General features: G+C 39.3%; 1 protein-coding gene across 1 annotated transcript; it reads right to left on the bottom strand.

The window, feature by feature from the left end:
- Positions 1-93866: 93866 nt before the first annotated feature.
- On the bottom strand, positions 93867-94595 carry LOC145802396 (uncharacterized). Its single transcript, XM_082895109.1, has 2 exons — positions 94166-94595; positions 93867-94081 (listed from the first exon to the last, which is right to left on the bottom strand). The coding sequence occupies exons 1-2, from the start codon at positions 94593-94595 to the stop codon at positions 93867-93869; spliced, it is 645 nt and encodes a 214-aa protein (XP_082751235.1).
- Positions 94596-144179: the final 49584 nt, after the last annotated feature.

Genomic DNA, 144179 nt, shown 5'->3' with positions numbered 1-144179 from the left:
ATTCGGATCAAAATAATTATATTCTGAACGAATAATTAAGTGCTCAATTATTTGATATTAAAATAATGTGATCTAGTAAGGCTATAAAAGGGCCATTAGACATTCAATTCTTCTCCTTTATTCAAATTGGCTGATTCTAACTCTAAGGGAAAGAGAGAGGGTCGGCTATAAAGAGGGAAAAAAGGAGAATTGTGTGTTTGGCTCAAGTTTGAGGAATTGAAAGGTTGGACTCAAGATTCAACTAGAATTTGAGGAGATTAAAGCCTCTAGGTAAGTAATTCATGGATTTTAAATTGTAATTTTGTGAACTCAAGGTTGAGTAATAATCAAGAACATGAATTGAATTGATTATGATGAGATTGAGTTGGTTTTGTGGAATTGGAAGCCAATAGATGCATGCATGTAAGTAATTACTTTGAAATTTGCATGTTGAGCACAAAATGTATAAATCCATGTGTGATTTTAGCTAAAGCTCACACTTTTGATCACCTCATCATCATCTAAGTTGAGAATGAAGGTTGTATATCACATGCATGTGCAATTCATGAGAGTAGGAGCTTTGAATGCATGAAATTGTTATGTTGGAAAGGAGTTAGGTGTAAATTGGGTCATGCATGTGATTAATTTGTGAAATTGAGCCCCATAATGTAATAAATTTGGTGTTGGATCATATTGATGTATGTATATGTGAAGTTTGAGCCAAGATCATGTGTTTAGAGCCTTCGTATATCAAATTCGAACTCAAGAACAAATTCTGGAAAACCCAGAATTCATGGTGTCCGCTTGAGCGGGGAAACCGCCGCTCGTGCTTGAAATACGTGCTCCCAACATATTTTGCAGGCATGGAGTCTGCTCGAGCGGGGAGCTATGTAGGATGGTCTTTCGCTCGAGCGTCCGAGTTCATGCTCGAGCGTAAATTTGACATAACCAGTACCTTTGCAAGCCTCATGGGTCCGCTCGAGCGTGAAAGTCCACGCTCGAGCAGGGACCCCTGTTTCTGAAATTTTGAAAACGCGTTCTGTGTTTCGTTTGCCGTTCTCTTTCACCTCTGAGTACTCTTAGGCATGCATTAAGCATTGTACATGAGTTAAAAGGGATAAGAATAAAGCTTAAAGAGGAATATGTGAATTAAGAACAGATTGAACCATTTGTGACCCATTTGTGTTATGTGATGTGTAGGGTCAAGCCCCAGGGCAAATTAACCAACTGATCACTGTGAGTAATATCTTAACAAAGATATCTAAAATATGTTGTTGTCCAATTGCTTACTTTTATGAAAGTTGTATAAGTTCGTCAATTCAATTGGTGGACAATGTTTGCTATGCCAAATGAATGGACCAAAGGCCAGTTTGACATGAATGAATGAATGGGCCAAAGGCTAGTTTGACATGAATGAATGAATGTGCCAAAGGCCAGTTGATCTGAATGATAGAATGAATGAGCCAGAGGCCAGTATGATCTGAATGAATGAATGAATGGGCCAAAGGCCAGTTTGACATGATAGAATGAATGGGTCAGAGGCCAGTATGATCTAAATGATATAATGAATGGGCCAAAGGCCAGTATGATCGGAATGATAGAATGAATGGGCCAGAGGCCAGTATGATCTGAATGATTGAATGAATGAGCCATAGGCCAGTATGATCTGAATGTAAGAATGGTTGGGCCAAAGACCAGTTTGACATAAATGAAAGAATGAATGGGCCAAAATCCAGTTTGACATAAATGAAACACAAATGGGCCAAGGGCCAGTTTGACACGAATAGATTGGGCCCAAGGCCGTTCGATGTGTTTGGAATTGCAGTCAATTGATATATGTATGTATTAGATAGAAATATGAATTAGGCCCAAGGCCGTCTGATGTATATTGTTCCAATGTATCTTCTTTATTTGATATTATTCACTGGGCTTTCGCTCACGCTCATTCATGTGTTTGTAGGTGAGCCAAGAGAGGTCCAGACCCAGCCTCAGTGAAGTCTGTATGGAACAACTAAGGTTTTGAAGAGTCAGCCCTTGCGTCTCATGCATGAGACACGTCTTCGCCCTTTTGTTATTTTATGTTGTTTTGTCATATTGGCGAGGACTTTGGTTTATGTCTGTATATAGTTTTGATTGGCTGGCCTAGACTGGATAGATCCTATATGTACAGAGCTTTGTATTAGTACATATTTTGATATGAGTTATTAACATGTTTTTGCATGGTTTGATATGACGTGCCATGTAAGCATAGCTCTATGGACAAAGTTTTAAATTCTGCTTCCGTTTGGCCCCTTTACTCTGATGAGTTATGTCCGATTTGGTTTGAGGCCGTAGGTAATCCCTCGATTACTGGCCGGTTATGTCCTTAACCCATAGGGGCGGGTTCGGGTCATGACAATAAGGATGCCAATTGAAAATGACCTAAAACTAACCATCGAAAGCGGGTAAGTAAAAGGGAGAAAAACGTGGGGTTGGAAGACATGCACACACGCACGCACACTTATTACAAAATTCGCCCTCTCGACGGAGGGTCCGATTGAATACGCTAAGCTAGCTACGCTAAGCTAAGCAACTAATCTAATACTCTAATTAGACTAAATATTACATAGCCAAATTGAATAACTAGCAAATACTAAGCTAATTATTACAAAACTTTAACTAATTAACAAATTAATTAATTAATTGCAAATTCAATGCTAACCAACAAGTAAGCATAAAAACTAAGCTGCTCCAGCTCTGTTTGAAGGAGAAGAGGGTGCATGCTCGGTTGCCGTCCCGAAAAGTTCTCCAGTTGCTCTCTTGAGGCTCTGTCTACAGGGTGTCCTTGAGAACTTGCTGCTGGATCTTACCAAAACCATGCTGAGGAATGCACCAGTGGCCTGCTGGCCATGAGGAGCTTCTGCCGACCTCCCTGCCGGCCAAGAGTAGGCACTACCGGCCAAGAATGAAGGTCTGCCGGCCAACAATAAGAGGTTGCCGGCCACTGGTGTGCTGTGACACCAAGCTGCAGCAGAGCACAAAACAGAGGAAAGAAAGGGTCCCCCAAGGATATGTACACACTATGCCACCCCATATCACCTCGAAACATCAAAGGAGAGGCATAATTGGATTCAAGACTATCAATCACGCATCTCGATGCATGATGGCCAAAGATCCAACCTGTGCAATTCAATGTAAAATGAATGCACAAAAACACATAAATGCCTAGAACTCTATCATGCATCGTCAAGAGCGTCGGCGACCGAGAATTGAGGCACGTTTCATCACTTCAAGTATGAAATGTCCCTCGTTTCTCATGTTTGGCTTAACACCCAAGCCAAACACAATGCAATGCATGCAACATGGAGATGCCATGCAATGCAACATAAGCATGCCAAATGCGATGTAACAAGCATGCAAAATGCAAAGCAACCTAAACATGCAAAGTACCAAGCATGCAACAACATGCAAAAATCATGCAATGCGACAAGCATGCAACAACATGCAATGCGACAAAATGGAACAAGCATGCAGCAACATGCAAGACAAGCATGCAACAACATGTAAAGATGGACTTAAACCAAAATGGATAGACCTCAATCATGCCCAAATTAGCGGTCAATAGTGCTGAAATGATGGTATGAAAAGCATGAAAAGGCAAGACAAACATGCATGCCAATTGGCTCAAGGATTAAGGCACAAAGATGCAACCCTTAAGCACACTTAAAGAGTGACAAGCATGGATATATGACAGCACCATAAGCTTTGAAAACATGCATGGAATGGTGCCAAACTACCCCAACAAGACGAGCATAGCATGCAAGAAAGCTCAAAGCTCGAAACTAGCAAAGGGACTTAAGCCATGGCTATACAAAGCAAGCCCCAAAGGGCCAAGGGCAACCAAAACAGTCCCAAGGCAAGTCAAGATGAGACTAAAAACATGCCTAAACCTAGCCAATATAAGCTAGAACAAAAGGCCGAAAGCATGAAGCATGCAAGGCTACAAAGGGGTATTGCACTACACCTATTAAAACCAAATATGTCATGACTTGGAAAACATAAAACAGAGTTACATCATGATACAACAAGACCAAAAATGCACTAATATGATGACCCAAAGGCCTAGGCTTGATGGCATGCACAATAATTCATTCTTGAGGCATAAAGAGCCAAACCTCCAAGGCAATAAAAGAGTGACAAGCACAAGTGTATGACCATGAAATATGCATTGATATAACATTTCAAATGAGGCCAAAGTATGCAAACATCACAAGTATAGCATGGTAGGGGCCTCAAAACGCAAGACTAGCCAAAGCATTTGCACTATAGCTATACAAAACAAGAGTCATATGACCATAGAAGCCCAAAATAGTTCTAGAATAGCCCAAAATATGAATAAAATCATGCTGGAGCATAGCCAAAGTATGCTAGAATAAAGAGCCAAAACATCATGCAAACAAGGCTAGTAAGCAAGATTTGTACTACAAGTACATTGAGCAGGCAAGAGGCTACCAAACCAAATTAAATCAGAGTTATGACATGTCAAATGATGGCCAAAAACCTACTTAAATAGAGCCAATACATGCTAGAAAGACATGCTACTTTGATGAGCCACAAATGGGATTACACTACACATACAAGAAGCATGCACAAGGTGACCAAACCAACCATGGACAGAGTTAAAGGCAGGTCCTAAAAGTCACAAAAAAGTGCCTGAACTAAGCCTCCAAACTATAGAGATACATGCTCATTTGATAGGCCAATAACTCAAGCAAACAAAACAAAAAGAGAGAGGGTCACCCCCCTCTGATTTGAGGCCTAAAAACCACATGCCTACCACTGAAAATCCACTGGATTTCAGTGGCTAAAATTCCAAACAAAGACTAACTCAAAGGCCTTAAAGCATGGCACAAAACAAGGCCAAACAAGGCATACAAGAGGGTAGCACACCCTTAACACCAAAGAGACTTTAAACAATCATCAAAAGCACTTAAATACAGAACTTTTTTCAGTTGAAAGCAAGGCCTAAAACAATATGCAAGGATGGCCAAAATGATATACAAACAAATGCTTAAAAGGGGAATATACTCACCCTTGAAGCTCAACTTCGAAACCAGCAACCTCTGAGGCCAAAAACCAACTTTTAGAGCTCAAGTAACACTCCCAAGAACCTCAGCTCAAAGATGGTGGTGTATCACTATGTGTTGTAGTGCAAAAGTGAGAGGAATATGGACTTTAAGGCACAAACCAACAACAATATAGAGATAGAGTGAGAAATATATAGAGAGAGAGATATATCTTCTCAAAATATGTTGAACCTCTGTAAGGGAGGAGGGACCTCTCCTTATATACAAGAATGCAAAGCAAAGCTTGTTAAACAAGCTTGAAAAGAGCCTCATCCCTCCATACACGTGTATGGAGGAGAGATGAGTGAAAACCAGCTGGCTCAAAAGATCTGGAGTGAAATTTGCTGAGACAAAGTGTTCTGTCGGCCATCAGTTGTGGCCAGCAGTGGCTCACTGATGGCCGACAGACATCATCAGTAGCAAGCAGGGATAAATGCATGGCCAGGAGTGCCAAAAGGTGGCCGACAGTGCACTATGAGAATCATGCTGAAAGGACCAACACATAGTCCAAAAATAGGGCAAAAAGGATACAGGGTTTGGAAAGCTCAAACCTGCGACGTTCCACCGCGAAAGTCGAGTACTCGACGGGCAATCGAATTTGTGGTTGGATGTACCTGCAAGCACAACCAAGTCGTGAGGACAGTCAAAAATGGGGTGTCTACAGACGCCTTGGTATTGTACTAACCAAGGGAGAGTCAGAATTGCCCGTGGCCAGTGTTAGTGGTTGGGTAGGAATGACATTCTGCGAGGAGTTGCCTAGAACTAACTTAATTGATTGTTATTCTTGAGAACCAAAATTTAATTATAAGCTCTGCCTAATTATTGCTTTCACTGTATGTTATGATCGTGCCGTTACATTATTTGTGTATTTGGAATGGGAAAAGAGATGGGGTGTGTGTGTTTACTGGGCATTCCAAGCCCATGGCATTTTATGCCAGGTGAAAGCGAGTTTTACACCGAGAATGGAATCCCTAAAAGCTTTGAGGAACCATGGCTGCCCTAGAGATTAGATTTTAAATTTCCTATATTTTGGATAATCTTTTTGTATCAAGAAACTGATAAGTATTTAATGATTTGAAGAATTTTATCTGTAACTATTATTAATATTTTCTTTTAGTGTAATTATTTATATTTTGTGCTTAATTATTCGAATAATGTTGTGTAGCCACTAGTTAAACCCCGTTGCATTGTTGTATTATATTACCGATGTTCCCAAAATTTTTGGCGTTACAACTTGGTATCAGAGCTTATGTTCAATCCTTACCCACACATTTCGACTTGCGATTAGAAAGAACCTTGGCACCAACTATATTATATTATGATAATAGTACTTATTTTGGAAGCTAAAAGGCGTCAAAACTAAACATTTTCTTGACCAACCTTAGGACTTTTCTTCGAATTTCCGGCATGGCAATGTCGATTGGTGAAAGTATATAGTTATGAGCTGATGATTCCAGTATTGGTATTGGGCGCTGAAGAAAGCCTTTTAGATAAGGGCGGTGGAACTAGAATTTCATAATGAAGAAATGTTAAGTTCAATCAGCGAACTGAAACATGTAGTTGCCCCAAAGCAACCGAGAGTGGTGATGGAGTCCATGGTTGAGTAAGACTACTTTATGTGCTTATTAGGTGTTACTTGGATTGTGTTTGATTAGAGCATTTCACCTTAGTAATTTCCTTGACTAACCGCATTAGCAAAACCCTAAGTTGACTAACCACATTAGCAAAACCCTAACCTGCGCTTAACTGCGCATTTGGAAGATGGTGAACCATACAAGAGCAAAAAAATACGTAGGCAACAACAATGCCGCCAACCACAACGATGACGCCAATATAAATAGGAATGGGGCACCTGGGGTCAACAATCACAATCACGCTCTTGCACCCACTGTCGACTAACCCGGGAATGTCAAAAATCAAATTTTGGAAGAATTAGGAAGGTTGAGGAGAACACGTCAAAATGAGAGGACACATCTATTCTCTGAGTTTCACAAACAAAGACCGTTGATCTTCACTGGTGAACCCGTTCCTAAATTGATGAAAACTAGATTTGACAAATTGAAAAGATGTTCAATACGATGGGAATAACTGAACACATTGATAAGATTGCTCTAGCAGTTTACCAACTAGAAGGGGAAGCAAATCATTGGTGGGCCCTGATTCGGTAATCCAGGGACATCACTACAATGACATGGGCGCAGTTTAAGGAGTTATTTATGAGGGAGTACTTCCTGAACACAGTCAAACAAGAAAGAATCTGTGAATTTCAGAACCTAGAACAAGACATGATGACGGTGACCCAATACGTGGCAAAGTTCGAGGAGTTGGCGCGTTATGCGACTCGATATGTAGCAAATGATGAAAACAAAGCACGAAAATTTAAATGGGATCTAGACCCTACAATTCGAGGAAGAGTTTTGCCCATGTAACTTCCCACTTTTGCAGATGTGGTTGACACAACACTCGATTCAAAATGGGAGGTGGTAGATTTCAAGAGGATTTGGAGTTTGAGGAAAGAAAACAATCAATCCATTGTGGGACCAGAAAAGAATAGTAGAAGGCATGCAGCACTAAAGTCGTATTCTATGGAACCCCAACAACCCCTCCAATCGCAATAGCAAAATCTGTTATCATTGTCAACAGATGGAATACAGGAGGTTTGAATGCCCCCAACTGGTCGGAAATCAAGGAAAGCGCTCGGGACCAAATATGCATGTTATTGGCGAGTAGCAACCATGGGTAACTAAGTCGGGAACTACTAGGCAATAAAATTACAAGGCAGAGAGCAATTAGAAATCTGGAACGGTTAACAATCAGAGGCCACTAAGTAGAATATTTGCACTACAAGGAGAAGAAACTGAACATCTCACTAAGTAGTATCTTGAGCAAGAGCAGTACACCACATATGAACCTAAGGAACCGCAGTATGAGCCATGACTAACTTAGGAAAAATGTAACTAGGATATTAGTTATAACTCTTTTGGATGACAATAGATAAACAAAATGAAGCTCTTGCCCCAATCTTCCCAAGCTACTACCTTAGAGGAGACATCTCACCAACACTTGAAAATGGGTTTCCCACATAGGGTGAGCCAAAGCCCAGTAGAAATAATCCAACATAATATATAAATCTTAACAAAGATACAAGGGTGAAATGCATATGCAATGCTCATGACCAAAACGTGTCATTTCTCTTTCCAAAACCATGTAATGCCTGGTTTATATCACAGTTCATCATTAATTGCATTTACATTAGAAAATAGGGCCATGAATCATAACTTTGGGAATCTCAAACTACAACCTTTCATGAATATTTCATCCACGGGAAACTATAACCGGCACCCATGTAAACATAGGTTATACAAGCGCTACTATTGCCATTTTACGGATATTTCGTTCGTGGGAATCGACACCAATGTATACGTGCGGTTTTCGAAACTTTCACCCTGGACACACAAGCCAACCTAATTTAATGGAATACATCCCCTTTCCAGATTCACCCATTTTTCTCAAAAATGTGATACATGTACAATATATCAAGATGTGATAATGTTCAATTCAAATGGAAGAGAAATTAGTTTTAATTCACCTAATCCTCATGCAATTTCTACAACAATCATGGCTATCCTTCACTGATAGCCCAAAACAGATATTTCTAAACAAATAAATTCTCCAATATATAGATAAACTTTTCAAATGTCAAGATGTATGTGATAATACATACCAACTCCACCATCCATACCAATATCCATCCAATTTCACATTTCCAACGCCAATTCCATTTATTTATACAAGATAAACATTTGAGACATTTAGGGCAAAATCCCTTTTGCATCCAAAATCCATTTCAAGTATCAAAATCAATAATTTTATCGTAAACCAACCTCATTTCCACTCAATCATCAATACAATTCACAAATTCAAATTCCCAAACTCAATTTCATCTCATGGCACAACTTAGAATATCAACAACAGAAGTTCCATCGCAATTTCTTACGTGAATTTTTCCAAACATTTTCAAAATTCAATTAAACATGGATATGTGCAATTTAACGCCTTAACTTGATGATGCCACTTTCAATTTAGGCAAAACCATCAACCATCTTTATGAGCCAAACTAGGGTTTTGGAAGAAATTGAAGCTTTTCACAAAAACACTTTTTATTCGAACTCCTCTATTCATCATTCACCCAAAATCATAACCCAACCCAAAAGGTAAACCCCAGAACATGAATCCCAAACCCCCAATCTCATGATTTATGACAAAATGCATAAAAGATAAATTTTGTATAACGAAAAATACCACAAATCTATCCATGAATGAAAGTATTGAAAGAGAACTAGAAATCCCTACCTCAAAAGAAGAAAAGATGAGAAAACCTCTAAATAGACGGCTCAAGACTCAGCGCAAGACCTACATATCACATATAGCATGTACATGAAGATTTAGAACATAAACGATGTAACAAATGGCTTAAACCTATCTTCAACTTTGTGCCTAGCCCACAACATTGCTAACATGCTCTTAGAGTGCTAAAATGCAAGTTCTGGATGTCCCGAAGGGTCCCATATGCAAGAAAACTTGAAAAACATGGTTAATTGAAAACTTAATCCATGAATCAAGCCTAATTTAAAGATTTATACTTCGTAAATTTGAACATAAAACTCATCTTCAAAGTAATCTTCTCAAACTCAAATTAACAACCTCAATAGAGTCTCAAAGCTCAAAAAATAAGTAAAATAAGTTCAATTGAGAGAAGTATCCAAGATTCAAAACAATCTCCAAGTTTTCTTATTCGTAAATTTTACATAAAAACTCATCTGTAAAAATCATCAACAATCTTCAAATTCCTTTCATAAAATGAGTCATAAGGTTCTAAAAACATGTTAGATAACATCAACTAAAAGATTTATTCAAGCTTCAAAACAAAAACAAATTTTCAAAATTTCTTATTCGCTATTTTAAATATGATGAAACTTTCTTGAATCTTCAAATACACATGCAATTGATCTTACAAAACAAGATTGGTACATGATTTCTGTCATAAAACCATGAAAAATGCAACCATATAAGGATGAAACACAAGATAGATGCATGAACTCATCAATGTCAAACCCTAGATTGCAAAATTCCATTACTTCTCTACAAAACCCAAAATACAAGTTCTAGTATGTGAATCGATGCAAAACAAGATCAAGACATGAAAATATGGAGAAATCTTACCTAAAGTGATTTCAATTGATGAGTTCCTTGATGATTTTCCTCAATTTTTCCCTTCCTTTCCACACTTTCCTTCTTTGATTCTTCCTTGAGGTCAATTATCTTATTATCTTCACAATTTTTGAACTCACTCACTCACTCACTCACTCACTCACACACTATCTCTCTCTCTCTCTCTCTCTCTCTATCTCTCTCTCTCTCTCTCTCTCTCTCTCTCTCTCTCTCTCTCTCTCTCTCGGTTCTTTCAGCTTCTAGCAAATCAATTGAAGCAAACCCTCTAAACATTACACATATACATCACCCACATGTACACACTAACACAAATTTCTCAGCACACACAAAATAGTTCTCTGCACACCCACACCCACACCCACATACATCCTCAAATTCTAGAGCATTCTACAATTTAATTTATGATCAAGATTAATTTAATTAAGCATCACTTAGTCTTAATAAATCTTGATTAACACATAATTAAGTTAATCATAACTAATCACAAATCCCACTTAATTTAATTAGTCTAATTTGACTTCCTTTAAAGCCTAATTAATTATATTTAATTTTCTCATTCTAAATCAGATTTTTAATCAAAGTCCCAAAAGGTTCCAAATATCAAATTAAACTTGTTTTCATCATCAATTTTGGTTTCCCAAATCTTTAAGGCGTTCAATTTCAGATAAAACTTCAATTTCAGATAAAACTCAAAATTTCCATTAATAAATTACATACTCAAATTGAACACCTCATAAATAAATTTAATCCATAATAATCTTAATTCCCAATCCTCATAACTTAATTAATTTCAATTTGGACCCAATTGATCAAATCTTAATTTCACTAAACTGAATCAAATATTAATTAGACTTCCATATGGTCTAATACTTGAAATTGAACTGAATCAGCTCATCAATTTCCCCTTCTTAAGCCATTTAGGCTTTTAATTTCTAATTCCAAAATAAATCCTTAATCAAATCATATACAAATCAGACTGAATAATTCTTATAACTACCAAATGAAATCAGAATAATGACTAATTAAAATCCGAATCTCCGTAATTAGTTAAATGCCAAATATTACACATGGGGGGATCATCACAAAACCATTCATTTGCTATCTTTTGAGACGGTAACATTCAACGGACTGAAATAGACATAAAATAGAGAGAACCATTATCATTTTATCAGAGTCATTATTTAAGATGGTGTAATTGATTTCTTCATTTCTTATTAATTTATTTGTTTTTATACCAGGATGTATGTTAGCTCATTAAATTATTTACTTTATTCCATCTGCCATATATCAAGTTTGAAATGTTTAAGTTGGTGTAGACAACCCAAAACTCTGCTCCGCGCGCGAGGGCGCGAATTGGGTTCTTAGCTACTACAGTTCGGACTCCTGTCACGGTTCTGAATCTAATCTCACAAAGTGCAATGTGAGACTGATAAATCACCAAAGAGTCCAAATTCGGCAAATCGTTTTGGAAAATCGATTTTAATCAAAAAGCGCCAAACATGGACTGCTTTGCCAGATTTCAGAGTCGCCACCTAAATATTTTATTTTGGGAAATTTAGGAAACCTTAACTCGTGCCTAAGGCCACGTGTCCGTCATCACCAAAGTTGCCTCGGCTTGAGAACTTGGGTACGAGGGGGAAAGGTCATGAAATGAGCACCCCCGCTCGCCCGATCAAAGGATCGGCCTCTACTAACAAGATATGTTGTTTTTGAAAACACGTGTTCTTAGTCCGGTTATTAATCTAGAATTTACCATGTGATGCGCACAACGCACAAGTATAGACTCAATCGCAAGAATTGGAATGAAACATCTCATGTTTGCTTTTCGAAAATGATTTGAAAGATGCTACCCTCAAGTAGGCTAAGACGCAGATTTGTCACCCTCAAGTGGGCTTAGAAAACAACATGATTTTGCCACTCTCAAGTGGGCTACAAATGCACATTTTGATGAATTGTTCCAATTCAAGTAATGAAGCCTTCATCCATAGGCATTCATGCAGTTATATCACATAAGCAAATAGCCTCATGGCAAGCATGCTATCATGGCAATCACTTACACACATGCAAGGATGCTAAAGCATAAACACTCACCGAGTACTTCGAGCCAAAACAGAAGCTAGTTAGAAATCCATGCATAATCCTAGCTATGTCAACAATGCCTAATGCAACACATGCAAAAATGCAACTAAGATAGGCTCGACTATTCTAAGATGTCATGTGAATGCAACTAGATAATATGTATTGAAATTGTTATTGAAATACAATGCAGTTTGTATGATGCGCCGAGCCCGGTGCAAGCAAGATAGATGAATGATGCACTCATGCGAAGCATAAGGTATGCTAATCGAAATATGCCCTAAACTAACCATCGAAAGCTGGTAAATAAAAGGGAGAAAGACGTGGGGTTGGAAGACATGCATCACACACACGCACACTTATTACAAAATTGTGCCCTCTCAATGGAGGTCCGAATAATAAGCTAACTAGCTAATCTAAGCTAATTAAACTAATTATTACAAAATGAAACTAATTAACTAATCTTAGCTAATTAATTAAGTTACAAAACCCACTAAGTATGAAAAGCATCTAAATTAGGCTGCCACAGCTCCGTCTTGAACAATGAAGGATGCATGCTCGGTCATGTCCTCCCAGAAATCTACTACTGTGCCTCATGATGCCTCTGTTTGTACACTTCGGTACTTTTGAAAATTCTGACCCACCTTAGGAACATGCTGAAGGATGGTTGGCCAAGAGGGATGGCCATCAGCCAAAGTTGATAGCCGGTCAGCAGCTTTGATGGTCGGCCAGCCACTGCTTCCTGTAATTTCTCCTTTTGCTGCAACAGAGCACAAACAGAGGCATAACTGTGTATTTACAAGGAAATGTGTGCACAACCACCCTCTCTATCATTTCTTAAGCTCAAGGGAGGGCGGTACTCGGCTCTGGAGCCACCAATCATGCATCTCGATGCATGATGGCCAAAGAGGTCGAGTTGCACAAATCGATGTCGATGAATGCACACAAATAACACATAAGACTCGATGAACCTCCACCTTATCATACATGATCAAAGGTGTCGGTGACCTAAGGAACGAGGCACGTTTCATCACTTTGAGTATGAAACGTGCGACATTCCTCGTGTTTGGATCGACGTCCAACCCAAACACAATGCAACACACGCAACATGCTAATATAATGCAATGTAATATCATGCAAACACAATGCAATGCAACAACATGCGAACAACAATGCAATACAACAACATGCAAACAACATGACCATGGAAAGGGCTATGTAATGCAAAACTCAATGGACCGAACCAACCTCAAACAAGCCTCATGCATGCCAAGACAATGGCCAAAACATGCTGAAAATGAAGTCCAAAGGCAAATACAAGCATGCATACACATTGGTTCATAAACAAGACATGAAGACACAACTCTCAAACACATTGAAGGAGTGGAAAATGTGAAATTGTGGCAATGAAATATGCTCTGAAATCATGTAAGGAATGATGCCAAATCATGCACATAACACAAGCATAGCATGCTAAGAGGCTCAAAGCTTAAGACTAGCAAAGGGACTTGCACCATGGCCATATCAATCAAACCCCAAAGAGCCAAGATGATTCAAAACAGTCCCAAGATAGGTCAAAACAATGCTAGAAACATGCTTAAACATAGCCAACATGTGCTAGAATTAGAGGCATGAAGCATGGAGCATACAAGGTCAATGAGGAGGATTACACTACACCTACCAAAACCAAGCATGAGATGACTTCACCAATAAAAATTGGAGTTGTATTATGGCAAAATAACACCCATAACACACTGAAATGGTAGCCCAAAAGCTTAGGCAAGATAGCATGCATATTGGCTCATGTTTAAGGCATAAAGCACCAATCCTCCAAAGCATTGAAAGAGTGAAAGATGTGAAGACATGACCACACTACACACACTGAAATCACATACCAAATGATGCTAAATCATGCAAATAGCCCAAGCAATGGATGCTAGTGACTTGGAAACTCAAAGCTAGTGAACAAGATTGTACTATGGCTATACAAAGCAAGGCATGCATGACCAAAAACACTTAAAACAAAGCTTAAACATGGAAAAACATGAAAAAAAGCTTGCTGGAGTGGAGCCAAAAACATGCTAGAATGATGGTCCAAAGCATGATGCATGTTAAGGCTATAAGGAGAATTGCACTACAAGTGCAAGGATCATGCAAGAGGTAATCAAACCAAGCCAAAACAGAGCTATGTCATGTTAAAATAAGGCCTAAGACATGATGAGACGAAGCCAAAACATGCTAGAAAGACATGCTACTTTGATGAGCCATCAACACAAGCAAACAAGAGAAGAGGAGGGGGGACAACCCCCTCCTATTTGAGGCCTCAAAACACACTTTCCACCACTAAAATTCCTCTGGAATTCAGTGGTGAAGAGGCCAAACAAAGGTGACCCAAAGGCCTAAAAGAGATGGCTCAAAAAAGGCCAAATAAGGCACAAAAGGGGGTAGACCACCCCCAACACCAAAAGGGTCTCAAACAAACACTTTTAATACTTAAAAAAGAAGCTTTTTACAGTTAAAAGTTAAGCCAAAAGAAGCATGCAAATAGGGCCAAATAAGCTATGAAAGCAAAGCTTTAAAGAGGTAAGAGACTCACCCTTGAAGAACTTCTTTAGAACAGTAACTTCAGAGGCAAAAACCAAGCTTAAATCACCCAAATGCAACCTCCAAGAACCTTAGCTCAGTAGTGAAGGTGCTTCATTAGGTGCTTTAGTGCAAAAGTGTGAAGAAATGACACTTTTGAGCACAAACAAGTGCAAATATAGAGAGAGAAGGAGAAATATATATATATATATATAGAGATATATGTTTTGTATCTCAAATTTTCAAAACCACTGGAAAGGGAGAGGGGCCTCCCTTCTTATAGAAATCCAAGTCTCAAGCTTATTGAACAAGCTAGGGGCTTGGCTTAATCCCTATGAGTTATATGCTCACCAGCTGTCACAATTGGCAACAAAATATCTGCAAAAGAAAATAAAAAGGCCTTGGCCAAAAAGGATGGCCGACCGGCCAATAAAGGTGCCGACCGGCCACCACTTATGGCCGATGGAGACAGGGCACGGCCGATAGGCATGAGGCCTGGCCGATGGGTTGAAGGGCTGGCCAACAAGCCACCCTTTTCCCTCAGAAACAAAACCAAAAGTTCTTAGTCCACAACCAAGCACAAAACAGACAAGTTGAGAGGTTCCAAGGCAAGGTGCGCAGCCGAGACCTTCAGGAACTCAAAACGAACACGAGCATGGATGCTCATCGAATGTTCAAACGATGACGTCCAAGTCTTGAGGACAGTCAAAAATGGGGTGTCTACAGTTGGTCATTAAATTTAAGAGGATAAATTGGGTTTACTGGATCCATTTTTGAGTCGATCTCGATATGCTGTCCATTTTTCTAAGACAAATGTAATTCAAACATATAACTATTGATATCCAATCATCTTAATTTTTTATGTAAATATTCTTTTTAATGAGTCCTAAAAGTGAATGGTTCGAATTACCAAAATTGACCCCAAAACGGATGTAGTAAACCCAACTATTCTATCAAGTACGAACTTAAAAGAATCCAACCCATTGTAAAGAGTCATTTTTGAACAATTTTCATCATGATTCTTTCTTATCAAATTATTGTATTTTTGTTCAAAAGAGGATTTTGGAAAATATATTTAGCTTGGATTGAATAGGAACAAATACTCTTCCTTTTTAATAATTACCTTCTTGCTTGTCCTTTCAACTATATTCAATTTTTTAATCTTATACATTTAAGTTATTGAATCTTGTATAGATAAGTAATCAACCTCAACCCCAGTACTTTGAATTTAATCTAAAGTCTAACTTGAATTAAATCATGTATTTGCTTGAAATCAACACTTCTCTTTTGGTTCAAGGTACAACATTTAGAAAAATTCTATCATGTTTTCAAATTATGATATTTTGCAATATTTCATTATGATCCACTGTGATATTGCTTATGATTTAAATATAATCTATTATAATATTATTTATATCATAATTATAATCTATTGAGATTGTTATTTTGAATATGATTGAAGAAATATTTGAATATAATCCATTACGTTGTTGGCTATAATTTGGTTATTGTTGATGTTGTTTGATTATGGCTCATGTAAAATTTTGTTATATTTATTTGATTATGACTAAAAATAGTTTGATTATGATACAAAATAATATCAACAACCCAAAATATTATAACTTATGAGAGTTTGTAATGTGGAAAGACATCAAATTTTTATTTTTATTTTTTTTATTGCAAAGATAATTTATTGATATAAATAATATGCAACATATGGAATGGAATGAAGGAAACTGCTATTTAAACATAAAAATTAAATTATTTCAATCAATACTTTTTTTAGTGTAATCTAACCTTATAAATGATTGATTGCCTAAAATCCTCTGTTTATAGAGTTTTTTTTTTAATTTATTATTATTATTATTATTATTTTTTTTTTGGCCAAGATTGTATTCTAGGATGTTAAATTGTTAATAAAAAGTTAGATTACAACTAAAGAGGTCACCGCTATTCCATCAACTTGAACCATTGACCTTCCCTTTACGACCACACCTTAAAATGGGGCTATAAAACCACTATACTAAACCCAAGTGCACTAGATAGATACATATGCTTAGGACATTAAATTATGAGTAATATTACAAACTTGCCCTTATCAACTTAGAAATTACTCAGAAATTAATCTCTACCACACTTCACACAGATCTTTGATGAATTCCACAATACACAAATTAATTTTCAACACATAATCATCCACCCAAATATTCCGAGCAAGAAAGTCTGGTCTCCAAACTTTCCTTGAAATTATAGGTGACATAAAAGCATTACTCTGCAATTCCTGGGCTCCCATTTCTATTTTTAATAATTGTGTTTTTGGTTTGTCTCACTCAGAATGCTTTGTAAAATGTGAAGCTCTCCACACAAACATTAATTACCTACTTCCAATTGTAGTCTATGGCATAATAATTGCACCATTTATTAGGCTTAAATACACAACCACTTTAACTGCTACTAAAACATTGGATCATTATATATACAAGCCCAAAAAGAATATGAACAACACTTCGGCAACAAGAGCCAATAGCAACACTTCAACAACAAAAGGCAATAAGTATCCACTTCTAATTTTAGTATGCAGACATGATAATTACATCATTTATTAGCTTTGAATACACAATTTTGTTTTTCGATGTCCACGTTACTCAGAATGCATATACAAAATGTGAAGCTCTCAAACTAACAGGGCAATAATTATCTACTACCAATTGTAGTATGTAGGCATGATAATTATAGCGATTATGGTTTAAACCCGACCCATTTGATGTTTTGGATCCAGATTTTATTGTTGTATATGGGTGTTCTTGTCTTGTTTTCCTTTATTTCTCTTTGAGTTTGGCTTTTGAGTTGTGTTGGTTGTGTTTGGAATAGGTTGGTAGCTTGTTTTTCAAATAGTTGTTGCCTAGAATTTTGCTTCTTTGCTCGAGTGACACTTCTTGTGCTTGAGCGGTCTTTGTGAACTCTCACTACTTTTGCAAGTCTGTAAAACTACTAGAAGGTTCTATTATTCGCTCGAGCAAAGCTTCTTGTGCTCGAGCGATGGTTGGCTGTGTGTAAAACTTCTAGGAGTTTGTATTCGCGCTTGAGTGGTGAAACTTATTGTGTCTAGTCGCTCGAGCGACCCATATTGCGCTTGAGTGAGCTGTGAGTATATCAGTTCGTAAACAGCCATTTTTGAGCGAACCATATTGCGCTCGAGTGAGCTGTGAGTATATCAGTTCATAAACAGCCATTTTTGACTCAGTTTTTCATCTCTCTCTCTCTCTCTAAAACTCACCTATTTCCCTTAAATACACCTAGATCCATCGATCTTTTCACCCGTGTGCCTTTGTTGAAAAGACAGAGCTCGACGAGGGCCTCATTCTAATCAAAGCAAAGTTGATTCTTAGCATCTTTGAGTTTCCTGCACACTCTCTCTCTCGCCTCCTAAGCTTGAGGTAGCAATATCTCCACACCTTTTATGAGTTTTAACTTAGTTATTTGTTATTTCTAAATAATATTGAGATTTTGGAGGAATTGGAACAAATCTAGCGTTTTTGGTAAAAATCAAAAGAGGGGTGTTTCAAATGGATCCGTGAAAATGACTTTGATGTGAAAAATAATGTTGAACTAGGAATAAATGGTTGATTTTAATATTTGGGATTGATTTTGGAAAGAAAAGAGGTTTTGCCCTAATTGCCTCAAATGTTAATTTTATATAAATAATGAGATTGAGATTGAAGTTATGAAATTAGAATCATGTTGATGAGGATAGTGGAGTTAGATATGTATTATCACTCACCTCTTGAAAATTTTGAGAGTTTATCTTTATTGAAAATTGTTTTTCTGTTTAGAAATATTTATTTTGGGCTATCGGTGGAGGATAGTTATGACTATTGTAGAAATTGCATATAAATTAGGGAAATTTGTAACACCCCCCACTTTTAAATTTACGGATACCATTACCAAATCCTTTGTTATATTACAATTTCAAAGATAACGTTTGAAATTTCAATACATTAATAAGGACAATTAGGTAAAGGTTCTCTCATTCCAATATATAATGAATGCAACATTAGTTAGAATTGAATAAGTTGCCCGTAGGCTTAGATCATCACATATAAAAGGAAGGGTCCAACCCTTTTACAACAATGGCATTTCGCCAACAAATAAAAGGCCCCGTGGCCAACAGATAAAGAAGATCCTCGATCTTGAAACACTTCTTGACGTTCACTTGAAAAAGGATTAGCAACGTGGGATGAACATAAAGTCTAGTAGGAACCTCAACATGATCATAAACAATAACAACTTACAGATAGTTATGATCATGAATGCTTAGTCTCATACTATATAAATAATGTGACGATTTATAACCAAAGGATATTTACATAAGTACTTTTCCCAAAATTATTCAATTCCTTCAACAATATAGACAGTTCACATTTCCTTTTCATTTCTCATTTCAAAAATATCTCATAACAACTATTTTGTTTTGGAGTTTGAAACATGTTCATAAATCTTTGATTTCCTTCACATTATTTACAAATTCAATACATGGTCTACATCCTTTTCCAATACATTCAAATATACATATATACATCTAACATAAAAAACGAAAACAATAAGCACCCAACAACTATCTACTCAACATATGAGACAACTCGGCCTTCTAAACCATAACAATCATAACGCATGACATACATAGGTACACTTAGATAATAATGATAAATAAGCTCTGCTCTACTTGCCTTAAGCACGGTAAGCCAATGATACACCTTTTCATAATGAAATGCCAATTTACCAGACACCGACTGGAAGGTAATGGTGTACCTCTGCCATGTTCTCCAGGCGCTAGCTGGAAGGTATTGGTACCTCTCATTTTAAGCACAACCAATTCTCCAGGCGCTAGCTGAAAGGTACTAGTACCTCTCATTCTCAACGCAATACACGTTACCAATCATCACAACATGACAAAGTACAACTAACACAAGTGTAATGCATACACATAAACTATTCACACAACAATGTCATCCTCCACCGATGACCAAGGACAAAACCTTTAAATGTATGTACTCAACACACTTATTATAATAATCCAACTCTCATAAGATTTTAAATCCAACAACAACAATAGTAAAATAAAATATTCATAATCCAACCTCAAGTTCATTTCTGAAATTCACATAGTGTTATGATTTCCTTCTTTTTTTCAAAAATCAATTTTCTTATTTTCCAAGTTAATATACTCCAATCTTTATCCCCAATCCATTCTTTTTATTTTACAAACTAAATGCATGGATATCAAAGCAACAACCCAACTTAACTAATTATGATCAATCCAAAATAATTCCAATGCCATAGTTAATTCTCCCTTTTAGCTATTAACATATTTACACAATTCATAAAAACAATTCACAAACATTATTCAACTTTACCCCTTTTTAATTCACCAAGTCAAAATATTAAATTAGGGCCTTTTCTCCCTTTTAACATAAACATGTTAGGCTACTAACCAATTAACCCAAATAACAATTAATTTAACAATCTCATTCACAAATAACAAACCCTAGATCCCCTTTCATGACTTTCAAAGAAATCCATAATGGATATGATTTTTATGCAATAAAATCTACCACATATCTATCCATAGATGAGGTATTGAAAAGGAGCAAATAAATCCCTACCTCAAGCAATGAAGAGAAGAAGCCTGGAAATTCAACTTTAACGAAAACACGATCCGTTCAGATTAAATGGAAGCCCTCGTTGAGCTCTATATTTTGGTATATGGAACTAGAGGTCAAAGATGTGTAGAAATAGATGAAATCAAGGCTAAAAAGCTCGAAAACTCAAAAATGGTGGAAGGAGAGAAAAATTGGAGTGAAAAGTGAAGAGATTTGACCCAAAAAGTGACTTTTAAATATATGATTCTGAACAGTTCGCTCGAGTGATGAAAGTTACGCTCAAGCGAAGAATTGAGGCTTCTAGTATCTCAAACAATTTTGAAAAACAGAGCTGGAAGGGTCTATGGCTTGCTCGAGCGAACAAAGTTTCGTTCGAGCAAACTATGCACATAACACAGATTTGAAAACTTCAAACATGCATAACTCTCTTGTCCGGACTTTGTTTAAGGTCGTTCTTATGCCCAAATTGAAGCCCCAGAAGTAAGCTTTCCAATGGTTCTAGCCTTACATCAAGATTCCAAGTGTGGAGAGATAAAATGATGGAAGAGTGAAAATTACTCAATTACAATTATTCGAATTTGGAGTTTATGATTCAATCTCACCCAACCACTATGGTAACACCTCAACCAAGGATCAAATATCAACAAAGAAGGTTCTCAATCAAGATAATCAAAGAGTCAAATATAGTTCCATTATAACAGGAAGTACAAAGTGCTACAACCTCCCCTCCTTAGGAAATTTCGTCCCCGAAATTAAGAATACACCAAAACATAAGGCAAACTGACCACAGAGCACTCAACACCCAAGCACTTAGGAAAAGAAAGCCACCTGTAGCCTGACTTTTTCGCCTCTCTTTCGGAAGTTTGAAATAAGCCTTATAGTTCAGACTTCCATGGTTCTAAATCTAATCTCACAAGTGCAATGTGAAATTGATAAACACCAAAGGTCCAAATCGGCAAATCGTTTGGAAAATTGATTTTGAATCCAAAAAAAAAAAAAAATGCTAAAATTGGACTGCTTTGCCAGATACAGCGTCGCTACCTAAATATTTTATTTTCGGGAAATTTAGGAAACCCATGACTCGTGCCAAAGGCCACGTGTCCATCATCGCCAAGATTGTCTCAGCTCAGAAACTTAGGTACGAGAGGGAAAGGTCATGAATTGAGCACCCCCACTCGCCCGATCAAAGATCGGCCTCTACTAATCATGATATGAATCTTATGTACAATATATGCTCTTCTTTCGATTTATTAGGCTAGCATTTTACTATGTGATGCACACATACAAGTACAAACTAAATCGCAAGAATTGGAACCCTTGATTCATGCTTGTTTTGAAAATTGTTTCGAAATGTGTACCATTTGGAAAAAGTGATTGCATATAAACATTACTCAAATTATTCCAATTCAAGTAATAAGCCTTCATCCGCAGGCATACAAGTAGTTTATCATTTAAGCATTTAGCCTCATGGCAAGTATGCTAGACATGGCAACATCGACACTCATACAATTATGCTAAAGCGAGTAAAGGCTCACCTAGTATTCCAAGCCAAAAAAAGATAAAAGAGTTAGAAAAATACATGATTCCTAACTATGCATTATGACTAATGCAACGCATGTGAAGAATGCAATCTAAATAGGTTCGGCTACTTGACATGGCATATGAATTGATTTGATAACATGCGGTCTAAGAACGTATTTAAAGAAGTATTTAAACTAATAATGCAGTTAGAATGATAAACCGAGCCTTGGTGCATGCAATACGAATGGATGCAAACATGAAGTATGCTAATTGAAACATGATGTCCCAAAACTAACCATCATAAGCCACTAAATAAAAGGGAAAAAGACGTGGGGTTGGAAGACATACACATTATTACAACATTTGATCCCTCACGCAGGAGGGTGCGAATCAATGTCCGAAAGTCCAAATTAAACTAACTATTACAAAAATGGGAGAAGGAATAATAATTAACTTAACTAAGCTAATTAACTACTTTATTACAACATTTTAATTAGCTATACCAAGCTACTTAGCTACTTTATTACAACAACACTAATTACAATGAGATTAATTTACAACAACGATAATTATAACACTAATGAAACAATTAATTACATTCGACAAAATGCATAAGTGAAGATGGATGAAGGTTACATGCACAACACCTAAGAGCTACTCTGTCTGCCCACGCCAACTCTATTTCACCTTCAGCCACTGCCTCTGTTTTCTGCAAAACTGCACTGTTGGCCACACATTGAGGGCCGGTCGTGTACCACTAATGGTCGGCCGGGTCTACAGATGACCGGCCGTGCCTTAATTTGGTGCACAACTCTGTTTTTGTGTGCTGAGGTGAACCAATGCAGACAGAGTGTCCTCAACCCTTGTTTGTCCCTTTCTTCCTTCTCTGACATAAGAAAGTCTCGAGAGAAGGTTGAAATTAATTCCAAAGCCATCAACGAGCAAGTTGATTGCTTGATGGTCTCAAATACATTTTTCAAAAAAAATCAATGAAATGCAAAGAATAAGACCACCTTTCCCTCTTATCATGGTATGAACTCAAAGAGGGAGCTTGTAATGCTTCGAGAATCATCAAATGCCATGAATTAGCATGTGACGACTCTTGATACAAGGAACTTGGCATAACGTCCGACCAAGTTGGAGCAATTTTAAGCCATTTTCTTTATATGGGTTGTTCCAAGTTTTACCCCAATTTTATGAAGCCTTGCCATTCTTTCGTCCATTTGTCCCAAAATGATGTTAAAGTCCTCTAAACAAGAATTAATGTCAAACGAGAGGTTCTTCTAAAGCAAGAGAGAGAGACTATACCGTTGGCAATGAATTTTTGAAAATATTAAGCCATTAAGTAGGAGTCTTTCTTACATGTTTTGAGCAACCTCAATCGGTTGAAATCATTCTCAAGAATGAAAGAGATGGATGGTGGATTGATTATTAAAATTAGACTCTTAATCATGGAAATAAGTAAAGGAAAGCTTAGAACAACATGCAACAAGTTATGTAGGCTAACCTAAGAGACAATAGCTAAACTAAACAAAGCATGGATCAATTTAAAAGGCTTGGACAGCCCGAAAACAGCCCTTATACATGAAAAACAGAGGCTCAAAGTTAATGAAAATAACCTAAAAAAAAACTAAATAACAAAGAGAGGGAACAAAGCTAGTAAGCAAGAACAGGGGGGGGGGGGGGTGGCTAACCCCTCCACTTTCGAAACCTCAAAACATGATTTTTAGCCCCTTTTTCACTCTGAAAATCAGTGCAATAAGCAAAGAAAATGAGTGTAAAATAAAGGTTTGAGCTATAAGTAAAGATATAGAAAGCGTGTAAACTCTCTCTACTTTTTTGGTAGCTATTCAAACTCAATCTTAAGCACTTAGAATGGACTCAAAGCAACAAAAAACAATAAGAATTATGTAGCAAATGAAAGGAATGAAAGCAAGAGAGAAGATAACAAGCTTATACCTCTCAAGGGTAAGCTTTTTGTTTGTGATCCAAACTTGGCCTCAACCCACTCTCAAACTTGGATTATGCTTCTCCAAGATCAACCAAGGCCCTAAGATAGTGAGACAAGGTTGTGTATGGTGTATGGAGATGACACAAGGAAGCTAGGTTAGCTCAAAGGTTGCTTGTTATGGAAGACGGAGTAGGGAGGAGCTCTCAAGGTGTATATAGGCTTTCTAAATTTTGTTCAACCCTCAAAACAATCACACAACTTCATTTTTATAGAATTTGAGCTCAAAATGTGATAAATATCTTCAAAAATGGACAGCTGGCGGCCTCCTGCCCAAAATAGTGTTTTTTGCCACTGAGGCCCGGCTGACCATTCATAGCCACGGCCGGCCATCACTGATGCATGGTTGGGCTTTGATGCCCTCCCCTATTTTTTGGTTCAAACTCAGCTCAGGGTGGCAAAAGGTTAAAAAATGAAACTCACAAGTTCAAACAAGGTAAATGTTGAAGATTTGAGGTTATTTTGAGAGCCTGACTGAATCCGATTCGCTATGAATTCAAAGCACATAATTCAAATTTCATCATCAAGTGTATCGAACCAAGCGCCTAAGTCTTGCTTGCGGTAAAAAATGGGGCGCCTACAGCTACCCCTATTTGACAGAGCTCAAAGTCATGAAGTCACGTGAGTGAATGTCAAAGCCCGAAGACGACCCATTTGGTGAGTCCACAAGACTTGGGCAAGAAAGCAAGACATAAATTAAATTGGTTGCGCTCGCAAGCTGCCTATGTATCCCTTTGCAAGGAATCAAACCAACGTAGTTTAGGGGCAAGATGCAAATGATATGCATGATGCAACTTTGAAAGACGGACTGACATGCTTCGCGAAGCCGGCTATTTTGAAAACTTATGATCATGCAAGATGATGCAATGAACAATGATGAGTACAATACGCAAGATAACGAAATAACAACACATGAATGAGCAGCTTCAAGCTTAAAGTGAAAAGATCCAAAACACACTCTGCCCACGCCAAAACACAGGACGAGGAAAGAAAGTACCGCTCAGGGCTGCGTTTCATGCATTCTGAGAAACAAGAAAACGAAAAGTGCTCGGGGTCGTGTTTCACACGTCCCGAGATGAGAGCAAAACATCTTAGGGTCACACTTCACGCGTCCTAAGGTAGAAACAAAACCGCTTAGGATTGCGTTTCATGCGTCCCAAGATCAAACACACCTAAGGCCGCGTTTCACGCATCCTGAGATAGAAGAAAAAAATTGATCAGGGTCGTGTTTCACACCTCCAGAGGTAAAACCCGCCCAGGGCCGCGTTTCATGCATCCTGAGAAACAAAAACCGCTTGAAGCCGTTTTTCACACGTCCCGAGATAAAACCCGCCCAGGGCCGCGTTTCACGCCTCTTGAGAAACAAAAACCGCTCGAGGCCGTGTTTCACACATCCTGAGATAAAACCCGCCCAGGGTCGTGTTTCACAAGTCCTGAGAAACAAAAACCACTCGGCGTTGTGTTTCACACGTCCCAAGGTAAAACCCGCCTAGGGCCGCGTTTCATGCATCCTGAGAATCAAAAATCGCTTGGGGTTGTGTTTCACACGTCCCAAGATAAAACTCGCCCAGGGCCACATTTCACGCATCCTGAGAAAGAAAAACTGTTCAGGGCCGTGTTTCACATGTCCTGAGATAAAACCCACCCAGGGCCGCGTTTCACGCGTCTTGAGAAACAAAAAAGAAGTGTGCGATAGGTGTACGAAATGAATAAGTATGATAGATGCACAAAGTGAATGCGTGCAATAATGCACAAAATGAGCGTGTGATAGATGCACAAAATGAGCGTGTGAAAGTGTGCAATAGATGCACTCATGATCTTAGCTATAAAGCTATACATGTTCTCCTACCAAGACACGAATGACTTATCTGGAACTCCTCTGAATGAACTGTACATACAATATTGTTTGGTTACAACAAAATGGAACGAACTATGAATTAGACAAAATAATTAAAGCAAACAAATAAAAATAAAGAAATACGTTCTCTTTTGTTTGTTTTCACTTTTCCTCAACTTTTTTTTTTTTTTCACTCACTATTGTTTTTTTTTTTCACTCATTATTATTATTGTTATACACCCAAATTAAAACTCAAACAATACCAGAAATAAAATAATAATAAATTAACATAACATAATGTAAATAACAAACAACACACAACAACAAAACAACAAAACAAAAACAAACAAAAACTAAAAAAAAAAACAAAATTGAATTCACCAAGGGCCGGCCGGGCCTCGGTGAAGCACGAACGAGCTTCGATACAGCCGGCTGGCCTTCGACAGCGTCAAGGGTAGAATCGGGAAGGCCCCGACCCGTGGCTATTTAAAACACATTCCAAGCTTCAAATCACCCACACCCTAGGTCGAAATCCTTCCCCCTTCCCTTCTAAACTTCATCTCTCTCTAGATTTTCTCTTTTCTTGAGTTACCCACCCACTTTTGCAAAATGTTTCCTTGAAACCCTCTTGATCCTCCACATTTTGAACGATTGGATTTTGGTTTGGTGAAGTTTTGAGTTTTGTCTTGGTTTTTCTTAGATTCTCACACATTTTCCCAAACTTTCCCCTTCTTCCTTTGATTTTTTTTTATGCCCTCTTTATTTTCTCTCTCTTAGGGTTTTAGTTTTGTGATTTTCACTCCAAAAACACCTAACCACTCATTTTTCTTTTCACTTTTCAACTCCTCTCTATGGCTAGTGACAAAGTACCTATTCCCAACCCCATCATAGGTATTAGTGCTGCCCTTGGTGTGGACATGGAGGCGGAGGAGGCTGCTATATTGCTTCCCTTTGTCGAGAGGCCCTTTGATGTGGCTACATACCAACCGCGTACACATGTGCCACCCCCAGGCGGCATCTTGAGATTTGAGGGTTTCATTCCAGGGATGGATGAGGACACTCTACTGCAAGAGCCCATGGAGCATGTATCTGCCGACGCCTCCACGGTACGCAACTTTTCCCTTATTTTACTTTGCACACATGTTGAAATATTGAAACTGATGAACAAACCACTCATCTCTGCTGTACATATACTAATAAAACTTCCAATTGATAGGTGATAGCTAAGAGGATAGGCGGCTATGGCTCCATATCTGGCCCTCGGCGTTGGTACGAGCGGCTCCCTGCAGAGGTCCGCACTTTAGTTGATGCTGCTGGCTTTAGGCCCTTCTGCTCCGGGCTCATACAGATGAGGGCCGAGTCTTGGCTTTATGGGGCCCTGGTAAAGAGACGGTGGGACACCACTAACTCATTCCACTTCTCTTCGACTGGGGAGATGACTTGACCCCATACAACTTCTCGATGCTGACCGGTTTGCGGGTTAGGGTCGGCGGCCTAGTCCCCTTTGATTCAGATATGACCCAATGGAGAGCTGCACAGGTCCAGCTTCTTGGGGTGATCCCAGACAGTACCAGCCACCGGATGGTGCGCTACAGTTAGTTTTTGGAGCACTTTTCTGGCACTCAGCCAGCGACTACAGATGAGCTTGCCCAATACACCCGCGGCTTCCTCATATATCTTCTCGGTACTACCCTGTTTGCGAACAGGGAAAATGCCATGGGGTTATACATTCTAGGGGCACTGGTACACCTTTTCAGGTGGTGGAGTACGACTGGGGTGGTGCTGGCTTGGCCACCTTATATTGTTACATGAGCTCCGTTTCCCGCCGTAAGGCTGATTCTCTCGGCGGCTACTGGAGGGTTTGGGAGGTATACCTACTCACTTTTCTGATATGCTTTACATTCTATTCACTGTTGCATTTCTTGTTTATCTAGCTTTGGGTCTACACTTATTTCACTTCCTTGGCTCCAGTCCTAGTGAGGCCGATCGAGTTGTCCGTACCTCGCTCCCGGTATTACAACTTGTGGTTCGAGCGACGCCGCCTTGTAGACCAAGCCTTCCTGTACTTCTACCACTTCTTTGACACGATTATGGCAGACTAGGTAAGCATATTGCAATGTTTCCCAAACTACACGGTCACTCTCTCTTGCCGTTGCATTTGTACCATATTGTCATTCTCATACTACACCGACTTCTAACATTGCACTGACATTCTCATCTGACACTGCACTGCCATTCTCATCTAACACTGCACTACTTTTCTCATACTGCACTGATCTAGCACTGCACTGACATCTGACACTGCACTGATTTCACAGGTTGATTGGCACCCTTGGGCTGGCATTTCCCAGGTGTCGAGGAAGACCTACACCACTGCCTGGCATGCCTCTACAATGAGGATTCTATTCGAGGACCCCTTTGGTCGGGTGTACTACCTCATAGAGAGGTTCTTCGGCCAAACGTGGGGCGTTGCTGACCCCGACATTCCACATCCTCCTCCTCCCGGCATAAGGGTAGTGGATGATCTACAGGACGGTCTTGAGCTCGACCTCTTGATGATAGGCGAGGACGGCGATCGTCATCATAAGCCTGGCGATTTCACTACCTTCTTACACACCCAAGTGATGGTGCCTCTTACCCTAAGTGTGGCTCGAGCTGTGCCAGAGGTTGCTGCTGCTGCTGCTGGGGTTGGTGATGCGCCTGCTAGAGGTGCTCCTGCCGTTGCTCTCATTCCTGGATTTCTTATGATCTCCATCGAGATCATATACATGCATCCGGATGGAGTGATCGAGCAAAACCCACTTGAGCACATCGAGGAGAGGGATCGCAGACTCGTGTTTGGTCCCGGCGTCGAGTAGGTACACATCCCTTTATGCTAGTCCATATCGCACTTTAGATTATTTTCTGCTATTTCCATTCATTGTTCTATGTTGCTTCTGTTTACCTTTCTCTTATTTTGTTCTTTTGTAGATACCCCAGGCATTTGGTGATGAGCTCCTTCAGACGATTGATCAACTACTCCTCAGGGTACGGAGGAGACAGATTGCCTTAGTCACTCATGGGATCGAGGTACATTCTGTTTGCAGCCTACTGTTGTTGCCATACTGTACACTTTTGTTCACTCCTACTGATATCTATCCTCTTTTCAGCTTGAGCCAGCACCAGCAGTGCCTGTAGGATCTTTCGCAACCAGTAGACAGTGACGGGGCCCAATGAGAGGCTGAGGAGGAGTTGATCGGGGGAGAGGTCGAATGAGGTAGTGCTCGCCTTCCGAGGAGTCTTTTGATAGGTCCACGACCCCTGAGGATGAGGAAGAGGAGATTGACTTGCAGTCGAGCAACCCTAGCGATGACAGTGATGCACCTCCTCCACAGCCGAGGAGGAAGAGAGCTAGGATGGGCTACTGATGATGATTTGCTATTTTGTTTGTTTTTCTTTCTCTCTTCTTCTTCTTCTTTTTATTTTTTATTTGTTTTTCTATGTAGTTAAAGACTAGCTCCGGATAAAACTTTTTGTTTTTGAAGACTTTTGTTTTGTTTTGTTTTGTAAAACAATGATCGGGGCTGGACCCTCTAGTTAAAAAAAAGTCAAGTTTTGTTGAATGATCTCTTTGCACAATATGATGAACAACATTTGCATGTGATGAATGGCATAACCCTTCCACAATAACTTTACATAAGACTCAAAACAACAACTATCGATTCTTGCATTCATTCTTGAATCGGATAAAAACCCACAACCGGATAAAATGTAAAATATAACTCGATAAATAGAAAAACGAAATGAAAACAACTCAAAAATGCTAAAAAACACTTGGTATAAACAAAAAAAGATTCAAATGTATAGTCGTAGTCCACTCGAACAAAGGCCAGCTTTTGCTGCAACTGCACTGAATTAGACTAGCACCAAGACCCAGCCGGGCTTCACTGATGCACGGCCGGCCACCAGTGTGATATCGGTCAGTGCTATCCAGCTGTCATGCATAGCTCCATCTCAAACTCTATAAATGGTACCCCCATGCTGTTTTTCTGGCAGACTCACAAGTCTTTGATATTTTTCTCTCAAGATGGAGATGTTACTTGTGAATAAGCTTCGAGACTGGATAGCCACTTTGGATGGCTCAGAAAAGGTGAATTTCTACGGTTTCGGCCTAACTGCCCTTTTCCCTTTGAGCTGCACTTCTCTTTGCTTTCCATTCCTCTATGTTGTAGTTTGATGTTGGAACTCGATCACACATTGTAGACGTCCCCGAACGTCCCTGGAGGAAATCTCCCGTTTTGTCCATTTGGGCTCACTACAGTTCAGGACTCAATGTCACGGTCCTGTATCTAATCTCGCAGAGTGCAATGCAAGACCGATGAAATCATCAAAGAATCCAAATCCGGCAAATCATTTTTGAAAACAGATTTTTTTGAAAGAAGTGGCAAACATGGACTGCTTTGCCAGATACAGAGTCGCCACCTAAATATTTTATTTTGGGAAATTTAGGAAACCCTGACTCGTTGCCTAAGGCCACGTGTCCGTCATCACCAAAGTTGCCTCGGCTTGGGAACTTGGGTACGATTGGGGAAGGTCACTTCGTGAGCACCCCTGCTCGCCCAATCAAAGATCGGCCTCTACTAGCTATGATATCTAGTTTGGAAAACATTATGCGTTCTTATTCCGGTTATTAGCCTAGATTTACTATGTGATGCGCACAGCATACCAATATAGACTGGATCGCCTGAATTAGAACAAAACATTTCATTTTGGTTTTTGAAAGCGGTTTGCTACTCGCAAGTAGGCTTGAAATGCAGATTTTGCCACCCTCGGGTGGGCTTAGAAAAGATAGTTTTGCCACTATCTAGTGGGCTTAAAACTCACTGTCAATGCATTATTCCAATTCAAATAACCCAACCTTCACCCACAGGCATTCAGGCAGGTATATCACATAAGCACATAGCCTCATGGCAAGCATACTATCATGGCAGTCACTCACACGCATGCAAGGATGCTAAAGCATAAGTACTTACCGAGTACTCCAAGCCAAAACAAAAGCTATGTTAGAAATCCATGCAGGATCCTAACTATACAGAAATGCCTAATGCAACACATGCAAAATGCAACTACAATAGGCTCGGCTATTCTAAGGATGGCATGTGAAATGCTACAGCTAACAAGTATTCAACTCAGAATCGAAATACAAATGCAGTTAGTATGGTGCGCCGAGCCCGGTGCATGCAATACAGATGAATGATGCAAACATGCAAGCATAAGTATGCTAATTGAAACATGCCCTAATCTAACCATCATAAGCGGGTAAATAAAAGGGAGAAAGACGTGGGGTTGGAAGACATAGATCACACGCACGCACACTTATTACAGTTGTGCCCTTGCTTGGAGGGTCCGAATAAATAATATACAGTCCGAATAAATAGCGAATTATAACTAATTATTACACAACCACTAACTAATTAACAAATTAGCTAAGTAAGCTATAAACTGGCATGCAAATGGACTGCCCCGGCTCTGTTTTGGATGATAATGGATGCATGCATGCTCGATGCGCTTTGTCGGTAAATTCCATCGCGATGCCTTGTCTCGCCATTGTTTGCAGCTGATTTCAGAAACTTACACAAAGCTCCAGGAGGCTGAAACTCCACCTTGGGAAAGCCACCGACCAGGTATTGGCTTGGAAACCCCCTGCCGACCGCCCCTCATGGTGAAAACCAAAAAAGGTGGTCGGCCTACCAGAAAACCTGGTCAGCCGACCACTTTCTGCCCCTAGACTCTGGTTTTTCTGCAACAAAGGCAAGAAGGAGAGAAAGCAATGTATTTTCAACATATGTGTGAGCGACCACTCCTCCCCGTCCTTGCACAAGCTCTAGGGAGTGTGGCCCTCGGTTCTCGAGCCACCAATCACGCATCTCGATGCATGATGGCCGAGAGACCGAATTGCACGTTTTAATAAGACATGAATGCAAGTATGAACATATGAAGCCAACAATTCTGTCATAGATAATCAAGAACGTCGGGGACCGGGAATCGAGGCACGTTTCGTCACTTGGAGTATGAAACGCCCCTCGTTTCCCGTGCTTGGACTAAACCCTATTCCAAGCACTATGCAAATGGAATGGCATGCACAATGCGACTAACATGCAACCTAGCGTACGCAATGCTATGTACTAAAATGGCATACACAATACGCGTGATGTAACATGGCATACACAATGCTCTAAAATGCAACCTAGCATACGCAATGCTATGGACTGAAATGGCATGCACAATGCACGATGGACTTACACCAACATGAGCGGACCTCAGCCACACTCACGTCAGTGGCCATAAGATGGAAAATAGACAACCGAAATGCGTGCACACGCGCACGCATACCGAGGACCGAACCTAAGGCATAAAATGCCACTCTACCAAAGCATGGCAAGGGATGAAAGATGGCATACAAACATGTAATTTCCAGCACTGAAACATGATGCTAAATGGTCCCGAAACATGGAAATATGGCACTCGATGCATGAAATAAGCCCCGAAACTCAAAGCTAGGCACATGTATTGAATTATAACTATGCAAAGCAAGCATTATTTGGCCATCAAGTACAAAGGCAGAGCCAAGGCAGTCCCAAAACATGCACATTTCTAGTTTAAAGCATGGCCAAAAAGTGCTAACATGATGGACTAAAATAGCATGCAAATTTGGCTAGCAAGCATGGTTTACATGGCATGTATATGAAGTGTATGAGAACTCATCAAACCAGCCAAAAACAGTGAATAAAACATGTCAAAATATGCCCAAATAACAACTAAAATGCAACCAATGCATGCAAAAATGATGAGTTCCTTTAGAGGGCCATACAAGGGGTTATTAAGCACATACATGATGGACACTTATCATCGCAAAACTAACTCTAGAAATCAAATATGACAGCCCTAAAACTCACCAAATTGGCCCTGAAATGGGTCGGTGAAGCATACAATGAAAGGCCCCCTCAAAAGGCCTTGAATGGAATTGTTCTACACATGCATTATAGACATAAAATATGGTCAAAGAGGCCCCAGACAGAGCTAGGGAAGACCTTGAAACTCACCAAATTGGACCCAAAAAGTGACTTCACAACATGCAAGTGAGGGGCCCTTTGGAAGGCCAATAGGGCCAACCAACAAGACAAGGAGAGAGGGGGTCACCCCCTTCTGATTTTAGCTCTCAAAAATACATCCAAGCCACTGAAATTTCAGTGGCTAGGAGGCCAAACCAAGGCCAATGCGAATGCTCTAATACATAGCCCTAAATATGAAGGAATGAAGCATGAAAGGGGGTAGATGACCCCAAACAGATAAAGTGTCTTAAAAAAACATATTTATAAGCTCAAAATTAAACTTTTTCTAGTTTATGACAAATCTAAAAAATGCTCACAAATAAGACTAAGATATGATGCAAAATAGGCCTACAAAGAGGGATAAAACATACAAGGGTGTAGGAGGCCTCAAACAGAAAAATGTCCTTAATCAATATTCAAGAGGAGCTCAAAATATGACACATTCTAGTTTATGACAAAGTCCAGAAATACTTGAAAGTAAGGTTAATCAATGGAGCAAAAAAATGCAAGTTTAAGGGAAATATGCACTTACCCTTGAAGAGCAGCAAAGCTGGAGCTTTTGGACCAAGTTGGTGAACCTTCAACCCTTGCAAGTCAGTCCCAAAGTGCTGGAATGGATGATGGAGGTGTGGTGCTAAGGGTTGTAGTGCACAAAGGCCAAAAAAACTAGGGTTTTGGAGCTTGGAATAGTGAATATGGAGTGTGGAGGGTATAAGCCTTCACCAAATTTTGTTCAACTGTTGAACATGAAGCCAAACCTCTCCTTTATAGAGGAGAGGCTTCAAAATATCTCCAAGAGACCCCAAGTATCCTCCATACACGTGTATGGAGGATGCACCAAATGGCCTCCAGCTGGCACAACTGGATTACACTCAGAGAGAGCAAAAAGTAAGGAGCAAGCTGGCCAGTTCAAGTGGCCGGCCGGCCACTCCCCCTGGTCAGCCGACTAGGGGTCAGACAGGTCAAGAAAAATTTCTGGCCGGCCACCCCAAAAAGGTGGCCTCCGAGAAGAGTGCAACGCAGCTGTGTAGTGAAAAACCAGAAAATGTGACTCAGGAGATAGAAAAGCCAGCTTTTTAGCAAGGTTCAAAAGGGTCAAGATGAATTTCTAGCCGGCCTACCCATAGTGGTGGCCTCCCAGATGAGCACAACACAATGGTGGTATGAAAAGCCAGAAAATGTGGCTCAAAAGTGGGAAAAACCAGCTTTCTGTCAGAAAAACTGGCTTTTGGAGAGAGAAAATGAGAAAACTGGTTTTTCAGGGAAAAAGGTTGCCTCCTACCATCCTACCACCTTCCTAACAATGAAAATAGGGTCTTTACCAAAAATGGACCAAAACGGATGCAAAACGAATGTTCGAGGGCCAAAACGCGCAGTTCGGGGCCTCGAAAACAGGCTGTTAGGCACCGGAAGTGACGTATGACCACGAAGGTGGTCTCCCGGGCCACAGTGTCCCTCTAAAGGGAGGAAATAGGATGTGTGCCAAAAACTGGAGCAATCGGAGGTAGTTAAGCGGTCCCGAACCGAGGCACACGACCAACGGCTCCGAAAACCGAAAACTGGGCTCTAAACGGGAAAAATGGCCTACGACCACGAAACGCAGCCTACGGCCACTGAGAGACGGTCTATGAGACCTTTCCCTCCCTTCGAGAAGAGAAAACAGAGAAAATAGGACCTAGTTCGCAAACCGAGGCAAAGCACAAAAGAGCCCCGAAGTCCGAAGGCAAGGCTCGCAGCCGAGACTCTGAAACCTCAGAACGAGCACAATATGCAACATCACCGAGCGGTCAACTGGTGACGTCTGAGTCTTAAGGTCAGTCAAAAATGGGGTGTCCACACATATGTATCTAGCTTCGGGGGACAAGAAATATGCCCGACAATTCAAGAATTTCAAGCACTAATGGAATCCCGACGCGATAAGGAAATCATGCCTCAGCCCTATTTTAGCCATGCCCAGGCTTTGGATCGGATGTGTAGACTCACTCTGCATAAGGCTCGATCTCTCGCCCTCGACGGAGGACTACACATTCCCAGTTTGATTGATCGATTTCCTGATGTCGGTGACCAAGGCAACCTTCTCTGGCGAGGCTTTCTGTAATATGCCCTCTGCTTGTGTATGCTTTCTCATTTCCTTCTTGCCCCTAGTTTCAGCGGGTCGAGCATTCGATTGATCGAAGTGGCCTAAGGTTTGAAAGAAGGCAAGAGCTGCATTGGTTTGGTGTTGGCCGAGACTCTGATGGGCTTAGACGCCTTTCATCAACGGGAAACTAGCAAATTCGCGGGGAGTCCACTACTTTTGCAGGTAATGTTTCCTACTATTTCTCATATGTGTTTCTCACATCACTTGGCACTCGTGCTCTATTTTTCTCTCAAAGCCCTTTTCTCACTTTTCTCTCTACATACATCTCTCTATTCTTTAATCTCTCTTTTCTTTCATCCCTTCCTAGGTGTGGCTCTTGGATAAGCTGAAAGTAGTGGATTCTTGCCCTAAGTACTCAGCTCGAGTATATTTCTTTCGCCACCGAATAGGAGATTTCCCGAATAAGGGATGGTGGTGCCACTGGATGTGCAACAGATCTACTGCTGACATTGCTTGGCGTTGCCCCTGGCTTAATCTGACTAAAATGAGCTACAACGTGACTCGACAACCTAGGATTCAGCTAATTGGCCTTACACACTGTGTATTCTACTTCATTTTCTAGTTCAGACGTCAGTTTGGGCATGATCGGATCAGCCCAAAGGAAGGGGTAGGGTACCCGGTTTCATTCCTTATCCGAGGTTCACATTTATCTAGGTACCTCACTACTTTGAGGATGAGAGAGCTTCTGGCCCCTGCCCTTAGTTTCAGTTGGACCCTTTTTGGTGAGAGCCTAGCTTGGCTCGAGGATGAGGCACAAACCGGGCCCACTTTAGCATCAGAAGCTTCCGCAAGCACGGGTAGGGGACGTAGGAACACCTGACTCATCTATGCCTCGAGTTTATTTGCTTTGACCTTTTTTTTCAAGTTTTTATGATATAATAAAACCAACTTTGATTTGTATCAGAGAGTTGGAGAACTTTTATGTTGAAATCAATGAAATTGAAGTTATAAGCACTGAAGATTTTCCTTTTGGTCCAAAATTGGTCTAAGTTGTAAAAGATAAAATTCAAAAAAAATCAACTTTTATTAAAACTTTCCAAAACCATTTTTGAAAAGGATCACTACCTGACACACACGGAATCAATCTGTCACACTCCAAACTTGCCCTTAAAAGTTTGAGCATGACCGACCCGAAGATGGGTCTCAAAACCAAATAATCATATAGTATGAATATCTTATATAACCCCGGGGCCTGAACGGAAGAAATTAATAATCTAATATGACATCCATTTAGTAGTGTTTAAATGCCAGGATCATAAAACATTTTCATCACATAACCCAACATTAACGTAGTATATACGTAAGTTACAACTATACACATACATATATAATCCCAACCCCCTAAATTGGGGGGTGTAATCAAAACATTCAAGGGTGAAAAGTTATACATATTAATTAACATTCGACAACAGTACTAGTGACCCAACATTAGCTGCCATGAAAGGAACTCTACAAAAAGAAAAAGGCTTCACTTAAATTGACTTGGCACAATAGCGTCGACAAAAGAGCCGCTAGAGCTGGACTAGGACTGGCCTCCCGGTTGATTACCTACACAGATATACATAACACGGAGTGAGCAACGCTTAGTGAATAATAGCATGTAGGACAATTCGAATGAATGAACAAAAATCACACCGGATGTAAACATATAATTCACATGCTTGTCTTTGTTCTGCATTCATTCCCAAAACGGCCTCGAGCCCAATATCATACAGAACAACCTCAGGCCCAACATATCAATAGTTGCTTACAGCATTGGAGGGTAGGTAGAACTTCGACATGTACACCACCTCCCTCGACCTTACGCCATGAGTCGTAAATAATTCAAATCATATTAGGGTCGATGAGACATCGGCATGTCCCCACCTTCCTCGGTCCTAGGCTGCCAGCAATAAGTAGCTTATATTCGAACGGCCTCGGGCCCGTTGATAGCAAAATGAAACGACCTCGGGTCCATAATAATACCATTGCTCAACATTACAACACAAGCTTTTCGATTGTTCACCATATCGAGAGACAACCCATTCACGAGTAACAGTATATTAACAATAATCATAAGAAATCATCAAAAGTAAGTGGAACACAACACTACACTACTATTACTCACAGTGCTGTGGAGGAGCAATAGTCCCTTCCTGTATGTGACCTACACACAACCCACAAGTCAATTACTTTTCTTTAGACAATATCAGATTCGTTCAACTCTTATTTATTTTCAAGCATTTTAAAAGGTTTAAATACACATTTCAATAATTCCAAAGGGTCTAACATAAGAAAAGAAACACACTAAATTTTTCCTCTTAGGCCGCATGTGCGGAAGTCTTCTACCGCACGTACAGGAAGGTGGGCCGCACGTGTGGGAGTCCTCCTCCGCACGTGCATTTATTTCAGAACCACAAGTTTTACTCCCTTATTTTCCATACGTGTGGCTGTGTGCCCCACACGTTCGGTGGTGCTTCCCGCACGTGCGGCCATGAGCCCCGCACATGCGGTCGTAACCCTTGTTTTGAGCAGTCCGAACCAAGGCAAACATCCAACTAGGTATACACATCATAAGGTACAAAATAGGGGAAATCAACTCAATATTATGATACAACATCTCAATAACATGAATCACAAGTTTATAACACCACAATAAATATGAATCACAAGCTTAATTAGATCATCATCCCCTCCAAACTCACATACACAACTCAATTCTCTTAGATTTCTAGCTTTATGTGGCTAATCATATATATATAACCATGTAGTTGCATAGGTGAGTTCAAACATGCAAAACTAAAGAATAAGTTGTAATTCTCCTCCATATAGCTCAAAATAATTCCAAAACAACCTAAAACAAGAAGTATTCTTCCAATTAACCAATTACCATACGCTTGACTTTAATTATAAACCCTAGCTTACATGAATATAAAAGAAGTTCCAACTCAAGTCAATTAAAGAGGTTATTCTAGGTGGGTTATATCTACCTTGAACTCAAGTCTCTACAATTCTTCTCAATTCTTCAATCTCCCCTCTTGTTGAAGCCTTGTCTTCTCTGTCTCCCTCTCTAGCACTCTCTCCTTCTTAGGAGATGTTTTCTATGTGATGGAAAGTTACCAAATTAAGAGTCTAAAAGGACTATTTAAGGGTTGACTGCAAATTAATCAATTTAATCATTACAAATCAAATTTTTACAAAAATTCATATTATGATCTAAAAATCACGCTCATCACAATTATAAGGTCAATTTCGGGTTATCGTGCTTCTAAGGCTTCCAATTACTAATCCAAACATCACAATTGTAATAGATTTTTCACACAATTGGCAAATATAAATCCATAGTCATATAATTCACACAATCAAACTTAATTTTACATGGAATTTCACATTAAGCATATAGTTACACATATAATAAGAGACTGAAAGCATACCAGAAAGCATATAAGAGGGTTGGGTTATTACACAATCCTCAAAAGGTGTACAACCCTAAATCCAAAAAAAAAAAAAAAAAATTCACAAATTGCCCCTTGACTAAATAGCACTGCTCAGCATTGTACCCAGCTCTTCTCTTAGAGTAAAGATCACAACCGAACGCTCAGGTAAAGGACATACAAAGATGACTTGATCAGACACATGGACAGGACAGCTGAGTTGGTGGTGATTACAGCCGGACTTCAGGATGAAGTTGCCTACGTATCCCGAAGATGAGAATCAGGCCTTACATAGTTCGGTTCAAGTTCACTCAAGTATTAACTCTCTCCTTTTATGCTCTAACTTTTGCCAAGGCCGCCCTTTAGGTTTTCAACCTTGCGAGCTCAGTTTTTTTTATTTTTAATTTTTTTTTATGCTCTAACTTTTACCTAGGTCGCCCTTCCGGGTTTCCGGCCTAGCGAGCTTCTCAGGGATAGTATTTCTTCAACTTGTCCATGTTGATTGGTTGGGAAAATTCTAGGCCATCCAGGTCCATGAAAATAACAGCTCCACCCGACCAGATAGTTTTGATGATGTAAGGACCAGTCCAATTGGGTCTAAACTTGCCCCTAGAGTCATGGATGGGAGCTCGGTTGTTTTTCAGCACCATATCTCCTTCTTTGAGATTCCAAGACGTAACTTTCTTGTTAAAATCCCTAGCAATCCTGCGTTGATAATTCTGAATATGGTACAATGCTTTCAGTCTTCTCTCGTCAAACAACATCAACTCTTTAAACCTGCTCTATTGCCAGTTCGCCTCTGCTATCTGACACTCAGCCATAACTCGCAGCGACGGGACTTCTATTTCAATTGGCAAAATAGCTTCCATACCATAGACGAGAGAATAAAGAGTTGCCCATGTAGACGTCTGAATTGAAGTTCTGTAACCCCAGACTGCGAATGGCAATTTGTCTGGCTAGCCCTTGTAGGTCTCAACCATCTTCTGCAAAATATTCTTGATGTTCTTGTTGGCGGCCTCAATAGCTCCGTTGGTTTGTGGCCTGTAAGTAGATGACTTATGAAAATCCACATTGTATTTCTCCAACAAGCCTATTACCTCCTTTTTAAAGTGGGAGCCATTATCTGAAATGATCTCGTTTAGACTCCGTATCGGCAAATGATATTATTCTGGATGAACTTAGCCACATGTGCTGCTTTCAACACTGCATAGGACTGAGCTTCCACCCACTTTGTGAAGTAATCAATTGCTACCAGAATGTATTCATGCCCATTCGACCCTTTTGGTGTGACTGCGCCTATGACATCGGTTCCCCAGACTGAGAAAGGCCATGGTGAAGTCATGTTGTACAGTTTTGACAGCGGGATGTTCATGCGATTAGAATGAATTTGGTATTTGTGGCATCGCCAAACAAAACCAATACAATCCTACTCCATGGTAGACTAATAGTAACCTTGCTTGACAATCTTCTGGGCTAACATTACTCCGTTTATATGCGCTCCGCATTCTCCTCCATGGATGGCCTCCATCTGGCGCTTTGATTCCTCTTCTTCGACACATAACTTGTGCATTCCTAGATGGCCTCTTTTGTACAGTTTACCTCCGCAGATGATAAATTGGACTACCATTTTCCGTATTCCCCTTTTGTCCTTGGCATTTGCCCCTGGTGGACAAACCTCATTTTCCAAGAAGTTCCAGATATCGTAGTACCAAAGGTTTTTGTCTTGCGCTTCATCTATTGCGGCGATGGTCTCATAAGCTGGCGTGTATCTCTACTCAACGATAATCGGACGTATCCAGACTCCAAGTGGGATATCTATCATGGATGATAGAGTTGATAAGGCGTCAGCGAACTTGTTATTCTCTCTCAGTAGATGAGTGAAAGTCAACTTTTCAAACCTAGGAATCAGAACGTCCAAGGTCTGGTGATAAATCTTTATCTTTTCTTCCTTAACTTTCCAGTCTCCACTTGCATGCGAAACAACTAGGTTTGAGTCCCCGATGACATCCAAACTTTTTGCCCCTAGTTCTAGGGTAGCTTCCAAATCGGCGATACACACCTCATACTCTACTTTGTTATTGGACACCATGAACCGAAGTTTGAAGGCTAAGGGTATATGGGAGTCGTCGGGTGCTATTAGCAACACACATATCCCATAATCATATTGATTGGACGCTCTTTCAAAGTACATTGTCCAAATCTCTTCCTCAACTTGCAGAATAGATTCATTTGGGAACAGGTATTCCATCGCTTTATCCCCTTCCACTGGGTGATCTGCCAAGAACTCCGCTGCAGTTCTTCCCTTGACCGGCTTGTGGGTAACATACTTAAGATTGAATTCGAAGAGAATAAGCAACCAACGGGCTAACCTGCCTGGAAGCGCTGGTTTCTCAAAGAGATATTTGATGGGATCTAATATCAAAACCAGAATTACGAAGTGAGCTAACAAGTAGTGCCTCAACTTCCTAGTAACCCATACCAAGGCTAAGCAAGCTTTCTCCAATAGAGTGTAACGGGTGTCATAATCCAACATTTTCTTGCTCAAATAGTAGATGGCTTTCTCCACTATATCCTCAGATTCCTGAGCAAGCATACATCTCATTGTGGTGTTTGTTACTGATAGATACAGAATCAAAGGCTTCCCCAGCTCTGGCGGCGACAACACAGGTGGATTCTGAAGGTACTGCTTAATCTGCTCAAAAGCGAACTGACATCAATCATCCCATTGAAATTTCTTTCCTTTCTTCAAGAGACCAAATAGTGGTTCACAAGTTAAGGTTAATTTGGAGGTAAACTGTCTTATGAATTGCACTTTACACAGAAAGCCTCGCACCTCCTTTTTAGTCCTTGGTGGTGACATTTCTAGGATGGCCTTGATTTTGGAAGGATCTACCTCGAAGCCCCTTTGTGTGATAAAAAAACCTAACATTTTCTCTACTGTTACGCCAAAAGTACACTTATGCGGGCTCAACCTCAGTCTGTATTCTCTGATCCATTGAAAGAATTTCTTTAAGGTGGTGTAGTGGCCCTCTGTAGACACCCCATTTTTGACCGTCCTCAAGACTTGGACGTCATCGTTTGAACACTCGGTGATCATCCATGTTCGTGTTCGTCATGAGTTCTCGGAGGTCTCGGCCACGCGCCTTACCTCAAGACCTCTCGACTTGCCTGTTTTGTGTTTGGTTTTGCACCAAACACTTGTGTTTTGCTTTTGAGGAGCAGGGAATGGCTTGTTGGCCATCCCCACATCTCACCGGCCATGGCTTGAGGCCACTGACCATTGTTTTGTTGCCATCGGCCAAATGTTCGGTCGGTCGACACTTTGTTTGGTCGGTCGACCATTTATTTGGTCAATTTGGCATTTTTGGCTGGCCGACCACTGTGCATCTGCTTTTGGCAGATAGTTTGTGCCAGCTGTGCTAGCTGGCACCCACTTTGCACCCCCTCCATACACGTGTATGGAGGAATTTCACTCTTACTTAGCTTGTTTTGTAAGCTTTGCAAGAGTGATCCTCTATAAAAGGAGGCCTTCTCCTCCCTCCTCAAGGGTTACAAAAAAGAGTTCTAGAGGTCTGAATTAGGGTTAGGTCTTGTGTATCTATCTATCTCTATATCTCCCTCTCTTTTGCTCTTTATGTGTGTATTAAGGTGTTTTGTTCATAGTTTTGCACACAAACACCTAGAGTTACACTTTCCTTTAGCTACTGAGGTACTAACAAGTGATTTTTAGAGTTCTTGAGTTGATCTAAGCTTGGAGAGGAGGCTGGAGTGGTCCTTGTGAAGAAGGTCTTCAAGGGTAAGAACTTTACCCCTTTATTTCCCATTTTTGCATAGGCTTTTAGCCATCCTTGCATCTGTTTTTAAGCTTAACTTATAACATATAAAAGTTCTGATTTTAAGTGCTTAAAATAGTTGTTTAAGGTTGTTTTGGTGTTTGGGGTTGTTTGACCCCTCTTAGGCTTTGTTTGGCCCCCATTTTGTGCTATTTTGGTGAGCTCCAGGACCACCTTGTTTGGGCCTCCTCACCACTGAAATCCAGAGGAATTTTAGTGGTGGGGATGGTGCTTTGAGGTCCTAAGAAGGAGAGGGCCATCCCCTCTCCTTGTTGTCTTCAAAAGTTATCATTTTAGCCTCATGTGTGAGCACCATTGTTGAGTTCATGTTGGCCATGTCTTAGCTAGTATTTGTGCTTATTTTTCCATGATATAGCACTGTTTTAAGTTGGTTTAGACACACCGTGCTTGCTTTGCATACTTGTCTTGTAATGCCATGAATTGTCTTAACATGCTTTGTGCTTTGAGCCTTGTTTCTAGCATGTTTTTGGCCTAGCTTTGTGAAGCTTTTATACATGTCTTAGTATGCTTAAGGTCTGTTTGGAGTTGTTTTAGCCATCCATGACATGCTTTGCATAGCCACCTTACATTTTGGCTTGTTAGCCTTGGGTGTGTGAGTGTTGAACATGCATTACTTGGCTTGTTTCAGTGGTTTGGCACCACTTATAACATCATTTCAGTCCTTGTGATATGCTTGTATGCTTGCATTTGATGCTCCTTTAATGCTTCAAGAGGTTGGTATCTTATGCTCCATGTTTGAACCCTTTTGCATGCCTTTAGACTTAGGCCATTTAGATGCCATCTAGGTGTGCCTTTGACCTTGTTTTGATCTGCCTTGGGGTGGTTTTGGGTCCCCATGGCCCTTTGGGACTTGCTTCATATAGCTACGGTTTGAGCCCCCTGGCTTACCTTGAGTTTTGGACATAGTTGCATGTCTTGCTTGCATTGATAGGTTGATTTGGCATCATTCCTCATGTATTTTCAGAGCTTGCTATGCTTGCCATTAGTCCATGTTTATCCTCTTTTAAGTGTGCTTAAAATTTGCTTCTTTATGCTTAAGAGTTGGGCCATGTGTACATGCGTATTTGTATGTGTTTTGGCCTTCATTTCCTTAGCATTTGGCCACTGTTTTGGACCTAGTAGAGAGCTGTCCATCTTGGTGTAAGTCCCTCCTTTGCATGTTGTTGCATGCTCGCCTTATGTGTTTATTTGGTTTGCATTTCATTTGACATCAAAATGCATAACTTGGCCTCTTTGGCGATCACGCATTGAAATGCGCGATTGGAGGCCCGAGGGTCGAGTACCATCCTCCTTTGAGTCATGAACATGATAAGGAGGGTGTTTGTGCAAACATTTGCTTGAAATGCATTCCCATGCCATGTTTGCCCTCTGCTGCTGTCAAAACAGGATTTCTGCAGATAAATATGGCCGGGCGACTACATAAAGTGCCGATCGACCAATGATGGATGGCCGAGAGCTAAATATTTGGTCGATGACCCTTCTACCATGGTCGGTGATGTTTCCCCTTGGTCGGTGATGCTCCACAGTGTTTAAAGAGTGTTCCTTGGGACTTGTGCAGTTTTTGGAAGAGCAGAGCAGGGTAAACAGAGGCAGCTTGTGCATGGTGACGGAATTCCGAGCAAACCCGAGCACGCATGCATTGGACCCTCTCTCGAGGCTGTTTTATTGCTTTCTTAGCTTAGTTAATTTGTTTAACTAGTTAAGTGGCCTGTAATAATTAATTAGCTTGTAGGTTAATTAATTTGTATTATTCTTTTGGTCCCTCCGAGCGAGGGCGAATGTGTAATAAGTGTGGGTGTGTGTGTGCATGTCTTCCAACCCCCATTTCTTTCTTCCTTTTACTTACCTGTTTTTGATGGTTAGCACTAGGGCATATTTAATTTAGCATACCTTATGCTATGCATGCGTGCATTCATTTATCAGTGTTCCATGCACCGGGCTCGGCGCATCATGCAAACTGCATAGTATTTCAAATCTAACTTGAATACATGTTACTTGTTGCATTTCACATGCCATCCTAGGATTAGCCGAGCCTATTCTAGATTGCATTTTGCTTGTGATGCATTAGCCATTTAACATGGACTTGGATCATACGTTTGGTTGCTAACATGTTCTTTGTTTTGGCTCGGAGTACGCTGTAAGTATTTATGCTTTAGCATCTCGCATGAGTGTGAATGTTAACATGACAGCATGCTTACCATGTGGCTATGTGCTTATGTGATATTACTGCCTGAATGCCTGTAGGTGAAGGTTGGATTGCTTGAGTTGGAACAACTCGTTGAAATCTGTATTTTAGCCTACTTGCGAGTAGCAAATTTCAAACCATTTTCCGAACAAACGGATATGCAATGCTTTGTTCCAAATTAGGCGATCTAGTCTATACTTTTGTGTTGTGTGCATCACATAGTAAGATTAGCTAATTAATCGGAATAAGAACGCATAATGTTTTCAAAATTAGATATCATGGTTAGTAGAGGCTGATCATTGATCAGGCGAAAGGGGGTGCTCATAGCTGACCTTCCCCAATCGTACCAAAGTTCCCGAGCCGAGGCAACTTTGGTGATGACGGACACGTGGCCTTAGGCAAATGAGTCAGGGTTTTCTAAATTTCGTAAAAATAAAACATTTAGGTGGCGACTCTGTATCTGGCAAAGCAGTCCATGTTTGACACTTCTTTCTAAAAAAATCTGTTTTCAAAAACGATTTTTCGGATTTGGACTCTTTGGTGATTTATAAATGAACAGAACAGGGGGGATTCACCCTCCCGGGACGTTCGGGGACATCTACAGTTTCTGGCGACTCTGCTGGGGAGTTTAGAGTGCCTGACTCGAACTTGTGATATCTTGTTTTAACTACACTTATGTGTTTCTTTGCATCGCATGTGCATTGGTGCACCTAGGACACCGTGTTTGCCATCTACTACTCCTGAGCGGTTAGCCTGAGGCTGCGTGCCATAAGGTTGACTGGTTACGGGCTCTGCTAGTGTGGGAACACAAACCCCAATTTTACCGGGGCACCCTTTTGACCATTCGACCTCGTGCATATTCGGAATCCATAGTGACCATTCCAAGCTAAGACAGGTTGCTACCCGATTATAGGTTGTTTGAAACCGCTGTGTGCGTAGTGAAACCCTAGTTCCTGACAAAATAGGACAGGGAAACCCTATCCCAACATAGGGGTGTTTTGGTTCTCATTTACTTGCTATGTGTTTTTAGAGTGTATTTCTACAGGAACACACATATCAGTTTGCAAGTTTAGTACCAGGCCTGAGGGCATCGGTATCAGTGTTTTGGGGAATCGGTTATATCTGTGGGTATCAGATTCAGTTTTTTGGGGCAGTGATTTTGGGGAACAGTGATCAGTAGTAGAAAGTATAGTTATTCAGCTACGCCTGTGTCTGTTCCGTTTGGGCTGAAATGATGCTTGTTTTCCCTTTCAGTTCAGAGATTTGGAGTCAGAGATTTGGTGTTTTTTTTTGCTGAGGCAAGACAGACGTCTGATCCATCGATCACCGTTCAGTTCAGCAGACTTATGATGACACAAAGTTCAGAGGAAATTGTGGTTATGGCAGTCGCATTAGACCAAGGAATCATCTTGCAGGATGAGACCAATGTTGATGTACCGCATCTGCCCAGGTCGCCTGTCACACACCCGATCTGGACACCCCAGTTGTTTCAAGCTCCTGAGCCCACCACATTTGAGTTACTGGGAATGATCGGCGACCTCCAGAGATTTGTGGCCGATCTAGCCTATGGGATGTTGGCTCCACCACCAGCCACGTCATACGCTGGGAATTTTGTACCGCAGGAGCCCCCGCTACTGGGGCGAATTGTGATCGAGCTCAGCCAACCTAAGGTTATTTCAAGCTATAGCAATGACATGTCAACAACAACTGGGTTTTGCTCTGATATAGCAACCCAAACCCTCGATCAAGCTGAGGCTAGAGGTAAGAACAAAGTGGTAATAGATGTTGATCCCGTTGAACAACTGTTGTGGGCAGTCGAGGCTTTGAAAGTCGGGGGGATGAATAAGCAACAAGTACTCGCAGTCATGGTTAAGACTGTGGATGATACTTTCCCCACTCCAACCGAAGGCAGCTCAAGCCAGGCGGAAAATCGGGATAGGCCCCGTCATGCCAGAACAGTTCCTTCCGCTCCCAACCCTGCATCGGGAAAAGATCAAAAAGCCAAGGCAGTGCCTGCCGACCCTTTTGCTAGTGCGTCTAGCAAGAACCCTCAGACTTCGAAGTATCTGCCTCGAGGGCGCAGAGTCTTTCTTGCCCTCTACATGCCTTTGTCTAGGGCATTTCAAATTTTGGCTAAAAAGGGGCATCTTAAACCCCTCGAGCGTCGACCTCTCCCGAAGAATCTTCCTCTCACACATGATGATGCCTTGTACTGCGCGTACCACCAGCAAACCAGTCACAGCACCGACGGTTGTTTCCCCCTTCGCCACGAAGTGCAAGATTTGATCGACAATGAGGTCATCCTCCCACCCACCTCAGCAAAGTCTATCACCGCTGAATTGTTGGATTTTGAGGATACTACAAGTATGTGATCAGGGGATGGACCACCTGCGGGCGGCGCTCGGTGTATTTCAGATGTGGCGTTTGGCACGCACTGTTGGGAGCATTTGCGAATGCAGTTTTGTAACTTCTAGCTTGGGTGTCGAGTCAGTTCTTTGTTTTTGTTTTGAGTCTGTCTCTTTGTCCTGAGTCAGTCATTTTTCTTAAGGGTCTGTCTTGTTGTGTCGAGTCAGTCCCATTGTATAGAAAGTCAGGTGATTCCGAGGTTGTTGCCTCGAACACCGTTTTATTTTGTAATTACCCTTTTATTTTCTTTTGAGTCTGTCTCTGCTATGGAGCCAGTTGCAACCAGGAAATCTGAATGAAACAGCTGCGGCTATCATGTTTTTCGTGCCTATTGCTACTTCGAGCTAGTTGTGCCAGAAAATTTAAATGAAACGGTAGAGCATCTAACTTAATCTTCTGTACCTCGAATTCATTGCATTGACCTAATTTTTTCAAAACCTTTTTTAACATTGTGGTGATAAAAACAAAGAGGAAGGAATTCCTCAGAATTTGCAAAACTTTGATCAAATTGAGAGAAATAAAGGCATGCTAAGCCCTTAATGATTGAAATCATGTTTGTTAACGTCAGTACTGAGAAGGACCCTAGCTTGATCCAGATTGGTTCCGCACTATCTTCAGCGCGAGCGATTTGTCACTTTTTAAAAAAAATTTCAAAAATAAAATATTTTGCGCAGTCCTGCGAAGACCTGTGTGGAATCGCCCTTGAGATTGTGCAGCTTAGGATCACTCCCAGCCTCAAGACTTGAGCCCTTGCTTTTAAACCTTGAACCTTAGTTCAGAATGTTCAACGGTCAACTACAACATGAGGCCTGCGTGGCCAAATTTGAAGCAGCCCTCGAACAAGAGGCCAAGAAAGTCAGATCAAGAAGATCAGACCTCATCAGAAGAAGCTTGCGAAGCTAGAATAGAAGCACCCCTCGAACTAGGGGCAAAAATGTCCGACGTACTCGAAGAGCCGAAGATGGATCCTTCTGCAAGTCAATACAACAGCCACCCTCCCGGATACAGATGGCTTCGAGATCCTAAAACCATTTGGCATGGACTTGTTACACTTTTACCCTTTGAGAGGCTCGCTGGGCCGAAAACCCGGAAGGGCGACCCAGGCAAAAGTTAGAGCAAGAAAAAAGAAAAGAAAAGAATACAAAAAAAATGCAAAAAAAAGAGAATGAAAAGATTTGAAAAAGAAAAGACAAAAAAATGAACAAAAAAAAAGGAATTGAAAAGAAAAGAAGAATAAAGCTCGCAAGGTTGAAAACCCGCAAAGGGCGGCCTTGGCAAAAGTTAGAGCCTAAAAAGTGAGGGTTAATACACGAGTGTACCTTAACCGGAACTACGTAAGGCTTGATTCCCATGTTTGGGATACGTAGACAACTTCATCCTGAAGTCCAGCCACAAACACTTCCAAATCAAGTGTGTCCATGTAATGGTTTTGATCATCCTTGCCTTTTCTGAATCCGATAGTTCGGTTGTGACACAACCGAAACTACGTAAGGCTTGATTCCCATGTTTGGGATACGTAGGCAACTTCATCCTGAAGTCCAGCCCTACGCACTTTCAAAGTGACTGTGTCAATATATTGGTTTTGACCATCTTCGTCTTCTCTGTATCTGAGAGTTCGGTTGCGATCATCACTAATGAGGACTGACTACAGTATGCTACGGTGTTATCCAGACAAGGGGCAACTTTCCGTTGCCATGCAGCTCTCTTCAGGCAAGGGACAATTTCCCTTCGGATCCGAGGTTGTGCATCTCGAGAGTAAATTTCATGCTTGTTGAGCACTGGCTGTTTGCCAAAACGGTTTTTGAGAATTTTTACTGAGGTTGACTATTTTCTCGAAAATTATTCCATCTTTTCCAAAACTGGACCATTTTCTTGGACCCAAAAAAGAAAAAATTTCAGTGCTCATAACCTGACTTGCATGATTTTAAATCAGAAAATCAAACAAGTATGTTAATCTAACTCTCATTTTGGTTAAAATTGTTTTAGTAGAAAACCAAAACAAAAAATGGTCAAAATGATGAACTAGGGGCACGGTTAGGTCAAGCTTCCTGTCTTTTCCCCATCGCCAGCATACTTGCCAAAAAGGGCACAGCTGAAGCTGTCATTAAAGGGCTGAAAACTCTCTCACCCTCCGAGCAATGAGGTATCAAACCAAGTGCGAAGCACGAGCCGGAATGGATCAAGATACTCCACTCCCTTATCAGGAACATCGACTAAACATCACCGGAGGAAATAGCTGCGACCTAACAGTGTTGGGCATGAGCCCACAACCTCTTGTTTATTCACCGACCATATCTGGGGAAGGATGAAAAAAATGAGAGAGTAAAGAATAGAGAGATGTGCGTTGAGAAAAAAAGTGAGCAAAAGGGTTTTGGGAGAAAAACCGAGCCTGAGGGCCGAGTGATGCGAGAATCACAAATGGGAAAAGGGCGGGAAATAATATCCGGAGAAACTGGCTCCTCGCAAACTAAGAAGTCTCTTGTCTTTTATAACACGTCTGGGTGTCATGTCTTTTGTCTTGAGTCGTCTCGAGTGTTACTCGATTTTGTTTAGGTTGAGTGCCTTTTTATTTTCTCTGTTGAGTCCTTTTCGCTGTGTTCAGTCGTAGGCTCAATACCCGGTTGAAAACCCTTTCCTCAAATCGTTTTGTGCTCAGAGTGCTGTGCAATTTCCCACATTTGTGCAAAACATAATTTGGTTCTTTCATAAAACTGCAGGGTCCATCCCTGATAAGTTTGAACAGAAAAACTTGGACCTATCTGAAGCTTTTGGGTTCCGAATTGCGAAGCAAGAAATTTTGGAGCATCTGAGTGTGTTTCAACTTCTGTAGAGTTCAGAATGAACCGTGTATTCAGAATGACCAATATGCTGCTGTGGGCTATGAGTTCAGAATGAGCAGTTTTCAGAATGGGCTGAGTGTTCAGAATAAGCAGTGCGTTGTATGAACTGTGTGTATAGGTTGTATGCAGAGTAAACCAAGCACTGTGTTATGGGCTGTATGTTCAGAATGAGCAGTAGGTTGTATGAGTTGTTTTGTCATTAGCTGGTTCACTACCTGGTTATTACAATACAAGTGTTTGATTTTCAGACAAAAGATCAATCTCATTTACATTGTTGTGTAATATGATGCGATGCGATGCGATGTATGAAATACACAAATGTAACACTTTTTCAGACAAAAAGTTTGTTTCATTTCATTATCTTTTCAAGTACAAAGTTTCGAAGAAAATAAAACCTTCCTGCGGCAGTACAAGGTACTCAAGCTACCAGCAAAAGGAAAAAGTAAAACAAAAAGAAGAAAAGCAGCAAAATCTGGATCAGCATCGATCATCTCAGGCCTGAAAGTCTGTCCTCGTCATCTTCCTGGACGAAGGTCCAGGAGTGTCATCGCCACCTCCATAGTCTGAGCCCGAGTCCGAGTCATCTCCGGTCTCCGCCTCCGTCTCTGCCTCAGACTCGTCATCATCTGGGATTGGTGCTCGAGAGCTACTCCCAACATGAGTGCGCCCCACTTTGGTGCGGGGGAATACTGTGCCACCTCGCCCTCCTCCTTGAGCAGGAACAGAAGGCCCAGCTGGAGCACCTCCTGTAGTAGGAATCTGGAATGGAGGCTGAAAAGCACAAATGGCAAACGCATCAGTATGCTATGCAAAAGCAGAGTATGAATGTTGTGAACAGTGTATCAATACAGAATGTAGTATATGAGTACAGTGTATGAATATAGAATGCAGTGACTGAGTGCAGTGTATGAATGCCATGAGGGCCGTGTATCAAGTGCTGTGTTGATAAGTGCAATACATCAGATTGTGTAAAGTTTGAGTCGGTGGTCAGAAAGACTTACCGGGATACTATAAAGGGCCAGCAGGTCTAAGCTCCGCTGGAGCATCCCCATCATGGAGGCATTCAACTCCAGGGACTGGCGAGTGTACTCGGAGGAAGCCTGCAAAAGTGTTAGAAGTATCAGTATTCTGCGAAATATCAAGAGAAATGAAATGAAATGACTGTATAAAATGCAATAGTACATACCGGAGGCAAGTCGTAGAAACTGACTAGCTCATGATCAGCCGGAGGGAGAGCTATGGGGATCTGATAAATCTCCCCACTCTGCCCTCTGTATGTTATCATCATGGGCAACGCCGGCCATCCAGCTCCTCGCCCTCTCTGAGGCCCACTCCTGCCACGGGCCGAGCCATCCTAGGTGCTCCTGCTCCTACTCCCACTCTCGCTCCAGCCGCTGGCGCCATAGGCCTCTCTCTCTCAGCTCGAAGGCCACTGCTCAGAGGCCGCATGATGTAGGTCTTGACGTACTATGCATAGTCGCCCTCGCCTCTAAAGCCCTCTGCCTCCCATCTGATCATGTAATCGGCCATCTCATGTGGGGGGTATCTCTCTGTCTGCCTCATGTCGATAGGAGGTGGACCTGGGGCTATCTGCTCTAGTAAACCTAAGGTCTGGCACAGGAAACGCTCGCCCAGGTACCAAGCCCGACAGACCGGGCCCTCCAACAGAAGCCTGAATCGAGCGGACTCCTCAGCGCCAGCATACCGCTCCCAAACTGTGGCTGGCAATGGGGCCCAAGGCTGCCAGGTAATCGGCAAATGATACACAGTTGGTTATCTACTGTTATCGAAAGAATAATGTAAAGCAAAGCTTAAATGAACTGCAAATTCTAAAATACCTCTGCGGCGGTAATGGTATCGAAGTAGCGGCAGAAGAATATAAAAGACTCCCGGGGTCTCCGCACGCATCTCACGTCAAAGCGGCGGGAGAATGGAACGCCGAGGGGGGTCTCCTCGTCCGGCACTGGGGCAAGCCTCGGGAAGTAGGCATAGACCCACAACTGCAGAGCAAATATCAGTATGCTTATCAGATAAAGCAGAATGCAGACGAAGCAGAATGTAGGATAAAGCAGAAATTACAGAACCGTGTATTGTGTGTGCAGTATACAGTCAGTGTAAACCAGATTGCATGCTTGCAGTATGTGCGGTGTATAGTCAGTTGGCATCAGATTGTGCAGTATGTGAAGTATCGTGCAGTATACAGTCAGTGTAAAGCAGATTATATGTGTGCCGTATGTGCAGTATATAGTTAGCGTGAGGCAGACCGCAGTATGTACAATGTACAGAGTATAGAAATGTAAAGCAGAAATGTAAAACAGAGAAAGTGGATGTACCTCCCAAGCCCGCCAGTAGCCTCCGAGCAACTGTCCGCTAAGGCGAGAGGATGAACTCATGTAGCCGGACAATGTGGCCAAGCCTGCGCCACCCCAGTCAAAGTGGCGGATCCGCATGACGTCCACTAAAGCGCTCAGCAGACAGAGGGGCACAGTGTTCGCCCGGTCGGCGAAGAGGGTCGTCCCCAGTAAGAACATAAGGAAGCCGCGTGCATATTGCTCCGCCTCCTCCTGAGCCATCGGCGCCTCCTCAGCTAAGGCTGGTTGAATCCTGAAGTGGTCCTCGAACCACGAATATCTGACAAATCCTAGACGGCCAAGAGGCGGTAAGTCGCCAAGCAAGTACATCTGAGCGGCCTCCCACTCGTCCATGTCTGTATCGAAGGGGATTGGATCACCCCCTACCCCGATGTCGGTGAGCATCGAGAAGTTGAAGGGAGTCATCGTCATGTCTCCCGTGGCGAAAAAGTGGAAGGAATCGGTAGTCTCCCACCACCTCTCCACCAGAGCAGCAAGAAGAGGCCTGCTCGCAGTAAGGCGCGACAGTCCCCTGCAGAAAGTGCCGAAGCCGGCCTGATCAACAATATGGCAGACCGCGTCCGATAGCTCCATATACCATCCTCTGGCGGCAACATTTCCATAACCCCGGAAGGCATGGAAATCCCCTTGTATTCAAAAGAAAGCAGTTGCGAAGCAATATTTAATGTACAGTTTTGAAGAACAGTCAAAATTGATGCAAATACAGCGTGTGTGCACGTTTTCAAATTCAAACAGATATCGAGTGCCGGTGTGCTCAAAGTGAACTACAGCATATGGTGTGTCAGTGTGTCTGATTGGTTCAGTGAAAACACAACGTGCGTGCACGTTTTAAGGTTCAAACAGATATCGGGTATCAGTGTGCTCACAAATGAATTACAGTATGTAATTTATCGGTGTATCCGGGCTAAGCTGTTAAAGAACAGAATCAACTATTGCAGTTATGTTCTACATTGCGGAAAATAAAACAGAGGGAAGACTGTACCTCAGAAGCGCCATAAGACAGATGTGACTCTGGTTCGCGCAGAAAAAGCTCTCGTGTCACGCCCCTATCAAAAGTCCTGAACTGGCGAAGACCATCAGGAGGTAGCACGTGAATCGCCAGCCTGTAGGTCGCCGGGTCGAACGGTCGGACACTAAGAGGCAAGAGCTCGGCCTCAGGGTCCATATCCTGCTCCGGAGGAGTCCCGCCTCGTGGAATACCATCCGCCATGCCGAGAATGGTGTGAAAATGGCCGGAAGAGTGAAAATCGGGCAAAAATACGAAAAGTCAACTGAAAAGTCAACCCCGGGAGGGTGAAAAATGACCAGAAAGGTCGGGGTGTGGAAAAGGCACAGAGATCAAGGAAAACTCGAGGGAAACAAATCCCGAGTGGTGGAAATTGAGAAAGAGACATCGAAACAAAGATTTGTTCAGTTCAAAATGTTCGAAACGCGAAGGAGTTCGCAAATCGAACGATGAAATGGGCCCTAAAACTGAGGAAAACGGAGGATAGAAGGTTGGAAAATAACCTAGAGGAAGAGGGAAAGGGTTTTTGAGTTTGTGGGAAGTGAGAAATGAGGGCTATAAGCCCTATTTTTAAAGACCTGTGCCGAATTGACCAAACTGCCCCGATTCAGGCATATTTGGCCGGTCGGCCACATTGTTGGCCGGTCGGCCAAATATTTGGCCGGTCGGCCACATTGTTGGCCGGTCGGCCAAATATTTGGCCGATGGCATTGTTTTGTGGCCGATGGATGGCCGGTGACCTCCCCCGATGGCCGGTGAGTCTCCTACACCTTTTTTTGGGTCTTTGATGTGGTTTGGGGCCTCCATTGCTCAACACAGTGCAAGAAAATGCATTTCTGAAGCTTAACCGGTCTCTGTGCCTTGTCTTCTATGCGTAGCACTCGAATACGTGCAAGGTGTATCCTTTTTGTATCCTTTCATCTCTTGAAAGACTCGAAAATTGCTTTACATACGTTACGTTACAACGTTTTGTCGCGAATGTGCATTGAGTTATACGTCATTTCACTCGCATTGTCATGCTTATCATACTTGCATTGTTATACATTTTAATATCGGTCTAGGAGACCTTAAATCCTCTGAAGGTGCAAGTCCTTTGGTGTTTGTTGTGCCTGAACGACTCTTGGCGGGTTTTATTTTAGGTTGCATTGTCATGCACGCCGCACTCGCATTGTTATGCACACACCTTGTGCATTGTAGCGCACGCCATACTTGCATTGTTATGCATCTTCTATAGGCCGCATCGTCATGCGCACCTTACATGCATTGTCATGCATGATCCTTATCACGCGCCGTCATGCGCACCTTACATGCATTGTCGTGCATCTTCCTTACCTCGCATTGTCATGCGCAGTTCATTTGCATTGTCATACGTGTCTCATGTGCATTGTCATTATCATGCATTTTTCATTCGCATTTCAAAAAACAAAAACAAAAATGCATTATCATTTGCATTTCAAAAAAAAAAAAAAAAAAAACAACAACAACAACAAAAAACCAAAAAACAAGTTGTCATGCATCATTGTAAATAGTGCATTGCCATGCATTTCATTGTAAATATTACATTGCATATTGTATATATTGCATTGTAGCTTGCATGCATTCATTGCATCACCTCCATCTATGGTTCGTGTCTTTCCATGTTGAGCTTGGTCTGGTATGTGCCCATACTTCTCGCATTGATGCACAGTATGATATTATGTGTACGCACCTAGTGTTGTGGGTGACGGCACCGTTTCTGTGTTAAACGTGGTTCGTATGTGTCCATGCCTTTCCTAGGCAAGATACGGTTCGACCGCAGGCCTTATCCATCATAAATATTACATTGCATATTGTATATATTGCATTGTAGCTTGCGTGCACTCATTGCATCACCCCCATCTACGGCTTGCGCCTTTCCATGTTGAGCCTGGTCTGGTATGTGTCCATACTATTTGCGTTGAAGCACAATTATGATATTATGTGTACGCACCTAGTGTTGTGGGTGACGGCACCGTTTCTGTGTTAAACGTGGTTCGTATGTGTCCATGCCTTTCCTAGGCAAGATACGGTTCGGCCGCAGGCCTTATCCATCGTAAATATTACATTGCATATTGTATATATTGCATTGTAGCTTGCGTGCATTCATTGCATCACCTCCATCTATGGTTCGTGCTTTTCCATGTTGAGCTTGGTCTGCTATGTGCCCATACTTCTCGCGTTGAAGCACGATTATGATATTATGTGTACGCACCTAGTGTTGAGGGTGACGGCACCATTTCTGTGTTAAACGTGGTTTGTTTGTGTCCATGCCTTTCCTAGGCAAGATATGTTTTGGTCGCGCGCCATATCCATTTCATTCATTGCATTGTAGTGTAGTGTTTTGCATCCAGCATTTAGGATCATAGTCTTTCCTCAGCGGGTCATTCCCCACTTATATCATCCCACCCAATTACTTGTGTTCTGCATGTGTACGCGCCTATTCCACTGTTGGTATTGTGGTTTGAGGGTGTCAGCACCTTTTCTATGGTAGACGGATTTTGCATCTCCATCATCTTTATGATATTTGTGTGGTTTTGAACTGCTTATAGTTTGATCATGTTTCAATTGCATTGCATATCATTTGCATTGTTTATACATAGTTTTGCATATATTGCATTATCATTTTGAATCCATTCCGTATTGTTATGCATTGTCACACATAGGTTGCATTGTCATGCACTCCTTCACTTGCATTGTTACGCAGTTAGATTGCATTGTTATGCATGTTGCTAACGATATCGTACCTGTTAAGTTTTCTTTCTCTTTCAGGTACGATATTGTATGTACGGTTCATTTGAAGCTGATGCAACCAGACGAGCCGCACATGTATTGTATTCTCCGTGTGAGACGTATCAAGAATTGAATAATTCTCTTACATCCTTTCTACATTGTAATATAGCTTGGTTCTTGCTTAAAACTGTTGCATGTTATGCTTCGTTATAGCTTTCTTTGCATGATCATGAGTTATGTTCGGCTTCTTGCATTGTCAGTTGCATTTTGCCCCCGCCTTCGGGCGCATATCTTTATTGTCTTGCATGTTTGTCTAAGTCTTCGACCTTGTCAAAAATGGGTCGTCTATGGGCTTTGACACTCACTCCCGTCATTGTTATGACTTTCGAGTTCTGTCAAAGAGGGGCAACTGTAGACACCCCATTTTTGACCGTCCTCAAGACTTGGACGTCACCGTTTGAACACTCGGTGATCATCCATGTTCGTGTTCGTCTTGAGTTCTCGGAGGTCTCGGCCACGCGCCTTGCCTCAAGACCTCTCGACTTGCCTATTTTGTGTTTGGTTTTGCACCAAACACTTGTGTTTTGCTTTGCACCAAACACTTGTGTTTTTCTTTTGAGGAGCAGGGAATGGCTTGTTGGCCATCTCCACATCGCACCGGCTTTGGCTTGAGGCCACTGGCCATTGTTTTGTTGCCATTGGCCAAATGTTTGGTCGGTCGGCACTCTGTTTGGTCGGTCGACCATTTATTTGGTCAATTTGGTATGTTTGGCTGGCCGACCACTGTGCATCTGCTTTTGGCAGATATTTTGTGCCAGCTGTGCTAGCTGGCACCCACTTTGCACCCCCTCCATACACGTGTATGGAGGGATTTCACTCTTGCACCCCCTCCTCTATAAAGGGAGGCCTTCTCCTCCCTCCTCAAGGGTTACAAAAAGGAGTTCTAGAGGTCTGAATTAGGGTTAGGTCTTGTGTATCTATCTATCTCTATATCTCCCTCTCTTTTGCTCTTTGTGTGTGTATTAAGGTGTTTTGTTCATAGTTTTGCACACAAACACCTAGAGTTACACTTTCCTTTAGCTACTGAGGTACTAACGAGTGATTTTCAGAGTTCTTGAGTTGATCTAAGCTTGGAGAAGGGGCTGGAGTGGTCCTTGTGAAGAAGGTCTTCAAGGGTAAGAACTTTAAAAGTTGTCATTTTAGCCTCATGTGTGAGCACCATTGTTGAGTTCATGTTGGCCATGTCTTAGCTAGTATTTGTGCTTATTTTGCCATGATATAGCACTGTTTTAAGTTGGTTTAGACACACCATGCTTGCTTTGCATACTTGTCTTGTAATGCCATGAATTGTCTTAACATGCTTTGTGCTTTGAGCCTTGTTTCTAGCATGTTTTTGGCCTAACTTTGTGAAGCTTTTATGCATGTCTTAGTATGCTTAGGGTCTGTTTGGAGTTGTTTTGGCCATCCATGACATGCTTTGCATAGTCACCTTGCATTTTGGCTTGTTAACCTTGTGTGTGTGAGTGTTGAGTAAGCATTACTTGGCTTGTTTAAGTGGTTTGGCACCATTTATAACATCATTTCAGTCCTTGTGGTATGCTTGTATGCTTGCATTTGATGCTCCTTTAATGCTTCAAGAGGTTGGTATCTTATGCTCCATGTTTGAACCCTTCTGCATGCTTTTAGACTTAGGCCATTTAGATGCCATCTAGGTGTGCCTTTGACCTTGTTTTGATCTGCCTTGGGGTGGTTTTGGGTCCCCATGGCCCTTTGGGAGTTGCTTCATATAGCTATGGTTTAAGCTCCCTGGCTTACCTTGAGTTTTGGACATAGTTGCATGCCTTGCTTGCATTGATAGGTTGATTTGGCATCATTCCTCATGTATTTTCAGAGCTTGCTATGCTTGCCATTAGTCCATGTTTATCCTCTTTTAAGTGTGCTTAAAAGTTGCTTCTTTATGCTTAAGAGTTGGGTCATGTGTACATGCGTATTTGTATGTGTTTTGGCCTTCATTTCCTTAGCATTTGGCCACTATTTTGGACCTAGTAGAGAGCTGTCCATCTTGGTGTAAGTCCCTCCTTTGCATGTTGTTGCATGCTCGCCTTGTGTGTTGTTACATACTTGGCCTATCGCATGTGTTGCATGCTTGAATCACATTGCATTTAGCATGTTTTCTTCCTTTTGTCTTGGTTGCTTAGCATGTTACGTGTCTTGCATGTTTGCATGTTCGCATTGCATATTGCATGCTTGTTAGCTTGCACATGTTGTTACATGCCTTGCATGTTTGTTTGTTTAGGTTGTGTGCTTAGTACACATTACTTGCTTTCATGCTCATGATTGCATACTTAGCTCACATGTCTAGGTTACATTGCATTGAGCATGCATGCCTTGTCTCTTGATCAAGTGATAGAGGTTGGGCCTTTTGTGTTTATTTGGTTTGCATTTCATTTGACATCAAAATGCATAACTTGGCCTCTATGGCCATCACGCATTGAAATGCGCGATTGGTGGCCCGAGGGTCGAGTACCATCCTCCTTTGAGTCATGAACATGATAAGGAGGGTGTTTGTGCAAACATTTGCTTGAAATGCATTGCCATGCAATGTTTGCCCTCTGCTGCTGTCAAAACAGGATTCTGCAGATAAATATGGCCGGGCGACTGCATAAAGTGCCGATCGACCAATGATGGATGGCCGAGAGCTGAATATTTGGTCGATGACCCTTCTACCATGGTCGGTGATGTTTTCCCTTGGTCGGTGATGCTCCACAGTGTTTAGAGAGTATTCCTTGGGACTTGTGTAATTTTTGGAAGAGCAGAGCAGGGTAAACAGAGGCAGCTTGTGCATGGTGACGGATTTCCGAGCAAACCCGAGCACGCATGCATTGGACCCTCTCCCGAGGCTGTTTTATTGCTTTCTTAGCTTAGTTAATTTGTTTAACTAGTTAAGTGGCCTGTAATAATTAATTAGCTTGTAGGTTAATTAATTTGTATTATTCTTTTGGTCCTTCCGAGCGAGGGCGAATGTGTAATAAGTGTGGGTGTGTGTGTGCATGTCTTCCAACCCCCATTTCTTTCTCCCTTTTACTTACCTGCTTTTGATGGTTAGTACTAGGGCATATTTAATTTAGCATACCTTATGCTATGCATGCGTGCATTCATTTATCAGCATTCCATGCACCGGGCTCGGCGCATCATGCTAACTATATAGTATTTCAAATCTAACTTGAATGCATGTTACTTTTGCATTTCACATGCCATCCTAGGATTAGCCGAGCCTATTCTAGATTGCATTTTGCTTGTGATGCATTAGCCATTTAACATGGACTTGGATCATACGTTTGATTGCTAACATGTTCTTTGTTTTGGCTCGGAGTACGCTGTAAGTATTTATGCTTTAGCATCTCGCATGAGTGTGAATGTTAACATGACAGCATGCTTACCATGTGGCTATGTGCTTATGTGATATTACTGCCTGAATGCCTGTGGGTGAAGGTTGGATTGCTTGAGTTGGAACAACTCGTTGAAATCCATATTTTAGCCTACTTGCGAGTAGCAAATTTCAAACCATTTTCCGAACAAACGGATATGCAATGCTTTGTTCCAAATTAGGCGATCTAGTCTATACTTTAGTGTTGTGCGCATCACATAGTAAGATTAGCTAATTAATCGGAATAAGAACGCATAATGTTTTCAAAACTAGATATTATGGTTAGTAGAGGTTGATCTTTGATCGGGCGAGAGGGGGTGCTCATAGCTGACCTTCCCCAATCGTACCCAAGTTCCCGAGCCGAGGCAACTTTGGTGATGACGAACACGTGGCCTTAGGCAAACGAGTTAGGGTTTCCTCAATTTCCCAAAAATAAAACATTTAGGTGGCAACTCTGTATCTGACAAAACAGTCAATGTCTGGCACTTCTTTCTAAAAAAATCTATTTTCAAAAACGATTTGCCGGATTTGGACTCTTTGGTGATTTATCAATCTCACATTGCACATTGTGAGATCAGATTAAGAACTGTGACAATTTGAGTCCGAACTGTAGTAAACCCACAAACGAACAGAGCGGGGGGGATTCACCCTCCCGGGACGTTCGGGGATGTCTACACCCTCTCTTTCTTTGGACTTGACAATCATGTCGTCCACGTACACTTCGACCTTTTTATGGATCATATCATGCAGAATGGTGGTTGCAGCTCTCTAATAGGTAGCCTCGACATTCTTCAGCCCAAACGGCATAACCCAATAGCAGTAGGCTCCCCACGGCATAGTAAATACAATTTTCTCTCTGTCCTCGGGCGCCATCAGGATCTGGTTATACTCGAAAAATCCATCCATGAAAGAGAGTAACCCATGGCCCGCAGTAAAGTCCACTAATTCATCGATGCACAGCAGAGGAAAGTCGTCCTTCAGACTGGCTCTATTCAAATCTCTGAAGTCCACACACACCCGGATTCTCCCATCCTTTTTCGGCACTGGAACGATATTGGCTAACCAAGTCGGATATTCAGATACTAACAAGAAACCTACCTCGATTTGCTTGGTGACCTCCTCCTTGATTTTCAGCGCCCCAATTCGGACGAATTCTTCGCAACTTTTGCTTAACGGGTTGGGCCTCGGGGTCAAGAGGGATCTAATGATGTACAATCTCAGGATCGATTCCAAGCATGTCTTCATAGGATCACGCGAAAACATCTTTGAAATTTTTTAATAAAGTGACTAACCGATCGCGCTCCTCCGAAGGCAACATGGACTCGATCTGGAGATGGTAAGGTTATCCTCTAAGCTCTCTGAGTCAGCCGAAGAATCTGAAAGGAGACACGCCAATGCTGTCCCTACTCTAAGTTCGATGTTGTCCGAGTCACTTTTCATGCTCTTTGTAGCTTCAGCACTTGGTTTAGCCTTTTTCTCGGCATCACTATCTTGCAACTGCAGGTCAAAGAAGATTTCGAAACCAGGGACACGTTGCTAGGTAGAATTCATCCAAGGCTCAAGAAAACCGCAAAAAGGGAAATCTTCTCCCTCCTAAACAAAGTGGCCATTCAACATTCCCTAGATTGGCCTGTGATTAAGCTCATAATGTTTCCCAGTTTGCTTTTCTCCAGCTCTGCTATACGGGAACAATAGACATTTATAGCCGAATCGGTGTCTATCAATACCACTAGTACTCATTTTTCCTTGCACTCAACTGATATGTACAGGGGTTTGTTATGTACCGAGCCTTCTGGCGGCAGTTCCTTATCAGTGAAGATTAAAGTTGGCGTAGCACCCCTTGGGAAGGCCAATCCCAGAAGCTGTTCAGGAGTAGTGTCAATGGACAACTTAGCTTTGTCCATTGCTGATAGTACAACCTGTCAATGCAATCGAGAAGCCACGAGCAACCCCCAGATTGAAATGTCAGCTTGAATTTTTTTCAACTGCTTCAACACTACCTCTTCTTCCAAATGCTTTTCTTTCTGCTTCTCAACCTCTCTATCTTTCCCAAATGCCTCAGCTTGGTCTAAGTGCGGTGGCTTAAAATACCACCCACTTCTTGTCATGTGGTCAATCTCTTCAGCGTACCACATGTTGTCTGAAAGGCTCTCACCCCAATCTTCATTGGTGTGAGCTAGATACAGGTCGTCATCATCCCACCATATACCTTCAATAGCCGACAAACAGTTGTCTGGCTCCGTTCGGATCAATTTCTCATCACAAGTATCCCCCGTAGGGTGTTGAGCCATTACAGCTTTCTAGTTGTCTTCACCTCTTTCTCTTGCAAACTGCTTCAGCGCAACTTTCTGTTTTGTGTCCGCAGTACTCACGGCGCCCAATTCCTGAGCTGATTCTCCACACTAGTGTTCTCCAGCAGTTTTCCCTTTTCATCGGCCATTCCGACCACTACAGCAATTCCCATTCCTTTTTCCTCCCGTTCCGTTTCAGTTCCTTCTCCTTTGTCCGGCTCGTCACTGAGCCACCCAGAATTGTCTGTTGATCCATTCAAATCAAACTAGTCAATCTGCACATCTCATTGATCTTGTTTGTCATAGAACTGCAGATTGTCTAAGTCCTTCTCTAGTTCTGCCAAATCATCCAATCCTTGACTGGAACCATCCTCTCTAACCACATTGACCTCCACTGCTGTTGGCAATACCAATTCTGATTTGGCTTGATCAATCGGTACAATATAGCAGCACGGGTCATACACCCCCTTTGGCAGATCCTTAGAGCTCTTGGACAATGGACTAACACTTTCCTCCAAAACCAGCCTCACTTCTACTGCAACTGTCACCACCACAGGTTTAGGTTGAAGTGCGGACGTGTCCATCATGCACAAATCTGTGCTTTCAGAAATGAACACCGTCGGTCTTGGTAGGTGGAAAGGGGTAATATATGCGCTAGGGTCATAGGGGATGGCCAGTGTATGGATTAGGTTTATATTGTGAGGTGAGGAAATTTGATTGTGGGCCGGGAGAGGGTTGGTAGTTACATTTGGTTTTTGGGGTGGTACGATCACCTTGTTGTGAATGAGGTCTTGGATCTCATGACGCAGCCTAAAGCATTGGACGGTGTCGTGACCGTGCTGCTGGTGAAACGCACAGCACTTAGCCAAGTTGTGTTTAGGTGGGAGGGGATTAGGTAATAGGTGAGGCTCTAATGGTCTGAGGTGCCCCTTTTTGATCAGCACCTTCATAGCTTGGGATAAAGGCATGTAGAGTGGGGTAAAGGTCCTCTGGGATCGGGCCTAGTTGTTTGAAGTTTGTGGAGTTGTGCTGGCAAAGGGATTGGCAGTTTTGGTTGTAGTGGTGACAATGCTCACATCCGAAGGTCTCGCAGTTGTGCTACCACTGGTGGTTGCATTGGAACTGCACACGAAAGGCCTCTTCACCTGCCCTTTCTCATTGGCAATCAGCCCTTATTTCATGGCATCTTCAATCTGAACACCCATCTCATGGAGCTCAGTGAATGTGAATAGCGGTAGGACGATCATCTTCTGCAATAATTTTTCATGCAGATTGCGGACCACCATCCTTATCTAATCTTTCTCTGAAGGTCGTGTGGTCATCATTGAAGCCTTGGCCCTCCACATCGTCACGAATTCTGAGAAGCCCTCCTTTGGTTCCTGGCACGTTGCCTCAAGATCATGAGTTCTGACCTCGATTTGTGTGTTGTAGGAGTATTGTGCAACAAAGGCCTCAGCCATTTCCTCTCAACTCTACTTCACAGAATCCTCCAATTTCGCATACCATATGGCAGTTATACCAGACAGGGTCCGGCCAAAGAGTGAGAGCTTCTGCAATCTGGTCAAGCCCATCGGCCACAGAATGTCTGAAAATAGCCGAAGATGAACCATGGGGTCTCCAGAGCCATCGAACCAATCGATGTGTGGCATTTTGAACCGGTCTGGCAATGTCACCGCAAAGTCGGTATACCCGTCTTCTATGTCAGGAATAGAGTTCACACCCTACGCTCTCTTGAAGAGCTTCTCTAACTTGTTGACTTTAAGCACGGTCAAGTCAACTTCAAACTCGAATGGAGCCTCGGTTTGATACACGAGTGCTTTGGAGGCTTGGGGTGGGATTGGCTCTGTCGGATTGCCCTGATTCTTAGCCTGGGCATTAGCAGTATGGACTGTTGCGGGTGCTGGGATGCTTGTAAGGGGTGCATGAGATGCAGAAGCCGCTGCCGGCTGTGGTAATTATTGCTGCAGCCTATTTATTACCTCTGCCTGACGTGCTGTGACCTCGGCCTGACGAGCAGCGTCTTGTGAATGGTTTCAACTGTTTGCTGAAGGTAGTGGATTAGGTCCTCCATGCTAACCGGGGGATATTGTGCCATCGAAATTGGCGAGTGATCTCATACTGGACTGGATGTAGAAGACTGAGCTTGACTAGATGTAGGTGAAGTGAAGGGTGACTGCTAGATTGGTGAATTATGCCTAACTCTTTTTCGTCTAGTAACCGGGGGGAGCGAAGCAAACACAGGATGTCCCCTAACAAGATCTCTGAATCTGTAAAGCCTCCTGACACGGGTCCAAAGTGCTTGGGGGATATCCGAACTGTCCGAAGCTATAATGTTATACTACCTAGCAAAAAGAAATAAAGCAAAAAGAAAGCAAAAATCAGAAAACGCACAGCACCTCAACTCAGATGTTAACAACACACAGATGTAATCAAAGCTGCAGGATTGCACTCAACACTGAATTCTACCCCCAAAATGGATACTCAACTTGCAACTGATACGCATGTTCCTGTATAGTTTCACTGTAAAGCACATACTAGTTAAGTGAGAGCCAAAACACCCCTATGAGGGGGTAGGGTTACCCTACCTTAGTTTTGTCAGGAACTAGGATTCACTATTCAAACAAAGCGGTTTCACGCAATCTTGTATTCAGGTGAGCATCCTGTCCTAGTTTAGAACAGTCTCTTTGGCTTCCGATATGCAACTAGGCCAAATGGTCAAAAAGGGTACCTCAGCAAGACTACCTAATATACCTCTCACACCTAACACCAAGAAGTGAAAGGGGGATCAAACGGTATAGCGGTAGTCTAGATCCAAGGGCTGTGTTCCCAACATGGCAAAGCCCGCAACCGGTTAGCCTTTTGGAAAGCTTTTAGGCAAGCCTCCGGCAAACCATCCAGGAATAGCAGATGACAAACACAATGAGTTAGGCACACCAATGCAAATATAATGCAAAGAAACATATAAGTGTAGATAAAATTTCATATCATGAATTTCAAGTCAAGTTCTCTAATTTCCCTAATGGAGTCGCTAGAAACTGTAGCCCGACTTTTTCGCCCCCCCCCCTTTTGGAAGTTCGAAATAAGCCTTACAGTTCGGACTCTCGTGGTTCTGAATCAAATCTCACAAGTGCAATGTGAAATTAATAAACACCAAAGAGTCAAAATCTAGCAAATCATTTGTAAAATTGATTTTGAATAAAAAAAAAATGCCAAAATTGGATTGCTTTGCCAGATATAGAGTCGCCACCTAAATATTTTATTTTGGGGAAATTTAGGAAATCCATGACTCATGCCAAAGGCCACGTGTCTATCATCACCAAGATTGTCTCGGCTTGGGAACTTAGGTACGAGAGTGAAAGATTATGAATTGTGCACCCCTGCTCCCCCGATCAAATAGTGGCCTCTACTAATCATGCTATGAATCTTAAGTACATTATATGCTCTTGTTCCAGTTTATTAGGCTAGCATTTTACTATGTGATGCGCACACACAAGTATAGACTAAATCGCAAGAATTAGAACACTTGATTCATGTTTGTTTTGAAAATTGTTTCAAAATGTGTACCACTTGAAAAAGTGATTGCATATAAACATTACTCAAATTATTCCAATTCAAGCAATAAGCCTTCATCCACAGGCATACAAGTAGTTTATCATTTAAGCATTTAGCCACATGGCAAGCATGCTAGACATGGCAACATCAACACTCATGCAATTATGCTAAAGAGAGTAAAGACTCACCTAGTACTCCAAGCCAAAAAAGATAAAAGAGTTAGAAAGATGCATGATTCCTAACTATGCAATATGACTAATGTAACACATGCGAAGCATGCAATCCAAATAGGCTCAGCTACTTAACATGGCATATGAATTGATTCGATAACATGCGGTCTAAGAACATATTCAAAGAAGTATTTAAACTAACAATGTAGTTAGAATGATGAACCGAGCCTCGGTGCATGCAATACGAATGGATGCAAACATAAAGTACGCTAATTGAACATGATGTCCCTAAACTAACCATCATAAGCTAGTAAATAAAAGGGAGAAAGACGTGGGATTGGAAGACATACACATTATTATAACATTTGATCCCTCACGCAGGAGGGTGCGAATCAATGTCCGAAAGTCTGAATTAAACTAACTATTACAAAACTGGGCGAAGGAATAATAATTAACTTAACTAAATTAATTAACTACTTTATTACAACAGTTTAACTAGCTATACCAAGCTACTTAGCTACTTTATTACAACAATACTAATTACAATGAGATTAATTTACAACAATGATAATTATAACACTAATGAAACAATTAATTACATTCGACAAAATATGTAAGTGAAGATGGATGAAGGTTGCATGCACAACGCCTAAGAGCTACCCTGTTTGCCCAAGCCAACTTTGTTTCCCCTTTAGCCACTGCCTCTATTTTCTGCAAAACTGCACTGCTGGTCACACATTGAGGGCCAGCCTGTATCACTGATGGTCGGCCAGGTCTACAACTGACCAGTCATGCCTCAATTTGGTACGCAACTCTATTTTTGTGTACTGAGGTGAACCAGTGTAGACAGAGTGTCCTCAAGCTCTGTTTGTCCCTTTCTTCCTTCTCTGTCATGGGAAAGCCTCGAGAGAAGGTTGAAATTGATTCCAAAGCCATCAATGAGCAAGTTGATTGCTTAATGGTGTCGGATACATTTTTGGACAAAAATCAATAAAATGCAAAGAATAAGACCACCCCTCCCTCTTATCATGGTATGAACTCAAAAAGGGAGGTTGCAACGCTTCAAGAATCATCAAAATGCCATGAATTAGAATGTGACGACTCTTGACACAAGGAACTTGGCATAACATCCGGTGAAGTTGGAACAATTTTAAGCCATTTTCTTTGTACGGGTTGTTCCAAGTTTTAACCCAATTTTATGAAGCCTTGTCATTCTTTAGTCCATTTGTCCCAAAGTGATGTTAAAGTCCTCTAAACAAGAATTAATGTCAAATGAGAGGTTTTCTAGAGCATGAGAGAGAGACTATACCGTTGGCAATGAATCTTCAAAAAGATTAAGCCATTAAGTCGGAGTCTTTCTTACATGTTTTGAGCAACCTCAATCGGTTGAAATCATTCTCAAGAATGAAAGAGATGGATGGTGGATTGATTATTAAAATTAGACTCTTAAACATGGAAATGAGTAAAGAAAAGCTTAGAACAACATGCAACAAGTAATGTAGGCTAACGTAAGAGACAATAGCTAAACTAAACAAAGCATGGATCAATTTAAAAGGCTTGGACAGCCCTAAAATAGCCCTTATACATGAAAAACAGAGGCTCAAAGTTAATGAAAAGAACCAAAAAAAAAAAAAAAAACTAAATAACAAAGAGAGGTAACAAAACTAGTAAGCAAGAACAAGGAGGGGTAACCCCTCCACTTTTGAAACCTCAAAACATGATTTTTAACCCCTTTTTAACTCTAAAAATCAGTGCAAGGAGCAAAGAAAATAAGTGTAAAAGAAAGGTTTGAGCTATAAGTAAAGATATAAAAAGAGTGTAAACTCTCTCTACTCTTTTGGTAGCTATTCAAACTCAATCTTAAACACTTAGAATAGACTCAAAGCAACAAAAAAATAGTAAGAATTATGTAGCAAATCAAAGAAATGAAGGCAAGAGAGAATATAACAAGCTTATACCTCTCAAGGGGTAAGCTTTTTGTTTGTGATCCAAACTTGGTCTCAACCCACTCTCAAGCTTGAATTATGCTTCTCCAAGATCAACCAAGGCCCTAAGATAGTGAGACAAGGTTGTGTATGGTGTATGGAGATGACACAAGGAAGCTAGGTTAGCTCAAAGGTTGCTTGTTATGGAAGAAGGAGTAGGGAGGAGCTCTCAAGGTGTATATAGGCTTTCTAAATTTTGTTTAACCCTCAAAACAATCACACAGCTTCGTTTTCATATAATTTGAGCTCAAAAGGTGATAAATATCTTCAAAAATAGACAGCTAGCGGCCTCCCGTCCAAAACAGTGTTTTTCACCACTGAGGCCCGGCCGGCTATTACTGATGCATGGCCAGGCTTTGATGCCCTCCCCTATTTTTTGGTTCAAACTCAGCTTAAGGTGGAAAAAGGTTAAAAAATGAAACTCACAAGTTCAAGCAAGGTAAATGTTGAAGATTTGAGGTTATGTCGAGAGTCTGACTGAATCCAAATCGCTGTGAACTCAAAGCACATAATTCAAATTTCATCATCGAGTGTATCGAACCAAGCGCCTAAGTCTTGTGGCCGATCAAAAATGGAGTGCCTACACTACCCTCACAACAAAACCCTCAGTTAACTCTCACAAAAGAAGAAGGCTTACCACGAAAACATGTCCTAAAAGACAACGCTCTGGCATAATAAGCTCCAACAATACCAAACCCTCCTCAAAACAAAACACCTAAATGCACAACTAGCAATCCAAGTTAAGTCACTACTCAACATCCATCATCCCAAGTAAAACAAACGATAGCAAAACTTTGTTTTAAAAAAAAAAAAAAATTCCTTATTGCTTAACTCTTTGAAAAATCATTCTCTTGTATATAAAACATTTCTTAAAAGATGCTCAATTTTCACCGTTCATAATCAAAATATATTTCTGCATTTTCCATGTGAAACTTAAAAATTTTGTAAACAATTTTTGAAAACAAGGTGTTACCCATAACACATAACCATCCATAATTTAATTGCCAAGGACTACTCATTGAAATTCCTCATCCCATTTAAATTAAATTAAATCCTTAACATTTTTGTTTTAACAAAGCCATTAGAAGGCCATAACACTAGGAAAAATTCATTTTCCAATTCCTTTCCGATATAACAATCGGTGAACCTCTACCGTCACCCAATAACACCATCACTCATGTGGCGATGCCACAACCAACATAAAACGTAACATTTCTGCAATAACAATTAATAAAAATAACAATTGTGCTATCAACACAATAAGGCACAAGAAAATCCATGATTTTGAGATTTCATTTTGTTATAATCATGATTATAAATTATCATCTACACGACGCAAATGCATACATAAACGAAGAATCTACAATACGTTACCCCAACCAGGGGTTTTCCACTAATCCAAAACAAGTCTCACACATGCTTCCCAACCACATACACGAGACTCAATGCTCGCAAAATCATTCCAAGGCACCCATAACCTATTAACCTTTATACACAAGCCCAAGCTTTCCTCAAGGTAACTACTTGTCAACCAAACCCCAATATCAACAAACTGACTAATCAACTCGATAAACCTCTACACTCAGCACCAAACACTGATGTGCTACTTAACACCATTTACTCCAAAAATGGAGTTCCACACACAATCCCCTATATTTTTGAATCTCACCGAATTTCTCAAGATCAAACCATACCATCATTGTTCCTAAGGAAATCATTACCCCTATGCGTACATAGTAAGTATGTCCTTATATCTCAAACACAAGACTGACATGGTCAATGGTAATCACACAATCCCTAATACATAAAACATTTTTGACCAACGCTACCCTCGTTACCCGAGGACACAAACTGTTCTTCCTTCCAAGGAATAGTTCTAGCATCTACTCACAAAATTCTCCTCCCACTCATAAACTCACCACCAACCCATTTCACCCACACATAATTACCAACTTATAACAAATCACAACACGGACACTACCCCTACTCATGATTGATAGAATCACAACAAATCCACTAACTAACAAAACCCAAAACACTAAACAACACACCAATACCATTCTCATTGACCCGAGATACAAATCTCACACTCCCTCATACATTCTCACCTAACTTCGCCAATTCCACAAAACTCTAAAGTATCATATTCCCTTAAACTCAACACATTCAAAGCCTTATAACTCGACCCTTACGATACCACTACACCAATCACAATAACCCATGGATTCCCCGTTCTCAACAAACAACTTCCAAACTGAACAAGGCTCACAGGCCATTACATAACTATCTTATAATTTAATACCAGACATACAATAACACTTGGATTATCAGTCCTGTTAACAACTTCTCATTACACATACATATAAAAGAGAGTTTGGGATTCAATATGCGCCCCCCAATAGATAAGGATAAACAAACAACAATATACATATACAACACATAATCTTGATGTCTCAGCATCCAATAGTACACCAGTCAACAACAATGTGATTCACATATTAAATCACCGGCCTCCAATGCAAAAGCCCCTCTCCAAGGTAATTTTACTGTGTTAGCTGATAAGTCAACCCTTGCGAGGCTCTCGATGCCCGGCCTGGCCGTTTCTGGTACCGATACCACCCCTAAATGGATTGATAAGATTGAGTCTGACTAGGTTCTAAAACATCCAAAGAATTCACACGCAAAGGGCATAAACGTCTAACATGGCCCAGCTGACCACAATCAAAGCAAACAACAAACTCCCTACTCTGAGATTGGCTTAAAGCTTGAACCTCCCTGGACCTCCCAACAGAAGAGTCCAAAACTCCTGACGAAGACAAGGATTAAACCTGGGACTGAGCATGTGCTCACCTCCACCTCTTACTGAGCCTAGAGTGCTTAGGAACCGTAGGAGTTGCTGAGGTGGCCTCCTCCCTAACCCGACCAATACTCATAACCATGGCCTCCACATAGGCTGTTGCCTCAACTAGAGCATAATAATTCTTCCATAAGGACCTAGCTACTGTCTCCCATATATCATTACACAACTACCTCTCAAACTCATAACAACGATGTTTCTCTGTTGCCACCAACTCTGGAGCAAACCTTGACAAACTAGTAAACCACATCTCAAATTGTGCCAAAGGAGTAGCATCCTGATGCAACTCAACAAATGGTTCCTTTAACCTTTCTTGAGCAGAAGAAGGGAAGTACTTGGCTAAAAAGGCCTTCGTAAAAGCAACCCACGTATTACCTATAGTGTCCTTAGCATACTTCCACCAATAACCCATATCTTCCTTCAATTTGAAAGTCGCCAAAGAAATCCTCAACCTCTCGTTCTCGACTCTAAGCATATCAAGAGTCTTCGTAATCTATTCCAGCCAACCATCTGCCTCTAATGGTTTAGCCTCCCCCAAAACTTTGGTGGATTGGAGCGAAGAAACTCCCTAGTCAGCTTGAGGGTACGCCCGTTGTCACCCTCATTGCGAGCTAGAGCATCTTGCACCACTCTCATAATCTCACGTGCAACTTCCTCATCGATAGCCGATGCTCCAATGCTGCAACGACAGGTGCTAAAAAAACCACTGTGCCCCTACCAGCACTCCTACTACCCATCCGTCCTCAATTCCCCAGTGTAGATGTCACGACCCAAACCCACCCTTATAGGTTTAGCGTCATGACCGGCCAGTAACCATAGATTACCTACGGCCTCCATACAAATATCCAACCAATATTAAATACAGGGCATAGCAGAAGCAAGTTAAATATAGAAGAAGTCCATCAAGTTGTGCATAAATGAAAAGAGTTTACAGTAGCACTGTCCAACCATTCCAAAGTTAGGTGCTTGCACATTACAAAAGCTTCCAAAAGAAGAAGGAAAATAAAACAAACAGGGGTTCAGCCACAATTCAACTAGATAAAAGACATATACAAAAACCCCTATACCAAAAAAAAAAAAAAAAAAAAAAAAAATTCAACTAAGAATTCACAACAACAGGGGTTTAGGCTTGCTTGGCTCGTCATAAGTCCAAGTGGCTCTATCTCGGGAGCTCCACAAAAGGTTGACCATGGGGTGACTCTGAGGCAAACTCTATCCTTGATGTTCGACATGCTCACCTACATATATGTAAACATAAATAGTGAGCTAATGCCCAATGAGTAATAACAGGATAAAGTGGTTATATGAATGAAGTTCCGCAATAGTACAAATATCAATTAGATTAGCCATCATGTCAATCCTTCACGATAAACAAACCATTGATCGATAGCATATTCAATTCAATTCAATTCCGATTTCAATTTAATTCTCAATGATCCGTGTTATTCCAATGAGGATGCAAATATGCACTTAAAAGAGTTGGTAAAATTTTGCTGAAAACAGGGTCACCGCGCGAGCGCAACTTCCTATGCTCGAGCGAGGGTTCAAAACAAAGGTGGTCGCTCAAGCGGTCTGTAAAAATACTGGTTACATGAAATTCCCGCTCGATGGTCACTCGAGCAGAAGACTGAGAGAAATGGTCCTCGCTCGAGCGCCATTTTGGTCGCTTGAGCGGACTGTAAAATTTCAGAAACTCCTGGGAGCCCAAATTCCATGCCCGAGCGTGGCTTCCCTCGCTCGAGCGGACAACACGAATTTTGGAATTTCCATAACTGTGTTTGAAGTTCAAACACGGTACTCAAAGCTTCAAATCTTGTGTTTTTTATATAAAAACATGGAAAGTCACTATATAACATGAAAATACTTCCAATTTGAATCCATTTATTCAAAATCATGGTAATTTCGCAACCAATGACTCCAACCTCAATTTATAAATAAGTTTAACTCAATTAAGTGTACATTTCTTCAAAACATGTTCAAAATATGATCAAGTGACATGAGAAGCATGAAAACATGAAGGATTCTCCAAATTAAGGTGTAAATGTGCCATGCATGTAGGAATTTCATGAGTTCTAACTCAAATCATGCATGCATGTATATAATTCAACTCCAATTCATCCTATTCATAAAAACTCATGCTTAACCTATTCAAATTCAACCAAATGATCCTATAACTCCATGAACTTAGTTTCTAAATGATTCAATTCTAAGAATTTAGGATGAATCTCATACCTAATGTGTGAATTCAAGTGTATTATAGCTCCAACCCTTCAAGCTTCCACAATTCTCTACAAATCTCCCCTTTCTCTCTCTAGATGTTGAACTCTCCTCTCCTCTCCTCTCTCTCAATTCTCAGCTAAGTGTTATGAAAATGAGCCTATAAGCTTAATTAGAGCCTTATATAGGGTGTGATTAGGTTAGCCTAATCAAATGTGGTTAAGATTAATTAATTAGGCTTAATCCTAACTAATTCAATCAGTTTATTCTAATTATTTTGATCCAAATTAAATTTCAATTAAAGTTGCCATAAAATTCTAAATATTCTAATTAGCCTATTAGGTTAGTCAATTTCAGTTTCTGAAGTCGTTTAGGCTTTCAATTTCTGACTCTACGTTGTCAATTTAAACAGATATCCCATATGTCAACAGATAATCATAGAATTAAACATGCAATCACACAATTAAGCACATAATCATGCAATTAATCTCATTAAAATTATATATTGTACTAGTTTGGAGGTCGGGGTCGTCACAGTAGACATCCTATAAAACCCAAAAACAAAACCAAACTTAGTGCACAACACAACAGCCTTCCTCGAGGCACACACACACCACCCTTAAGTTACAAGACACACTTAGCCTCGAAACACACATTTCTATTACATATAAACAACTAAACACATAAACATATAATCAAATCAAATCCACAAAGATAGCCACTTATCCCAATACTCTCAAGCAATTCCTATTAGAAATCACATTGATCAGGCATGTTTCTAATAAGACCTCAAAGCAAGTTCACCGGCTACAAGTACTATCCAAGAAACTTAATCCCATGCTCACATAAATGCAACACATAAGTCCTAACACTTATGCTAACTATATACAATGTCCTCACCACACGTAGCAGACCCATTATAGAGTTTTTTTTTTCTCTTTTCTTTTTCAAGATTGTATTGTAGGCTGTTAAATTGTTAATAAAGTTATATTACAACTAAATAGGTCACCGCTATTCTATCAACTTGAACCATTGACCTTCCTTTTACCACCACACTTAAAATGGGGCTACAAAACAACTACACTAAACCTAAGTGCACTAGATAGATACATATGCTTCCGATATAAAATCATGAGCAATATTATAAACTTACCCTTATTAACTTAGAAATTACCCAGAAATTAATCTCCACCACACTTCACACGGACCATAGATGAATCTCACACTATACAAATTAATTTTCAACACACAATAATCCACCCAAATATTCTGAGTAGGAAGTCTATTCTGCAGACTTTCCTTGAAATTATATGCGACATAAAGGATTACTCTGCAATTCTTGTGCTCCCATATCTATTTTCAATAATTGTGTTTTGGGTTTGTCTCACTCAAAATGCCTTTGTAAAATGTGAAGCTTTGCACACAAACAGCATATAAACATATATATTGATTGAGTTTTTTGAATAAATTTTTCCAAAAAATTAAAATTTCATTTGGTGACTTTTTTTTAAAAAAAAAAAATTAAACAATTATTTTCCTAAGATTTTTTTTTGGAACATAAATAACATTTTAAAATTCAAATATTTATTAATATTTATTTTTCTCAAATTAGTTTATAATTTTTTTAAAATAAATTCAAAATACAAATTCTAAAAATTAAATCAAATAAAAATATTTTTCAGCCAAAATGTTTCCCACAATACCTTTAAAAAATGTTGCTGCGATTCTCACTATATTAGAACCGTGTACAAAATATATATATATAGGATATTTTTATTCAATAATAGTTCAAAAAATTTTGTCTTATGAATATAGGGTACTTGTGTCCATATGAAAAAAAAAATTAACTATTTAAAAAAATCATAATTAATTTCTGTCCTATATTTATATTTTCCATGCAAATGGAGAAAATTAAATATCATTTATTACTTTCTTAACAAGACTAATATTTAAAAAATAAATAAATAAAAATAAAAAATAAAAAACTGAAACTAAAAGAATATTATATGGACTCATTAAATAATTTATGTGATTCTTCATTGGGACCATTCGTTTGCTACCCTTTGAGATGGTAACATTCAATGGCGTGAAATAGACATGAAATAGAGAGAATCATGATCATTTTGTCACAATAATTATTTAAGATGGTGTATTTGTTTCTCAATTTCTCATTAATTTATTTGTTTTTATACCAGGTCGTAGGTCAGCTCATTAAATTATTTACTTTATCCCATCTTCCATATGTCAAGTTTGAATTATCTTAACGGAACAAGTTATTTTATTAATTTTTAAATTTTTTACAAAAAAACATGTAGAAGAGTAGAGAGAATGATGTGACAACTTATAGTTTGAAATGATAACCATCCAAAAATATCAACAAAAACAACCACTCGTTACATAATCATCATCCAAACGCATACTAAAAATTAATTTCGTAAAACAATAAAAAATAAAATATTTATTATTTTTTATATAATTTTATCTTTGTTGAGTAGAAATAACAATTTAAAAATAAATTTTTTACATTTATTTTTGTCAAACTAATTTATATTTTATCAAATTAACGACTTTGCCTTTGAAATTGACCAACAAGGTCTTCTATTGACCTTATTTGTAAAGAGATTCAAAATTCAAGATCAAATGTATCACAATTGAAAAGTCAAAAGTCAAAGTGACACAAATCCTAAACTTCAAAGATTGTTTGTGTGATTCGCTCAAATTAATCACCAACACACAATCATCGACCCAAAAATTCTGAGCAAGAAAATTATATGCCATATAAATGACTTGCTCTGCACTTCCTGTGCTCCCATTTTTATTTTTAATAATTGTGCTTTGGATTTCTCTTACTCAGAATGCCTTTTTAAAATGTGAAGCACTGCACACAAATACTAATTACCTACTTCCAATTGTAGTCTATAGACTCTATAGCATAATAATTGCACTATTTATTGGTCTTAAATACATACAACCACTTTAACCGGTACCACAACATTGGATCATTATATATATACAAGAACAAAATAAATACAACAAGTGTAACGCCCTCAAAATAATACATATAAAACCAACATTCTTGACATGCATAGACATAAGAGAATAAAGCATATTTCCATTTATCAGAGTATTAAGTACAAAAGTATTACATGTTGACATCAAAAGTAAATGCCCTACGGGCTTACAACTTTCCAAGTCAACACTTGGTTACAACAAAAGAAAAGTCCTAACCCTTTATACAAAATAAGCCATTGGCTTGATTTACATGTAATACAAAAGATAACAACAAAAGAGTTTTTCAGCCTCTAGCCTCCCAAGCTACGTCCTTGGAGGTGGCATATTACCTGAACTTGAAAATGATGTCCCATATAGGGTGAGCCAAAACCCAGCAGAGATAAACTAAACCAAATATGAGCAATTACTAAAACATTAGCATTTGATAAATGTTGAACTCATATAAACAAACGTACATCTCTTTCATAACCAATCCGTTTCCGTTTCATTATCCAAACAAATTCATAGATATGGTTCTCTATTCATCCAGACAGTTTATAATGGGGAGCAAATATTCCGGCAAGCCCATACTCCTTTCTTCCGAGCTCCGTCGATGTCCGATCACCTGCGAGCAAGTAACGGTGAGCTACCCGGCGGTGTGTGGCCGGAAAAACCCTCCGACGATCAAGTTAGCACACACCTTAGGATGGATAGAGAGAAGGGAGAGAGTGTTTGAGTGTAAGAATTCCTTACAGAGATGTTCGTGTGTCGCGTATGGGGGGCGCAGACATGCTTATATACCTTCTGAGCCCATATCCACTCCCAGTCATCTCCTGACACGTGGCTCTGCTATCCCATCTGTTAGCGTAAACCTTGCCGATCATCACCTAATCTCAACTGCCTGACTTCACAGCTGGAGCTCGGCAGCCGAGCTGCTCTACCACGGCCATGCCATGCTTCATACTCAAGCGCCTAACCGGATAAACACATGGAGGACCGGGCTAGGCGGCATCCCGGCAGAGCCTAGCCCGGGTACCTCCTTTGGTCAGCCTTCCTGCCGATCAAACAGTCTCCTCGGTTGACCACGCCTTTCCGGCCGCCGGTCACTCAGCTTGTCTGGCTTCAGCCATCCCCTGATCAGGCAGCTCGGTCCAACCAAGCGCTATCTAGCCGAGCTCCTTCTTGGGATGGGGCGGCTCACAGTTGGCCCAAGTTCTGCCCGGCCCAAGTTCTTGGCGGATAGTCAATCATCTCGGCCCCATGCGCCATTGGGCTCTCAATTTGCTCGGCCGTTACCTCGGCCCAACTCCTGATCATAAATCACCCTCTCAATTGCCCCTTAATTCCGTCCGCGAAAGCGTGACTGGGATTATTCACTTCGACCGAGATAACATTTCTCCGGTCTCCAAGAGACCAGAAGGCAACCGGACTGGTTAACAACTGTCTGCAAACTTGACCGGTTGTCCGCCACGGCTGACGTCCTCTTCTTCAAAAGTAGCTCGGTTGGCTCTTCGACTCTTTAACCCGTCGCTTCAGTACTGACATTGCCATAAATAGGGACACGTGGCGGGCTGCCATTGGTCATCGAGCAGCCAACCCGCCGTCCGTGCCAGAATTTTGAATTTGGGCGGCCTTTCGTGCTTACATATACACGACCCTCCTAATGCCATTTCCTCCTACTGCCTCTCTTGTACCTGACGATCCAAAGCTCAAGCCATCTCTTCTCATACTCGACTGCCATTCTTCGTGCGTGGAAGGACAGCTCCAGCCCTTCACAGGTAAGACCTTCAACCCATCTATAGTTACTGCTTTCTTTCATATTATACACATTAGGGCACAAAAACGTAGCTCTTAGGGCATAGGCCATAAAAAACGTCCCAAACCTCCCACTGTTCTAGGTGTTCTTCGTCTTCCTGAAGAACACTGAAGAACTGGGGCGAACTGGGCTCTTGGTCTTCTTTCGATCCAAAAAACCAATCAAACCGGGCAAACAACATGTTTGTCTCAACCACAGCAAAAACCGAGATAACAAAAGGACTTGGTCGCTCAACCGGGCTAACATCTGGTCTGCTTGGGCGACCGGGCTCCTTAGATAGAGTAGACAACCGAGGTGGTTTGGCACTCTTAATGACCGAGCTAAAATCCAGCTCCTTTTGTGCGACCGCGCTCACACTTGACACTTACCATCCTTTTCCTGCAGAGTCCAAGGGGACCACTGTCATTCCTGAGGCTCTCTGGACCGAGCAGCATCCAATAACTAGTGCCAAACCCCTTAGCCGGGATACACTAGGCCTGCCACAAATGGGGAAATTTCGCTTCCTAGTGGATACTCTGGCCGCGCTAGCTGCTTTCAGAGAGGATTACGGCATCCCGGCCGATGTTCATCTCGAACTCGCTGAAGAGGAGACCACACCCTGGGGCAGACTTGACCAATGCCCCTTCACCGTGCTCTCAATTGTCGAAAGGGGCCTCCGTTTCCCGCTTAACCCTCTGATCACCGAGTTCCTTCGCCGCACCGGGCTGGCACCCACACAAGTATCCACCAATACCTATAGAATTATCAACAGTGTTCACGAATTGAACAATCGGCTAGGCACCAACTTAGGTCTAGCCGAGGTATTGAGGCAATACACAATGGGCCACACCGGCGACGGCCTTGCATATTACTTGAAGATAAGATCGGGCAAGGAAAAAATTGTAACCGGCACCCCGGATAAAGATCTGCACGACGACAATTTTTTCTGGGTGTCGGGCAATTACGAAACGGCCGAGGTGCCGGGCTGGTTTATAAACAAGGGCTTCGGTTCTTCATGTAAGCTACTCAATTTTGCTCGGTTAGCTTAACTCTTTATTTCGTAACTAACCGGTTTTCCTATTTCTTTTGCAGCAATCCAAGCCTTGCAAGCCAACTATCAATTTCCCAACGTCGAAGCAATTCGGACCGTGCTTCGGTACCCTCACCGAGATTGCAACGATCTACTCAGCTACACACTGACCTACAGGTATTCTGCTCCGCGCCGAAGTAGAGTAACTGACTTCCTCCGTGCTCCTTCGCCGCCTCCAGATCCTTCCCTTCCTGACGTTCCCTTCATTCGCCTGACCGAGGAACAAGAAATGGCCAAGCGCAGCAGAATCAAAAACCTACTCACCGCCACATCCGCCGAGATGCCGAGCGTCGTAACTCGCTCGCCAGCCGCCGGTCAATCCAGTGGCGCTGTGGTCGCCCTTGCCTCGCAATCTGCCGGGCAATCCAGCCGAGAACCCTCTGCACGTCGTGCCGGTAAAAGAGCTCGGGCAGACCCGTTCGCCGAGCTAGTCACCGAGCTTACCACCAAGCATCCAGCTGACGCCCCCGCCCCAGTGTCGGCATGGCGTCCACATTTGAAGCACCGTGATCAAGATATCCCGGCAACGGCTTCGATCAAGGCTGACAAAGAGTATCTACTCGCCTTCGATCTATCCAAAGCCCTACTACTACCGAGCGATGTGGCCGGCAGCGACCACGTCCCCGACACCCGGTTGGTCAAATCTTCAGTGAAGTCTATGGCCAGGGTAAGTCGATGTTCCTTTGAAAATTTCACAAGTGTTTGCGCGGTTCCGTTTCTAATCAACTTTGCTTTTTTCAGGCCATTCAAAAACAACACCTGGTTTTGGAGCACATCCACCGGCTTAGGCAAAAGGCAAACGACACAGCCAGCCAGGTCGAGAGCCTTCAAGCTGAGCTCGACCGGGCTAAGGCTTCCCTTGAGATGGCCAACGCTGATAATAACAGACTGCTCGGTCAGCTGAATGCGGCCGAGAAAAAACAAAATGAGCTCCAAACCAAGGTGGACACCCTGAATAAGTCGAAAAAGAAAGCTTGCCGGGCTGCCAACAATGCGGGTTTCAACGAGGCCGAGCAGAGCTACAAGAAGCAAGTCTTTGCAACACAAGACATATACTTCAAGGCTGGCTGGAAATTCGCTTGCGAACACCTCGGCCAGGGCTCTGACACCGACGTATTTGCCAACCCTCCTCCAGCTGCGCTACCGGTCTACCTCGTGCCTTATGCAAACGACGTCTTCAGCGCTTTGCAGGCTGAGGCCGAGGAAGGACTTGAAGAAGCAGGCGGGGAGACAGATTCTGAGGAAGAAGAGGCCGAGGTGCAAGAGCAGCCCGGCAATGAGGAGCCCGGTGCCCAAGATACCAGTCCAACCATTAACCTGGATGCCGGCGAGGACGAATTCACCAATCTATCCCCCTTAGTTTAGTTTTCTTTTCTTTTTTGTATTTTTGCTTTCAACACTTTTGATGTAACCGGGCTCTATCCCCACATTTTGTAGTGATTTTCTTATCAATGAAAAATTTAAATTTTACCAAGTGTTTGCATGGTTGTCATCCAATCTATCTTCAGCAAAACATCTCGGCATAAATCATTGTTTGAACGAAATACCTCGTCGACCGGAATTCCTACCTCGGTTGAAGCACTTAAGCAGAACAAAACAACAAATTCATAAACCGAAATAACCATCTCGGTTGGTAGTAACAAAGTTGAACAAATCATCAACACTTCCAACCGGATTGGATCATCTCTGTTGGGAATCCAAAGTTGGCCAAAACACCAACTCTTCCGACCGGAATACATCATCTTGGTAAGGAATCCGAAGTTGGACAAAACACCAACTCTTCCAACCGGAGTACATCATCTCGGTAAGGAATCCGAAGTTGGACAAAACACCAACTCTTCCAACCGGAGTACATCATCTCGGTTGGGAATGCGAAGTTGGACAAGACACCAACTCTTCCAACCGGAGTACATCATCTCGGTTGGGAATCCGAAGTTGGACAAGACACCAACTCTTCCAACCGGAGTACATCATCTCGGTTGGGAATCCGAAGTTGGACAAGACACCAACTCTTCCAACCGGAGTACATCATCTCGGTCCTTAACATTAAAACAACAGTCCAAGTGCTAAAGCAAAATTACTTCTATAAATTGACAAAAAGAATTACATGCTGTGGTGCAAGCCAAAAAATTTCTTTGCACGAGAAAAGAAAGCAAAAGCTTAAAAATAATACAGTTTCAAGTTGGCCGCATTCTATGGCCGGGGTATTGCTCTTCCCTCTAAATCCTCCAGGTGGTAAGCCCCCTTGCCCGCTAGACCGGTGATCTTGTAGGGTCCTTCCCAATTTGCCCCTAGTTTGCCTTCTCCTGGCACCAGGATGTTGCCCATAATCTTCCTCAAAACCCAATCACCAACTTTGAACGGTCTGGGGTGCACCGTCTTGTTATACTTCTTTCAGAGCTCTTGTTGGTAGGCGGCCACATGGATGAGGGCCTTCTCCCGACGCTCTTCCACTAGGTCCAGCTCCAAGGCAATAGCCTCAGCGTTCAGCTCGGGCTCAAAACTCTCGCTTCTAAGGGTGGGCATTCCAACTTCCAAAGGTATGACCGCCTCCATGCCGTAAGCCAAAGCAAATGGAGTTTCCCCGGTAGAACGTCGCGGGGTTGTTCGGTATGCCCAAAGGACGCTGGGTAATTCCTCAGCCCATTTTCCCTTGGCCTTTTCCAGCCGTTTCTTCAACCCATCCAGTATAGTCTTGTTCGATGCTTCGGCTTGACCATTGGACTGCGGGTAAGCCGGGGTGGAGTTGTAGAATTCTATCTTTAAATCTTCACAGAATCCTCTGAATAGGCGACCGTCAAACTGGGTGCCATTGTCAGAGATCAAAATCTTGGGGACGCCAAACCGCGTGACCACGTTCTGCCAAACAAACCGTTTCACGTCTTTCTCTTTGATGGTTGCCAAGGGCTCAGCTTCAACCCATTTCGTGAAATAGTCAGTGGCCGCAATGAAGAATTTCCGGTTGCCCGGTGCTGTTGGCAGTGGTCCCACTATATCTAGTCCCCACATGGCGAAGGGCCAAGGACTGGTGAGGGGAAGAAGTTCCCTGGCAGGCTGGTGGATCTGATGGGCGAATTTCTGGCATTTTTCGCACTTGCGGACATATTTTTGTGCGTCGGCCTGCATGCACGGCCACCAGTATCCCTGCGAAATAGCACGGTAGGCCAAGGACCTGCCTCCTATGTGGCTGCCACAAATGCCTTCATGAATTTCGTACAAGAAGGCCTCCACACTATTCGGGTGCACGCACTTTAAATAAGGACCAGTGAAGGACTTCTTATATAACGCGCCAGATGAAGAGAGCCAAAACCGCTCTGACTTCACCCGGATTTTGTGTGTTTCTTTCTTGTCAGTTGGAAGAGTCCGGTCTCTGAGGAACAAGATCAAGGGGTCCATCCAGGAGGGACCGAGCGCGGCGCAGAGTACATCTGTCTGCCCGGCGTGTTCAATGCTTGGCCGCGAAAGAAAGTCAATCAAAAGAGGGTTTGGAAAAGTATTATCCACCATAGAAGCAAGACCGGCCAGTTCATCAGCTCGGCTGTTTTCTTCCCGGCCAATCTATTGGACTCTAATTGCCTCAAACTGCTTGATATGTTCCCTGACCAGAGCTTGGTACTTCGCCATCCTTTCGTCCTTTGCTTCATAAATCCCAGAAACTTGGTTAACCACAAGCTGGGAATCACTGTACACCAGGAGCTCGGCAGCCTTCATTTGAATTGCGTTCTTGAGCCCGGCGAGAAGTGCCTCGTACTCAGCCTCGTTGTTAGATGCCGGGAAGCCAAGCGTGATAGAATGTTCAATGGTTAGGCCATCCGGGGAGATGAGAACGATACTTAGGCCGGCACCATGGCGGTTGGACGCTCCATCAACAAAAAGCTTCCACATGTCCCCCACAAAAAGCTTCCAGCAGTCGGATGGGTCCTGAGAGTTGCGAAGGGCAATGGGATCACAACTGCTCGGCTGTACGGTGTCAAGTTCGGTGTTGACCGGTTCAAATGCAGTGCCCCTTGGTGATTCGACACCGGACTCAGCAAGTTGTTCTGTAATGCTCAAGTCTGTGGGCGAATCATCAGATTGCGGTGTGGAGCCGGCCGCAGGTTCTGAGCTGTGTGGATCCACTCCTTCCCCCCTTGATGACTCGGCACCGGACTCAGCAAGTTGATCCGTAATGCTCAAGTCCGTAGGCGAATCATCAGGTTCTGAGCAGTGTGGTTCAATTTCTTCCCCCCTTGGTGATGCGGGACCGGACAGAGTGGATGGGTCGGTGATACACAACTCCGTCATCGCAGCACCGGGTGGTATGACCGTGCAAACTGAGGGAACTTCGATGGTGCGCGCAAACTCCGCGGCGCTACCTCCTCCAACTGGTTGTACCTCGGTTGGCATAGCATGCATCTCATCATCTGCCTCGGTAATGTCGACCGGGCATACCGGATGAGTGCCAGGTGAGAACTCGGCGACAAAATCTACCAAGGTCTGGGCTTTGATAGCGGTGCGCGGCTGGAACTTCACATCAAACTGTCCCAACTCGACTGCCCACTTAAGAATTCGGCCCGAAAAGTCCGCGCGTTCAAACAAAGCCTTGAGGGGAAACTCGGTCAGTACGACGATGGTATGGGCGTGGAAATAGTGCGCCAATTTTCTTGAAGCCATCATCAAGGCCAAGGCAAGCTTCTCCAACGGCAAGTATCTCGACTCTGCCGGTAACAAAGTTTTGCTGACATAAAAAATTGGGAGGTGCTTGATTCCTTCAGCCCGGACTAGCACCGCACTGACTGCGTGCTGGGAGACGGCAAGGTAAAGGTAGAGTTCCTCACCCGGCTCTGGTGTAACCAACAGCGGCGGAGAAGACAAATAGTCCTTGAGCTCGGCCAAAGCCCAGTCACACTCGTCGTCCCATGAGAACTTTGACTTCAATGCTTGAAAGAAAGGGCGGCAGCGATCTGATGACCGGCATATAAATCGATTAAGCGCGGCGGCCATACCGGCCAGATGCTACACGTCCTTAGCCGAGCTGGGCTGCTTCAACTCTTGCATGGCTCTAATCTGAGTAGGGTCTGCTTCGATGCCTCGGTTCGTGACTAGGAATCCCAAGAATTTTCCAGATCCCACGCCAAAGGCACACTTTGAGGCATTCAAGCGCAGCTTGTGCTTCTTTAGAATGGCAAACATCTCGGCTAAGTCGGACAAATGGTTTGCCTCATGTCGGCTTTTTACCACCATATCATCGATATAAGCCTCCATTGTCCGGCCAAGCAAAGGAGTAAACATTTTGGTCACCATCCTCTGAAAGGTTGCCCCGGCGTTTTTCAAACCAAAAGGCATGACTCGGTAGCAGAAGAGTCCCCTTGGAGTCGTGAAAGAGGTGATCTCTCGGTCAGGCCCATGCATGGCGATTTGGTGATAGCCGCGGTACGCATCCAAGAAACTGAGCCTATTGTGTCCAGCCGTCAAGTCCACTAGCTGGTCAATGCGCGGCAAAAGGAAGCTGTCTTTGGGACAAGCTCTATTGACTGTCTTGTAGTCGACACAAACTCGCCACTTCCCATTCTTCTTAGGCACCACTACTGTGTTGGAAATCCACCGAGGATAGTGCACTTCCTGAATTGCTCGTGCCTCAAGCAGGTTCTTTACCTCCTCAGCAACTACCTCGGCGTGATGCAATGCCGATCTCCTTGTTCGCTGGATGACTGGCTTTGCTCCAGGGAAGACATTGAGGTGATGGCAGATAAAACTTGGCTCGAGGCCAGGCATGTCGTAAGGCGACCATGCAAAGACTTCGATATTCGCCAGCAAAAACTCAATCATCTTGGTCCTCTCTATGGCCGTGAGACTTGAACCGATCAAGAAGAACTTGTCCGGCTGCTCGGTATCAATCCGCACCTCAACCAATTCCTCAACAGCCTTATCTTCGGCATTGGTGCCCATATCATCCAAGACACCCTGGTCCTCCGGTCCCTCAATCATTTGAACGAATCCTTTGGCTGCCCGGCTTCCGTTGACCGCCACGAAGCACTGCTTGGACATGACCTGATCGCCCCAAATCTCCTCGATTGCCCCCATGGCCGAGGGGAATCTCATCACCTGGTGATAAGTCGATGCTACAGCTTGCATGGCGTGTAGCCATCCCCTTCCAAGGATGAGGTTGTACGTCGAAGGCACTTGTAGCACCCAAAAATCAACTTGTTTGATCACGGATCCCGCTTTAACCGGCAGGATAATCTTTCCCAAAGGCCACTCTGGTTGCGAGTTGAATCCAACCAGTGGCGAAGTTGCCGGAGCCAAGTCTGTCTCCCGGAGTTTGAGCTGCTTGAACGCATCATAGTACATGATCTCGACCGAGCTTCCCTGATCGATCAAGATCCGCTTAACATCGAAGTCCTTGACGCGTAGTGTTACTACGAGGGCATCATTGTGCGGCGTCTAGATACGTTCTAGATCCCTTGAGGTGAAACTAATCACGTCTTTTTCTTCTGTCTTCCCCCTTTTGATGGCAGGCTGTACCGACAAAACTTCCCTCATATGCTCTGCCTTCTTTATCATGCCCCGGAGTTCGCAGACACGCTCCGGTTCCACGATGCCGTGGATGACATTAATAACTCCTTGTGGTGGTGCGTCTCGGTCATCCTGTCCCCTGGGATCGACCGGAGCCTGATTCGGCTTCACGCCGCCATCAATGTAAAAGTCTAGATACCCGGCCGCAACCAGCTCTTCCAAGTGTTGCCGCAAAGGCAAGCAATTCTTAGTCCGGTGGCCTCTCTCCCGGTGGAACGTGCAACGATACCGCGGATTATAGCCCTTTTGTCCGTCGCCCAACTTAGGAGGAAACCGGACATACTCCTCGTCTCAGATTTCACTAAGTATGCGATAGATTGGAATCTTAAAGACCGTGGTTATGCCAGTCCTAGCCTTCATCCTTCTGTTTGCGTCTGCTACATCATCTTGGGGGTAGTCATCCCGGTCATTGCGGCGTCCTCTACCCCGATTTTTACGGTTAGTGCCACGGTCCGATTCCTCTGCTCGGTCACTTGAGCGGCTGGACTCTTGCCCAACTGCGTGCACTTTGCCTGCTGTCTTCTTGTCCGTTACTACCGGAGTGGCCTTCACGGTAGAAGCTGATGCGTCATCCTCTACTCGGATGTGCTCATTGATGCGCTGCATGAGTTGGCCCATGGAGGTCGGCTGGTGCATGGTAAGTGAGTCTCGCAGTCTATGTCCGACCGGGAGACCACGCTTATATTGCATGATTTCAAGGTTGACCGGGCAATCCAAGATCTCGTTGAAGGTTTCCCAATACCTTGAATTGTACGCCTTCAGTGTGTCGCACGGTTCCATCTTGACACTTAGCAAATGATCGACTTCCTTTGGTGTTTTTGTGTTGGTTTTGAAGCGTGTAACAAACGCCTCGGCCAACTGATGCCACCTTTGTATGCTCCCTTCCGGCAACCGCTCGAACCACTTTAAGCCCAGCTCGCCCAAACTTGACGGGAAGATTAGGCACATAAGTCCGTCATTCCGCCTATGTCCGGCCATAACCTGTCGGAAGTGACTCACATGCATGTAAGGATCGGTCTTTCCATCGTAGAGTGTGAACTTAGGTTGGTGGAAACCTGCCGGAAGTGGTGTTGTTTCAATTTCCAGGGAAAAAGGAGTGGCACTCAGCCTGGCCAAGTCCATATCTTCAAGGAGTGGCACTGCTTGGCGGGGTGGAGGCATTCCGACCTCCTCGCTGGCGTGAACCCCGTAGGATAGCCACTGGAAAGCAGGTATTCTCTGAGCTTCGCGCCGGCGGGCCCGCTCTTTTAAGACCGCCCGTAAATCCTCTGACTGAGCGGAGTAAGAGTACCTCGACGTTGTCGCCGGACGTGAGGGTTTGTAGGTGCTGTCTTGCGCGCTAGGCTTTTCTGTATGCACATCGGAATCACCAACCTGGTAACTTCTGGTAATAGATATGGACTGAGTATGTCGTTCATTCTAACCGCCTGAACGGCGGGATGGGGTGCGCTCACTGTGGTCTCCCACTCCAACTACACCCTTCCCTTTGACATGCCGCTTGAGATCTTCCATCTCCGCCGCCATTCGCCGGATGACAGCATCTTGATCCCTCAACTTGCTTTCCAGTCGCCTGACGTGCGAGTCTCTCCTCCGCCGGTGACCGTCTGGACTCCGTGAATGACCATGACTCCTTCCGCGCTTATCCCGCGCGTCTCCTAACTGTCCTCCAGTGGGCGTCCCCAAGTCAGCCATTGGATGGACGGCAGGAGGTCCCTCTCTCCTTCGGGTATACTCCGGGGTGGCTCCGTCGATGGCGGACAACGGATACTCGTCGTTGTTCGCCATGGACGGCGATCAGATGAACCTGGAAGACAAGGTTTTGTCTGTCAAGCTTCCCACAAACGGCGCCAATTGTACGGGGAGCAAATATTCCGGCAAGCCCGCACTCCTTTCTTCCGAGCTCCGTCGATGTCCGATCACCTGCGAGCAAGTAACAGTGAGCTACCCGGCGATGTGTGGCCGGAAAAACCCTCCGACGATCAAGTTAGCACACACCTTAGGATGGATAAAGAGAAGGGAGAGAGTGTTTGAGTGTAAGAATTCCTTACAGAGATGTTCGTGTGTCGCGTATGGGGGGCGCAGACATGCTTATATACCTTCTGAGCCCCATATCCACTCCCAGTCATCTCCTGACACGTGGCTCTGCTATCCCATCTGTCAGCGTAAACCTTGCCGATCATCACCTAATCTCAACTGCCTGACTTCACAGCTGGAGCTCGGCAGCCGAGCTACTCTACCACGGCCATGCCATGCTTCATACTCAAGCGCCTAACCGGAAAAACACATGGAGGACCGGGCTAGGCGGCATCCCGGCAGAGCCTAGCCCGGGTACCTCCTTTGGTCGGCCTTCCTGCCGGTCAAACAGTCTCCTCGGTTGACCACGCCTTTCCGGGCGCCGGTCACTCAGCTTGTCTGGCTTCAGCCATCCCCTGATCAGGCAGCTCGGTCCAACCAAGCGCTATCTAGCCGAGCTCCTTCTTGGGATGGGGCGGCTCACAGTTGGCCCAAGTTCTGCCCGGCCCAAGTTCTTGGCGGATAGTCAATCATCTCGGCCCCATGTGCCGTTGGGCTCTCAATTTGCTCGGCCGTTACCTCGGCCCAACTCCTGATCATAAATCACCCTCTCATTAACAATACTTCAATCATGATCAATTAATATGAGACTACAACTCACATTATTAACATTTCAACCCTTCAATTTCAAATGAGACTACAACTCATATTAACAAATCAATACTTCAATTCATCCACGTTATACAAACGCAACAAGGATTTCAGGACTTTCACCCTGGACACTCCGGCCAACTTAGTTATCAATGGAGTTCATCCCCTATCTCCTCCCAAACAGGTTTGAGAGTACATCCCTATCTCCTCTCAAACCATGGAGTACATCTGTCACACCCCAAACCCGCCCCTAAAAGTTTGGGCATGAACACTTCAAAAACAGACATCAATTACGACATGTACACTATAGGGCCTGAACGGAAGCATTTCCGAATATAAAATAATTTTCATTGAGCTACCACTAATATGCCAGGATCATAAACATCGTATAAAGTAGGCAAACACACAGTGACATACATCTGAGAATTAGTTATGTACATACACATACACAGACCCAGCCCCATGATTGGGCGTATAACAAAAGCATTGGAGGGTAAGGGTTATATACATCATTCAACCTTAGACAGACAAGTAGAGTACAAGCCAAAAGCTTAGCAAAAGTCCACAAATGCACGGGCTTCATCTAAGTGCCTGGACAGACTGAAGTTGACAAAAGAGAGACGGGCATCAAGGGTTAAGACTGACCTCCAGGTTGATTACAAACAGAAGCAGACAAAATACAGAGTGAGCCAGGCTCAATGAATAATAGTACCTAAACAATTCCATGATCAACTTGAATTACAATGCATATCAATGCGTACATAAATGCAGAGGATATATGGTTAATCTGATTCTGTAATTATTTCCAGAACGGCCTTGGGCCCAGTCTTTAAACAGAGTGGCTCTAAGCCCAAAGATATACAGAACGTCCTCAAGCCTAACATAATTTACAAATTGGCCATAGGCCTAACAGAGTTTACAGAATGGCCATAGGCCTAACAGAGTTTACCGAATGGCCTTTGGCCCAGATATCAACAGAGCAGAGTAATTCCAGAGTGATACAGATGTACACAGATGCTTTTAATGTTTACATAAGTTCACACCGATTCCCAATCAACACACATGTTAACGTCATTACTTGCGAAGATCAGAACGTTAATAACAATAATTATTAACGGTAAATAAATGTACTTCTATAGTACTATTACTCACAGTGCTGTGGCGGAGCAATGGTTCCTCCCGGAGTGTGTCCTACACACATATATAATTCACACATTAGTTCCTTTTTCTTTTAAATCATTTTCTGAGTCATTACACTTTGAATGAATTTACAACCGTTCTAATATTATCAAATAATTATTTTAATAACATCAGAGGATCAAACACAGAAAACAGAGCGGACAAAATATTTCGGCATGGGCCGTACGTGCGGCAGTCCCCTCCGCATGTGTGGAAGTGGGCCGCACGTGCGGTACTCCTTCCCCGCACGAGCGGCAGAAAGAAGAATGCAATCCCATATTTTTTTCCTCTTTTCCGCACGTGCGGCCATGACCTCTGCACGTGCGGCCGTGGCCCCTGTTTTGGGCAGCCCGAAGCAAAACACATTTACCACTAGCTCAACACCGTACAAAGTGTAATAGAGAGGAATTTAAGTCAATTTGATGATATACCATCCCCATAAACATGAATCATAAAGTCATTTGGATCTTTAACTCCTTCAATTGCACATAAACAATTCCATACCCTTATGTTTGTGGTTGTACAGAGCTTATAAACAATATATATATATATATACAAACATGTTGGGTCAACATGAAAAATCAAAGGTTAGAATATAAATCCTCATTATACAACTCAAATCAATTCCCAAAACAAGCAATAACAAGTGCAACTTCCAATTAAGTGATTATCACTCACCAAATTTCATTCACAAACCCTAATCTTCCCAAATAAAAGGGGATTTTTACACATGTTTAAGAAGGAGGCTATTTAAGGTGAATTACACATACCTTGAGCTTAAATTCCTCTAAACCCTCTCAATTTCTCAGTCCTCTTCTTTGTAGATCTTCCCTCTTTGTTCTTATCCTCCTTACTCTTTTTTCTCAACAGATAATTTGATGAGAAAGCTTCTAAGTCCCCAGTTCAAAGGGACACTTATAGGTATACATTTATGTAAAAGTTGAATAAAGATAAAATTTATTCAGTTTAATCGTTCCAAATAAAAATTTTACAGAAAAGCATACTATGGTCTAAAAATTATGTTGATCTCAAATATATTGTCAATTTCAGAGAATTAAGCTTTCAAAGCCTCCAATTTTTTATCCAAACATTATAATTGTAACAGATATTTTCCTTATTAGACATATATATATATATATATATATATATATAATCATATGATTCACTTAAGCAAACTTCATTTCACACAAAATTTCACAATAAGCATATAAATGCACAGAATAGGGGACCAAAAGTATACCAGAAAACATGTACGAGGATCGGGTTATTACACTCTCCCCCCCTTAAATAAGTTTGGTCCCTCAAACTTGTTTTACCTCAAGATAGGAACAGATGCAGATACTAGTGTTGCATTTCCTCTTCTTTTTCCCAAGTTGCTTCGGTCCCATAATGTTCTTGCCATTCAATTTTCACCATAGGGATTTCTCGGTTTCGTAACTGTTTCACTTGCCGATCCAGAATTCGAATTGGTTTTTCTTCATAAGTTAACTTGTCATTCAACACAATTTGGTGGTAATCTATGATATGAGACAGATCCGGAAGGTAGCTTCAGAGCATAGAGATGTGGAATACATTATACACTTGACTTGTACTTGGAAGAACAGCAACTCGGTAAGCCACAGAACCAATTTTCTCCAGAATCTGGAATGGACCAACATATCGGGGTGTCAACTTACCCTTCTTTCCGAATCTTAGGTGTCCTTTCATTGGAGTCACTTTCACAAAAACATGATTGCCTACCTCAAATCCCAAATCCCTCCGTCGGTTATCCGCATAACTCTTCTATCTGCTTTGAGCAGTTTTCAATCTTTCCCGAATAGTTTTAATCTTTTCCGCTGTCAATTGGACAATTTCAGGCCCTAATAATGATTTATCTCCGACTTCAGCCCAACACACAGGGGAGCGACATGGCCTCCCATACAGAGCCTCATAAGGTGCCATCCCAATACTCGAATGGTAACTATTATTGTACGCGAACTCTACCAGCGGTAGGTGAGTTTCCTAACTTTCCTGGAAATCCAAAATACACATTCGAAGCATATCCTCTAATGTCTGTATCATTCTCTCGGATTGTCCGTCTGTCTGAGGGTGGAAAGCTGTACTAAACTTTAATTCTGTACCCATTGCTCCCTGTAGACTCTGCCAGAATCTTGATACAAACTTTGGATCTCTATCTGATACTATTCAAACTGGAATACCATGGAGTCTCACTATTTCGTTCACATAGATTACAGCAAGTTTATCAGCATTATACTGAGTCTTCACGGGTAGGAAATGGGCGGACTTGGTTAGCCGGTCTACAATGACCCATACAGAATTCATACCCCGAGGAGTTCGTGGTAACCCTACAACAAAATCCATGGTCAGATGTTCCAACTTCCACTCCGGAATTGGAAGGGTTGCAGCAATCCTGCCGGTCTCTGATGCTCTGCTTTTACTTGTTGACACTGTAAACATTTCGAGACAAAATCCGCAATTTCCTTTTTCATACTTGGCCACCAAAAGTTTTGCTTTAGGTCCTGATACATTTTAGTACTCCCAGGGTGTATTGAGACTCTCGAGGCATGTGCTTCTTCCATCAATTTCCGTTTAACTTCTAACACATTGGCAACACACAATCTGTCTTGGAATTTGAGTACTGAATTCACCAAATTGAATCTCGGTCTCAGTTTTGTTTCCAACTCATCACATATTTTCCTGAAAGTTTCATCATCCATCTGGCGTAGTTTGATCTCTTCAAGTAATGTCGGTTAGGCCATCACTGCTGCTACTATGGCTTCCTGACCATGCATCACAACATCTACTTTCATCTTATTCAAGTCAATCATTAACTCCTTTTGCCCCGTAAACAAATTTGCCAAATTCCCCATATTCTTTCGACTAAACGCGTCTGCAACTATATTGGCTTTACCAAGGTGGTAATGGATCTGCAAGTCATAATCTTTAATAAGCTCTAACCACCGTCGCTGTCGCATATATAACTCCTTCTGCGTAAAAAGGTACTTGAGGCTCTTATGATCAGTATAGACCTCGCAAGTGGTGCCATACAGATAATGTCGCCATATCTTCAAAGCAAAAACTACTACAGCTAGCTCAAGGTCATGTGTGGGATAATTCTTCTCGTGGGGTTTAAGCTGTCGAGAGGCATAAGCGATAACCCTTCCGTTTTGCATAAGCACACAACCAAGTCCTTTATGAGAAGCATCACTGTAGATCACAAATCCTTCAGTACCAGATGGCAAGGCAAGGATTGGAGCTGCAGTTAACTTCGTTTTTAATTCCTACTGTTCTGACCATTCAAACGCAACTCCCTTTTGAGTCAGTTGTGTAAGCGGTACAGCAATTTTGGAGAAATCTTGAACAAACGTCCTGTAATATCCAGCTAATCCCATAAAACTACGCACCTCAGTCACATTGGTAGGAGTTGGCCAACTCACGATCGCCTCAATTTTGTGTGGATCTACAGAGACTCCTTCCTTTGTTATTACATGCCCCAGAAATGCCACCTCTTGTAGCCAGAATTCACATTTCTTCAGCTTTGCATATAGTTTCTTTTCTCGAAGTATTTGAAGAATTAAGCGAAGATGATTCTCATGAGCTTCTGCATTCTTCGAGTAAATGAGGATGTCATCAATAAACACCACTACAAACTCATCCAGATAAGGCTTGAAGACACGATTCATTAAATCCATAAATGCTGCTGGTGCATTAGTAACTCCAAAGGGCATAACCAGAAATCATAATGGCCGTATCGGGTTCGAAAAGCTGTCTTCTCAACATCATCAGCTTTGACCTTCAGTTGGTGGTATCCGGATCGTAAATCAATTTTTGAAAAGACTTGTGCCCCTGTAGCTAGTCAAACAAATCATCGATCCGTGGCAATGGGTACTTATTCTTGATCGTTGTTGTATTGAGTTCCCTGTAATCGATACGCAATCGGAGTGTTCCGTCCTTCTTTTTCACAAACAGAACTGGTGCACCCCAAGGAGACACACTCGGGCGAATGAACCCCTTATCAAGTAAATCTTGTAACTGAATCTTTAATTCCTTCATCTCAACTGGCGACATTCGATACAGAGTTTTAGAAATGGGTTGGGTTCCCGGTGCCACTTTGATGGTAAACTCGATTTCACAGTCTACTAACTCCCCCAGCAATTCTTCTGGAAAGACATCTAGAAATTCACAGACAACTGGAATCATGTCGATGCCCCCATTCATCACTTGCCCTTCCAAAACACTGCATAAATACCCCTGACACCCTTTCTGAATTAATTTATAAGCCTTTGCTGCAGAAATTAAATAAGGTAGAGAAGTCACCCCAGGTCCCTGAAAAGTAGATTCTGATTGTCCCGGAGGGTGGAAATTGATTTGCTTAGTCGAACAGTCAATGGTTGCACAATATTCACTCAACCAGTCCATTCCCAGAATAATATCAAAAGAAGTCATATAAAGAGGTAACAGGTTGGCATATACCCGGATATCCCCAATTTGAAGTTCACAAGCAAAATAAACAGAAGTACAGATCATAGAGTCTCCCAAAGGTGAAGACACACATAGCATATAAGACAATACTTCCTCAGATTTATCTAATTTTTGCGCAAATAGTTTTGACACAAAAGAATGGGCAGAGCCAGAATCAAATAGTACATGAGCAGAATGATCGTGAACACTAAATGTACCTGACACCATTGTCGCAGCATTTTGCACATCCCTCGGAACCAATGCAAACACCCTGCCTTGTCTTGCAGTGTCTTTATTCGTAGCAGGTTTGGCAGCTGACTTGGTGTTGGGAGTTGGTGTAGACCCTGCTGAACTTGTAGCGGTTCTATTGCCATTTTGTTGATTCCTTTGAGGACAATCCCTTACCAGATGACCCGTTTTGCCACATCGAAAACATGCTCCAGACAACCGATAACAAGTCCCACGGTGCTTCCTCCCACATTCTGAACAAACAGGAGCTGAGTCCGCAGTAAGAGTAGAAATACTAGAAGTCCCCGAATTTTGCTTCTTGTTTGGTGGAGTAGTTGACCCCTTTAACTATTGATTGTTCTGCCTCTTTCCTTTCCATTCGGAGATCCGGGTCTGAGCAGCAATATTTCCCTCTGCTATAACAGCCCTCTCCAACACATCAACATAGGTAGGTAACTTTAACATGTTGACTTGGTCCAGGATAGCACCCCATAATCCCCCTTCAAATTTTCGTGCCTTCTTATAATCTTTATCTACCGTATGAGGTGCAAACCGGGCTAGTTCTGCAAATTGAGCTTCATAATCTGCAACGGTCTTATTTCCTTATCTAAGAGTTTCAAATTCAGTCACCTTTTTATCTCGCATACTTTGGGGAAAGTACTTGTCATAAAACAGCTCCAAGAACCTGTCCCATGTTAACCCCTGGTGTGTAGTTCTCGTAAGCATCCTCCACATCCATGCTTCGTCTTCAAGAGTGAAAGCAGCAAGTTGCACCTTTTGGGCTTCGGTATAAGGGAAAACTTCGAACAACTTTTCTATTCCCAGCACCCATGCCTCAGCTTTCATTGGTTCTATTCCTCCTTTGAATGATGGTGGCTTCATCTTCTTAAATTCCTTCATGAGTGTGATAGTTCGGTCCTCAGCATGAAAATCTTGTACCACAGGCGGAGGTACCGGTGGCGGTGATGGTTGTGGTTGGGGTTGTTGCTGTTGCTGCCGTAAGGTCTCCGCCATTTCCATAATCATTCTTTCCATCCTGTCCAACTGTGCAAAAGTAGCATCTTCCGGATCTTCCATTCTTGTTCTCACCATATTCTACAAGACAATATGCACAAGAAATATACAATACACATGGGTCACGATCATTAGCGTTAGCAGACTACATTTAGCGTTGCTATCAATCTCTTTTTATGCTTTCAGAATGTTATGCATGATGCGTAAGTCTTTTCTAGACATCCTAAGGCTTAATGGATCCGTGTGTGAGATAGCAACTCGTGCTCTGATACCACTTGTCACGCCCCAAACCCGTCCCTAAAAGTTTGGGCATGAACACTTCAGAAACGGACATCAATTACGACATGTACACTATAGGGCCTGAACGGAAGCATTTCCGAATATAAAATAATTTCCATTGAGCTACCACTAATATGCCAGGATCATAAACATCATATAAAGTAGGCAAACACACAGTGACATACATCTGAGAATTAGTTATGCATATACACATACACAGACCCAGCCCCATGATTGGGCGTATAACAAAAGCATTGGAGGCTAAGGGTTATATACATCATTCAACCTTAGACAAACAAGTAGAGTACAAGCCAAAAGCTTAGCAAAACTCCACAAATGCACAGGCTTCATCTAAGTGCCTGGACAGACTGAAGTTGACAAAAGAGAGACGGGCATCAAGGGTTAAGGCTGACCTCCAGGTTGATTACCTACAGAAGCAGACAAAATACAAAGTGAGCCAGGCTCAATGAATAATAGTACCTAAACAATTCCATGATCAACTTGAATTACAATGCATATCAATGCGCATATAAATGCAGAGGATATATGGTTAATCTGATTCTGTAATTATTTCCAGAACGGCCTTGGGCCCAATCTTTAAACAGAATGGCTCTAAGTCCAGAGATATACAGAACGGCCTCAGGCCTAACAGAATTTACCGATTGGCCATAGGCCTAACAGAGTTTACAGAATGGCCATAGGCCTAACAGAGTTTACCGAATGGCCTCTGGCCCAGATATCAACAGAGCAGAGTAATTCCAGAGTGATACAGATGTACACAGATGCTTTTAATGTTTACATAAGTTCACACCGATTCCCAATCAACATATATGTTAGCGTCATTACTTATGAAGATCAGAACGTTAATAACAATAATTATTAACGGTAAATAAATGTACTTCTATAGTACTATTACTCACAGTGCTGTGGCGGAGCGATGGTTCCTCCCGAAGTGTGTCCTACACACATATATAATTCACACATTAGTTCCTTTATCTTTTAAATCATTTTCTGAGTCATTACGCTTTGAATGAATTTACAACCATTCTAAGATTATCAAATAATTATTTTAATAACATCAGAGGATCAAACACAGAAAATAGAGCGGACAAAATTTTTCGTCATGGGCCGCACGTGCGGCAGTCCCCTCCGCACATACGGAAATGGGCTGCACGTGCGGTACTCCTTCCCCGCACGAGCGGCAGAAAGCAGAATGCAATCCCATCTTTTTTTCCTCTTTTCTGCACGTGCGGCCATGACCTCCGCACGTGCGGTAGTGCTCCGCACATGCGGCCATGACCTCCGCACGTGTGGCCGTGGCCCCTGTTTTGGGCAGCCCGAAGCAAAACACATTTACCATTAGCTCAACACCAAACAAAGTGTAATAGAGAGGAATTTAAGTCAATTTGATGATATACCATCCCTATAAACGTGAATCATAAAGTCATTTGGATCTTTAACTCCTTCAATTGCACATAAACAATTCCATACCCTTATGTTTGTGGTTGTACACAACTTATAAACAATATATATATATACAAACATGTAGGTTCAACATGAAAAATCAAAGGTTAGAATATAAATCCTCATTATACAACTCAAATCAATTCCCAAAACAAGCAATAACAAGTGCAATTTCCAATTAAGTGATTATCACTCACCAAATTTCATTCACAAACCCTAATCTTCCCAAATGAAAGGGGATTTTTACACATGTTTAAGAAGGAGGCTATTTAAGGTGAATTGCTCATACCTTGAGCTTAAATTCCTCTAAACCCTCTCAATTTCTCAATCCTCTTCTTTGTAGATCTTCCCTCTTTGTTCCTATCCTCTTTACTCTTTTTTCTCAACAGATAATTTGGTGATAAAGCTTCTAAGTCCCTAGTTCAAAGGGACACTTATAGCTATACATATATGTAAAAGTTGAATAATGACAAAATTTAATCAGTTTAATCGTTCCAAATAAAAATTTTACAGAAAAGCATACTATGGTCTAAAAATTATGCTGCTCTCAAATATATAGTCAATTTCAAAGAATTAAGCTTCCAAAGCTTCCAATTTTTGATCCAAACATTAGAATTGTAACAGATATTTCCCTTATTAGATAGATATGTATCTATAATCATAGGATTCACTTAAGCAAACTTCATTTCACACGAAATTTCACAATAAGCATATAAATGCATAGAATAGGGGACCGAAAGTATACCAGAAAACATGTACGAGGATCAGGTTATTACAACATCCCCTATCTCTTCCCAAACAATATACATATACAATGTATTTAAACACTTATCATATACAATGATCAATCAATACACATATTCGATGTATCATTTCAACCATCATATTCAATGACATATTCCAGGTGATTAGTTTCGATTTTCCCTAATCAACATACAGTGTCTACAACAATCAAGACTATCCTCCACCGATAGCCCAAAGCAGTTATCTCTGAACAGATAATAAATTTATCAAACAGATAAAATATCAACATTTTCATAGGTGAGTGATTAACTAATCCAACTACACCATTCAATCCCATAATTTCCCAATTCCATGATTGTCATCTCAATTTCACACTCTCATACTTTCTCAAATTAATTAAACAAATTAATTATTCACACTAAATTGGGTCTTTTTCCATTTTTCCCAACTTTAGCCCTAAGGCTCATTTTCATCAATCTAACAACAACGATTCCGTTTTCCAAGGTCTCACATACACATGGAGTTTAACAATTTAAAACCCCATTTTTTACAACTTCAAATCAAACCCTAACTTTTTCAAAATTACCATAATTCACCATCTAATCAAAATGACTAAAATTTATGTCAAAACCCATAAGAAGGAGTAGGGTATCCCTACCTCAAAAAAAGAGACCCAATGGAGGAGATGAAGAAAACTCGAGATGCTCCAAAAACTCAAGATGAAGAAAACTTGAGATGCTACAAAAGCCTCGCTCGAGCGAAGACACCAAAGACTGGACAGCAACAATTTGTTTCAAAACACACCCAACCTGTTACAAACCTGCCCAACACATCCTAAAACTCAAATACAAAGAATTAAAGGATGGAAATGAAACATATACAACAACCGACATCCACGGAACCGAGTCCGAAATACAATAACCAATGGAGGGAAAAATTGGGATCACTATAACCTCCCCCCCTTAAAGAATTTCGTCCCCGAAATTAGTTACAAGTTTCAAAATTGTGAATTTTCAATTCTCAACAATATTACAATTCAATATTCAACATCTTGACCCATCACCGGTCATCCCATCTCTTTTCAAGAGGCAATTCACAATATAATTCAATATGCATTAACAACATGCTTTTCTTTGAAATCCAACAAATTCCAATACCATATTCCACCATTCCATAACATATTCAATGTTAATGATATATGTGCATTTCTACAACACACTCAACATATACAATGTTAGATTGAACTTCCATTTTCAAGGTACATTCAACAATACTTCCATAAACCGAAACATATACAACGTTTTACAACTTAAGACATATTCAATGTTCTTAAAGTTTATCAATACAACAAAATATTCAACATATGCTCAAACATCCACAAATAGATCCGGATACTTCTCTCGGACCTCTAATTCACGTTCCCAAGTGGCTTCCTCCACCCCGTGATGTTTCTACAGAACTTTTACCAGGGGAATGGTCTTGCCTCGCAAGACTTGATCCCGTCTATCCAAGACCATCACCGGTCTCTCTTCATACGAGGCATCCTCATCTACCTCTAAGTCGGTCCAATCCAATACATGTGACAGATCCGGCTTGTACTTCCAAAGCATACTAACATGAAACACGTTGTGCACCCTGGACAACTGCGGCAGTAAAGCTAGACGGTATGCAACCTCCCCAACCCTCTCAAGGATCTCAAAAGGGCCAATAAACCGAGGGGACAACTTCCCACTCTTCCCAAATCACATCAAACCCCGCCTAGGTGATATCTTCAGGAAGACATGATCACCCGCCTCAAATGCCAAAGGTCTCCTCCTACGATCGGCATAACTCTTTTGGCGTCTCTGGGCTGTAACTAGCCTCATACGGATAAGTTCAACTTTCTCCGTTGTCTCCCGAACCAACTCCGGGCCCAACAAAGGTGCATCACCCACCTCGGCCCAACACATTGGAGATCTACACGGTCGGCCATACAAGGCCTTGAACGGTGCCATACCAATACTCAACTGGAAACTGTTGGTGTAGGCAAACTCCACTAAGGGCAAGTGCCTCTCCCACGACCCGCTAAAGTCAAGGACATAGCCTCGAAGCATATCCTCAAGGATCTGAATAGTACACTCGGACGGCCCATCAGTCTGAGGATGATAAGCCGTGCTAAAGGTCAACCTAGTACCCAAGACACACTGCAAACTCTGCCACAGCCTAGTAGTAAAACGTGGATATCTATCTGAGACGATCGACACTGGGACCCTGTGCAACCTCACTATGTCCCGAATATACAAGTCGGCAAGATGATCTACTGAATCTCTCACACGCATAGGAATAAAGTGCACCGACTTAGTCAATCGATCTACAACCACCCAAATAGCATCACTACCCTGTTGAGTCCTCGGAAGGCCTACAACAAAGTCCATCATGACATGCTCCCACTTCCACTCAGCTATAGGCGAGGGTTGTAACAAACCCGCTGGCCTCTGATGTTCGGCCTTCTCTTGCTGACAAGTAAGGCATTTAAATACAAAAACTACCACATCTTTCTTCATACCCCACCACCAAAACTGGTGACCCAAATCACAATACATCTTAGTGCCTCCTGGATGCACCGCAAGGCGTGAATGGTGAAACTCTCGGAGTACTTCCTCTCGGCAAGACTCTGGTACAAACACACGGTCTTGGTACCTCACACACAGGTCGGGATACATAGTCAAACCCTTCTCAACCTTCCCACTGGAGATCTTCTCCCGGAGGGATTCTACCTCAAGGTCACTTCTCTGTGCCTCTAACACTCGATTCACAACTGTAGGCTGTGCAACTACAGAAAATAAGGCCGCAGACTCAGCAAATTCACCCAGAAGCAAATCAAACTCGCCAAGTGCACCCAACATTTCCCACTCCTGGATGGCTATACAAGCTACATCACTAATGGATTTCCTACTAAGGGCATCGGCCACAACATTGGCCTTCCCCGGATGATAATGCAACTCGAAGTTGTAATCCTCAATAAACTCCATCCACCTCCTCTGCCTCAAGTTCAAGTCTTTCTGTGTAAACAGATATTTCAAACTCTTATGATCCGAGAACACCTCGAACCTCTCACCGTACAGGTAGTGCCTCCAAATCTTCAAGGCAAAAATCACAGCTGCTAACTCTAGGTCATGTGTAGGGTAATTTCTCTCATGTGTTTTCAACTGTCGTGAGCCATACGCTACCACTTTCCCCTCTTGCATCAACACACAACCCAAACCCTCTCGTAAGGCATCACAATATACTGCATATCCCAAACCCCTCTCCAGAATATTCAAAACTGGAGCGGTAGTAAGTCTAACTTTAAGTTCTTGAAACGAATTTTCACAAGTCTCACTCCATACAAATTTGACTCCTTTCCGCGTCAATCTAGTCAACGGCGAAGCTAGCCTGGAGAAATCTTTCACAAACCGACGGTAATAACCGGCCAAACCTAGAAAACTATGGATCTCAAAAACACTCTTAGGCTGTGCCCGGTTTTGCACTATCTCTATCTTGGATATATCAACAGACACCCCTTCCCCGGAGACTACATGGCCTAAGAACTTAACCTCCCTTAGCCAGAACTCACACTTCCCAAACTTAGCATATAGCTTATGGGCTCTAAGCAACTCAAGCACCACTCTCAAGTGTTCCTCTTGCTCCTCCTCAGAAGGTGAATAAATCAGAATGTCGTCCACAAAGACGACCACAAAGCGATCTAGAAACTCCCGGAATATCCGGTTCATCAAGTCCATAAACACTGCCGATGCATTGGTGAGCCCAAAAGGCATTACCAGAAACTCATAGTGGTCATACCGCGTACGGAATGCCGTCTTCGGGATATCCTCCTCCTTGACCCTCAACTGGTGGTAACCCAATCTCAAGTCTATCTTGGAGAAACAATAGGATCCTTTCAATTGGTCAAACAAATCATCTATACGAGGCATATGATACTTGTTCTTAACCGTAGCCCGATTCAACTTCCGGTAATCAATACAAAGTCTCAAAGCCCCATCTTTCTTTTTAGCAAAGAGGGCCGGTGCTCCCTATGGTGAAGTACTAGGGAGAATAAAGCCCTTATCTAGCAATTCCTGGAGTTGAATCTTCAACTCACTCAATTCAACTGGGGCAAAATGATGCGGTGCCATGGAAATCGGTGTCGTGCCAGGCACTAAGTCAATAGAGAACTCGATCTCTCGATGAGGTGGTAAACTAACAAGATCCTCAGAAAAACATCCAAATACTCACAAACCACTCTCGACAATTCAGCCTGGGTCTCATCACACTCACTACTCATACAGCTAGCAAGAAGGCAACTAAGCTCACTCTGCCCTCGCGGATTATATACTGGTGGCAAAACTCTACCAACCCGATCCCCCAAGAAATGAAAACAATCCCCGCTCAAGGTATATACAGTGACCCTCTGGCGGTAGCAATCAATAACAGCCCGGTATGACGATAACTATTCCATATCCAAAATCACGTCCAAACCCGACATAGCCATAACTACAAAAGAAAATGGCAGCCGGCGGTCGGCGACCTCAATATCACAACCTCTACACCCTTGTTTCAAAATCAATTCACCCCCAACAGGTGATACAACACAAATAGGAGATGCTAACTGCGCCAACTCCAACCCCAAAACAGATGCAAATGCAGCAGATATAAAGGAATGGGATGCACCCGTATCAATCAACACATTGGAAACCGAGTTGCAAAACAAAAAGGTACCTCTCACAACAAATGGAGTCGGTACAAGATCCTGCGCGGTAACAGCATACACGCGTCCTGAAGGCCTCTGATATACTTGTTTACCTCTTGGAGCAAAAGACTGTTGTACAGACTGAGACGATGAGGCTCCCTGATTAGCCCTCGAGGCCTGAACAGACTGAGCTAGCTGAAAACTCTGCCTCAACCCAGATGCACTAGATGTGCCACTCAACTGCGGGCAGAACCTCTTCAGGTGCCCCGCCTGACCACACTGGTAACAAGATAGCGGCTGGCCTCTGCCTTGACTCTGGCTCTGAGGACGAGCCGAAGATGAAGCTGCTCTCTGTCCTCCTCCCCTCAGCGGGCAAGCTGGAGACTTGTAGCCCAGCTGACCACATTTGTAAAAAGTAAAGTCTCCCTGACTGCCTCTCCCAGAACCTAAACTCGGCACTGGAAAGGTAGATCTCGCAAACGCACCCTGGGACTGCTGAGGGTTAGAACCCCTCTGCCTCCTATCATCCCCCTAGCCATCCTGACTCCTCTTGGAGCCCCTCATCCTCTCCTCCTCCTCATGCATAATAATCTCAAGATGGGTCGCAGCATCCACAAGGCGCCCATACTCCCGAGTCATGGACCCAGCAACCCTAAGCTTAAACCCGGTCCTCAACTTTTTTTCAAACTCAAGACAATGGCGTTCCTCAGACGCCACTGACTTAGGTGCAAACCTCGATAAACTAGTAAATGTGGCCTCAAACTCGGTCACTAGTGTATTCAGCTGCTTGAGCTGACAAAACGGATCCCTCAACTTCTCCCTAACAGAGGGAGGCAAAAACTTCTCCTGGAAGGCATCAATGAAAGCCTCCCAAGTCCCCCCAATACGGCCCTGAACAAACTTCCACCACTAACCCGCGTCTCCCTTCAGCTGGAAGGACGCCAAGGTCACCCGCAAACCTCCATCTTCGATGCCTAGCGTCTCAAACATCTTCATCATCTGCTCAAGCCATTCATCAGCCTTAAGTGGCTCTTTTGGATCCCCCAGAAACTCATCCAGATTAGATCGAAAAAACTCCCTCTTCAGAAAAGAAGCCCTGCCTTAGCAACATGGGCCTGGACTTGATTCTCAGCTCTGAGAATGTCCATAGATTCCCTCAATGCTCCTGCCATCTCGCGGGCTAAGGCGCCAATGGCCTGCTGACCTACTGGCTCGGCCACATTGGCCTGACCAACCCCCTCCTGCTGCGCCAAAATCTCATCCAGTATAGGCATCTCCTGCCTCATAGGCCTACCACACCTACCACCACGTCCTCGTCCTAACATACTAATAAAGGTAACAAAAACATTAGCACATTCACAAATGTGCCAAAGCTATTTCACTCGCGTCCTAATACATTGGACAACTGTAAGTCACTCCACGTAAACACATAATCACATAAGCATTTACGGATTTCATTTCCAGATAATGACCGTCCTGAGGCATTGCCAGAGTTCCAATCAGAAACGGTAGTGATCAAGTGCCTTTCCAACAGGACTCCCAGAAACCCAAGGATCCAATCAACATCCTAGAAACTAAATTCCATACCCATTTAGTCATATAAGCATGTTATCACATAAGCACATAACATCATACATAAGTCTCTAACAAGTGAGACAAACCCATTGGGGTACTAACCACTTCCCACGTACCCAAAGTATTCAAACCCGGTACGCTCTGATACCAAGCTGTAACGCCCTCAAAATAATACATATAAACCCAACATTCTTGGCATGCATAGACATAAGAGAATAAAGCATATTTCCATTTATCAGAGTATTAAGTACAAAAGTATTACATGTTGACATCAAAAGTAAATGCCCTATGGGCTTACAACTTTCCAAGTCAATACTTGGTTACAACAAAAGAAAAGTCCTAACTCTTTGTACAAAATAAGCCATTGGCTTGATTTACATGTAATACAAAAGATAACAACAAAAGAGTCTTTCAGCCTCTAGCCTCCCAAGCTACGTCTTTGGAGGTGGCATATAACCTGAACCTGAAAATGATGTCCCATATAGGGTGAGCCAAAGCTCAGCAGAGATACACTAAACCAAATATGAGCAATTACTAAAACATTAATATTTGATAAATGTTGAACTCATATAAACAAACGTACATCTCTTTCATAACCAATCCGTTTCCATTTCAGTTTCATAATCCAAACAAATTCATAGATATGGTTCTCTATTCATCCAGACAGTTTATAATGAGACTACAACTCATGTTAACAATACTTCAATCATGATCAGTTAATATGAGACTACAACTCACATTATTAACATTTCAACCCTTCAATTTCAAATGAGACTACAACTCATATTAACAATTCAATACTTCAATTCATCCACGTTATGCAAACGCAACAAGGATTTTGGGACTTTCACCATGGATACTCCGGCCAACTTAGTTATCAATGGAGTCCATCCCCTATCTCCTCCCAAACAGGTTTGAGAGTACATCCCCTATCTCCTCTCAAACCATGAAGTACATCCCCTATCTCCTCCCAAACAATATACATATACAATGTATTTAAACACTTATCATATACAATGATCAATCAATACACATATTCGATGTATCATTTCAACCGTCATATTCAATGACATATTCCAGGTGATTAGTTTCGGTTTTCCCTAATCAACATACAGTGTCTACAACAATCAAGACTATCCTCCACCGATAGCCCAAAGCAGTTATCTCTGAACAGATAATAAATTTATCAAACAGATAAAATATCAAAATTTTCATAGGTGAGTGATTAACTAATCCAACTGCACCATTCAATCCTATAATTTCCCAATTCCATGATTGTCATCTCAATTTCACATTCTCATACTTTCTCAAATTAATTAAACAAATTAATTATTCACACTAAATTGAGTCTTTTCCCCATTTTCCCAACTTTATCCCTAAGGCTCATTTTCATCAATTTAACAACAATGATTCTGTTTTCCAAGGTCTCACATACACATGGAGTTTAACAATTTAAAACCCCCTTTTTTACAACTTCAAATCAAACCCTAACTTTTCCAAAATTACCATAATTCACCATCTAATCAAAATGACTAAAATTTATGTCAAAACCCATAAGAAAGAGTAGGGTATCCCTACCTCAAAAGAAGAGACGCAATGGAGGAGATGAAGAAAACTCGAGATGCTCCAAACCCAATGATTTTCGGATCAAAACGAAGGCCACGCCAAGCTCCACACTTTTTACAAAGGAACTAGGTAGGAGACCACTAGAACTAGATGGATTTGTAGAGGGAAGGTATGTAGAGAGAGAGGGAGCAGCTGTTCTAGGGTTTGAGTAAAAGAGATGAAGAAAAAGTGAAGAAGAAGCTACTGCTACAAACTGATATATTCGAGCCTCGCTCGAGCGAAGGAGTGGTCGCTCGAGCGACCAGACACAAAGAAACCTCGCTCGAGTGCAGAAAGCCTCGCTCGAGCCAACAACACGAAGCTTCAGGTCTGCAACCCAGAAGCACGCTCAAGCGCAAGAATGCTCGCTCGAGCGAAAAAACACAAAACATAGTCCTCGCTCGCTCGAGCCAAGAAATGCAACCTTCAGGTCCAAACTAGACGTAGACGCAAGCTCGAGGGCAATGATTCTCGCTCGAGCCAACAGACACACCACCCAACTCTCGCTCGAGCGAAGGAACTAAAACACAGAGTTCGTTCGAGCGACAAAAGCCTCACTCGAGCGAAGACACCAAAAACTGGGCAGCAACAATTTGTTTCAAAACACACCCAACCTGTTACAAACCTGCCCAATACATCCTAAAACTCAAATACAACGAATTAAAGGACGAAAATGAAACATATACAACAACCGACATCCACGGAACCAAGTCCGGAATACAATAACCAATGGAGGGGAAAACCGGGATCGCTATAACAACAAGCAATACCAGAGCTAGCTCTTATTGGGTTTGCTTCATGTTCTTCTCACCTAGATCATCATGCTTTCTTTGGCTTCCCTTCTTGGGATTTCCATTTGTTACACCTTCCACAAAAAATTCAGGAGTGAAAATTTAATTTGGTGATTATTTTTTTTAAAAAAAATAAAATTAAACACTAATCAGTGTGTTTGGTTTGAGTTTTCTGGATTAAATTTTTTGAAAACATAGTTTTTTGGTTTTCATGTTTTTTTGTTTTTAGTGAATATTTTTTTAATTTTAAACATTTTTTTTACTTTTTTAGATGCACCTTATTTAGATGTATCTAAAAAGCAAAAAATTTATGAAAAAATATTTTTAAAAATTAATAAATACATAAAAATACAAAAAATGTACTGAATTTTTGTATTTTTTTTTTTTTTTGTATTTTTGGTATTTAGTGAATTTTTAAAAGATTTTTTTTACAATTTTTTTACTTTTTAGGGATGGGATGACCGGTAATGGGTCGAATTGTTGAATGTTAAAGTGTAACATTGTTTAAAATGAAGGAAAACCTATTTTTGAAAACTTGTGCTTAATTTCGGGGACGAAATTCTTTAAGGGGGGGAGGTTATAGCGATCCCGGGTTTACCCTTGTTGTACAGTGATCCGGACATGTGTCCGTGGATGTTGGTAGTTGATCATTATCTTGTTTACATCCTTTCTTACTTTGTATTTGAGTTATAGGATGTGTTGGGCAGATTTGTTACAGGTTGGTTGAGTTTACAAACCAAAACTAGCTGCCCAGATTTTGACCTGTCCGCTCGAGCGGGGGTTTTGGCTCTCGAGCGGGGAATACACCCATCCAGTATTTCCTATGCAGTGTTGGACGCTCGAGCGGGGGATTGGACGCTCGAGCGGGGGATTGGACGCTCGAGCGGGGGATTGTGAGTGACGTTCGAGCGGGAATTCGAGTGCTCGAGCAGGAACCTGTTGTGTCGAGATGCTGGGAGAGTGCATCCGGCGCTCGAGCGGGAGTTTGGGCTGCTCGAGCGGGAGTCTGTGAGTGCCGCTCGAGCGAGGAGTTTGACGCTCGAGCGGGGCGACTTTTATATAAGTCCGAGATCCGACTTTTGGATCACTTTTTCAAGATCTTTTCTCTCTCTTACTTTTCCAAAAAGCCATTTTCAGAGCCTCTCACTCTAGAACCGGCCTTTCTCTCTTAGATTTGATCTAGTAGGAGTGATTTGCTCATCTTTGGCCTTTACAAAAAAGTTGTTGATCGTCGAGGGCTACATTTTAATCTGAAAATTTCGGGATTTGGAGCACGTTGGGTTTTGTCATCTTCTCCCTTGGGGCTCCGGATTTGAGGTAGGGATATCTTACTCCTTTCTTTGAGCTTTGTCTTTAAATTTTAGTATTTTGAGATGTTGGGGTTGGTTTGGTAATTTGGTGAAAGTTTAGGGCTTTTGGGTAAATTTACAAAAGTTGGGGTTTTAACTATATAAAACCTAGATGCATGTTTGGCATGAAAAATGTGGAATTAATGTTAAGACATTAATGAAAATGGAACCTAAGGGTTGTAATGTTAATTATGGAAAATGCCCTAATTACATTGTTTGATTAATTGGGATAATTAATGGTGAGAAATGAGGAAATGAAATGGAAATGTTGAGATTGGGAATGTATGGAAAAAGGGGTGTAGTTGAATTATTTATCACTCACCGAATTGAAATGTTGATTGAATATCCATTTGTGCATTTATTTTTTTTTTGTTTAGAAATAACTGCTTTGGGCTATCGGTGGAGGATAGTCGTGATTGTTGTAGACAATGCATGATGATTAGGCAAACTGAAACTAATCACTGGAATGTGTCATTGAGATTGACGATTGAAAGAATACATTAAATTTATGTATTGTGTGATGATGTGTATAATTGTTGTTTATATGCATTGTGTTGTGTTGGAGGAGATAAGGGATGTACTCCACGGTTTAGGGGAAGATAGGGGATGGACCTCTAAACCGGATGTTGTTGGGAGGAGATAGGGGATGGACTCCGTAGATAGAGCTCATATGCTTATCTAGTGATGTATTGACAGAGCTCATATGCTTGTCATTGGAAGTGTGATAGTGCTCATATGCATATCTGTGGAATTGATGATATAGCTTGTATGCTTATCTGCTGGTTGTGATATAGCTAGTATGCTTATCTATTATGAAATGGGAAGTGCTTGATATGAGTTATTGTCTCATGTGAGTTGTTTGGCCAAGTTCTGAGCCATGGTTTTAAAATGAGAATTGAAAGGAACTGAAAAAAGGAATTGTAATATGGACTTGCATGTCATGAAACTGTAAAGTGTGATAAGAGAAAGTATCAGTGTTGGCCATCTATCAACTGCTAATCTTTTAGTCATTGTTCATATTTGGTTTAGTGTATTTCTACTGGGCTGTGGCTCACCCTATATGGGAATATCATTTTCAGGTACAGGTAGCATGCCACCTCCAAGGACATAGCTTGGGAGGCTAGAGGCGGACACACTTTTGTCGTTTTATTTTTGATGTATTACATGTAAATTCAAGCCAAGGGCTTAATGTGTAAATGAGTTAGTACTCTTTTGTTGTAACCAAGTGTTAACTTGGAAAGCTGTAAGCCTTTAGGGCATTTGCTTTTGTCGTTAACATGTAATACTTTTTGAAATGAAACTCTGATAAATGAAAGAATGTGGAACTTTTATCTATCAATGCATGACTATAATGATGGTTTAATGTTGTTGTTTTGAGGGCGTTACAACTTGGTATCAGAGCGTACCGGGTTCGAATACTTTGGGTACGTGGGAAGTGATTAGGATCACAATGGGTTTGTCTCGCTTGATAGAGACTTAGATGTAGTGTCATATGCTATGTGCTTAATTGATAACATGCTTATGTGACTATGTGGGTATGGGATTTAGTTTCTAGGATGTTGATTGGATCCTTGGGTTTCTGGGAGTCTTGTTGGAAAGGCACTTGATCAATGCTATTTCTAACCGGAACTCTAGTAACGCCTTGGGACTATCATTATCCGGAAACGAAATTCGTAAGTGCTTATGTGTTTATGTGCTTACGTGGAGTGAATTACGGTTGTCCATGTATTAGGACGTAAGTGTTTAGTTCCGGCACATTTATGAATGTGCTAACGTTCTGTGCTACCTTTATTAGGATGTCAGGACGAGGAAGAGGTGCTAGGCGTGGTAGACCTGCGAGGCAGGAAGTACCTTTACCGGATGAGATTCCGACAGTGCAGGAGGGAGTTGGCCAGGCCAATGTGGTCGAGCCAGCAGGTCAGCAGGCTATGAGTGCCTTGGCATGAGAGATAGCAGGAGCTTTGGGTATTCTCAGAGCTGGGAATCAGGCAGCTGAGGCAGGGCCTTCTTTCTTGAAGAGGGAGTTCTTCCGGTCTAACCCGGACGAGTTTGTTGGGGATCCAAAGGAGCCACTGAAGGCTGATAAGTGGCTAGAACATATGAGTAAAACGTTCGAGATGCTTGGCATCGAGGACGGGGCACTGAAAGTGACCTTGGCATCCTTCCAGCTGAAGGGAGATGCGGGTCAATGGTGGAAGTACGAGAAGGCTCGTGTTGGTGGTACATGGGAGGCGTTTGTAAATGCTTTCCAGGAGAGGTTTTTATCTGCAGTGGCTAGGGAGAAGCTGAGGGATCAGTTTAGCCGGCTTAATCAGCAGGGTATGTCTGTGGCAGAGTTCGAGGCCACTTTCACTAGTTTGTCCAGGTTTGCACCTGAGTTAGTGGCGTCCGAAGAACGCCGTTGCTATGAGTTTGAGCGGAAGTTGAGGCAGGGCCTCAAGTTGAGGGTTGGTGGGTCTTATATCCGAGAGTATAGACATTTAGTGGATGTTGCAGCTCATATGGAGCTCATGATGCAGGAGGAGAATGAGGGGCAGAGAGGCTCCAAGAGGAGCCAAGATGGTCAGGGTGATGGTAGGAGACAGAGGGGTCCTAACCCTCAGCAGTCTCAGAGTGAAGTTGCTAGGTCGACCTTTCCGGTGCCGGGTGCAGGCTCGGGGAGAGGTAGTCAGGGAGGCCTGACTTGTTTTGCGTGTGGCCAGCTGGGTCACAAGTCTTCAGTTTGCCCGCAGAAGGGTGGAGGTCAGAGAGCTGCTTCTTCATCAGCTAGACCTCAGGGCCAGAGTCAGGGCAGAGGCCAGCCTTTGTCTTGTTATCAGTGTGGTCAGCCTAGGCACCTGAAGAGGTATTGCCCGTAGTTGAGTGCTACTTTGGGAGCGTCTGGTTCTAGGCAGACGCAGGGTTTTCAGCCAGCTCAGTCTGTGCAGGCCTCGAGGGCCAATCCGGGAGCTTCGTCATCCCAGTCTGTGCAATAGTCTTTTGCTCCGAGGGGTGAGCAGGTAGATCAGGGGCCTATAGGGCGCGTGTATGCTGTTACCGCGCAGGATTTAGTACCGGCTCCATCAGTAGTGAGAGGTACTTTTCTGTTTTGCAACTCGGTTGCTAGTGTGTTGATTGACACGGGTGCATCTCATTCTTTTGTATCTGCTGCATTTGCATCTATTTTGGAATTGGAGTTAGCACAGTTAGCACCTCCTATTTTTGTAGTGTCACCTCTTGGGGGTGAGTTGATTCTGAAACAGGGTGTTAGAGGTTGTGATATAGAGGTCGCCGACCATAAGCTTCCTTTTCCGTTTGTTGTCATGCCCATGAAGGGCTTTGATGTTATTTTGGGTATGGACTGGCTATCGTCATACCGGGCTGTTATCGATTGCTACCGCCAGAGGGTCACGTTATGTACCTTGAGCGGGGAGTGGTTCCATTTCTTGGGAGACCGGGTTGGTTGTGTTTTTCCACCGGGGTATGATTCGCGAGGGCGAAATAAGCTTAGTGGTCTACTTGCTAGCTTTGAGAGTGGTGAGTGTGATAAGACCTGTGTTGTGTTGCCGAGGGTGGTTTGTGAGTATTCGGATGTCTTTCCCGAGGACCTTGTTAGTTTGCCACCTCATCGAGAGATAGAGTTCTCTATTGATTTAGTGCCCGGCACGGCGCCGATTTCTATGGCACCTTACCGTTTTGCTCCAGCAGAGTTGGTTGAGTTGAAAGTTCAGCTCCAGGAATTGCTAGATAAGGGTTTTGTTCGCCCTAGTGTTTCACCGTGGGGAGCACCGGACCTCTTTGCTAAAAAGAAAGATGGTGCCTTGAGATTGTGTATAGATTACCGGAAGTTGAATCGGGCTACGGTTAAGAATAAGTACCCTATGCCCCGTATAGATGATTTGTTTGACCAGTTGAAGGGTTCCCGTTGTTTCTCTAAGATAGACTTGAGATCGGGTTACCACCAGTTGAGGGTCAGGGAAGAGGATATTCCGAAGACGGTATTCCGTACGCGGTATGGCCATTATGAGTTTCTGGTGATGCCATTTGGGCTTACCAATGCGCCGGCAGTCTTTATGGACTTGATGAACCGGATCTTCCGGGAATTCTTGGATCGATTTGTAGTCGTTTTCGTGGACGACATTCTTATCTATTCGCCTTCTGAGGAGGAGCACGAGGAACACTTGAGAGTGGTGCTTGAGTTACTTAGAGCCCATAGGCTGTATGCCAAGTTTGGGAAGTGTGAGTTCTGGCTAGGAGAGGTGAAATTCTTAGGCCATGTGATTTTCGGGGAAGGGGTGTCTGTAGATACATCCAAGGTTGAGGCAGTGCAAGATTGGGCACAGCCTAAGAGTGTATTTGAAATCCGCAGTTTTCTGGGATTAGCTGGGTATTACCGCCGGTTTGTGAAAGATTTCTCCAAGTTAGCGTCACCGTTGACTAGGCTGACTCGGAAGGGAGTCAAGTTTGTGTGGAGTGAGACTTGTGAAAAGTCGTTCCAAGAGCTGAAAGTTAGATTGACCACCGCTCTGGTGTTGATTATTCCGGAGAGAGGGTTGGGTTACGCGGTTTATTGTGATGCCTCACGAGAGGGTTTGGGTTGTGTGTTGATGCAAGAGGGGAAAGTGGTAGCTTATGGCTCACATCAGTTGAAAATACACGAGAAGAATTACCCTACACACGATCTAGAGTTAGCGGCTGTGATCTTTGCCTTGAAAATCTTGAGGCACTACCTTTATGGTGAGAGGTTCGAGGTGTTCTCGGACCACAAGAGTTTAAAGTATCTGTTTACACAGAGGGACTTGAATTTGAGGCAGAGGAGGTGGATGGAGTTCATCGAGGACTATGATTTTGAGTTGCACTATCATCCGGGAAAGGCCAATGTTGTGGCCGATGCCCTTAGTAGGAAATCCATTAGTGATGTAGCTAGTATAGCCATCCGGGAATGGGAGATGTTGGGTGCACTTGGGGAGTTTGATTTACTTCTGAGTGAATCCGTTGAGGCTGCGGCCTTGTTTTCTGTTGTTGCGCAGCCTACACTTGTGACACGAGTGTTAGAGGCACAGAGAGGTGACCTTGAGGTAGAATCCATCCGAGAGAAGATTTCCAGTGGGAAGGTTGAGAAGGGTCTGACGGTGTATCCCGACCTGAGTGTGAGATACCGAGACCGTTTGTTTGTGCCGGAGTCTTGCCGAGAGGAGGTACTCCGAAAGTTTCATCATTCGTGCCTTGTGGTGCATCCGGGAGGTACTAAGATGTATCGGGGTTTAGGTCGCCAGTTTTGGTGGCGGGGCATGAAGAGAGATGTGGCAATCTTCGTGTCTAAGTGCCTTACTTGTCAGCAAGTGAAGGCAGAGCATCAGAGGCCAGCGGGTTTGTTGCAGCCCTTGCCTATTGCAGAGTGGAAGTGGGAGCATGTCACTATGGACTTCGTTGTAGGTCTTCCGAGGACTCAGCGGGGTAGTGATGCTATTTGGGTGGTTGTAGACCGGTTGACTAAGTCAGCGCACTTCATTCCTATGCGCGTGAGAGATTCGGTAGATCATCTTGCCGACTTGTATATTCGGGACATAGTGAGATTGCACGGGGTCCCAGTGACGATCGTCTCAGATAGAGACCCTCGTTTTACTGCTAGGTTGTGGCAGAGTTTGCAGACTGCCTTGGGCACTAAGTTGACCTTTAGTACAGCTTATCATCCTCAGACTGATGGGCAGTCCGAGCGTACTATTCAGATCCTCGAGGATATGCTTCGGGGTTGTGTCCTAAACTTCAGTGGGACGTGGAAGAGGCACTTACCCTTGGTAGAGTTTGCCTACAACAACAGTTTTCAGTCTAGCATCGGTATGGCACCGTTTGAGGCCTTGTATGGCCGACCGTGTAGGTCTCCAGTTTGTTGGGCCGAGGTGGGTGATGCACCTTTGTTGGGTCCGGAGTTGGTTAGGGAGACGACGGAGAAGGTTGAGCTTATCCGTAGGAGGCTTGTTACAGCCCAGAGTCGCCAAAAGAGTTATGCCGACCGTAGGAGGAGGCCTTTGGCATTCGAGGTAGGTGATCATGTCTTTCTGAAGATATCACCTAGGCGAGGTTTGATGAGGTTTGGGAAGAGTGGGAAGTTATCCCCTCGGTTTATTGGGCCTTTTGAGATCCTTGAGAGGATTGGCGAGGTTGCTTATCGGTTAGCCTTACCGCCGCAGTTGTCCGGAGTTCATGACGTGTTTCATGTAAGTATGCTTCGGAAGTATGAGCCAGATCCATCACATGTGTTGGATTGGACCGATTTAGAGGTAGATGAGGATGCCTCGTATGAGGAAAGACCGGTTCGGGTCTTGGATAGGCGGGATCAGGTCCTGCGTGGCAAGACCATTCCTTTGGTGAAAGTCTTGGGGAAACATCACGGAGTGGAGGAAGCCACTTGGGAACGTGAGTTGGAAGTCCGCGAGAAATATCCGGACTTGTTTGTTGATATGTAATCTTGTATTAGATTTTGAACTATTGTTGAACTTAAGAGCTTTTATATATGTCTTAAGTTGTGAAACATTGAAAATGTTTTGGTTTATTGGAAGTATGTTTTGGAACTTGCCTCATAAGGAAGTTGAATGTAACATTATATATGTTGAAATATATTGTTGAAATTGGAAAGGAAATGCGTAATGTTGATGCATGTTGAAAGTACATATGTTGTTTACATATTGTGAAATGCCTCTTGTAAAAGGGATGGGATGAGCGGTAATGGGTCGAATTGTTGAATGTTAAAGTGTAACATTGTTTAAAATGAAGGAAAACCTATTTTTGAAAACTTGTGCTTAATTTCGGGGACGAAATTCTTTAAGGGGGGGAGGTTATAGCGATCCCGGGTTTACCTTTGTTGTACAGTGATCCGGACATGTGTCCGTGGATGTTGGTAGTTGATCATTATCTTGTTTACATCCTTTCTTACTTTGTATTTGAGTTATAGGATGTGTTGGGCAGATTTGTTACAGGTTGGTTGAGTTTACAAACCAAAACTAGCTGCCCAGATTTTGACCTGTCCGCTCGAGCGGGGATTTTGGCGCTCGAGCGGGGAATACACCCATCCAGTATTTCCTATGCAGTGTTGGACGCTCGAGCGGGGGATTGGACGCTCGAGCGGGGGATTGTGAGTGACGTTCGAGCGAGGATTCGAGCGCTCGAGCGGGAACCTGTTGTGTCGAGATGCTGGGAGAGTGCATCCGGCGCTCGAGCGGGAGTTTGGGCCGCTCGAGTGGGAGTCTGCGAGTGCCGCTCGAGAGGGGAGTTTGACGCTCGAGCGGGGCGACTTTTATATAAGTCCGAGATCCAACTTTTGGATTACTTTTTCAAGATCTTTTCTCTCTCTTACTTTTCCAAAAAGCCATTTTCAGAGCCTCTCACTCTAGAACCGGCCCTTCTCTCTTAGATTTGATCTAGTAGGAGTGATTTGCTCATCTTTGGCCTTTACAAAAAAGTTGTTGATCGTCGAGGGCTACATTTTAATCTGAAAATTTCGGGATTTGGAGCACGTTGGGTTTTGTCATCTTCTCCCTTGGGGCTCCGGATTTGAGGTAGGGATATCCTACTCCTTTCTATGAGCTTTGTCTTTAAATTTTAGTATTTTGAGATGTTGGGGTTGGTTTGGTAATTTGGTGAAAGTTTGGGGCTTTTGGGTAAATTTACAAAAGTTGGGGTTTTAACTATATAAAACCTAGATGCATGTTTGGCATGAAAAATATGGAATTAATGTTAAGACATTAATGAAAATGGAACCTAAGGGTTGTAATGTTAATTATGGAAAATGCCCTAATTACATTGTTTGATTAATTGGGATAATTAATGGTGAGAAATGAGGAAATGAAATGGAAATGTTGAGATTGGGAATGTATGGAAAAAGGGGTGTAGTTGAATTATTTATCACTCACCGAATTGAAATGTTGATTGAATATCCATTTGTGCATTTATTTTTTTTTTGTTTAGAAATAACTGCTTTGGGCTATCGGTGGAGGATAGTCGTGATTGTTGTAGACAATGCATGATGATTAGGCAAACTGAAACTAATCACTAGAATATGTCATTGAGATTGACGATTGAAAGAATACATTAAATTTATGTATTGTGTGATGATGTGTATAATTGTTGTTTATATGCATTGTGTTGTATTGGAGGAGATAGGGGATGTACTCCACGGTTTAGGGGAAGATAGGGGATGGACCTCTAAACCGGATGTTGTTGGGAGGAGATAGGGGATGGACTCCGTAGATAGAGCTCATATGCTTATCTAGTGATGTATTGACAGAGCTCATATGCATATCTGTGGAATTGATGATATAGCTTGTATGCTTATCTGCTGGTTGTGATATAGCTAGTATGCCTATCTATTATGAAATGGGAAGTGCTTGATATGAGTTATTGTCTCATGTGAGTTGTTTGGCCAGGTTCTGAGCCATGGTTTTAAAATGAGAATTGAAAGGAACTGAAAAAAGGAATTGTAATATGGACTTGCATGTCATGAAACTGTAAAGTGTGATAAGAGAAAGTATCAGTGTTGGCCATCTATCAACTGCTAATCTTTTAGTCATTGTCCATATTTGGTTTAGTGTATTTCTACTGGGCTGTGGCTCACCCTATATGGGAATATCATTTTCAGGTACAGGTAGCATGCCACCTCCAAGGACATAGCTTGGGAGGCTAGAGGCGGACACACTTTTGTCGTTTTATTTTTGATGTATTACATGTAAATTCAAGCCAAGGGCTTAATGTGTAAATGAGTTAGTACTCTTTTGTTGTAACCAAGTGTTAACTTGGAAAGCTGTAAGCCTTTAGGGCATTTGCTTTTGTCATTAACATGTAATACTTTTTGAAATGAAACTCTGATAAATGAAAGAATGTGGAACTTTTATCTATCAATGCATGACTATAATGATGGGTTTAATGTTGCTGTTTTGAGGGCGTTACAGTTCGAAATGATAACCATCCAAAAAAATCAACAAAAACAACCACTCGTTACATAATCATCATCCAACCACATACTAAAAATTAATTTGGTAAAACAATAAAAAATAAATATTTATTATTTTTTATATAATTTTATCTTTGGTGAGGAGAAATAAAAATTTAAAAATAATTTTTTGACATTTATTTTTGTCAAGCTAATTTATATTTTATCAAATTAACGACTTTGCCTTTGAAATTGACCAACAAGGTCTTCTATTGACCTTATTTGTAAAGAGATTCAAAATTCAAGATCAAATATATCACAACTGAAAAGTCAGAAGCCAAACTGACACAAATCCAAAACTGCAAGGATTGTTTGTGTGATCCGCTCAAATTAATCACCAACACACAATCATCGACCCAAAAATTCTGAGCAAGAAAATTATATGCCACATAAATGACTTGCTCTGCACTTCTTGTGCACCCATTTTTATTTTTAATAATTGTGCTTTGGATTTCTCTTACTCAGAATGCCTTTCTAAAATGTGAAGCACTGCACACAAATACTAATTACCTACTTCGAACTGTAGTCTATAGACACTATAGCATAATAATTGCTCTATTTATTGGTCTTAAATACATACAACCATTTTAACCACACCACAACATTGGATCATTATATATATACAAGCACAAAATAAATACAACAAGAGGCAATACTAGAGCTAGCTCTTATTGGGTTTGCTTCATGTTCTTCTCACCTAGAACATCATGCTTTCTTTGGCTTCCCTTCTTGGGATTGCCATTTGTTACACCTTACACAAAAAATTCAGGAGTGAAAATTTAATTTGGAGATTATTTTAAAAAATAAAATTAAATTAAACACTAATTTTTTTCATATGATTTTTATTTTGTAGAACATAAATAACATTTTAAAAGTCAAATATTTATTAATATTTATTTTTGTCAAATTAGTTTAAAAATTTTAAAAGTAAATTCAAAATACATATTCTAAAAATTAAATCAAATAAAAATATTTTGCAACTAAAATTTTTCCAACAGCACCTCTAAAAAATGTTGTTGGGATTCTCACTATATTAGAACCCTCTACAAAAAATTATATATATAGGATATTTTTTAAAAATATTTTTTACTCAATAATAGTTCAAAAAATTTTGTCTTATGAATATAGGGGTACTTGTGTCCGTATGAAAAAAAATTAACTATTTAAAAACATTTTAATTAATTTCTGACCTATATTTATATTTTCCTTGCAAGTGGAGAAAATTAAATATCATTTATTACTTTCTTAACAAGACTAATATTTAAAAAATAAAAAATAAAAAATAAAAATAAAAAACTGAAACTAAAAGAATATTTTATGGACTCATTAAATAATTTATGTGATTCTTCATTGGGACCATTCGTTTGCTACCTTTTGAGATGGTAACATTCAATGGAGTGAAATAGACATGAAATAGAGAGAATCATGATCATTTTATCACAATAATTATTTAAGATGGTGTAATTGTTTCTCCATTTCTCATTAATTTATTTATTTTTATACCAGGTCGTAGGTCAGCTCATTAAATTATTTACTTTATCCCATCTTCCATATGTGAAGTTTGAATTATCCTAACGAACAAAGTTATTTTATTAATTTTGAAATTTTTTACAAAAGAATATGCAGATAAGTAGAGAGAATAATGTGACAACTTATAGTGCAAAATGATAATCATCCAAAAATATCAACAAAAACAACCACTCGTTACATGATCATCATCCAAACACATACTAAAAATTAATTTGGGAAAACAATAAAAACTAAAATATTTTTTTATTTTTTATATAATTTTATCTTTGTTGAGTAGAAATAACAATTTAAAAATAATTTTTTGACATTTATTTTTGTCAAACTAATTTATAGTTTACCAAATTGACGACTTTGCCTTTGAAATGAACCAACAAGGTCTTCTATTGACCTTATTTGGAAAGAGATTCAAAATTCAGAATCAAATGTATCACAATTGAAAAGTCAAAAACCAAAGTGATATAAATTCTAAACTACAAAGATTGTTTGTGTGATTCCCTCAAATTAATCACCAACACACAATCATCGACCCAAAAATTTTGAGCACGAAAATTATATACCACATTAATGAATTGCGCTGCACTTCCTGTGCTCCAATTTTTATTTCTAATAATTATGCTTTGGATTTCCTTTACCCAGAATGCCTTTGTAAAATGTGAACCTTTCCACACAAATAGTAATTACCTACTTCCAATTGTAGTCTATAGACTCTATAGCATAATAATTGCTCTATTTATTGATCTTAAAAACATACAGCCACTTTAACTGGTACCACAACATTGGATCATTATATATATACAAGCACAAATTAAATATAACAAGAGGCAATACCAGAGCTATCTCTTATTGGGTTTGCTTCATGTTCTTCTCACCTAGATCATCATGCTTTCTTTGGCTTCCCTTCTTGGGATTGTCATTTGTTACACCTTCCACAAAAAATTCAGGAGTGGAAATTTAATTTGGTGATTTTTTTTAAAAAAATAAAATTAAACAATAATTTTTTTCAAATGATTTTTATTTTTTAGAACATAAATAACATTTTAAAAGTCAAATATTTATTAGTATTTATTTTTGTCAAATTAGTTTAAAATTTTTTAAAAATAAATTCAAAATACATGTTCTAAAAACTAAATCAAATAAAAATATTTTGCAACTAAAATTTTTCCAACAGTACCTTTAAAAAATGTTGTTGGGATTCTCACTCTATTAGAACCGTCTACAAAAAATTATATATATAGGATATTTTTTAGAAATATTTTTTATTCAATAATAGTTGAAAAAATTTTGTGAAATGAATATAGGGGTACTTGTGCCGGTATGAAAAAAAAAATTAACAATTTAAAAACATCAAAATTAATTTTTGTCCTATATTTATATTTTCCATGCAAGTGGAGAAAATTAAATATCATTTATTACTTTCTTAACAAGACTAATATTTAAAAAATAAAAAATTAAAAACTGAAACTAAAAGAATATTATATGGACTCATTAAATAATTCATGTGATTCTTCATTGGAACCATTCGTTTGCTACCTTTTGAGATGGTAACATTCAATGGAGTGAAATAGACATGAAATAGAGAGAATCATGATCATTTTATCACAATAATTATTTAAGATGGTGTAATTGTTTCTCCATTTCTCATTAATTTATTTGTTTTTATACCAGGTCGTAGGTCAGCTCATTAAATTATTTACTTTATCCCATCTTCCATATGTGAAGTTTGAATTATCCTAACGGAACAAGTTATTTTATTAATTTTTAAATTTTTTACAAAAGAACATGCAGATAAGTAGAGAGAATGATATGACAATTTACTTATAGTGCAAAACGATAATCATCCAAAAATATCAACAAAAACAACCATTCGTTACATGATCATCATCCAAACACATACTAAAAATTAATTTGGGAAAACAATAAAAAATAAAATATTTATTATTTTTTATATAATTTTATCTTTGCTGAGTAGAAATAAAAATTTAAAAATAATTTTTTGACATTTATTTTTGTCAAACTAATTTATAGTTTATCAAGTTGACGACTTTGCCTTTGAAATGAACCAACAAGGTCTTCTATTGATCTTATTTGGAAAAAGATTCAAAATTCAAGATCAATGTATCACAATTGACAAGTCAGAAACCAAAGTGACACAAATCCTAAACTACAATGATTGTTTGTGTGATTCGCTCAAATTAATCACCAACACACAATCATCGACCCAAAAATTTTGAGCACGAAAATTATATACCACATAAATGATTTGCTTTGCACTTCCTGTGCTCCAATTTTTATTGCTAATAATTATGCTTTGGCTTTCCTTTCCTCGGAATGTCTTTGTAAAATTTAAAGCTCTCCACACAAATACTAATTACATACTTCCAATTGTAGTCTATAGACTCTATAGTATAGTAATTGCACCATTTATTGGTCATAAAAACATACAGCCACTTTAACTGGTACCACAACATTGGATCATTATATATATACAAGTACAAAATAAATACAACAAGAGGCAATACCAGAGCTAGCTCTTATTGGGTTTGCTTCAGGTTCTTCTCACCTAGAACATCATGCTTTCTTTGGCTTCCCTTCTTTGGATTTCCATTTATTACACCTTCCACAAAAAATTCAGGAGTTAAAATTTAATTTGGAGATTTTTAAAAATAAATTAAATTAAATTAAAAACTAATTTTTTTATATGATTTTTATTTTTTAGTACATAAATAACATTTTAAAAGTCAAATATTTATTAATATTTATTTTTGTCAAATTAGTTTAAAAAATTTTAAAAATAAATTCAAAATACATTTTCTAAAAATTAAATCAAATAAAAATATCTTGCAACAAAAATTTTTCCAACAGTACCTTTAAAAAATGTTGTTGGGATTCTCACTATATTAGAACCGTCTACAAAAAATTATATATATAGGATATTTTTTAAAAATATTTTTTGTTCAATAATAGTTCAAAAAATTTTGTCTTATGAATATATGGGTATTTGTGTCGGTAAGAAAAAAAAAATAACTATTTAAAAGCATCATAATTAATTTCAGTCCTATATTTATATTTTCCATGCAAGTTGAGAAAATTAAATATCATTTATTACTTTCTTAACAAGACTAGTATTTAAAAAATAATAATAAAAAAAATAAAAAACTGAAACTAAAATAACATTATATGGACTCATTAAATAATTTATGTGATTTTTCATTGGCACCATTCGTTTGCTACCTTTTGAGATGGTAACATTCAATGGAGTGAAATAGACATGAAATAGAGAGAATCATGATCATTTTATCACAATAATTATTTAAGATGGTGTAACTGTTTCTCCATTTCTCATTAATTTATTTATTTTTATACCAGGTCGTAGGTCAGCTCATTAAATTATTTACTTTATCACATCTTCCATATGTGAAGTATGAATTATCCTAATGGAACAAGTTATTTTATTAATTTTTAAATTTTTTACAAAAGAACATGAAGATAAGTAGAGACAAAGATGGGACAATTTATAATGCAAAATGATAATCATCCAAAAATATCAACAAAAACAACCACTCGTTACATGATCATCATCCAAACACATACTAAAAATTAATTTGGGAAAACGATCAAAAATAAAATATTTATTATTTTTTATATAATTTTATCTTTGTTGAGTAGAATAACAATTTAAAAATAATTTTTTGACATTTATTTTTCTCAAACTAATTTATAGTTTATCAAATTGACGACTTTGCCTTTGAAATGAACCAACAAGGTCTTCTATTGACCTTATTTCGAAAAAGATTCAAAATTCTAGATCAAATGTATCACAATTGAAAAGTCAGAAACTAAAGTGACACAAATCCTAAACAATGATTGTTTGTGTGATTCGCTCAAATTCATCACCAACACACAATCATCGACCCAAAAATTTTGAGCACGAAAATTATATACCACATAAATGACTTGCTTTGCACTTCCTGTGCTCCAATTTTTATTTCTAATAATTATGCTTTGGATTTCCTTTACTCGGAATGCCTTTGTAAAATGTGAAACTCTCCACACCAATACTAATTACCTACTTCCAATTGTAGTCTATAGACTCTATATCATAATAATTGCTCTATTTATTGGTCTTAAAAACGTACAGCCACTTTAACTGGTATCACAACATTGGATCATTATATATATACAAGCACAAATTAAATACAACAAGAGGCAATACCCGAGCTAACTGTTAGTGGGTTTGCTTCATGTTCTTCTCACCTAGATCATCACGCTTTCTTTGGCTTCCCTTCTTGGGATTGCCATTTGTTACACATTCCGCAAAAAAATCAGGAGTGGAAATTTAATTTGGTGATTTCTTTTTCTAAAAAAAATAAAATTAAACAATAATTTTTTTTCATATGATTTTTATTTTTTACAACATAAATAACATTTTAAAAGTCAAATATTTATTAATATTTATTTTTTTCAAATTAGTTTATAATTTTTCTAAAATAAATTCAAAATACAAATTCTAAAAATTAAATCAAATAAAAATATTTTGCAACTAAAATTTTTCCAACAGTACCTTTAACAAATGTTGTTGGGATTCTCACTATATTAGAACCGTCTACAAAAAATTATATATATAGGATATTTTTTTTAAATATTTTTTATTCAATAATATTTGAAAAAATTTTGTCTTATGAATATAGGGGTACTTGTGTCGGTATGAAAAAAAGTTAACTATTTAAAAACATCATAATTTATTTCTGTCCTATATTTATATTTTCCATGCAAGTGGAGAAAATTAAATATCATTTATTACTTTCATAAGAAGACTAATATTTAAAATATAAAAAATAAAAGATAAAAATAAAAAACTGAAACTAAAAGAATATTATATGGACTCATTAAAGAATTTATGTGATTCTTCATTGGGACCATTCGTTTCTTACCTTTTGAGATGGTAACATTCAATGGAGTGAAATAGACATGAAATAGAGAGAATCATGATCATTTTATCACAATAATTATTTAAGATGGTGTAATTGTTTCACCATTTCTCATTAATTTATTTGTTTTTATATCAGGTCGTAGGTCAGCTCATTAAATTATGTATTTATCCCATCATCCATATGTGAAGTTTGAATTATCCTAACGGAACAAGTTATTTCATTAATTTTTAAATTTTTTACAAAAGAACATGCAGATAAGTAGAGAGAATGATGTGACAATTACTTATAGTGCAAAATGATAATCATCCAAAAATATCAACAAAAACAACCACTCGTTACATGATCATCATCCAAAACATATACTCAAAATTAATTTGGGAAAACAATAAAAAATAAAATATTTATTATTTTTTATATAATTTCATCTTTGCAGAGGAGAAAAAAAAATTTTAAATTAATTTTTTTACATTTATTTTTGTCAAACTAATTTATAGTTTATCAAATTGACGACTTTGCCTTTGAAATGGACCAACCAGGTCTTCTATTGACCTTATTTGGAAAAAGATTCAAAATTCAAGATCAATGTATCACAATTGACAAGTCAGAAACTAAAGTGACACAAATCCTAAACTACAATGATTGTTTGTGTGATTCGCTCAAATTAATCACCAACACACAATCATCGACCCAAAAATTTTGAGCACGAAAATTATATACCACATAAATGATTTGCTTTGCACTTCCTGTGCTCCAATTTTTATTGCTAATAATTATGCTTTGGATTTCCTTTCCTCGGAATGTCTTTGTAAAATTTAAAGCTCTCCACACAAATATTAATTACATACTTCCAATTGTAGTCTATAGACTCTATAGTATAATAATTGCACCATTTATTGGTCTTAAAAACATACAGCCACTTTAACTGGTACCACAACGTTGGATCATTATACATATACAAGCACAAAATAAATATAACAAGAGGCAATACCAGAGCTAGCTCTTATTGGGTTTGCTTCAGGTTCTTCTCACCTAGAACATCATGCTTTCTTTGGCCTCCCTTCTTTGGATTTCCATTTATTACACCTTCCACAAAAAATTCAGGAGTGAAAATTTAATTTCGAGATTTTTAAAAAAAAATAAAATAAAATTAAAAACTAATTTTTTTATATGATTTTTATTTTTTAGTACATAAATAAAATTTTAAAAGTCAAATATTTATTAATATTTATTTTTGTCAAATTAGTTTAAAAAATTTTAAAAATAAATTCAAAATACATTTTCTAAAAATTAAATCAAATAAAAATATTTTGCAACTAAAATTTTTCCAACAGTACCTTTAAAAAATGTTGTTGGGATTCTCACTATATTAGAACCGTCTACAAAAAATTATATGTATACGACATTTTTTAAAAATATTTTTTGTTCAATAATAGTTCCAAAAATTTTGTCTTATGAATATATGGGTACTTGTGTCGGTAAGAAAAAAAAAATTAACTATTTAAAAGCAACATAATTAATTTCTGTCCTATATTTATATTTTCCATGCAAGTGGAGAAAATTAAATATCATTTATTACTTTCCTAACAAGACTAATATTTAAAAAATAATAAAAAAAAAATAAAAAACTGAAACTAAAATAACATTATATGGACTCATTAAATAATTTATGTGATTCTTCATTGGGACCATTCGTTTGCTACCTTTTGAGACGGTAACATTCAATGGAGTGAAATAGACATGAAATAGAGAGAATCATGATCATTTTATCACAATAATTATTTAAGATGGTGTAATTGTTTCTCCATTTCTCATTAATTTATTTGTTTTTATACCAGGTCGTAGGTCAGCTCATTAAATTATTTACTTTATCACATCTACCATATGTGAAGTATGAATTATCCTAACGGAACAAGTTATTTTATTAATTTTTAAATTTTTTACAAAAGAACATGCAGATAAGTAGAGAGAATGATGTGACAATTTATTTATAGTGCAAAATTATAATCATCCAAAAATATCAACAGAAACAACCACTCGTTACATGATCATCATCCAAACACATACTAAAAATTAATTTGGGAAAAGGATAAAAAATAAAATATTTGTTATTTTTTATATAATTTTACCTTTATTGAGTAGAAATAACAATTTGAAGATAATTTTTTGACATTTATTTTTGTCAAACTAATTTATAGTTTATCAAAGTGACGACTTTGCCTTTGAAATGAACCAACAAGGTCTTCTATTGACCTTATTTGGAAAGAGATTCAAAATTTAAGATCAAATGTATCACAATTGAAAAGTCAGAAACTAAAGTGACACAAATCCTAAACAAGGATTGTTTATGTGATTCGCTCAAATTCATCACCAACACACAATCATCGACCCAAAAATTTTGAGCACAAAAATTGTATACCACATAAATGACTAGCTTTGCACTTCCTGTGCTCCAATTTTTATTTCTAATAATTATGCTTTGGATTTCCTTTACTCGGAATGCCTTTGTGAAATGTGAAACTCTCCACACCAATACTAATTACCTACTTCTAATTGTAGTCTATAGACTCTATATCATAATAGTTGCTCTATTTACTGGTCTTAAAAACATACAGCCACTTTAACTGGTACCACAACATTGGATCATTATATATATACAAGCACAAATTAAATATAACCAGAGGCAATACCCAAGCTAGCTGTTAGTGGGTTTGCTTCATGTTCTTCTCACCTAGATCATCACGCTTTCTTTGGCTTCTCTTCTTGGGATTGCCATTTGTTACACCTTCCGCAAAAAATTCAGGAGTGGAAAATTAATTTGGTGATTTCTTTTTCTAAAAAAAATAAAATTAAACAATAAATTTTTTATATGATTTTTATTTTTTACAACATAAATAACATTTTAAAAGTCAAATATTTATTAGTATTTATTTTTGTCAAATTAGTTTATAATTTTTCTAAAATAAATTCAAAATATAAATTCTAAAAATTAAATCAAATAAAAATATTTTGCAACTAAAATTTTTCCAACAGTACCTTTAACAAATGTTGTTGGGATTCTCACTATATTAGAACCGTCTACAAAAAATTATATATATAGGATATTTTTTTAAAATATTTTTTATTCAATAATATTTGAAAAAATTTTGTCTTATGAATATATTGGTACTTGTGTCGGTCTGAAAAAAAAAGTAACTATTTAAAAACATCATAATTTATTTCTGTCCTATATTTATATTTTCCATGCAAGTGGAGAAAATTAAATATCATGTATTACTTTGTGAACAAGACTAATATTTAAAAAATAAAAAATAAAAGATAAAAACAAAAAACTGAAACTAAAAGAATATTATATGGACTCATTAAATAATTTATGTGATTCTTCATTGGGACCATTCGTTTGCTACCTTTTGAGATGGTAACAATCAATGGAGTGAAATAGACATGAAATAGAGAGAATCATGATCATTTTATCACAATAATTATTTAAGATGGTGTAATTGTTTCTCCATTTCTCATTAATTTATTTGTTTTTATACCAGGTCGTAGGTCAGCTCATTAAATTATTTACTTTGTCCCATCTTCCATATGTGAAGTTTGAATTATCCTAACGGAACATGTTATTTTATTAATTTTTAAATTTTTTACAAAAGAACATGAAGATAAGTAGAGAGAATGATATGACAATTTGCTTATAGTGCAAAATGATAATCATCCAAAAATATCAACAAAAACAACCATTCGTTACATGATCATCATCCAAACACATACTAAAAATTAATTTGGGAAAACAATAAAAAATAAAATATTTATTATTTTTTATATAATTTTATCTTTGCTGAGTAGAAATAAAAATTTAAAAATAATTTTTTGACATTTATTTTTGTCAAACTAATTTATAGTTTATCAAATTGACGACTTTGTCTTTGAAATGGACCAACAAAGATTTCTATTGATCTTATTTGGAAAAAGATTCAAAATTCAAGATCAATGTATCACAATTGACAAGTCAGAAACCAAAGTGACACAAATTCTAAACTACAATGATTGTTTGTGTGATTCGCTCAAATTAATCACCAACACACAATCATGGACCCAAAAATTTTGAGCACGAAATTATATACCACATAAATGATTTGCTTTGCACTTCCTATGCTCCAATTTTTATTGCTAATAATTATGCTTTGGATTTCCTTTCCTCGGAATGTCTTTGTAAAATTTAAAGCTCTTCACACAAATACTAATTACATACTTCCAATTGTAGTCTATAGACTCTATAGTATAGTAATTGCACCATTTATTGGTCTTAAAAACATACAGCCACTTTAACTGGTACCACAACATTGGATCATTATATATATACAAGCACAAAATAAATACAACAAGAGGCAATACCAGAGCTAACTCTTATTGGGTTTGCTTCAGGTTCTTCTCACCTAGAACGCCATGCTTTCTTTGACTTCCCTTCTTTGGATTTCCATTTATTACACCTTCCACAAAAAATTCAGGAGTTAAAATTTAATTTGGAGATTTTTTAAAAAAAAATTAAATTAAATTAAAAACTAATTTTTTTATACAATTTTTATTTTTTAGTACATAAATAACATTCTAAAAGTCAAATATTTATTAATATTTATTTTTGTCAAATTAGTTTAAAAAATTTTAAAAATAAATTCAAAATACATTTTCTAAAAATTAAATCAAATAAAAATATCATGTAACTAAAATTTTTCCAACAGTACCTTTAAAAAATGTTGTTGGGATTCTCACTATATTAGAACCGTCTACAAAAAATTATATATATAGGATATTTTTTAAAAATATTTTTTGTTCAATAATAGTTCAAAAAATTTTGTCTTATGAATATATGGGTACTTGTGTCGGTAAGAAAAAAAAAATTAACTATTTAAAAGCATCATAATTAATTTCAGTCCTATATTTATATTTTCCATGCAAGTGGAGAAAATTAAATATCATTTATTACTTTCTTAACAAGACTAGTATTTAAAAAATAATAATAAAAAAAAATAAAAAACTGAAACTAAAATAACATTATATGGACTCATTAAATAATTTATGTGATTTTTCATTGGCACCATTCGTTTGCTACCTTTTGAGATGGTAACATTCAATGGAGTGAAATAGACATGAAATAGAGAGAATCATGATCATTTTATCACAATAATTATTTAAGATGGTATAACTGTTTCTCCATTTCTCATTAATTTATTTGTTTTTATACCAGGTCGTAGGTCAGCTCATTAAATTATTTACTTTATCACATCTTCCTTATGTGAAGTATGAATTATCCTAATGGAACAAGTTATTTTATTAATTTTTAAATTTTTTACAAAAGAACATGAAGATAAGTAGAGACAAAGGTGTGACAACTTATAGTGCAAAATGATAATCATCCAAATATCAACAAAAACAACCACTCGTTACATGATCATCATCCAAACACATACTAAAAATTAATTTGGGAAAACGATAAAAAATAAAATATTTATTATTTTTTATATAATTTTATCTTTGTTGAGTAGAATCACAATTTAAAAATAATTTTTTGACATTTATTTTTCTCAAACTAATTTATAGTTTATCAAATTGACGACTTTGCCTTTGAAATGAACCAACGAGGTCTTCTATTGACCTTATTTCGAAAGAGATTCAAAATTCTAGATCAAATGTATAACAATTGAAAAGTCAGAAACTAAAGTGACACAAATCCTAAACAAGGATTGTTTGTGTGATTCGCTCAAATTAATCACCAACACACAATCATAGACCCAAAAATTTTGAGCACAAAAATTATATACCACATAAATGACTTGCTTTGCACTTCCTGTGCTCCAATTTTTATTTCTAATAATTATGCTTTGGATTTCCTTTACTCGGAATGCCTTTGTAAAATGTGAAACTCTCCACACCAATACTAATTACGTACTTCCAATTGTAGTCTATAGACTCTATATCATAATAATTGCTCGATTTATTGGTCTTAAAAACATACAGTCACTTTAACTGGTATCACAACATTGGATCATTATATATATACAAGCACAAATTAAATACCACAAGAGGCAATACCCCAGCTAACTGTTAGTGGGTTTGCTTCATGTTCTTCTCACCTAGATCATCACGCTTTCTTTGGCTTCCCTTCTTGGGATTGCCATTTGTTACACATTCCGCAAAAAAATCAGGAGTGAAAATTTAATTTGGTGATTTCTTTTTCTAAAAAAAATAAAATTAAACAATAATTTTTTTCACAAGATTTTTATTTTTTACAACATAAATAACATTTTAAAAGTCAAATATTTATTAATATTTATTTTTTTCAAATTAGTTTATAATTTTTCTAAAATAAATTCAAAATACAAATTCTAAAAATTAAATCAAATAAAAATATTTTGCAACTAAAATTTTTCCAACAGTACCTTTAACAAATGTTGTCGGGATTCTCACTATATTAGAACCGTCTACAAAAAATTATATATATAGAGGATATTTTTTTAAAATATTTTTTATTCAATAATATTTGAAAAAATTTTGTCTTATGAATATAGGGGTACTTGTGTCGATATGAAAAAAAAATTAACTATTTAAAAACATCATAATTTATTTCTGTCCTATATTTATATTTTCCATGCAAGTGGAGAAAATTAAATATCATTTATTACTTTCATAAGAAGACTAATATTTAAAATATAAAAAATAAAAGATAAAAATAAAAAACTGAAACTAAAAGAATATTATATGGACTCATTAAAGAATTTATGTGATTCTTCATTGGGACCATTCGTTTCTTACCTTTTGAGATGGTAACATTCAATGGAGTGAAATAGACATGAAATAGAGAGAATCATGATCATTTTATCACAATAATTATTTAAGATGGTGTAATTGTTTCACCATTTCTCATTAATTTATTTGTTTTTATATCAGGTCGTAGGTCAGCTCATTAAACTATTTATTTATCCCATCTTCCATATGTGAAGTTTGAATTATCCTCACGGAACAAGTTATTTTATTAATTTTTAAATTTTTTACAAAAGAACATGCAGATAAGTAGAGAGAATGATGTGACAATTACTTATAGTGCAAAATGATAATCATCCAAAAATATCAACAAAAACAATCACTCGTTACATGATCATCATCCAAAACATATACTCAAAATTAATTTGGGAAAACAATAAAAAATAAAATATTTATTATTTTTTATATAATTTTATCTTTGTTGAGTAGAAAAAAAATTTAAAATTAATTTTTTGACATTTATTTTTGTCAAACTAATTTATAGTTTATCAAATTGACGACTTTGCCTTTGAAATGGACCAACCAGGTCTTCTATTGACCTTACTTGGAAAAAGATTCAAAATTCAAGATCAATGTATCACAATTGACAAGTCAGAAACCAAAGTGACACAAATCCTAAACTACAATGATTGTTTGTGTGATTCGCTCAAATTAATCACCAACACACAATCATGGACCCAAAAATTTTGAGCACGAACATTATATACCACATAAATGATTTGCTTTGCACTTCCTGTGCTCCAATTTTTATTGCTAATAATTATGCTTTGGATTTCCTTTCCTCGGAATGTCTTTGTAAAATTTAAAACCCTACACACAAATACTAATTACATACTTCCAATTGTAGTCTATAGACTCTATGGTTTAATAATTGCACCATTTATTGGTCTTAAAAACATACAGCCACTTTAACTGGTACCACAACATTGGATCATTATATATATACAAGCACAAAATAAATACAACAAGAGGCAATAACAGAGCTCGCTCTTATTGGGTTTCCTTCAGGTTCTTCTCACCTAGAACATCATGCTTTCTTTGGCTTCCCTTCTTTGGATTTCCATTTATTACACCTTCCACAAAAAATTCAAGAGTGAAAATTTAATTTCGAGATTTTTAAAAAAAAAATAAAATTAAATTAAAAACTAATTTTTTTGTATGATTTTTATTTTTTAGTACATAAATAAAATTTTAAAAGTCAAATATTTATTAATATTTATTTTTGTCAAATTAGTTTAAACAATTTTAAAAATAAATTCAAAATACATTTTCTAAAAATTAAATCAAATAAAAATATTTTGCAACTAAAATTTTTCCAACAGTGCCATTAAAAAATGTTGTTGTGATTCTCACTATATTAGAACCGTCTACGAAAAATTATATATATCGGACATTTTTTAAAAATATTTTTTGTTCAATAATAGTTCCAAAAATTTTGTCTTATGAATATATGGGTACTTGTGTCAGTAAGAAAAAAAAATTAACTATTTAAAAGCATCATAATTAATTTCTGTCCTATATTTATATTTTCCATGCAAGTGGAGAAAATTAAATATCATTTATTACTATCTTAACAAGACTAATATTTAAAAAATAATAATAAAAAAAATAAAAAACTGAAACTAAAATAACATTATATGGACTCATTAAATAATTTATGTGATTCTTCACTGGGACCATTCGTTTGCTACCTTTTGAGATGGTAACATTCAATGGAGTGAAATAGACATGAAATAGAGAGAATCATGATCATTTTATCACAATAATTATTTAAGATGGTGTAATTGTTTCTCCATTTCTCATTAATTTATTTGTTTTTATACCAGGTCGTAGGTCAGCTCATTAAATTATTTACTTTATCACATCTACCATATGTGAAGTATGAATTATCCTAACGGAACAAGTTATTTTATTAATTTTTAAATTTTTTACAAAAGAACATGTAGATAAGTAGAGAGAATGATGTGACAATTTATTTATAGTGCAAAATGATAATCATCCAAAAATATCAACAAAAACAACCACTCGTTACATGATCATCATCCAAACACATACTAAAAATTAATTTGGGAAAAGGATAAAAAATAAAATATTTATTATTTTTTATATAATTTTATCTTTGTTGAGTAGAAATAACAATTTGAAGATAATTTTTTGACATTTATTTTTGTCAAACTAATTTATAGTTTATCAAAGTGACGACTTTGCCTTTGAAATGAACCAAGAAGGTCTTCTATTGACCTTATTTGGAAAGAGATTCAAAATTCAAGATCAAATGTATCACAATTGAAAAGTCAGAAACTAAAGTGACACAAATCCTAAACAAAGATTGTTTTATGTGATTCGCTCAAATTCATAACCAACACACAATCATCGACCCAAAAATTTTGAGCACAAAAATTATATACCACATAAATGACTTGCTTTGCACTTCCTGTGCTCCAATTTTTATTTCTAATAATTATGCTTTGGATTTCCTTTACTCGGAATGCCTTTGTAAAATGTGAAACTCCCCACACCAATACTAATTACCTACTTCCAATTGTAGTCTATTGACTCTATATCATAATAATTGCTCTATTTACTGGTCTTAAAAACATACAGCCACTTTAACTGGTACTACAACATTGGATCATTATATATATACAAGCACAAATTAAATATAACCAGAGGCAATACACGAGCTAGCTGTTAGTGGGTTTGCTTCATGTTCTTCTCACCTAGATCATCACGCTTTATTTGGCTTCTCTTCTTGGGATTGCCATTTGTTACACCTTCCGCAAAAAATTCAGGAGTGGAAAATTAAGTTGGTGATTTCTTTTTCTAAAAAAAATAAAATTAAACAATAATTTTTTTATATGATTTTTATTTTTTACAACATAAATAACATTTTAAAAGTCAAATATTTATTAGTATTTATTTTTTTCAAATTAGTTTATAATTTTTCTAAAATAAATTCAAAATACAAATTCTAAAAATTAAATCAAATAAAAATATTTTGCAACTAAAATTTTTCCAACAGTACCTTTAACAAATGTTGTTGGGATTCTCACTATATTAGAACCGTCTACAAAAAATTATATATATAGGATATTTTTTTAAAATATTTTTCATTCAATAATATTTGAAAAAATTTTGTCTTATAAATATAGGGGTACTTGTGTCGGTCTGAAAAAAAAAGTAACTATTTAAAAACATCATAATTTATTTCTGTCCTATATTTATATTTTCCATGCAAGTGGAGAAAATTAAATATCATGTATTACTTTCTTAACAAGACTAATATTTAAAAAATAAAAAATTAAAAATAAAAATTAAAAACTGAAACTAAAAGAATATTATACGGACTCATTAAATAATTTATGTGATTCTTCATTGGGACCATTCGTTTGCTACCTTTTGAGATGGTAACATTCAATGGAGTGAAATAGACATGAAATAGAGAGATTCATGATCATTTTATCACAATAATTATTTAAGATGGTGTAATTTTTTCTCCATTTCTCATTAATTTATTTGTTTTTATATCAGGTCGTAGGTCAGCTCATTAAATTATTTACTTTATCCCATCTTCCATATGTGAAGTTTGAATTATCCTAACGGAACAAGTTATTTTATTAATTTTTAAATTTTTTACAAAAGAACATGCAGATAAGTAGAGAGAATGATGTGACAATTTACTTATGTTGCAAAATGATAATCATCCAAAAATATCAACCAAAACAACCAGTCGTTACATGATCATCATCCAAAACATATACTAAAAATTAATTTGGGAAAACAATAAGAAATAAAATATTTATTATTTTTTATATAATTTTATCATTGCTGAGTAGAAATAAAAATTTAAAAATAATTTTTTGACATTTATTTTTTTCAGACTAATTTATAGTTTATCAAATTGACGACTTTGACTTTGAAATGGACCAACAAGGTCTTCTATTGACCTTATTTGGAAAAAGATTCAAAATTCAACATCAATGTATCACAATTGACAAGTCAAAAACCAAAGTGACACAAATCCTAAACTACAATGATTGTTTGTGTGATTCGCTCAAATTAATCACCAACACACAATCATCGACCCAAAAATTTTGAGCACGAAAATTATATACCACATAAATGATTTGCTTTGCACTTCCTATGCTCCAATTTTTATTGCTAATAATTATGCTTTGGATTTCCTTTCCTCGGAATGTCTTTGTAAAATTTAAAGCTCTCCACACAAATACTAATTACATACTACCAATTGTAGTTTATAGACTCTATAGTATAATAATTGCACCATTTATTGGTCTTAAAAACATACAGCCACTTTAACTGGTACCACAACGTTGGATCATTATATATAAACAAGCACAAAATAAATACAACAAGAGGCAATACCAGAGCTAGTTCTTATTGGGTTTGCTTCAGGTTCTTCTCACCTAGAACATCATGCTTTCTTTGGCTTCCCTTCTTTGGATTTCCATTTATTACACCTTCCACAAAAAATTCACGAGTTAAAATTTAATTTGGAGATTTTTGAAAAAAAATAAAATTAAATTAAAAACTAATTTTTTTATATGATTTTTATTTTTTTGTACATAAATAAAATTTTAAAAGTCAAATATTTATTAATATTTATTTTTGTCAAATTAGTTTAAAACATTTGAAAAATAAATTCAAAATACATTTTCTAAAAATTAAATCCAATAAAAATATTTTGCAACTAAAATTTTTCCAACAGTACCTTTAAAAAATGTTGTTGGGATTCTCACTATATTAGAATCGGCTACAAAAAATTATACATATAGGATATTTTTTAAAAATATTTTTTGTTCAATAATAGTTCAAAAAATTTTGTCTTATGAATATATGGGTACTTGTGGCGGTAAGAAAAAAAAATTTAACTATTTAAAGAATCATAATTAATTTCTGTCCTATATTTATATTTTCCATGCAAGTGGAGAAAATTAAATATCATTTATTACTTTCTTAACAAGACTAATATTTAAAAAATAATAAAAAAATAAAAATAAAAAACTGAAACTAAAATAACATTATATGAACTCATTAAATAATTTATGTGATTCTTCATTGGGACCATTCGTTTGCTACCTTTTGAGATGGTAACATTCAATGGAGTGAAATAGACATGAAATAGAGAGAATCATGATCATTTTATCACAATAATTATTTAAGATGGTGTAATTGTTTCTCCATTTCTCATTAATTTATTTGTTTTTATACCAGGTCGTAGGTCAGCTCATTAAATTATTTACTTTATCACATCTTCAATTTGTGAAGTATGAATTATCCCAATGGAACAAGATATTTTATTAATTTTTAAATTTTTTGCGAAAGAACATGCAAATAAGTAGAGACAATGATGTGACAACTTATAGTGCAAAATAATAATCATCCAAAAATATCAACAAAAGCGACCACTCGTTATATGATCATCATCCAAACACATAGTTAAAATTAATTTGGGAAAACGATAAAAAAGAAAATATTTATTATTTTTTATATAATTTTATCTTTGTGGAGTAGAAATAACAATTTAAAAATAATTTTTTGACATTTACTTTTGTCAAACTAATTTATCTTTATCAAATTGACAACTTTGCCTTTCAAATGAACCAACAAGGTCTTCTATTGACCTTATTTGGAAAAAGATTCAAAATTCAAGATTAAATGTATCACAATTGAAAAGTCAGAAACCAAAGTGACACAAATCCTAAACAAGGATTGTTTGTGTGATTCACTCAAATTCATCACCAACACACAATCATCGACCCAAAAATTTTGAGCACGAAAATTATATACCACATATATGACTTGCTTTGCACTTCCTGTGCTCCAATTTTTATTACTAATAATTATGCTTTGGATTTCCTTTACTCGGAATGCCTTTGTAAAATGTGAAACTCTCCACACCAATACTAATTACCTACTTCCAATTGTAGTCTATAGACTCTATATCATAATAATTGGTCTATTTATTGGTTTTAAAAACATACAGTCACTTTAACTGGTACCACAACATTGGATCATTATATATATACAAGCACAAATTAAATATAACAAGAGGCAATACCCGAGCTAGCTGTTACTGGGTTTGCTTCATGTTCATCTCACCTAGATCATCACGCTTTCTTTGGCTTCCCTTCTTGGGATTGTCATTTGTTACACCTTCTGCAAAAAATTCAGGAGTGGAAATTTAATTTGGTGATTTCTTTTTCTAAAAAAATTAAAATTAAACAATAATTTTTTTCATATGATTTTTATTTTTTACTACATAAATGACATTTTAAAAGTCAAATATTTATTTGTATTTATTTTTGTCAAATTAGTTTATAATTTTTCTAAAATAAATTCAAAATACAAATTCAAAAAATTAAATCAAATAAAAATATTTTGCAACTAAAATTTTTCCAACAGTACCTTTAACAAATGTTGTTGGGATTCTCATTATATTAGAACCGTCTACAAAAAATTATATATATAGGATATTTTTTAAAAATATTTTTTATTCAATAATATTTGAAAAAAAATTTGTCTTATGAATATAGGGGTACTTGTGTCGGTATGAAAAAAAAAATTAACTATTTAAAAACATCATAATTTATTTCTGTCCTATATTTATATTTTCCAAGCAAATGGAGAAAATTAAATATCATTTATTACTTTCTTAACAAGACTAATATTTAAAAAATAAAAAATAAAAGATAAAAATAAAAAACTGAAACTAAAAGAATATTATATGGACTCATTAAATAATTTATGTGATTCTTCATTGGGACCATTCGTTTGTTACCTTTTGAGATGGTAACATTCAATGGAGTGAAATAGACATGAAATAGAGAGAATCATGGTCATTTTATCACAATAATTATTTAAGATGGTGTAATTGTTTCTCCATTTCTCATTAATTTATTTGTTTTTATACCAGGTCGTGGGTCAGCTCATTAAATTATTTACTTTATCCCATCTTCCATATGTGAAGTTTGAATTATCCTAACGGAACAAGTTATTTTATTAATTTTTAAATTTTTTACAAAAGAACATGCAGATAAATAGAGAGAATGATGTGACAATTTACTTATAGTGCAAAATGATAATCATCCAAAAATATCCACAAAAACAACCACTCGTTCCATGATCATCATCCAAACACATACTAAAAATTAATTTGGGAAAACAATAAAAAATAAAATATTTTTTATTTTTTTTATAATTTTATCTTTGTTGAGTAGAAATAAAAATTTAAAAATAATTTTTTGACATTTATTTTTGTCAAACTAATTTATAGTTTATCTAATTGACGACCTTGCCTTTGAAATTAACCAACATGGTCTTCTATTGACCTTATTTGGAAAAATATTCAAAATTCAAGATCAATGTATCACAATTGACAAGTCAGAAACCAAAGTGACACAAATCCTAAACTACAAGGATTGTTTGTGTGATTCGCTCAAATTAATCACCAACACACAATCATCGACCCAAAAATTTTGAGCACGAAAATTAAATACCACATAAATGATTTGCTTTGCACTTCCTGTGCTCCAATTTTTATTGCTAATAATTATGCTTTGGATTTCCTTTCCTCGGAATGTCTTTGTAAAATTTAAAGCTCTTCAAATCCTAAACTACAAGGATTGTTTGTGTGATTCGCTCAAATTAATCACCAACACACAATCATTGACCCAAAAATTTTGAGCACGAAAATTATATACCACATAAATGATTTGCTTTGCACTTCCTGTGCTCCAATTTTTATTGCTAATAATTATGCTTTGGATTTCCTTTCCTCGGAATGTCTTTGTAAAATTTAAAGCTCTTCACACAAATACTAATTACATACTTTCAATTGTAGTCTATAGACTCTATAGTATAATAATTGCATCATTTATTGGTCATAAAAACATACAGCCACTTTAACTGGTACCACAACATTGGATCATTATATATATACAAGCACAAAATAAATACAACAAGAGGCAATACTAAAGCTAGCTCTTATTGGGTTTGCTTCAGGTTCTTCTCACCTAGAACATCATGCTTTCTTTGGCTTCCCTTCTTGGGATTTCCATTTATTACAACTTCCACAAAAAATTCAGGAGTGAAAATTTATTTTCGAGATTTTTTAGAAAAATAAAATTAAATTAAAAACTAATTTTTTTATATGATTTTTATTTTTTAGTACATAAATAACATTTTAAAAGTCAAATATTTATTAATATTTATTTTTGTCAAATTAGTTTAAAATATTTTTAAAATAAATTCAAAATACATTTTCTAAAAATTAAATCAAATAAAAATATTTTGCTACTAAAATTTTTCCAACAGTACCTTTGAAAAATGTTGTTGGGATTCTCACTATATTAGAACCGGCTACAAAAAATTATATATATAGGATATTTTTTAAAAATATTTTTTGTTCAATAATAGTTGAAAAAATTTTGTTTTATGAATATATGGGTACTTGTGTCGGAAAGAAAAAAAAAAAAAACTATTTAAAGCATCATAATTAATTTCTGTCCTATATTTATATTTTCCATGCAAGTGGAGAAGATTAAATATCATTTATTACTTTCTTAACAAGACTAATATTTAAAAAATAATAAAAAAATAAAAATAAAAAACTGAAACTAAAATAACATTATATGGACTCATTAAATAATTTATGTGATTCTTCATTGGGACCATTCGTTTGCTACATTTTGAGATGGTAACATTCAAAGGAGTGAAATAGACATGAAATAGAGAGAATTATGATCATTTTATCACAATAATTATTTAAGATGGTGTAATTGTTTCTCCATTTCTCATTAATTTATTTGTTTTCATACCAGGTCGTAGGTCAGCTCATTAAATTATTTACTTTATCACATCTTCCATATGTGAAGTATGAATTATCCTAATGGAACAAGTTATTTTATTAATTTTTAAATTTTTTATGAAAGAACATGCAGATAAGTAGAGACAATGATGTGACAACTTATAGTGCAAAATAATAATCATCCAAAAATGTCAACAAAAACAATCACTCGTTACATGATCATCATCCGAACACATGCTTAAAATTAATTTGGGAAAACGATAAAAAATAAAATATTTATTATTTTTTATATAATTTTATCTTGTGGAGTAGAAATAACAATTTAAAAATAATTTTTTGACATTTATTTTTGTCAAACTAATTTATCTTTATCAAATTGACGACTTTGCCTTTGAAATGAACCAACAAGGTCTTCTATTGACCTTATTTGGAAAGAGATTCAGAATTTAAGATCAAATGTATCACAATTGAAAAGTCAGAAACCAAAGTGACACAAATCCTTAACAAGGATTGTTTGTGTGATTCGCTCAAATTCATCACCAACACAAAATCATCGACCCAAATATTTTGAGCACGAAAATTATATACCACATAAATTACTTGCTTTGCACTTCCTGTGCTGCAATTTTTATTTCTAATAATTGTACTTTGGATTTCCTTTACTAGGAATGCCTTTGTAAAATGTGAACCTCTCCACACCAATACTAATTACCTACTTCCAATTGTAGTCTATAGACTCTATATCATAATAATTGCTCTATTTATTGGTCTTAAAAACATACAGCCACTTTAACTGGTACCACAACATTGGATCATTATATATATACAAGCACAAATTAAATACAACAAGAGGCAATACCCGAGCTAGCTGTTAGTGGGTTAGCTTCATGTTCTTCTCACCTAGATCATCATGCTTTCTTTGGCTTCCCTTCTTGGGATTGTCATTTGTTACACCTTCCCCAAAAAATTCAGGAGTGGAAATTTAATTTGGTGATTTCTTTTTCTAATAAAAATAAAATTAAACAATATTTTTTTTCATATGATTTTTATTTTTTACAACATAAATAACATTTTAAAAGTCAAATATTATTTAGTATTTATTTTTGTCAAATTAGTTTATAATTTTTCTATAATAAATTCAAAACACTAATTCTAAAAATTAAATCAAAGAAAAATATTTTGCAACTTAAATTTTTCCAACAGTACCTTTAACAAATGTTGTTGGGATTCTCACTATATTAGAACCGTCTACAAAAAATTATATATATAGGATATTTTTTAAAAATATTTTTTATTCAATAATATTTGAAAAATTTTTGTCTTATGAATATAGGGGTACTTGTGTTGGTATGAAAAAAAAATTAACTATTTAAAAACATCATAATTTATTTCTGTCCTATATTTATATTTTCCATGCAAGTGGAGAAAATTAAATATCATTTATTACTTTCTTAACAAGACTAATATTTAAAAAATAAAAAATAAAAAATAAAAGATAAAAATAAAAAACTGAAACTAAAATAATATTATATGGACTCATTAAATAATTTTTGTGATTCTTCATTGGGACCATTCGTTTGTTACCTTTTGAGATGGTAACATTCAATGGAGTGAAATAGACATGAAATAGAGAGAATCATGATCATTTTATCACAATAATTATTTAAGATGGTGTAATTTTTTCTCCATTTCTCATTAATTTATTTGTTTTTATACCAGGTCATAGGTCAGCTCATTAAATTATTTACTTTATCCCATCTTCCATATGTGAAGTTTGAATTATCCTAACGGAACAAGTTATTTTATTAATTTTTAATTTGTTTACAAAAGAACATGCAGATAAGTAGAGATAATGATGTGACAACTTATAGTGCAAAATGATAACCATCCAAAAATATCAACAAAAACAGCCATTCGTTACATGATCATCATCCAAAAACATACTAAAAATTAATTTGGATAAACAATAAAAACTAAAATATTTATTATTTTTTATATAATTTTATCTTTGTTGAGTAGAAGTAACAATTTAAAAATAATTTTTTGACATTTATTTTTGTCAAACTAATTTATAGTTTATCAAATTGACGACTTTGTCTTTGAAATGGACCAACAAGGTCTTCTATTGACCATATTTGGAAAGAGATTCAAAATTCAAGATCAAATGTATCACAGTTGAAAAGTCAGAAACCAAAGTGACACAAATCCTAAACTATACGGATTGTTTGTGTGATTCGCTCAAATTAATCACCAGCACACAATCATCGACCCAAAAATTTTGAGCACGAAAATTATATACCACATAAATGATTTGCTCCGCACTTCATGTGCTCCAATTTTTATTGCTAATAATTATGCTTTGGATTTCCTTTACTTGGAATGCCTTTTAAAAATGTGAAGCTCTCGACACAAATACTAATTATGTAACAACCCTCACCTTACTCTTGTCATGCTTGCATACATTCTTGCATGGTCTTGCTTGTTATGTTAATTTGAAGGTTTTGTCTTTCCTTGATTTGCTTAAAGTTGCTTGCATGATTTTGTTCTTTGCTTAGTGTATGTGTGTGCGTAGCCGAGGTCATCTTGAGCTTAGTCCGCCTTTGACCCTTTGTACTTAGAACTATCTTGAGATCTTGTTCAACCCCATCTTCACCTCGGGCATTCATTGCCGAGATGTTTTGCACTTGAACCTTGTCCGCAGGCAGGTATGGCCTAGGCCGAGATGTAGCACACCCCGGCCAAGGTGTGGCACACCCCGGCCAAGGTGTGGCACAGCTTAGTCAAGTGTCGTCCTCCCTAGCCGATGTTTTGTCATCCTGTTGCTGGATCCTTGATTTGAGCCGATGTCACCTTACGGCCGATGTGTCTTACCCGAGCTTGCTGCATACGCTTTGTCAGAGACTTGTCTTGTCTATCAATCACCTTTTTGGAGCTGAACCAACCCGATAATGCCACGTGTCCGAGCTGATTGTTAAGGCAGCCTGCAGACCTTGAAACAAATCATTTCCTTGTCTCAAATCTTTGTTTTAGAGAGAGAAGCTCTAGAGAGGAGGAAGAAGAGTTCTTGAGTGAGAGTAGTCTTCCAAGCTTGATCTTCGAGGCTTGAACCGTTAGATTCGAGCTTTGGGGTAAGATTCTTGATCTACTTTGAATGTTGTTATGGATTATCTAGCTGCATTGCATGATCGGATTTGAGTTGCATGTCATGCATTGTTTTGAAGTTGGTTTTGGAAAAAGAAAATGGTTTTTCATGTGTTCTTGAAGAAAGTCTCCTTTTGCTCCGAAAGTTGGAACGAAAACCATGTTTTTGTGTTTGTTCTTGCATAACTTTCTTGAATGGGTACCCAGGTCCCTATTTTGAACTCTCGGCATGAAAACTCAGATTTTTGTAACAAGTTGTGAGCTTGCATCCATCTTTCAAATGATCATGTTCTTCATACTCTTCAAAGGAAAACCCAGGTTTTTCTTGACTTCGTTTAGCGGAACCTCGGCTTAGTCCTGGACGGTACCTAGTGTGTTTTCGAGAAACGGGAGCAGTGATTAAGCTCCCAGCTTGTTTTGCTTTGTCTTTGACTTGGATCTGGCAAGAATGCTGAGATCATTTGCATGTATATGGAGCTTGCTTTGAGAATGTGACTTGCCATGTGATTGTAGGTCCTTGATATTTGCTTGAATCTACACCTGAAGAACTAGGTGAGTGGTATTATTGATAAAGCTATGTTATACTTGTTTTGATAAACCTTGCTTGCCTTGTTTTGACAAAAGTATTTTGTTAGCATGAATAAATAGCTCTTGTTTGATGTGTCAAGTATACTCCTTGTTGATGCCATCTTTGGAAAGGATACGGTCCTTGTTAAATCGGGCTACGGGCCTAAGTAACACAAGTCCCTTGTGCTGGAGGACTCTAAACTTTCGCAGCACTAAGTATAAAAGGATACGGTCCTTGTTAAATCGGGCTACGGGCCTAAGTAACACAAGTCCCTTGTGCTGGAGGACTCTAAACTTTCGCGGTACCAAGTGCACAAGTCCCTTGTATTGGAGGACTCTAAACTTTCGCAGTACTTTTGACCAACGATTACGGATCGTACAGCCCTTGATACTGGAATGATGAATACGGTTCATCCCTTGTTTCGCCGATGTTATGATACTGGAATGATGAATACGGTTCATCCCTTGTTTCGCCGATGTTATGATACTGGAATGATGAATACGGTTCATCCCTTGTTTCGCCGATGTTATGATACTGGAATGATGAATACGGTTCATCCCTTGTTTCGCCGATGTTATGATACTTGAATGATGAATACGGTTCATCCCTTGTTTTGCCTATGTCAGTAAACATCTTTGGATACTTGTAATATTTGATTGATGAATACGGTTCATCCCTCGTCTTGCTAAAGTTGATGTGTTTCGTTTTGAAGGACCTCGGCTATATTCATGTAAAACCTTTATTATTAGTACCATTCACTGAGTTTTGTACTCACCCCTCTATATATATGTAGGTGATGAGCAGGACGGCGGCGACGCCTAGATCGTTTGGATGCTTGTTTTGGATTTGTACTTATGACGGCTTTACTTTTGTATTTACGTCGGCGGTGCCCTGTTGTGCATGTCGGCAAATCTTGAAAATCATGCTTCTTGACTTGTATTAGCTGTATTTTGTATATGTCGGCTCGAGAAGCCTTTTGATCAAGATGTAACATGTATTTTTACCTTGATGTATTTAAGCTGTAAAGTTAATTGGAATGTTTGGCATTGCTTTGATCTACGCACAGCTCTTATGGACCACTTGTATTTGATTTATTGCTTCCGCATTTGTGAGCCCCCTATATCCATACTCTGATTGTGTTAAGTTTTGAAAAGTTGGCCTTCGGTAATTACGGATTACTGGCCATCACGGCACCAAACTACTAGGGGCGGTTTGGGGTCGTGACAGAATGGTATCAGAGCACAAGTTCCTCGGTATACGCTATTCACACACTTTGAGTCCTGAAGAGCATAGGGTTTCCCTAGAAAGATGTTAGGGTTGCATCATGGTGTTTGCTATTCGAACAAGGTGTGCATTGTTTTGATATGCTTATTTGCTATTTGCCTATGTGGTTATTTGCTTAATTGTTTTAAAATCATACTTTGCACACTCATAGTATCATGAGGAGAGGTAGACCACCACTTGGCCGAGATCAGCCCGAAGATAGAATGGACAGATTGGAAAGATTAGTTGAAGGTTTGGCCCGCGAGTTGAGGCAAACCAGACAGCAGTTCGCTAGTGCTACGTCGACTCAGGCCGAGCAGTATATAAGCACTAGGGGCGGTTTGGGGTCGTGACAAATTACATACTTTCAATTATATATAGATTCTATAGTATAATAATTGCACCATTTATTGGTCTTAAAAACATACAGCCACTTGAAGTGGTACCACAACATTAGATCATTATATATATATAAGCACAAAATAAATACAACAAGAGGCAATACCGGAGCTAGCTCTTATTGGGTTTGCTTCATGTTCTTCTCACCTAGAACATCATACTTTCTTTGGCTTGCCTTCTTGGGATTTCCATTTATTACACCTTCCACAAAAAATTCGGGAGTGAAAAATTAATTTGGAGATTTTTTTAAAAAGTAAAATTAAATTAAACACTAATTTTTTTCATATGATTTTTATTTTTTAGTACATAAATAACATTTTAAAAGTCAAATATTTATTAATATTTATTTTTTTCAAATTAGTTTAAAAAATTTTTAAAATAAATTCAAAATACATATTATAAAAATTAAATCAAATAAAAATATTTTGCAACTAAAATTTTTCAAACAGTACCTTTAAAAAATGTTGTTGGGATTCTCACTATATTAGAACCGTCTACAAAAAATTATATATATTGGATATTTTTAAGAAATATTTTTTGTTCAATAATAGTTCAAAAAATTTTGTTTTATGAATATAGGGGTACTTGTGCCGGTATGAAAAAAAAAATTAACTATTTAAAAACATCATAATTAATTTCTGTCCTATATTTATATTTTCCATGCAAGTGGAGAAAATTAAATATCATTT

Source organism: Camellia sinensis, chromosome 11 (assembly GCF_055761805.1).
Source record: "Camellia sinensis isolate YWXY chromosome 11, ASM5576180v1, whole genome shotgun sequence".
NCBI classification, from domain to species: Eukaryota; Viridiplantae; Streptophyta; class Magnoliopsida; order Ericales; family Theaceae; genus Camellia; species Camellia sinensis.
This window is presented reverse-complemented; position numbering and strand designations above follow the sequence as displayed.

Coding starts and splice junctions, on each gene's coding strand:
- LOC145802396 (XM_082895109.1), bottom strand. CDS start 94,595: ATGGAAGATCCGGAAGATGCTACTTTTGCACAGTTGGACAGGATGGAA. Junction 94,082..94,165: donor TGACAAGTACTTTCCCCAAA/GTATGCGAGATA, acceptor CTCAATTTGCAG/AACTAGCCCGGTTTGCACCT.